The 144,179-nt window shown below is 38.7% G+C and overlaps 2 protein-coding genes across 9 annotated transcripts in view; both read right to left on the reverse strand.

Annotated features, from left to right (window-relative positions):
* Positions 1 to 2,905, reverse strand: part of LOC115415612 (uncharacterized threonine-rich GPI-anchored glycoprotein PJ4664.02-like) — a 59,864-nt gene extending 56,959 nt beyond the window's left edge. For all 7 annotated transcript variants that reach the window (XM_030129249.1, XM_030129248.1, XM_030129243.1 and 4 more), the window contains exon 1: positions 2,812 to 2,905. The gene's annotated coding sequence lies outside the window, so the exon portion shown is untranslated. The remainder of the gene's footprint in view (positions 1 to 2,811) is intronic.
* Positions 2,906 to 45,560: 42,655 nt separating this feature from the next.
* On the reverse strand, positions 45,561 to 120,946 carry LOC115415226 (tumor necrosis factor receptor superfamily member 21-like). Of its 2 annotated transcripts, XR_003934779.1 has the most exons (7): positions 120,618 to 120,946; positions 105,499 to 106,195; positions 93,291 to 93,869; positions 70,761 to 71,026; positions 55,290 to 55,554; positions 51,882 to 52,691; positions 45,561 to 45,573 (listed from the first exon to the last, which is right to left on the reverse strand). XR_003934779.1 is itself a non-coding variant. In XM_030128732.1 (6 exons), exons 1-6 carry the CDS (start codon positions 120,642 to 120,644, stop codon positions 52,462 to 52,464), a joined length of 2,064 nt encoding a protein of 687 aa, XP_029984592.1. In that variant the 5' UTR covers positions 120,645 to 120,946; the 3' UTR covers positions 49,940 to 52,461. The 2 variants fall into 2 exon arrangements, 1 of the variants encoding a protein (XP_029984592.1); XM_030128732.1 differs by lacking the exon at positions 45,561 to 45,573 and having other exon boundaries at positions 49,940 to 52,691.
* Between the last annotated feature and the right edge of the window lie 23,233 nt (positions 120,947 to 144,179).

The following is a 144,179-nucleotide window of genomic DNA, read 5'->3' on the forward strand; positions in this document are numbered from 1 at the left end:
GTGTGGAGTTCTCATATTGTCACATCTCTAGTAGCAGGTGTGTGTGTAGGTGCACGGGGGTGGCAGTGTATGTACATATGTGGGTGTGTTTATGTATGTAGGTGTGTGCATGTAAGTGTACATTTGGATGTGGAGGTGGGTGTGGAGGGCTTTTGATGGGTATGTGGGCAGAGGTGGAGGTGTTTATGTATGTAGGTGTGTGCAGGTAAGTGTGGGGGTGGGTGGTGTGTGTGTCTGGGTGTCAGTGTGTATGCATGTGCTTATGTGAATGTGTCTAGGTGTGTGGGGAACTGGAGGGGTGTAAGGTTTAAGGGTGGGAGTTGGAAGGGACAAGGGTGGGAGTGAGGGGGGCGGTGGGGGCGCTCGGCTGGGGCATCGGGGTGTGCACTGGCCCACGGTGGGTAGCTGTCTGGTCTGCGTGGTCTCCCGGTCAGGTGGCTCTCGGGCCCATGGGGCTCGGGGGCCGGTGCCTTGCTTGCCCCTGGGTGGCCAGCAGGGGTTCAGCAACTAGCGGCCCTGGACCCTGTGCTTGGCTGCTGCGGGGCCTCTGGCTGGGGCCTTCCTCAGCCATCTTTGAGGCGGGCGCACTGTCGCCTCTTGGGGGGGCAGGCTAGATCCCCCTCTCTGTGGTGTTTGCTGGTTGGCCGGACCTTGGGATCCTCTTTGTTGGCCCCTGGTCCTTGGAGGGGTTGCGGCTGCAATTGCATGGCTGTGTTCATCACTGAGTGCACTTCAGTCTCTTTGCCTTATTCTCTTTGCTTTACTCTAATGCAGTCACTCTGTCATAAGAGATTAATGTGAAGAACTGATGTGTGGATTTGTTGCTGGTATTATTTGGGCTGTCGTTTGTGATATTCTGTTTCTTTTCTTTTCTTGTCCTGCTCATTTAATAGGTCTTACATATTTTATTATACTTTAATAATTTTTTTTTTTCTTTGCCTTTCTGCCCAGTTTACTCAGTTCATGTTCTAGTTATTGTTACCATTATAATTATCACCATGGTTGCTATTGTTAGTATTGTTTATATTTTCTTGTGAGGGTCTTCACCACCTTCTTCCTTTTTCTCCCCCCTTCACTCTTTCCTTCTCTCTCCCCCTTTCTTCTCCTCCCCCCTTTTCCATCATGTCAGGTCCGGCATCAAAATGTGGTCCAACAAAACTCAAAATAAAGACAGTAGAATATCAAGGGGAGCCTCATATACTTTATGAAGTTTCCCTTGGCAAAGCAAATTTGTTCAGCACCAAAAGGCAGCCAGATTTCCATTCTGCTGTTACGATGCTGGACAAGACAAGTGTAAAAAATAAAAATAATAAATAATAATAATAATAATAATAATAATAATAATAATAATAATAATAATGATAATAATAATGATAATGATATTGATAATAATAATAATGTATTAATTTTAATTATGTTATTGTTGTTTTCCCACATCCTGCATTACTATTATATTCTTAAACCTTTGCTGTACAAAAGTATTTAGTTGTTGACAAGTGTTTAACATATACCAAGGGCCGGATCTATCAAAGGTTTGGGTGTATTAAAACATTTGCAAACTCATTGCACACACAAAAAAATGTACAAACTGATTTATGAACAGTGCACAATAAGGGTTGTGTCTTTCAAAGGTGCAAAATAGCGCGTCTGCATCCAGTTAGTACGTTTGTCACAATGAATATGCAATTTGGGGCGTTTACCTACAGTTGTGCATGTGGTGGGAGGAGAAAATGTAAATATATTAATTTAGCACATGCAAAGTGATTTATCAAACCTGAAAGCAATTTTGCTCATATAAACTGTGTCTATATTTAACACATCTCAAAAGGAGGCGCAAACGGTTTGGATGCATAATTGCGCACACATGGCTGCGGTTAGGAGACATCGAAATGATGAAACAAGATGTAGAGAACGTAATTTTCACCCTTGTGTGAACATTTTTGGAGTGACGGAAGAAAAAAATTATTGACGCATGCCCCCCCCCCCCCCCCACACACACACACACACACACCTTTAAAATGAAAAATAAATGAATGAATTAAGCAATCTTGGTAAATCACCCACAAACCGTGGTCACACCCCACACACAAAATTCTAGATTGCGCAAGTAAACTACTACACGCAAATTGGAATCTTAGTAGATCCAGCCCCAAGTGTTTTTTGTTTTCTGTAAATGTTAAAGTGAGGTGGATGACAACAGACAGCTAAACTTCTTTACTTGAAATTATTTATTTCATTGTATATATTGGATTAAATCCTGCATCTCATCTGTTGGAGTTGGACCACAAAGAAACAATGTAGGCAGACATGTACATACATAGATATCACATACATATAGATACTGGTAGAAAATATGTAAAAATACTGACATTTATTTTGATTGGGTTGAGCTGTAAGAACACAGCTACTTATAAACCAATATAGACAGACACTTCTGACTTACTTTAACTTCATGGATAAGAGTTTTTTTCTGTGCTTGCTTTTGCTGGTCTAAGTGCACTGAGGCAACATGCAACAGTTCACACATGGATCAACAGTGTCATCCATCCGTAAAAGACATCAGAGGTGCCAATTGTCAAGGGCAAGGAAACTGAATAATAGGGAATACTATTTCACTATATTCATTGTATAAATCACCAAACATGTTTCTACATGAAAATTCTTCAAAAGGAACATACAGTGGAGATTCTGGAGTTTTTATAGAGGCAAAAAACAGGTCATGCTGCAAACAACCACCTCTCACACATGTAACTGAACCGCTTTCCAACAAGTATGCCTGCTCCGAGAAATATAAATCAGATTTTCTCTTACCTCTGATCATCCCTCTTCTCACTTGTCCTTCACTCTGCGTGACTAAGAGCTCAGTAAATATTATTTCCTTCCAGTAGTGTGTTGGTTATAGAGGCTGTCAAACCTGTATGCTGTATTATGGGAAACATTCCACAAAGAAGAGACTACTTCCTGAAATATAATAAGGGACACCTAATGGCATGGCACTGGCTCAACAAGTTTAATCATTTCTTCAGGTTCATTGTCTGATTTTATCAGCTTTGTATGTAAGAGTTCATATAGGAAAAAGATTGTAGACAGATGAGTGGTTTTTACACATTTTTTGTTCCATAAACACAGGGTGACACTCTACGGAAATGAAAGAGTAAGCAACAGAGGCAGTTACACTAACACAGTTTAAATGTAAGATGATAAGACCAAGCACCAAGGAGATGTAAAGACTGACAGGACCATTATACGACGGCTGATAAAATCTGGTTAAACCAAGGGTCAGGTGACACTGCCTTTATTCTAATGCTTTTAAAGATCTTTACAACGATTTGGTTATAAAAGGAACTGTCATAAACATACACAATATTAATATATTAATATTAAACAAAGCCCTCCTATAAAGCATATCAGTCTCAAATCACATGTTTATGTTTTTAAACTACTGAAACAATATTGTGATTATTATTAAAACTTTTAATACAATATAGCACAAATAGAAGCATAGATTAGTGAATAAGACATAATACAAGGAATGAGTTAAGGTTCATATTTAACTTGCTTTGTCATCCCTGATGTAATGATGTATACAGAGAACTGTAGGAAAGTGGACTAAGGGGAACTGGTAGCGCCTCCAAAATGAAGCCAAAGCAGTATTTTAAAGCTAATATAGCTGACAGCCAGGTAGGTTTTTTTGCTTGTTTTTTGTCACAATGAAAAATATGTACCTGATACAATGCATATAGGACTTGTACCATTGTAGATAATTATTATCTACAATGGTCAGCTTTTAAAAAACAATACTGAAACAAAGAAACTACATGAAAGCACATTAAAATCAACAAAGACTAAACAACAAGAATAATGTGTATGTTGACAGGTCTAGAAACAGTCAAATAATACTCCAAGTTAGAAAACTAAATTAAGTGAATCAAGAGCTTAATGACAGATTAGAATTCCTCCGTTTATCAAGTCTCAGGTTAAATAAGGCTTTTTTTTTTCTTTTCTTTTTTTCACATTTATTTGAATAAAACTGTTTACCACTTTGCCAACTCCGTAAAATACTTGATTTGATAGACACAGTTTTAGCACAAACTAACATGTACCGGACTATCATGTGCTCTCAAAACACCAGCTACTGTTAGCATAAAACTCAATTTGGCTTTTATACTTAAGACAACTGTCATTACTATTATCCAACATACGGCCGGATCTACTAAAGATTTGTGTGTATAGAAAGGCATGCAAACTCATTACACACAGAAAAATGTACAAATTGGTTTACGAACAGTGCGCACTAAGGGTTGTATCTTTCAAAGGTGCAAAATAGCGCGTCTGCATCCAGTTAGTACGTTTGCCACAATGAATATGCAATATGGGGCGTTTACACACAATCGTGCGTATGCTGGGAAGAGAAAATATAAATATATTAATTTACCACACGCAAAGTGATTTATCAAACCTAAAAACAATTTTGCTAATAGAAACTACATTTATATTTAACACGTCTCAAGGGGAGGTGCAAACGGTGTGTATGCATAATTGCGCACACATGGCTGCAGTTACTGTCGCAAGAAGGAGACATTCAAATGATGAAACATGATGCCGAGAACACATTTTTCACCCTTGTGTGAACATTTTTGGAATGACAGAAGAAGAAAAAATTATTGAGAAAAATTATTGAGACATCTGCCCCCCCCACACACACACACACACACTCATCTGCCCCCCCCCCCCCACACACACACACACACTGAATAGTGATTACTACAAACGCTACTTTTCTACCTGATCTGATGATTGTGATTAAAAACACCCACCAACATTAGGCTACAGTGTGACAAATTTATATGCCCCCCCCCCCCCCCCCCACACACACACACACACACACACACACACTAAAATGAATCTGGCGCCACTGCTCTTGCATCTGGATCATTCCAGCACACTGGTGTCATTATTACTGGTGTATCCCAGGTTGCTAGACATTTCGCACCCAACCGTCTCATGCTCCAAACGTCCAGGGTTCGAAAAGACCTGCTCCCATATCCCAGAGCAGTTTTTCAGCGTATTGCCTCCATGATGACAACCAGTAGCACACGCAAAATCCTCATTTAAATAGGGCAGTCTCCACAACTTTGCACCTGTTGTCATTTGCGCAGGCAATCTTAGTAAATCACCCGCACACTGTGGTTCAACCCCACACACAAAATTGTAGATTGTGCACGCAAATTAGTACATGCAAATTGGGATCTTAGTAGATCCAGCCCATAAAGCCCCCATATTTCAGACTTGCTTCTGCTTGTGTGCTTACGTGGGTTTTGTTTTGCTAATTGTTAGCTGTTGTTAATGTTGTCTAACTCCTTTCTGAGCTAATGGGAGCTTGTGTTGAACACTGTTGAGTCACTGAAGAGTTCTAGGATAGCACAGGATATCTGGGGAAATACACAAGTCCTTTATATAAAAATCAGTGTCCAGGTGTTTATCATGGATGTAGGCACTAGAGACAATAATTAGCATAGAAATGGAATTAGCCAATGACAGTAAACAAGACTCCTACAAAAATTTATCATAAAAGCATGTGTTCTGAGTGAACAAGGTCATGTTTGTGTCAGTGACAAAACAAGGTTACAGACATTAACAAAAGCAAAGATTCATATTGCTTCACTAAAGAATTGGGATGACAGTATTATACTTTTTGTCATTGTTTAGTTTGTTACCACAAATGTTAACCCATAACAACCCAGAGGTACTATTGTGGCAGTTCGGAAATGAATTTTTCTCTCTGCTTAACCTTTGTTGAGTGTATTTATCACCATTTACCGTAATACTGTCTACTGTATTATGTGTTGTTCAGTGTAAATATTATCGAAGTGGCTATTGCCACTGTGCTGCCCCACTTGAAATGGTGCACTGTCCCTTTAAGAATGTAGGAGAGGTGCTACTTAGTTAATTAGCTGCTGTTCTTCAGTTTTGCTGAGTCACTGTCTCTGACATGTGCTGTTTTAAGTTGCTGCTGATTTCTGCCTTTTACGTTCATTCTTCTTTTGGAACCTGAAGAAAGATATGTCTGTAAGTCAGTTAAGTTCATGTATGTTTAAATAATGTTCACATAGTGTGCCTGTAGTTAATTTAAAAAGAGTATTTCATCGAATGAATGTTTACAGCTAAAAATGGTAATGCTTGTTTTTACTGGAACTATGCTAAGTCACATGTTAGTGCATTTTACTTTGGATTACTGATTGTGTATTTTATGAGGTCAATTCAGTTATACTGTGCATTTTCTTTATTTTTGTATTCCAGTTTCACAGGTTAAAATTCATGCTGTAAAGTGAAAGCCTTCATAAATATCCCCAAACGTTCATCTGACTCCTGGGTGTTTATTGGAGGACCTGTTAGCTATCTGCTAAGCTAGAAAAGCACCTTCTCGTTCTAGTAGGGCAGAATAGTGAAAAGACATAGACCTAACGGGTTTGCTACAGAAGACTGAATCCACAGGGAGTCACGCAACAGTCTGCTATCAAGCAAAGCTCATACAAAATGAGTTACATCGATCCAGACGAATTAGAAATTCGTTCACAATGCTCCAGCTCTTCACGTTCAAGCCGGCAGTCATCAACAAGCCTCGTGGCAGCAAGAGCTCACGCCAAGGCAGAGGCCGCACACGCACAAGCTTCTTTTGCACAGAAGGAGGCAGACCTGCTCAAAGCTCAGGCTTACATTGAAGAGGAGCAACAAAAGGTTGCAGCTGAAACGGCAAGAAAGAAGGCTGAGGTAGAACCTAATCTCCGGAAACTGCGACTAGTAAGCGCTGCAGCAGCTGCAGTGGCAGCAGCTGAATCACTTGAAGCTGCTCTCGAGAAAGAACATGACAATGATGATTGTGCAAGATATTCTGCTCTCCTTGTGTGTATCCAACACAATTTAGCAGTAAGCCTAACTCCTTTGGAAAATAGACGCTGAGTCAGGATGTAGCTTCCTTAGCTCCTTTATTTATTTAAGATGTTCCAAATGGAGTAAAACTGTAAAACAAAAGAACTGACCTTAATATAGCTAAAGTTAACTTACTTTGTATAGAAACAAAAAAATGAATGGCTAGTCTCGCTAATCAATTGACTATCATCAAATTTTAACAGTATCAAAATATACATTTCAAACTGAACATGTTCATCAAATAAAGTAAAAATATAATTGTACTCTCATAAGAAAATGTAAACTTACAGACGGTGATGTTGAAGGAACACAACAAAAATGGATGGCGGTGGATAATGATGAGGCAAAGGCACATGTGCTCATTTACACACTCTACTAAAACAAAATGGCCGACTTCCTGTCCTTACTTCCTGTCTAAACTGGCCCTTCAAAATAAAAGTCAATATAATGAAACAATGGAACAATGGAAAAACAATATTTCACAAGTCAAGGGGCAAAACACTCCCCGCCTGGTATCTGTTAAGATACCACATAATAACTTCAACCACTGTGTAAGTAAACTTTACAGTCCGTTGTTTTTCAGAAGCAAGATAATCTCTGTCACGGGTCTAAAGAACTTCTTCACAGATCCATTTTTGATGATTTTGATCTCGATCTTGCGGACTTTACCATCACAACCAGGAAAGGTCTTGGTCACAAGGGCCATGGGCCATTCGTTACGGCATGTTTGACTGTCTTTTAGCATGACAACGTCACCTTCTTCAATGTTAGGGCTTGACTCTTGCCATTTGTGGTGAACTTGTAGTGTGTGCAGGTATTCCTGCTTCCAACGACTCCAGAATTGGTCAGCCAACCTTTGTACCTGGCGCCACTGCTGCTTGTACAAGTCTTTTCCGGTGAACTTTCCGAGTGGAGGTGGAACACTCTGCTTATGGGTAAGGAGCATAATTGGGGTAAGAATTTGAGGGGTGTCTGGATCAGACGAAACGGAGACAAGCGGTCTTGAGTTCATGATGGCTGTTACCTCTGCCATAAAGGTGCACAGGACCTCGTGGGACAAACTTGAAGAGTGAGTACGCATCAACATTGAATCTAAAATCCTCCTTGCGACTCCAATCATGCGTTCCCACGCACCACCCATGTGTGAGGAGTGGGGTGGATTGAAATGCCATGAACAACCTTGACTGTTACTGTACCTTTGTACTTCTGACTCCTTCAGAACTTTCCCAAACTCAAGCTCTTTGCAAGCACCAATGAAATTGGTTCCACAGTCTGAGTGTAGTTGTTGAGAGGGTCCACGGATGGCAAAGAACCTTCTCAGGGAGTTGATAAAGGAACTAGCATCCATGGACTCGATCACTTCTATGTGCACTGCGCGAGTGCTCAAGCATGTGAACAGTACAGCCCATCGCTTGCTCTGAGCCAGGCCTCCTCTTGTGCGCCTAGCTGTCACGAGCCAAGGCCCAAAAACATCCACACCAGTGTATGTGAAGGGAGGTGAAGTACTCAAATGTTCCGGGGGAAGATCTGACATTTTCTGCTTCTCTCTTTTTCCACGAAGTTTACGACAGGTAACACATCCATGTAAAATGCTGCTTATGCATCTCTTCCCACCAATCAGCCAAAAACCAGCAGCTCTTACAGCACCTTCTGTAAAGCTTCGGCTTTGATGTTTGACCTGCTCGTGATGGTGTCTTATAAGCAACGTGGACACGTAGTGTTTTCCAGGCAAAATGACTGGATGTTTCTCAGGGTCATTGAGATCCGCTAGCATCAGCCTACCTCCAACCCTCTACAAACCATCTGAACCTATGATAGGATTCAGCTTTGACACTGAACTTCCCCGCTTAACGTCAAGTCCCTTGGACAGAGAATCAAATTCTTCAGAAAAACAGGCCCTTTGTACAACACGAAGGATTACTTCAGTTGCCTTGGATAGCTCGTCCACAGTGTGAGGCTTCCAACACTGATGCCACCCAGTACATTTAGTGGTATTTTGGTTTGCTGACTTAAAAGAACGAGCTGCATGGAGAAGGGTTGCAACTGCTCTTTGCAAGGATTTCCAGGAAGAGAATCTTTCAAATCTCTCAGGATCTAGTAGCTTGTCCTTTAGACTGGTTGTACAACTTGTTACTTGAGGTCGGATCTCCACATCCGATTCTGGATCTATAAGCTCACAGGACTGTTGCTGCTCAGTAACTGCATTTGGCTTGTATAAGAAGGCTGGGCCTGAGAACCAGTTAGTTTTGGTAAGTACAGATGCTTGAACAGATCTGGATGCGTGATCGGCTGGGTTATGTTCCGTTGGCACATAACGCCATTGCTTTGGCTCTGTTGACTTCCGAATCCTTTGAACCCGGTTGTGGACATACACATAAAAACGTTTTGACTGATTATGAATATATCCTAGGACCACTTTACTGTCACAATAAAAGGTCACTGCATCAAGTGGAAGGTCTATTTCTTGAACAATAAGTTCAGCCATTTCGACGGCCAACACTGCCGCACAAAGTTCTAGTCTGGGAATGGTTGGTTCATTTGGAGGTGCAAGCCTGGCTTTTCCTAGGATAAACCCGACATGGATCTGCCCATCTTCATCAGTTGTTCTGAGGTATGCCACTGCGCCGACAGCTTTTGTGGAGGCATCAGAGAAAATGCAGATCTCCTTTTGCTTTGCCTGGGAGGGAGAGGTGGTGGTATAAGCACGAGGAATGTGAAGATGTTGTAATTCCTGTAGTGAATCTCTCCATGCTTCCCACACATGATGCTTGTCTTGGGAACGTGGAGCATCCCATTCTGTTCCTTCTAGAGTGAGTTCTCTCAGTAATGACTTTCCATGAATGGTCACAGGAGCGACAAAGCCAAGTGGGTCGAAGAGACTGTTTATTGTGGAAAGAACTCCACGACGTGTAAACGGCTTGTCACTGATAAGTACCTGGAAGGTGAATGTGTCTGTTTTGACTTCCCAGCTCAAACCAAGGCTTCTTTGTGTAGGCACTGTTTCTGCTCCTAGGTAGAGATCCTTAATGTCTTTTGCATGGTCTCCAGCTGGAAATGCTGTCAAAACTCTCATGCTGTTGGATGTGATCTTGTGGAGTCTCAAGTTCGACTCTGAGAGGGAAGCTTGGGTTTTTCGCAACAGAGCAATTGCTTCCTCTTCAGTGGGCACGGAGACCAGTCCGTCGTCTACATAGAACTCACGCTCCACAAAATGCCTGGTGTCTGACCCATATTGCTGCTCTCCACTCTCAGCAGCTCTTCTGAGACAGTATGTGGCCACAGCTGGAGAGGGGCTATTGCCAAATACATGTACTCTCATCCTGTACTCGACAATGTCTTTGTTGGGGTCATTGTCTCGGAACCAGAGGAACCGCAAGTAGTCTCGATGGTCCTCTCTTACAACAAAACAATGGAACATTTGTTCAATGTCTGCCATAACAGCTACTTTCTCTCTCCTGAAGCGGATAAGGACTCCCATGAGGCTGTTGTTCAGGTCCGGTCCGGTCAGCAGAACATTGTTGAGAGAGATGCCATTGGATTGTGCGCTTGAATCAAAGACAACTCTGATTTGTTCGGGTTTTCTGGGATGGTAAACTCCGAACATAGGTAAGTACCAACATTCCCTTCCTTGCTGCAGCGGAGGTGCTGGCTCTGCATGGTTGTTGTCAAATATTTTTTGCATAAAGGCGACAAACTGCTCTTTCATCTTTGGCTTTCGTCCTAGCGATCGTTGCAGGGATGAGAGGCGGGACATGGCTTGCTCTCGATTGTTTGGCAGTGGAAGTCTAGGAGACTTAAAAGGGAGAGGAGCCACCCAACTGTTAGACTCATCCTGGAAAAACATGATTGTCCATTATTTTGAGAAATTGTTCATCCTCTACGGAGAAAGCACGCTTGTCATCATTGACAGTTCTTGCAAAAACTGTGAGGCCAACTGAATCATTGACTGATGTCATGCAACTGTGAGAGAGTCCATTGACTTGAATGGGGCTGATTGCTTGCTTGAGATTGACTTGATTTATACATGGCCTGAACAGTGAAGGTCTTCCATCTTCCAGTATGTTTGTTTTATAGCTGTGGATGATGGGCTTATGGACTTTTCCCAAACATACATCACCCACTAACACCCATCCTAGGTCAAGTCTTTGAGCGAAGGGAGTATCACCAGGACCATTGATCTGCCGTCGCACTTTGTGAACGTGGAGAATGTCCTGGCCGAGCAGAAGAAGGATCTGGGCATCTTCGTCCAGAGCTGGGATTTCTTTGGCGATACCTTTTAGGTGAGGGTGGTGCAGAGCAGCTTCTGGTGGCGGTATCTCATCACGATTGTCCGGTAAGTCATCACATTCAATTAGGACTGGCAGTGAAAGACTAACCCCACCATTAGCTGCTTCAATCTGATATCCAATGGCTCTTCTGCCCAAGATTGTGGTCATGCCAGCATAAGTTCTAAGGCTGTAGGGGTGTGCATCGGTATTGACTTTGAATACATCAAAAAACTGTGACCTGGCTAAAGAGCTGTTACTCTGATCATCAACTATCGCATACATTTTCCTAGCTCTCTCTGGATGCTCATTTGGATATACTTTGACAAGACAAATCTTTGAGCAGGACTTTGATTTGAGATGATCACCACATACCTTTGTGCACAGAGAACTCATGGCAGGAGTTTCTGTAGCTTCATCCTTTTCTAACTCCCCGCCGTCACCTTTCAGGGAGGTTGTGACTTTAGTTGCCCAAGGTGGAGGACCAGGATGAAGAGCTGTGACATGACTTTCACTGTCACACTCGTCACATTTGAGTGTAACTTTGCAATCACGGGCAAGGTGAGAAGATGATGAGCAACATTTGAAACAGATGCCATGCTGTTTTAAATAAGCTTTTCTGTCATCAAGGGTTTTTAATCTGAAGCCACGACACTTCCTTAGGGGATGGGGCTTGTTATGGATAGGACACTGCTGGGATGCATCCCCTTTAGATGTTACTTCATTTTGAATAGCACCATTGGAGACTTTGATTTTATGCACTGAGACTGTAGCTCTGGAAACTATACGTTTTGGCATGACTCTTTCTGTCAGAGGGTTGTTTCCAGAATGTGTAAAGCTGGGATCATTCCTAGTTTTAGCCTGATAGCAGATGAAAGAGGTGAAATAAGAAAAGGGAGGGTAACTCACCTGATAGACCTCCTTATATTTTGATCCTTCAGAGAGCCATCTCTCTTGCAGATTGAATGGCAACTTTCCCACGATGGGTTTTATGCCACGGGCAGTGTCCAAGAATGCTAAGCCTGGTAAGTATCCATCTTCTTTAGCTGAGAGTAGCTCTTTAAAAGATCTCTTAGTTCTCTCAACTTTGGGTTGTCCTTATTTGAAATCTTAGGAAAGTTGTCCAGCTTTGTGAATAGTGCACTTTCAATTACTTCTGGAGCCCCATAACATTCATTGAGCCTATCCCATGCCATTTCCAAGTGCCACCTCTGGTTTGCCGATGTTAACCGCCCTCAGACGTCTGACGTGTTCAGATGATTCTTTCCCGAGCCATTTTGAAAGTACATCCAATTGTTCACTAGCTGTCAGATCCAAGTCTTTAATTGCATTGGAGAATGAGGACTTCCATGCTCTGTAAGATTCGGGACAGTCATCGAAGTATGACAGGCCCGCGCACACAACCTCTTTGCGTGCTAAGTACTTTGCTATGTCCTTTATGACAGAAGATTCTGAACTGGTTCGATAAACGTGGGAAGTGTCACGGTACTTAGGATCTGTTAGCTTGGTCACAGGTTTGACCTCCTTCCCCTCTGATATCTGGGAATAATTTGGGATGAATGGCTGGGCAGATGGATTGAATGTATTTGCCCTCTGATAAATCTGAGGTGTCGCAGATGTCTGGGGAGACGGAGGCGGTGAAGGCAGAGAGTCTCTCATGACATATGGTTCTGGTGCATGATGGCGAGGCTCACGAGTATCCTCTGACATATCGTCAAAATGAGTCGTTTGGTCATGGACATAGCTACTCACACGTTCTTGTGTGTCTTGCACCATAACAGGGAGGCTTCTTTTGCTGCGGAGCTCTTCGCCCTCTAGCTCTGCTGCTGCTTCTAAAACTTCTGCCTGGGCCATAGCAGCTGCAGCTTCTCTTTCCAAATTTAGAGCATCAAGGTTAGCTTCTAGTCTTGCTCTGTCCACTTTGATACTGATTTCACGCTCTGCAAATGCCACGCGTGCGCGGGCAGCCTCTGCTTTGGCTCTAGCTTTAGCCGCTGCAGCACTGATGGATGATCTGCCCGAACCCGAGCTTGTATAGCTTTTAACTGATGTTTCATCTTGAGAAGACTTCCGATCTGTTAGTCTGGCACCAATGTTTTGTGCATCATCCATGCTTGATTATGTAGCCTGTTGCTATGTTTTTGTTGTTTGCCAGCTGTGCACCGTCTTTTTACTATTCTGCTCTCCTTGTGTGTATCCAACACAATTTAGCAGTAAGCCTAACTCCTTTGGAAAATAGACGCTGAGTCAGGATGTAGCTTCCTTAGCTCCTTTATTTATTTAAGATGTTCCAAATGGAGTAAAACTGTAAAACAAAAGAACTGACCTTAATATAGCTAAAGTTAACTTACTTTGTATAGAAACAAAAAAATGAATGGCTAGTCTCGCTAATCAATTGACTATCATCAAATTTTAACAGTATCAAAATATACATTTCAAACTGAACATGTTCATCAAATAAAGTAAAAATATAATTGTACTCTCATAAGAAAATGTAAACTTACAGACGGTGATGTCGAAGGAACACAACAAAAATGGATGGCGGTGGATAATGATGAGGCAAAGGCACATGTGCTCATTTACATACTCTACTAAAACAAAATGGCCGACTTCCTGTCCTTACTTCCTGTCTAAACTGGCCCTTCAAAATAAAAGTCAATATAATGAAACAATGGAACAATGGAAAAACAATATTTCACAAGTCAAGGGGCAAAACACAAGAGGTAGGGAGGAAACTCCAGAGTACATCCGTACTAAAGATCCAGTCTTCCCTACTTACCAAAACACTAAGCAATCAGAACACCCATTTCCACCAATGTACCAGACACCAGTGATTGGTGATGAATCAGTTCCTAGCCATATTGGAAAAGGTAACGATCAGGTTAGTGAGACCAGTGGGCCTGAATTTCAGGACCTACCCTTCAAACGTGATGTACACCAAGATATCAGCATAGAACCCACTACTCAGCACTCGCACAGGAGCTCCCATAGCGAGCCAGACCACTCTTATAGATCATGTCCCTTTAGAGATTCCTACAGCCAACAAGGCCTATCAACATTTCGTCCATCTCATCGAACTTCTCAGCCTCGTCAGCCAGACTTAGGTTCACCTACAAGACGAGTTGAGTCAAGTTCATCAGCGGTGACAGATGTGGCAAAGTACTTAATACGCCGTGAAATGGTAAGCTCTGGACTGTTGAAGTTCGACGACCAACCAGAAAATTACTGGGCCTGGAAGGCATCATTTTGCAGCTCTACAGATGGCTTGAATCTGACATCAAGGGAAGAGCTTGATCTTCTTTGCAAATGGCTCGGTCCAAACTCTTCAGAGCATGCTAGGAGGATTCGAGCTGTGTACATTCATGATGCATCAATGGGTGTGAACATGGTGTGGAGAAGGTTGGAGGAATCTTATGGATCACCTGAGGTTATAGAGAATGCTCTTCTCAAGAAAGTTGAGGATTTCCCAAAACTCAACAACAAAGAATATCCCAAGCTGACAGAGTTGGGAGATCTGCTGAGAGATTGAAGGAGCAAAGTCCAACGGATTTCTCCCTGGTCTGAACTACTTAGATACATCACGTGGCATGAATCCAATTGTTCAGAAGTTGCCGTATACCCTGCAAGACAAATGGGTGTTGCAAGCATCTCAGTACAAAGAACGGAACAGAGTTTCATTCCCACCATTTTCATTCTTTGTGAGGTTTGTCTGTGAGCAAGCAAAGATATTGAATGATCCGAGTTTTGCTTTGCTTAATCGCTGTTCAACTTCAGTTAAGACAGATAAAGTCTTCAAACCCAACATGAAGACACAAGTTTATACAAGGAAGACAGAGGTCTCCGATTCTGGAACTAGCAGTGTCAATCTGACTGAAAAAGAACTGGTGAGTCCAGATAAGCAGTGTCCTCTTCATCAAAAACCACATCCTCTAAGAAGGTGCCGCAGTTTCCGAAGCAAGACCTTGGATGAGAGGAAAGCATACCTTAAAGAAAACAACATTTGCTATAAATGCTGCGCGTCAAATTCTCATCATGCTAAAGACCGTGACAAAAGTGTCATTTGCAGAGAGTGCAACAGTGACAGGCATCCAACTGCACTCCATCCAGGGCCCGCTCCATGGTCCACTGCATCCTCTGGGACATTGAGAGATTATGGCGGGGAGCAAAAAGTGGATAAACAGCCAGATGTCACGTCCAAATGTACAGACGTCTGTGCATCTCCCTTTAAGTCAAGGTCATGTGCTAAAATATGCCAAGTCGTAGTATATCCAGCTGGACAAAGGGAGAGAGCCATCAAAACCTATGGGGTCCTGGATGAGCAGAGCAATAAATCTCTGGCAAGAACACAGTTCTTTGATCTCTTTGGCATCAGAGAAGACACCATCACCTATACAGTGAAGACATGTTCAGGGGTTACTGAGACTAGAGGTCGTAGAGCCTACAATTTTGTGATGGAGTCTTTAGATGGCAAAACCTGCATGTCACTCCCTGCGTTAATAGAGTGTGATATGCTCCCTGATGACATGTCGGAGATACCCACTCCAGAGATCGCCAATCACTATGCCCATCTTAAACGGGTTGTAGACAAAATTCCAGCTCTGAACTCTGCAGCAAGCATTCTCGTCCTACTTGGTCGTGATATACCAAGGGCACACAAGGTTCGTGAGCAATGCAATGGACCACATGATGCTCCTTATGCCCAACGTCTCAACCTTGGATGGGTCATTATTGGAGAAGTTTGTTTAGGAAGAGCACACAAGCCAGACACTGTGAGTGTTCACAGGACAAACGTGCTAAGCAATGGCCGCGTATCTCTGTTTGATCCTTGTAATAACATATTCTACATTAAAGAGAAAGCATGTTCACCACCCTTACATCACCAGTCTCTGAGAATCACTGATGAGGATCATCTGATAAGGGTAACAGACAGCCTTGGAGAAGGAGTTTTCCAGCGGACACCTCAGGATGACAAGCCCGCAATGTCAGTTGAGGACAGAGCCTTCTTAGACATTATGGACAGACATGTGTTCATGGATGACTCTAATAGCTGGATTGCACCATTACCCTTCAGACAATCCAGGCGAAAGCTTCCCAACAACAAACCACAAGCCTTCAGGCGCTTCAGGGCATTCCGCCACATGTTGGAAAAAAAGCCAGACTTGATGGACCACATGTTAATCTTCATGGAGAACATTTTTAAATCGGGTCATGCAGAACCAGCCCCACCACTCACTGAGTCAGAGGAATGTTGGTATCTTCCCATTTTCGGGGTCTATCACCCACGCAAACCTGGACAAGTGCGTGCAGTGTTTGATTCCAGCGCCAAGTATGACAATATTTCTCTTAATGACGTCCTGTTGAGTGGTCCTGATCTTAACAACACACTCTTAGGAGTACTCATGCGCTTTTGCAAGGAGCCAGTTGCTGAGGCTGCCGACATAGAACAAATGTTCTACTGTTTCAAAGTTGCTGAGGAACATCGTAACTTCTTGCGCTTTTTCTGGTTCGAGGACAATGATCCCTCTAAGAACGTCGTTGAGTACCGCATGACTGTCCACGTATTTGGTAACAGTCCTTCCCCAGCGGTGGCCATATATGGCTTGAGGAGAGCTACTATAGAGTACCAGGGAGAGTATAGCATCGAGGCAAACAGGTTTGTCTTAAGAAATTTCTATGTGGACGATGGACTCGCTTCTTTTCCCACCACTGAGGTTGCCGTCCATGTTCTGAAAGAGACAAAAGACATGTTAGCCAACTCTAACATTTGGCTGCATAAGATTGCTTCTAACCATGAAGCAGTGATGGAAGCGTTCTCACCAGATGAACGAGCTAAAGAACTCAAAGATCTTGAACTAGGTGTTGATCCTCTTCCACTACAGAGAAGCTTAGGGATCACATGGAATCTGCAAACAGATAACTTTACTTTTCAAGTTTCTAGAGAAGAGAAACCATTCACCCGTAGAGGAGTACTTTCGACTGTCAACAGTTTGTTCGACCCTCTGGGGTTCGTGGCTCCAATTACAGTGCAAGGAAAGGCACTTGTCAGAGAATTCTGTACTGCTAATTGTGAGTGGGATGCTCCATTACCTGCTGAAAAAGAGAAACAGTGGATATCCTGGAAAGACTCACTTCTGGCACTTGAAAGGCTTCAGATTCCAAGATCATACTTACCTGTGTCCTTACTCACAACACAACACAGAGAACTTTGCATCTTCTGTGACGCATCCACAACAGTGATCTCGGCTGTAGCCTATCTAAGAGCAGTAGATGAAAACAATCAAGTCCATGTTGGATTCTGCATGGCAAAATCCAAGCTGGCACCACGCCATTCCAATACAATGCCCCGTCTGGAACTTTGCTCAGCTGTACTGGCAGTGGAAGTAGCTGACTTGCTAATGGATGAGCTAGATATTGAAATACATCATGTCAAGTTCTACACTGATAGCAGAGTGGTGTTAGGCTACATCTACAACACTAACCGTAGGTTCTATGTCTACGTCGCCAATAGAGTAGCACGCATCCAGAAGTCAACCCATCCTGAACAGTGGAACTTCATCAGTACCTCATGCAATCCAGCGGATCATGGTACATGTCCAACACAAGCATCACTGTTAGGAGACACAAGCTGGTTTTCTGGACCTTCTTTTTTGAGAGAAGAGTGGAAATCTACTTCTCACCAACAGGAAAGCTTTGAACTTGTTGACCCAGACTCTGATACAGATGTACGTCCTGTTGTTACCACTTTCGCATCGACTACTTCTGATTGTCAACTGGGTTCACACAGATTTGAGCGTTTTTCTGACTGGAAGCGACTTACCCGTGCAATAGCTGCTTTGATACGGAAGGCCAGGTCCTGTTCAAAGGCCCCAGGGAGGACTGAGACAGAAAATGATGAGCTTGTGCAAGCAAGGACAGTGATCATCAGAAGTGTCCAAAATGAAGTCTTCAAAGAAGAAATTGAAAATCTGTCTAAAAGTGATGTCATCTCAAAGAGCAGTTCACTCCGAAAGCTGAATCCCATCTTGGACACAGATGGAATTATGAGAATTGGAGGCCGCGTGTCATTAGCTGACATCTGTTGGGAAGAGAAACATCCAATAATCATCCCACGGAACCACCATGTAGCGACATTGTTAGTACGCCACTACCATGATCAGGTTGCACACCAAGGAAGGCATATCACTGAAGGAGCCATCCGTTCAGCAGGATTGTGGATCTTGGGAGGAAAGAGGTTGGTGTCAGGAGTCATTCATAGGTGTGTATCCTGTCGGAGGTTAAGAAGGGGAGTGGAAACTCAGAAAATGTCTGACTTACCTGCGGACCGTTTAACTCAAGCTCCTCCATTTACGCATGTGGGGTTAGATGTGTTTGGGCCATGGTCAGTCTGTGCTCGTCGGACTAAAGGAGGCCTCTCAAACAGCAAACGCTGGGCTGTCTTGTTTACTTGTTTGGTGACAAGAGCAGTTCATTTGGAAGTTATTGAATCTCTCTCAACATCAAGCTTCATAAATGCACTCAGGAGATTCACTGCAATCAGAGGACCAGCGAAGCTTTTCCGATCGGACAGAGGGACAAATTTCATAGGTGCCTGCAAGGAGCTTGGCATGCCGTCTAATGCTTCAGAACTACAGTCCTACCTTAAGGAGAACAGTTGTACTTGGGACTTCAATGCACCACATTCTTCCCATATGGGGGGAGTATGGGAAAGATTGATAGGAGTTTCCCGCCGTATTTTGGATGGTCTGCTACTCAAGGTGCAGTCTCCAAGTCTCACACACGAGGTCTTAGTCACACTGATGGCAGAAGTTGCTGCTATTATAAATGCAAGACCCATTGTGCCAGTTTCATCGGATCCAGACGCACCAGCTATACTTACTCCAGCCATGCTGTTAACACAGAAGACAGACACATTTTCTGCTCCAGCAGAAGGTCTTGGTCTTAAGGATGTCTATAGGAGCCAGTGGAAGCAAGCCCAGAATCTTGCAGATTCGTTCTGGAAGAGATGACGTCAAGAGTATCTTGCATCACTACAGCCACGACGAAAATGGCAGACAGATCATCGGAACTTACAAGTTGGAGATGTTGTGCTTCTAAAAGAGAACCAGGTCAGACGGAACGAATGGCCTACAGGCCTTATTGTGAACACCTTTCCTGGAAAAGATAGCAAAGTCCGCAAAGTGGAAGTACGTGTTGTTAAAGGCGGCTCTCCAAAAGCATACACGAGACCCACTTCTGAAGTTGTTCTACTTCTGCAAGGGACTTAGTGGTATAGTCTACTATACCAGGCGGGGAGTGTGCTGCCCCACTTGAAATGGTGCACTGTCCCTTTAAGAATGTAGAAGAGGTGCTACTTAGTTAATTAGCTGCTGTTCTTCAGTTTTGCTGAGTCACTGTCTCTGACATGTGCTGTTTTAAGTTGCTGCTGATTTCTGCCTTTTACGTTCATTCTTCTTTTGGAACCTGAAGAAAGATATGTCTGTAAGTCAGTTAAGTTCATGTATGTTTAAATAATGTTCACATAGTGTGCCTGTAGTTAATTTAAAAAGAGTATTTCATCGAATGAATGTTTACAGCTAAAAATGGTAATGCTTGTTTTTACTGGAACTATGCTAAGTCACATGTTAGTGCATTTTACTTTGGATTACTGATTGTGTATTTTATGAGGTCAATTCAGTTATACTGTGCATTTTCTTTACTTTTGTATTCCAGTTTCACAGGTTAAAATTCATGCTGTAAAGTGAAAGCCTTCATAAATATCCCCAAACGTTCATCTGACTCCTGGGTGTTTATTGGAGGACCTGTTAGCTATCTGCTAAGCTAGACAAGCACCTTCTCATTCTAGTAGGGCAGAATAGCCACAGTACTGTGGGACTAACTTTCTCATTTGTCTATTCCCACACAGCCAATCAGCGCCCTCATTATATCATGTGTAGACTGGTAACCTGTCACCCTGCTGCTGCAGTACTGTGGGAATAGGCATCGTACATGCCATGTGCCTATTCGGTTACAGGAAAAGGCTAGGGACATTTTTATTACCAGAGGCTACATTTTGACAACAACGCTTGTGGTATTTTTCTTTTGTGGATTCTAAAAGTTTCATGTCTATACACTTGTCATCAATAATAACCTCATTAACTTGCAATATTATTTAGGAAAATAGTAACATTTTAGTCACCAAAAATTCTGATTATTTGCACTCAAAATCCATCCTCCTTTCTTTCTTCAAAAAGAGTTCAACTACTCTGTTGTACAGATTATCCGTGCAGGTACCGGGGGTACCAGTCGTAGTTAGTGGAGTGAAAGTGATGGACAAATCCTTTCCCTGGTTGTGACCGGCTTGCTAGCTTCGGAATTGTCTGACCCTTTCTTAACGATGTCAACCTTTTCTGGAAAAGTCCGTCTTAAAAATGGCTTTGACAATAAATCTGCATCCAAATCCATTTCTTCTTCTCCTTCAGCCATTGTGGGTTGACAAAACAGCAATTAAACCAACACAACTATATTTGTGTTTGTGCAGCTCGCTACAGATGCAGTTTGCTAGCTTTGGCTATTACGCTCTCTGACTATCCAATCAAAGGGTGTGAATATGCTGACATTACCGTACACCTGCTAGAGGGCCTCGGTGTCACCAACTCAAAATCTGATTGGTTAAAGCAACAGTTTCATCGGAACTTCTGTTTTGCTAGAGGACCTGCAGAACTGACTGTGAAGACCTCCAGGCAGATTTCTGTGACTTTGACCCTGCTTGGCAACAAATGATGGCTGAAATGTCATCGGCTAAATGCTTTAATATAAAAATACATGTCTGGAAGCAGCACAACCCAGGGAAAAGCTATGAAAGGAAGTGGACAGACCATTTGGAATTATTTAATAAGTATTCATGGACAAAATGTAATTAAGATCAGTCTGTGATTCAGATATTTTTTTAGGCCAGCAGAGAAGGCCTTGCAGGCCCTGACGGCCCACCACTGCCAAAATAGCATTTCAGGGCCCCAATAATGCTGGTATCATGTGGCCGAAAGGCCGAAATGATATTAAACTTTTGCGGATTGACATAATTTTGTTGTGTGTATGGTGCGTGTACGCCTTATATCACCACAGTACTGTGGCAACAAAGGGCTAATGAATTCATGGAACAGTGTCCATGATTGGCTCTGTGGCAACAGAATGTCTTTACTGCTTATTGTCACAGTACAAATGCTAACATTTGATTGGCTCTGTGGTAATAGACAAACCAATATTTCGTGCAACAGTGCTGTAGCAGTAGCCACTGCCAAATAATATATTTCCTATATTTAATTTAATGATCATTTCAATGTTTGTAAACACTCAGATTAAAGTTGAGGGTTACAATATCAAAAACAGAGAAAACTGAAGAAAAAGTGACTTATTCAGCAAAGATGTCAATAACTGAACATAAAAACAAGTCTCTCCAATTACTTTCATTTATCAAACTCCATGGGTTTTACAGGTGAATCAATGTTGTAGAAGATGATGGTGTTTCCACGTTCACTACAGAGCCTCCAAATGTCAAAATGGGTCATATCTGATGACCATGAAAAGATGACAAATTGTATTTTACCTGAGTTATTTCAATGTATTGATCGGTTAAGTGGATCAGATGTTATTAAACATTTTAGATCAGTAGATGATTTTGGTGCCCAGTGGCTGTTTGAGTCTTTGAGGTTTGAGACAGGGGATGATGAGGGCAAAATAGTCAAGTTTACTGCATATATGATCCATATTAACTGTGATATTATTATATTACTACCAAATATACCGTAATTTTCGGTCTATAAGCCGCTACTTTTTTCCACACTGAACCCGTGGCTCTAAAATGACGCAGCTAATTTATGTTTTCTTGGCTAACGATCGATCCAGCTGATGAAGAAGGAAATTGAGCTGCTGCACATAAGCTTGGCATCAGTGAAGCAATGGTGAGACGTTGGAGATGGGGTGAGTCCGACTTATAGTCAGGTGCGGCTTATAGTCCAGAAAGTACGGTATATTTATTATAATAAGTAGATACTTTAACAGGTGCATGTGAACAGGGAAGTTGAAATCAGTGTTTCTGTTGAAGAGGCAGTAAGCTGAGACTGCATTTTTTCCAGATTGACTCATCTCAGTTGTCGCACCTGACTCCACAATGCAGTGAATAAATATATAATCTCTGCTGTAGGCATAGTTTTTCCTTTCAGTTACTCACAGACATTGTCATGGAGGCCATTACAGAGGATTGTCTTGCAATGTATCAGGTATCGTAGAATTGCTGCAATATATGATGCTAACGTACTTTTACAGTATCAGATTATTTCCACTCCTATTTAACACACATTTGTCATGTGGTCAAAGTAAAGTTAACTCTTCATTCTTTTTCCCCTGCACTCTTTTCTTATTGGTATAAACTTTTTTTTTTTTTGCTTTCTTTGTCCATGTAATATGTTTTAAGATGTTGAAGTGGGGGGTTGGGGGGTACCATCTAGGCAATTAGATTCTCTTTATAAATCATTTATAATGTAGCTATTACAGCCAAATAGTGATCTGGTGGTTTTCATGTTTTTTATTTATGCGTTTACACATATCATATTTGTCTGACATTCATTACTTTTCTCTGTAAGGATGCCAGTTGATTTTGTTGCACCGCAGATAGCACAACTTGGAGGTAAACAAAAACATCAGTAATTAACATTATAAGTGGTCCTTTTTGTATCTATATTAGCATTAAAACCTGCTGAACAGGGCCAAAACCTATGAACCCATAAAGACCCAGTGCTACCTTTATGTCAGTTCTCAAATCACATTTTTTCTATATCTAACCTTTCCTAAGTGATTTATCACCATTAATTTACAATATTATCCTCTGTATTTTGTGTTTTATCAGTGTAAATCAGGTATTTTCCAATATTTCATTTACTGATCATGTAGCTGTTCATAAAAGCTCAGATTAAAGTTGATGGTTATTATATCAAAACATAGAAAACTGAAGAAAAAGTGACTTTTTCAATAAACTATGTGAACGTAAAACAAGTGTCTCCATCCAGTGTCATGGTTTTACTAGTGAATCAGTGTTGTAGAAGATGACGGTGTTTCCACAGTAACTACGGAGCCTCTGAACGTCCAAATGGGTCATATCTGATGACCATGAAAAGATGAATAACTGTATTTTACACCAATTATTTACAAGTATTGATAGGATTAACGTATCAACAGTTATTAAACAGTTTAGATCAGTAGATGGTTTGGTCAGTGATGGATATTTGGGTCTTTACAGGTTAATGAACTTTTTACAATATTCAGCCATGGCTATGAATAATAGACAAACGGAGGTAAAAATTCCACTCTTTCAATAGCTCGAATTATGTAACTATATCTAACCTATCAGTTAGTCATTTAATGGTGTACATGGTGACTTAATTAATGGCCCTTTCAGATGACAATGAATTAATTTCATTTTGATTACCAATTTTATGAATGAACTATACTAACATTTGAATACAGCATTAACTTTGTACATTTAAATTGTTTCAATCAGCTTTAAATGCTGTCTAGTATTTAGCTAACTTTCCGTTTCTCTCCTCTAAGGATGCCTGTTTTTAAATTCCCTTGTATGACTCTCCACAAGGCTGTTCAGGTCCAGTTCTCATCTACAACACACACACACACACACACACACACACATACAGAGCAGCAGCAGCAGTTCCGTTTAAGGATCATGGCACTAGTTTTGTTTACAGAACTCAGACCCAAGCCGTGCTCCGACCTCCAAGCCCCACTTAGCGCCCTCAAAGCCCCGGCTCCTGTGGGGCTTGGATGTGCACTAAACCGCAGTGAACCAGGAGACCAAGCCGCACCTCCACTTGGTTTTGAGTTCTGTAAACAAAACTAGTTCCATAATCCTTAAATGGAACAGATTCCGAGATCCATAAATGGAACTGGTTCCAAGATCCAGTGTCAAATGTACACAGCACCCCTCCATACCATCATACCCACCACAGTCAGCACAGAGGTGAAGAGCAGCTGCTGACGTCACTCTCCTGAACCACTTACTTTACGAATTCTTTTTTGAATTATGGTAGCTTTTTTTGAAAGGCCAGACCATGAAAATGAAAAAGCAATGTCCTCCGTTTTCTTTTTGATTGTGTCATAAAATGTGCAACATGAATAAGAAAATGAAAATGCAGACTGGATAATTTATTACTCATTTTATTTATGAGTCAAATAGTCCAGCCACATTCTTAAAATGAAAAAGCATTTTTGCTAATGCATTTGATTTTTCGAATTTTAGATTTCAAAATGAATTTTAGTAACTATTTGCTGGGGCAGATTTTTAGAATTAAATCTGGAATGTCTTTCTTTTCATTTTAATAAAGTTAAAGAATGAGCGGTCTTGAATAGGAAAATGAAAAGGCAGACTGGATGATTGATTACTCATTTTGTTTGAGTCAAATAATGCAGCCACATTAAAATGAAAAAAGCATTTTTGCTACTGCATTTGAATTTTCGAATTTTAGATTTCAAATTTAATTTTGGTAACTACTTGCTGTGGCATGTTTTGAAAATCAAATCTCAAATGTGTTTTTCTTTTTCTTTTTAACTAAGTAAAAGAATGAGTGGTCTTGAATAAGAAAATGAAAATGCAGATTGGATAATGTATTAATAATTTTATGTATGAGTCAAATAATGCAGCCATATTCTTAAAATGAAAAAGTATTTCTTCAAATGCATTTTAATTTAGTTTATGGTAACTAATCACTTCCATACTTTTGATCCCCTATTGTACTTTGTCACTTTCATTATCAAATGCAATAACTGCAGTACTGAAAGACACAGCAGCATCAGTGCATACTAAGAACAAATACAGCTCACAGCCAAAGTCCATATTGGAGAAAAGGTCCCTGCTCTGCCGGTTTCTCTGCACTATCAATCAGAGACTAGATGCATGTGTACACTGACCTCTAAAAGCACATTTTCAACATTTTCTGCTCCAGTCAGTCAACTGTGAAACTTAAAACCACAGCTTAGCAGGTAATCATTGAGCGATCTCTTGCTGAAAGCGCCAAAAGGATAGGTTGGCAGTTTATCTGTTTATTCTAGGTAGCTATATGAACAGTGAAGCAGCTTTGATTTGATTTAGAGTCCCCCCATTCTGGACATGAAACGATGCAAGTGTTGGGGACAAATTTATCACTTGCAGCACTACAGTCATCTCTAATGCAAAAATAGGTCAACATGCTTCCCTGCAGGTATTATTAATGGGTAACCACAATGGCAACACACACAGAATGCAGCGTTTGTCCAATAAAGACTTACTTTGGAAAATATGTATTTGGTTTGTCTAAAAAAATAGATGGGGGCAATGAATATGTGACAAAGGGATTGTTTACTGTCAAAACAAGGAAGTATTGCAACAGGAAAAACATGTCTAGTTTAAGACTAGAACCAGAGCCCTATAAAGAGAGTTACGACACGCTTTGATGTCGCTCCGGTGATCATGTAGATCATGTAAGCTTGAAGCTTGAATTGTTCCAAATGAACTGAGCGCTCCCATGTTATTCAATGGGAGAAACAGCAGTGAGCATGGTAAATCTCAAAATTAACCACACAGAAATGTTGTGTCACTACTGTCTGTCCTGTTGTGTGTGTTATACTTTTGAGTAGTGGGGTTGACCACTGAAAGGAGTGCATTTATTACTTTGAAAACATACTTTTTTTTTAGGGGGGGGGGGTTTGACTTGGATAGGTTATTTACGTGACAAGTGCTAACTTTACAAGTTCATTCATTCTGCAATTGTACTGTACTTGTAAGGAGATAGACAATTTACCATTTTTAAGTTTTACTACTATAGGACTGTGGTATAGGACAGTGGTACAAGCCGAAAACAGTGGTTAGCTGTGTGAACACTGTGTGCCTGCCAAGCTCTGCTCTCCTGATAAGACACAATACGGCATTAACTAAGCATAGCCAGCATAGCGGCTAACTTAGCATGTTAGCATTAGCACAGATGTTAAACTCATTAAGAATACAACATTAGCAAACTCAAAACTCAGCAGAATTCTTATAGGATGAGTCAGATCTTACAAATGCCAAGTAACAGAAGTTCTGCTTCCTTGAACTCATGAATAATAACTTTAATGAACTTTTATAGGCAGAGCTCAGCTCTACAGCAACTCTCCTCCTAATTAGAACATGACCTCAGCTGACAAACCATTTGTATTTTCCCCTTAAAAACTAGAAGCAATGATGTAGTAATGCACATACATAATATCGGCTATTTGCATATTAAATGTAATTTCATAAATTTAGCAGCCAAGATTTATTCCTCTTTTATAATAAAGGGTGTTTCATAATTTATTTACTATATGTTGACAACTAAACATAATGTCTAACAGTGTCATTACACTTAGATGTCCAAAATAGTGTGTGTAAGCACAGAAGTATGTATTTGGAATGTACTGACAAGTTCTTTTTTCATTTTTGCTTGTGACCTGCTGATCTTCCTCTGATATGTGTTGTCAAAAGAATTAGATTGGAGACTATGAGCCAGATCATTTCATCCAACATTAGTGCCTGACAATGGCGAAGTGGCTCATCGGGAGAGTCGGGAGGATCCCGATGGGCTGGCTCATGGCAATCTGGACTTTGGGCCCGTTGGATGGGGAAAATAATTTTAGACTTATCTGTCACTTCTCTAATCTTGTTCTTGCATTTGGGTCATTCCATTTAATTTCATCAAGTGGACCCCACCTGACCCTCTCAGATTTTTCTAAATTTTTACATGCTTGTAGTTCATTATATATGATGGAAAAATCTAAAATTTCAAGGCTTAATTGTAAATAGTTAAAAAGTTATGACCATTTGAAGTAGGAAGGGGGTACCCTAAAATTGCGACCAAAATTAAGACCTGAAATTTTCGGCTATTTTCAGGCTTCTATAACTTCTGAACAACAAGAGCTAGAGGTCTGAAATTTTCAGAATCATTTCACAGGAATCTATAGTCCTAAGAAATGTGAAAATATTCACTAAAAATTTATAATTGCATGTTACAGAGAATGACAAAGTTGAGATTTTATCCATCGCGAACTTCTAAAACTATCTAAAGCTACTTTTGGCCACTCATTACATAAAAACTAATCATCATATTCATTAGAAATGTTATGTGCTATATCTTGGCTACTTAAGGAATGGATCTGTGAAAAATGAAGGTCCTATGTTATGTTATGTATGATATATGAACAGCTTAAAATCAAAAATATCTGTCCGACCTTCAAATTCAAAGGTCAATATCAGCATGTGGGATAGGTAGTATCACAAAATAAAAGACACCATGTGAAAGTACAGGAATTGCCCTAAATTTTGACACCAAGCACAACTTGCTTCTATAAATCCCATATTTTAGCCATAAATGGCTAAAATATTTAACGTTTTCACAAAAACATCCATATTTAATTTGAACATTTAACATAGAAGGATTTATAGAAGCAAGTTGTGCTTGGTGTCAAAATTTAGGGCAATTCCTGTACTTTCACATGGTGTCTTTTACTTTTAAATTTTGGCACCAAGCACAAGTTGCTTCTATAAATTCTTCTATGTTAAATGTTCAAATTAAATATGGACGTTTTTGCTAAAATATGAGATTCATAGAAGCAAATGGTTCTTGGTTCAGTTCTGCTAGCCCTCTATAGCAAAGCATAAGTGTTGATGATGCTGTTGCTTCAACCAATCAGATTTTGAGTTGGCGACACCAGGGCCCTCTAGCAGGCATATAACGTCAGCATATTCACACCCAATGATTGGATAGTCAGAGAGCATAATAGCCAAAGCTACCAAACTGCATCTGTAGTGAGCTGCATGAACAGAAATATAGTTGTGTTGGTTTATCAGCTGTTTAGTCAAAACACAACGGCTGAAGGAGGAGAAGAAATGGATTTGGATGCAGATTTATTGTCAAAGCCATTTTCAAGACAGACTTTTCCAGAAAAGCTGGACATCGTTAAGAAAGGTCAGACAATTCCGAACCTAGCAAGCCAGTCACAACCAGGAAAAGGATTTGTCTAACTACGACCGGTACCCCTGGTACCCGCACGGACAATCTGTACAACAGAGTAGTTGACCTCTTTTTGAGGAAAGAAAGGAGGGTGGATTTTGTGTACAAATCAGAATATTTGGTGAGTAAAATGTTGCTGTTTTCCTAAAAAATATTGCAAGTTAATGAGGTTATTGTTGATGCTTCTTTAAGCCTCAGTCACAAAGCTTCGTACGAACAATGGGTTTGTACAAATCTCCCGATTCGTATGAGTTCTGGAGTTTGTAGACATTCGTAGATGGAGCAGTAGTTTCTTACGGCTGTCTTACAAAAGTCGGTGCTGCTACCATTCAAAACGCAAGAACATCTTGAAGCCGCCGTGAAAAAATGACGTGATTTTGAGTTATCTCTGCAGACTTGTTTCAAGTTTATTTTTCTGTTAATAAAAGACTTTATTCTTTATATGTTCTGCACCGTCCATTTGAGACCAGTCATTCACTCCGTCTTGACAGTTTGTGTTTGTATATATAATGGGTCCATAAATCGTTCGCACAGTATTCGTAGCCATTCGTAATGACATTTGTGACTGAGGCTTCATGTGTGTCGCAACTGTAGCTACAGTAGAAGGAGACTTGTGGACCCCGGGTTTGTTTATTCAGAAAAGGCATTTATTGTGGCTACATGAGTTATCTATCTGCGAAGCAACGTCTCTTTATACTGCATTTCTGCATAATAAGATGTTTTTTTAACCATAAAATAGTTACTGAGGGGTAGATTGATTCAGACGGAGCACAACTGAATATATATACATACACATATATATATATATATATATATATATATATATATATATATATATATATATATATTTTTTTTTTTTTTTTTTTTTTTTTTTTTTTTTTTTTTTTAATATATATATATACACCACACACACACACACATATATATATATATATATATATATATATACATATATATACACACACACACACACATATATATATATATATATATATATATATATATATATATATATATATACATATATATATATATATATACAGGGTGGGGAAGCAAAATTTACAATGAACATTTAGTTGTTTTTTCTCAGCAGGCACTACGTCAATTGTTTTGAAACCAAACATATATTGATGTCATAATCACACCTAACACTATTATCCATACCTTTTCAGAAACTTTTGCTCAAATGAGTAATCAGGAAAGCAAACATCAAAGAATGTGTGATTTGCTGAATGCACTCGTCACACCAAAGGAGATTTCAAAAATAGTTGGAGTGTCCATAAAGACTGTTTATAATTTAGAGAAGAGACTGACTATGAGCAAAACTATTACGAGAAAGTCTGGAAGTGGAGGAAGCAACAAAAAATGTACCAAAGCTTTTATTAAATCTCTCAAATCCAAAATCCTAAAGGATCCAACCAAATCCATGAGAAAAATGGCAATTGAACTTGAGGTAGACAACAAGACCGTTAGAAAGGCAGTAAAATATGATTTGAAGTTAAAATCTTACACAAGAACACCAAAACACTTGTTGATAACAGCAACAAATCCAACTTAAGCAATTTTTGGGAATCATGTTTATGGCCGCCTTCTAGCCCAGATCTAAACCCTCTGGATTATGCTATTTGGGGCATTTTAGAACATGCTACCAATAGAACATCACACCGCAATGTCGACTTTCTTAAAGATACTATTAAAGAAGAATGGGAGAAGTTGTCACCCGAATATTTGAAGAACACTTGCGCAAGTTTCAGGAAGCATGTGAAGGCAGTTATTGAGAAAGAAGGAGGACACATAGAATAAAAACATTTTCTATTATGTAAATTTTCTTGCGGCAAATAAATTCTCATGACTTTCAATAAACTAATTGGTCATACACTGTCTTTCAATCCCTGCCTCAAAATATTGTAAATTTTGCTTCCCCACCCTGTATATATAAATATATATATACAGTACAGGCCAAAAGTTTGGACACACCTTCTCATTCTTTGCATTTTCTTTATTTTTATGACTATTTACATTGTAGATTCTCACTGAAGGCATCAAAACTATGAATGAACACATGTGGAATTATGTACTTAACAAAAAAGTGTGAAATAACTGAAAACATATCTTATATTCTAGTTTCTTCAAAGTAGCTACCTTTAGCTCTGATGACTGTTTTGCACACTCTTGGCATTCTCTTGATGAGCTTCAAGAGGTAGTCACCTGAAATGGTTTCCTAACAGTCTTGAAGAAGTTCCCAGAGATGCTTAGCACTTGTTGGCCCTTTTGCCTTCACTCTGCGGTCCAGCTCACCCCAAACCATCTCGATTGGGTTCAGGTCCGGTGACTGTGGAGGCCAGGTCATCTGGCGCAGTACTCCATCACTCTCCTTCTTGGTCAAATATCCCTCACATAGCCTGGAGGTGTGTTTGGGGTCATTGTCCTGTTGAAACATAAATGATGGTCCAACTAAACGCAAACCGGATGGAATGGCATGTCACTTCAGGATGCTGTAGTAGCCATGCTGATTCAGGTTGCCTTCAATCTTGAATAAATCCCCAACAGCGTCACCAGCAAAGCACCCCCACACCATCACACCTCCCCCTCCATGCTTCACGGTAGGAACCAGGCATGTAGCATCCATCCGTTCACCTTTTCTGCATCGCACAAAGACACGGCGGTTGGATCCAAAGATCTCAAATTTGGACTCATCAGACCAAAGCACAGATTTCCACTGGTCTAATGTCCATTCCTTGGGTTTCTTGGCCCAAATAAATCTCTTCTGTTTGTTGCCTCTCCTGAGCAGTGGTTTCCTAGCAGCTATTTGACCATGAAGGCCTGATTCACGCAGTCTCCTCTTAACAGTTGTTGTAGAGATGTGTCTGCTGCTAGAGCTTTGTGTGGCATTCATCTGGTCTTTAATCTGAGCTGCTGTTAATTTGCGATTTCTGAGGCTGGTGACTCAGATGAACTTATCTTCAGCATCAGAGGTGACTCTTGGTCTTCCTTTCCTGGGGCGGTCCTCATGTGAGCCAGTTTCGTTGGAGCGCTTGATGGTTTTTGCGACTGCACTTGGGGACACATTCAAAGTTTTTGAAATTTTCTAGACTGACTGACCTTCATTTCTTAAAGTAATGATGGCCACTCGTTTGTCTTTACTTAGCTGATTGGTTCTCGCCATAATATGCATTCTAACAGTTGTCCAATAGGGCTGTCAGCTGTGCATCAACCTGACTTCTGCACAACACAACTGATGGTCCCAACCCCATCAATAAGGCAAGAAATTCCACTAAGTAACCCTGACAAGGCACAGCTATGAAGTGAAAACCATTTCAGGTGACTACCTCTTGATGCTCATCAAGAGAATGCCAAGGGTGTGCAAGGCAGTCATCAGAGCTAAGGGTGGCTACTTTGAAGAAACTAGAATATAAGAGATGTTTTCAGTTATTTCACACTTTTTTGTTAAGTACATAATTCCACATGTGTTCATTCATAGTTTTGATGCCTTCAGTGAGAATCTACAATGTAAATAGTCATGAAAATAAAGAAAATGCGAAGAATGAGAAGGTGTGTCCAAACTTTTGGCCTGTACTGTATATGTATGTATGTATATATAAAATCACCAATTAGTATAAAATTAATATAGAATCTAGAATGCAGGACATTTTGTGATATGTTTGATTTCTTGTTGTTGTATCCATTTTTACATAACTGTTTGGATTGTATTAATGTTTGAAGTTCCACAATGAGCTGTAGATGTTGTCTATGTCTGATAAATTGTCATTAATTAATATGTTTACCTGTCAAGACAGACTTTCACACAAATGCTTCACAAGGTTTACTGTTACTTTGATACAAACTCCAACCTGTTTATATTACTTGACAACTTTATGTAATATTAGCATTATTTATGCATTACATAAAGACAGGCTCATCATTACCTACAGGGTGGGGAAGCAAAATTTACAATATTTTGAGGCAGGGATTGAAAGACAGTGTATGACCAATTAGTTTATTGAAAGTCATGAGAATAGTTTTGCTCATAGTCATTCTCTTCTTTCCATTATAAACAGTCTTTATGGACACTCCAACTATTTTTGAAATCTCCTTTGGTGTGACGAGTGCATTCAGCAAATCACACACTCTTTGACGTTTGCTTTCCTGATTACTCATATGGGCAAAAGTTTCTGAAAAGGTATGGATAATAGTGTTAGGTATGATTATGACATCAATATATGTTTGGTTTCAAAACAATTGACGTAGTGCCTGCTGAGAAAAAACAACTAAATGTTCATTGTAAATTTTGCTTCCCCACCCTGTACTATTTGCATTTCTTAATGCATGCACTCATGTGATTACAACACCCAGCCAATAAGCTTAACTTAGCCACATTAGCAAATGTTAGCTTTAAAGGCTAATGTTTAACATGTTTTAGTATGCGTAAATAGAAAAGCGCTATATAAATCTAATTCATTTTTATGATTATGATTATGTTGATGATGATTGTTAATATTATCCCCGTAAGTAAATTTGGTTCTTGGCATTTTACCCATCCTATATATACATGGTACCTAGAATTAGTATTAGCAGCCCTACTTGATTGTGTTTTTCATATTGCTGCTAGCACTCAGTGCAAGATGTCAATATCTGAGTGTAAACACATCAAGCATCTTCTCATTGAGGTCATAGAAGAATGAGCTCTTCTTGGGGTGGGGGGTATCACAGGCTTGGGCTCTTGGAAGGAAGACCAGAGTCTGATCCATTTATGATTGTTTATAATTCTTTTCTTCTTTATATCATCAAAAAATCAAAGGTAAAAACAACAAACTTTCCCATCAGGGTTCAGAAGTCCACTGTGCTGAACCACTATACTAACTTCCTTTAACATTAGGAAAATGTACAGCAATGTTATGGAACTGGTACAATTGGCTTACAGAGATACACGTGATTGAAGCATAAGATAACTAGCAACAGATGATCTATGACATTTTCTTCCACAGTGACACTGGCCAAATGCAATCTTCTGTGGTTAGACAGAAGTGTAATTCATCAGTGTTTTAAATTATCTGTACCATTAGTTTGACATGTTTTACCTGGTTTCACCCCCTCGCCCCAACTCTGCTGTCTTGTCCAAATTTAATCACCTCTGACCCCAAATATCCAAGATGGCAATGGGCAAAATTTTATATTGAAGGCTATGGTAGTCCTCAAGTTAGTATGTGACATGTCATTGATAACATAAACTACTCCTCCACAATCTGCAAAAAAAAAATCCAAATATAGATGTGGTAATTACGTAAGCCAACAACGGCCATTGCTTAACACATAATTTTATGGTCATTATCTCGTGATAATGACTTAATTAATTCATTATCACGAGATAACAAAGTTCATTTTCTCGAGATAACGAATTAATCAAGTCGTTATCACGAGAAAACAAAGTTCATTATCTTGTGATAACTAATTAATTTATTTTGTTATTTCATAGTACAAGATGCTAACAAGTACCACTTCCTCCACATCACTGCCTTCAACAGCTGTTGCTGACATGTGTTGTACAGAGCAGAACACACATTCAACAGCAAGTTACTGGTAAGTTACAGTAACTACAAGTTCTGTTTGTTTACTATGTGTTTAAGGTTCAAGGGGTAATATGTTAGTCTGAACAGATGACAGTTTGACCAAGTTACCAACTAACACCTATCCGGTTGCTTCTGCCAAAGTAGTGTTAGCTATCTGCTATTGCTCAAGTAATGTTCATGGACACTTTACTGTCAGAATCGCAACCTAACTTCATGTTAATGTTATCAAGCCGATAGACACTAGTCAGGCTTTTCTACACTGGCTTATGTAGGCTAACGTTAATTTAGCAGGATGTGTTGTGTAATGCTTAATCAAATGTTTTTTTATTCCCTTAATAGTGCTTTGTGTCCTATGTGTCATATGTACGTTATGCTTAGTGGTGCAGTACAGTGCATTACAATCAGCTCAAAAGCCAATGGAACTATGACAACCCTTTTGTATTTACAGTTAATGAAGGGCCAGTAGTCAAAACATGAACAACTTTTTTGCAGCTGCTAACAAGTACATTAACTTGACAGTAACTTGTTTTGTTTTTTTATTTTACAGATCACCATGGACCAGTTTCTGTCAGGCTTGAGGGAAAGGGGTGTCCTGAGAACCTGACAAATGGCATATACATGTATGTGTACATGTGTATATGTATGTACTGTGTGTATGTGTGTGTATGTATGTTGTATGGTTTTTGACTTCACAGATTATTCAAATAAATTGTATCTTGTTTGATGAATAACTCGTGTGCCCCTCTCAATCCATGCATTGTAACCTACAGAACAGACTTAATGACAGCACCCACAGCAATCACTCAACATGCACGTTTTCATCAACACAATTGATAATTTTATTTTTTATTTTTTTTATTATTGCAAAATTACAATTTCTCATAGAGCCAACAGGACCTGGCAAGGCACTACATACAGGGGTTGGACAAAATAATGGAAACACCTTAAAAAATCAACAAAATATAATTTAATATGGTGTAGGTCCGCCTTTTGCGGCAATTACAGCCTCAATTCTCCGAGGTATTGATTCAAATAACTTGTGAATTGTTTCCAAAGGAATTTTAAGCCATTCTTCAGTTAGAATACCCTCCAACTCTTGTACATAGAGACGATGGCGGTGGAAATCGACGTCTTACTTGAATCTCTAAAACTAACCATAAATGCTCAATAATGTTGAGGTCTGGGGACTGTGCCGGCCATACGAGATGCTCAACTTCATTAGAATGTTCCTCATGCCATTCTTTAACAATTCTAGCTGTATGGATTGGGGCATTATCATCTTGAGGTGAAGGTGTTTCCATTATTTTGTCCAACCCCTGTACATCTGTATTTACAAAAAAACTCAAGGCATTAAAATAACAATGCAATATTAATAATGATAAAACATGAATAAAAAACAGGCATTAAAATAATAAATGCATTTCAGAATGCAATTGACAATTATACACAAGGGGAACACCACATACCTCTCTGTCAAATCTGCCAAATGTTTGTACAGGTGGGATGTCTGTGGAACACACTGAGGAGTAGCCTAAAACTTCATGGATTAAGACTCTTTACTCACAAGCTACCAGTCATAAAATGTTGGTGGCCAGCAGCCTGGTAAGCACAGTAAGCCATCTAATCTGTCAAATGATCTAGAGGTCAGATTGAAGAAACTACTGTAACTGAATATTGGAATAAGGTAAATATGACAAGGTACACATGCCTAAAATAAGGCAGCTACACACCACATTACAGTATTTGTTGAACTTTATCCAGATACATTGTACTATGGCAGAGCAATGTGTAAGAGCCATATTTGACAAACTGTCTTGAAAGACATCTGCACCATATGAATGTAAAGCTTTTTTGTGTAATTAAACATTAAGGAGTTAATCTGCATCTCAACAAAAACATGGTGTTTGAGCTTCCTCAAAGTTATCTTTAATGCAGACATTCCACCACTGTACCCCATACGTGTATTACTATTACATTATATAGGGGATGACCAACTGACACGAGTCCCATTCGCCATCCATCACTGATGATAGTGCCTGAAAGTTTAGGATTCTACGCCTTGGAAGGTTCCCGTCCGCTGAGGAGTGTGTCACATCTACTCCAAGTTGGCTGCCTAATATGTGAAAAGAATAAATATGTTACTTACATTAACAGAAAAAGAAGAGAAAATCTTTCAAAATGTGAAACACTACCAGCAGGTAACCTGCTTAAAGTGGCAGAGGGCCATAAAGATGACAAGCTTCTCATTCATTTATGTGGGAGATCTTGTAGCTTCAGAGGCCATGTATCATCAGACAGATATAGACATAGACAGATACTGTGCATATATATATATATATATATATATATATATATATATATATAGATAGATAGATAGATAGATAGATAGATAGATAGATAGATATACTCCATTTGTGTACTTTACCTTGTCCTCTACCATTTGTGCTCTCCTCAGGACGCCCCTTTCCCTCAAGCCTGACAGAAACTGGTCCATGGTGATCTATAAAATTAATAACAAAAAAAGAAAAAAAAAAAAAAAGACAAGTTAATGTAGCCATACTTGTGACCAGCTGCAAAATATTGTTCACCTTTTGACTGCTGGCCCCTCATTAACTGTAAATACAAAAGGGTTGTCATAGTTCCAGTTTCTTTAATAGCCACATTGGCTTTTGAGTTGATGATTGTAACGCACTGTACTGCACCACTAAGCATAACATACGTATGACCCATAGGACGCAAAGCACTATTAGGGGAATAAATAAACATTTGATTAAACTTTACACAGCACATCCCACTAAATTTAAGATAGCCTATATAAGCCAGTGTGTCAATGCCCTGAGACAGGGGAATAATAATGAATAGATGATGCAAGGACACGTCTTTCTTCTTCCCACGTTTCTTTATGACCAAAATTATGTCACAATTACATTGTACAACATGGACATGAATATATGTTTAACACATAAATGACCATGCATGACACCACACAATCAGGTCCAACATACGACCATACTGTTGTGCCGAATTCTACTCCCTGCCGAAAACTGCATTGCCAGCAGCTGCCGAAAACAGCTCCCCCCTTCCTTCCACAAAGTGCACCAAATTCACCATCACACCAGAACAGCTCCAAATATGAGCTGCTAAAGTTTCACTCTTTTAGCTTCACAAGCTAATTCTGATGGGGAATGCAGTTTTCGGCAATAACTAATGCTGAATTCTGCTCCCTGCTGAAAACTGCATCCCAAGCCATGGGTGATGTACCGTATTTTCCGCACTATAAGGCGCACTTAAATGCCTTTAATTTTCTCAAAAATCGATGGCACGCCTTTTAACCCGGTGTGCCTTATGTGTGCACTGAGTTCCAAAATCTGTGAAAATGTTGTGCGATTTTAGTAAGCGCTCCACTTGATTGACTGTCGGACCATTTCCCGCTGACATAGGGACGTAATACCTACACTACGTACGCTGGCAGCGATAAACCAATTAGAGACCATTATGTAAAGCTTCGTACAGTACCTATGCTTACCTTCGCCACGCCTCCAGTAGGTGTATATACTGTACTACCGGCATACTGCAAAACAACATTTGTTTGGCTAAGGACCCCCGAAAATGGCATCAGTGAAGAGACATGCTTACGAGGCACAATTCAAACTACAGGCTATTAGTTACGCGGTTGTAAATGGGAATAGAGCAGCCACAAGAGAATTCAAAATCAATGAATCCATGGTTCGGAAGTGGAGGAAGCAGGAGAATGAATTGCACCAAGTTAAGAAGACAAAACAGAGTTTCCGAAGGAACAAGGCGAGGTGGCCAGAGTTGGAAGACCAACTTGAACAATGGATTCTTGAACAAAGAACAGCCGGGAGAAGCATCTCTACAGTCACCATTCCACTGAAGGCAGTAACGATAGCACAAGACATGAGGATCGAACACTTTCAAGGAGGTCCGTCTTGGTGCTTTCGTTTTATGAAAAGGTGCCATCTTGCCATCCGCGCAAGGACTACCGTGGTGCAGCAACTGCCAGCGGATTACAAAGAAAAGCTGACCATCTTCCGCACCTTCTGCAGTAACAAGATTACCGACAGAAAGATCCAGCCCAACCACATCACCAACATGGATGAGGTCCCTCTCACTTTTGACATCCCCGTGAACCATACTGTGGAGAAAAAGGGGACCAGCACCACCACCACGGGGCATGAGAAGTCGGCTTTCACTGTTGTTCTTGGTTGCCACGGTAATGGACAGAAACTACCACCTATGGTCATTTTTAAGAGGAAGACACTGCCAAAAGAAAAGTTTCCAGCCGGAGTCATCGTTAAGGCCAATCAAAAGGGCTGGATGGACGAGGAGAAAATGAGAGAGTGACTGAGAGAGGTGTATGTAAAGAGACCGGATGGTTTTTTCCACACATCACCGTCTCTGTTGATCTGCGACTCCATGCGCGCCCATATCACTCCTACTGTGAAAAACCAAGTGAAGCAAATGAATTCGGAGCTTGCCATCATTCCGGGAGGACTAACAAAAGAACTCCAGCTGCTGGACATTGGTGTAAACAGGGCGTTCAAAGTGAAGTTGCGAGCATCATGGGAGCGATGGATGAGAGACAGCTGTAATGGTGTGTGTACGAAAACTGAACCCAGATGCAGAACCCAGAGACAGATGTAAAAGTTCACAGTGTTTATTTGCCACTGAACACACCGACAGATCAATGAATATGATATTGAACAATATCTTGAAAACAATGGACGCTGAGTTCTTCTCTGGGAGAGGACTCTGGACTGAGGACGAGAACCCTCCGTCCGGTTCGGCAATACGCGCCGGTACCCCGACTAGGGAGAAGCAGAGGGAGGTCAATGGCGGAAACAGGTCATACATGGGGAAGCAGTCAGACAGGCAACAGGACATAGGGATCAGGCTAACTCACGTACCATAAAAAGTCAGGCGAGGAAATCAAAAACCAGGAGGTCAAACTGAGGCAGACAAAACCGACAGGGAGAAGGCAGACAGGCAAAAACGAGATGGCAAACTGGGTCAAAAAACAGGTAGACAGACAGACAGACAGACTGGATCAAAACGCTGGTAGGTACTTCACGAGGAAAATACGAACTGGCGACTGACCAGGGGAAAAGACAGGAGTTAAATACACAGAAGGGAGGGAAGACAACGAGACGCAGGTGGAACAAATAAGGGCGGAGTCAGGTAATCAGGGGAAAGGTGAACACAATCGGGGAAAGGAAATAAAGACACCAGACAAGACACATGAGGGGAACTCAACAAAATAAAACAGGAAATAACAGACAACATGAAAGACAGACAAACCCAGACAATCATCTGGTGGCAGGTTTGACAATGGCGAACACACCTTTACTAAGACTGGGAGGCAGCGCCGGGCGAGTTACGCCACCATATGTGAATGGATTGTGGATGCCTGGGCTAAGGTATCTGCTTTGACTGTTGTCCGAGCTTTCGCAAAAGCCGGCATCATTGCTGAACAGCCACCTGGCAACGAGACTGACTCCGACAATGACGAGAGGGAACCCGGCATGTTTGATGGCAAAATTGCCCAGCTGTTCAATTCAGATACAGAAGATGAGGACTTTGATGGATTTGTGACAAAAGATTGATCAAAAAATAATATGAGTGTATTTTTAAATACGTAGTACGAGGGCCGTTCAATAAGTTCATGGCCTCACCCAGAACAGAACAACACAGACTGATAATTTATATTTTATTTTTCAACATAATCTCCATTTACAGCAATGCACTTGGTCCATCGATGTTCAAGCATCACTATCCCATCACGAAAGAATGTAACATCCTGTATTATAACAACCAGTATTTCTGGGTGAGGCCATGAACTTATTGAACAGCCCTCGTAGAATAAAGTTCAACCAAACTCACTGTTTTGCTTCCGTTACCTTATTTTAGCATGCGCCCAATAATACGGTGCACCTTATGTATGGCTTAAGTACAGAAATAGACCCTGTAATTGAGACTGTGCCTTACAATCTGGTGCGCCTTATGGTGCACAAAATACGGTAGTTTTCGGTCGTATCTGTTTATATTGTTATATATTTTGTGTGTTGTGTATCTAAGATTTAACTTTAGAATGTTTTATATACCTTACAGTTTGCACATTCTTTAATATTAAACAGATTAAAAAAACATGACTGCAATATCTTACAATATTATTAATTACTTAATTGCTACGTAGGTGTGATGGTGTTAAGAGGTTGAATAATTCACAGTTAATTTCATACCCTACAGTCAGAAAGGAGAAAAAGTTGTGACAGGATGAATTTGGTGCACATCGTCCTCTTCTTGGCTGACATACGAAGGGGGAGCAGTTTTCGGCAGGGAGCAGAATTTGGCACAACACATACAGCTCCTATTTAACACATTAGCACTAGGATGCTAACTTTGCTAGCGAAGCTAATTCAGTGTGATAAACATAGCGGTAGGATGCTAACTAGCTAACAAGCTGTTTCTGTAATAAAGTGTATAGACCAAACAACACTTTACAATTCGTGAGAATTAGTTTGCAATTGCCTAAACTTGTATGTTTTACTTGAGGTTGTTGTCTATCATTTTTATAACGTTATCATACCTGAAACAGGAGAATAATAATGAATAGATGCAAGGACACATCTTTCTTCTTCCTACATTTCTTTATGACTGAGAGGAGACGTGACTCTTGACCTAAACATTAGCATAGAGCTCTTCCTACTGGTCTCACCTTGTAACTACAACACATTAACACATTTGGTCATAAGGGCAGAAAAGCCTGACTAGTGTCTATCGGCTCGATAACATTAACATGAAGTTAGGTTGCGATTCTGACAGTAAAGTGTCCATGAGTATTACTTGAGCAATAGCAAGTAGCTAACACTACGTTAGCTGAAGCACCCAGATAGATGTTAGTTGTTAACTTGGTCAAACTCTCATCTGTTCAGACTAACGTATTACCCCTTGAACCTTAAACACACAGTAAACAAACTGACGGAACTTGTATTTACTGTAACTTACCGGTAACTTGTTGTTGAATGTGTGTTCTGCTCTGTACAGCACATGTCAGCAACAGCTGTTGATGGCCACGATGTGGAGGAAGTGGTACTTGTTAGCATCTTGTACTATGAAATAACGAAATAAATTAATTAGTTATCACGAGATAATGAACTTTGTTATCTTGAAATAACGACTTAATTAATCCGTTATTTCGAGAAAACAAACTTTGTTATCTCATGATAACGAATTAATTAAGTCATTATCACGAGATAACGACCATAAAATTATGTGTTAATCCAAGGCCGTTCTCGGCTTCCGTAAGTAATGGCATAAAACAGTTCTGTGATTTTTTTTTTAGCTGGCTGCATCCTATATCTATTATTTGGAGAAGAAAATAAGATGTTATTGCTAATAGTAGTACACAGACTATATTTTAACAGCTAAATAAAGTATATAACATTTATTTTAGATGTTATGTTTGTGAGTGTTGGGTGTCGTGTCAGCATAACAAAGATATAAATGGTGTCTCTTTGTGTTGATCTCCACAAACTTGACCTTGCTTACTAAGGCTCCAACATGGCCACCAGAGTATACATTTCGTCACCTGCATGCCTTCTATTCTGCTCTGTTAAATAACATGTCCTTTTTTGGACTAGGGGGAAGGCATTATTGTTATGTTAACTGTTGGCAGGTCATTGGCCTGGTACAGTGAACTCACACACCCACAAACCTGTACAACAGTCCAATTCAGAAACTACACCCACCTCAGTCAGCGAAACAGGAGACATACTGACCTTCTCTACCATTCATTGTCCTCAATGCAGTCAAATAGAAAAAGGGTGAGATGAAAACAAAAGGGACACACTAGACCGAGCTTGAATATTGTGTATGTGCATTTGTTGGAAATAGTGTTGTATCTGTGTGGGTGTGAAGGCATGTAGAAAATAGTTAATGTTCATTTAAGATGTGCATGGGCACACACAAATTTTATACATGAGTGACCAAGAATGTGGAAGAGTGCATTTAATGACAGGATTCTTCTGGAATGCTCAAACAAGAAAACATCACATAAAAATCACTGCTATTTAAGACTTTGTATAATGTAATGTCAGGATCAAACTATATGGAAAAGTAAATGAATAGATAAATACACAATAATTGTAATAAATACAAAATAAATAAAGAGATAAAGTTGAATTAAAAGCCAGGCTAAAGAGGCAGGTCTTGAGTTTGCTTTTAAAAGCATATTGCATACAACATACTACCAGCATGTTCTCTCAATGGCAGATTATGTACTTGTGCCTGGGGCCCCCCGTTTAAAAATCTGCAGAAGGCTCCTGATGAGGTGAGGGGGCGTTTGTTCAAAAAAGGCTAAGAACCACTGGTGTAGATGTTCATAAGAGCTCAGAGTAAATTGAAAGGTAATTATATCAGAACAGAAAAAAAATAAATAAATAAATCATTAACTGAGCAAGTGTCTACAACCACTGTCATTTGTCTACAACATTAAACTGTCTCATTAGTGACTAAATGTTGCAGAAGATGACAGTGCATCCACATTCATTACAGAGCCTCTGAACATCCAAATGGGTCATATCTGATGTCAGTATAAAGCTAAGAATCTATGTTTTACCTAAATTATTTGCATGTGTTGATAGGGTTCCAAAGTTATTAAACAGTTTAGATCAATAGATGCTTTTGGTTACCAGCAGCTGATTTTTTACATTTACAAGGCTGTCAGAGGATTCTGAAATGATATCAGTGAAGTCTCATGAAGTTGAAGTGCTTAAAATAACCAGCATAACTTAGCTACATTAACCGATGTTATCAGCCCTTCCATGTGGTTTGCCAGCTAGTTTGCTAATGAAGACAGGCTGTTGCTTGACTTTTAATGTATGTCACGGCTTTGACATTAACATTATCAAGCACAAATGCATGCATTAAGACTTATTAAGAACCTGAAATGACTTGATGGTGTTTATTATTACAGTATTAATGGATGTGGTTGGGAGTTTTCAGTATTCCTCACTGTTTTGTTTGCTAAAAACCAACATGTCATGCATCGAGATCTCAAAATCTGTTAATGGTCAAATGGGTGACATCATGAATGGTTCGTTCAGTATCTAGATACAGTCTATAGTAATTATTTAATAGGTGAGGCTGTGTGAAATACTCACTAGTCTCTTGTACTGCAACTAGAGATTGATCAACACTTTTTGAAGGCTTTGGTCTTGTTTGTATTTTTACTCTTTCTTGTCTCAGCCTTGGACAAAGAGGAAGGTTTATTTTAGACAACAGCTGTTGGGATGTTATTACATTTCTGGTGGTTTTCTTGATTTATTTAATAACGTAACAGTGGTTGAAAAAAATTTACAGAAACATTAAACATGCTTTGAACTTAAACAAAACATTTTCTTTTGGATGTAAAACTTTTTACCGATGCTTTTTTTCAGTTTTCCAGATGTTGCCTCATTCTGCTACTCACTGGAAAAGGAAGTTATTTCAGCCCTTCTTATAAATCTTTCCCACTTTTCCATGATGCCCTTGCTGTGTATCTGGTCTTGGTCTTGACTCAGTGTCATTTGTTTCTTCTCAGTCATGATACATTCTAGTCTTGGTCCAGTGGTTTTGTCTGTCAATGATGACGTCTCTTAGGGCCTGATTTACTAAAGGTTTGCGCATGTAAAAATGTGTGCAAACTTGACTGCACAAGCAAAAACACATTGAAGCTAATCTTCTAACAGGATGCACCAAGGTTTGCATCTCTGAGATGGGCAAAATAACTTGTGCAACCCATTTAGTGTGTTTGCCTTAATGAATATGCAATATGGGCGTTTCTGCCACAAAGCGCAAAATTATTGAGAGGAGTACATGCAAATATTTATGTAGCATGCGTAATGTAATTTACCAAACCTGAAATTGATTGCGGTGGCTGATTTTGCATCTATATTTAGCACATCTGAGAGGCAGGTTTGACTGGCACAGCTTCGCGCGAAACTGTCTGCAGTTGTTGTAGTGAGGAGGCTGCATAAGGCACAACCAAAGGCAACACAGAGAACCAATCTTTTCTGCTCACGTCAACATTTTTGGAACGACAGAAGAAAAAATAATTGAGATGTGTGGCACTCCCACTTTATGGGCCTGCCCCCTATGCCCGGTTCACTAGTGGCACATCACAATTAGGCCAGGACCCGACTGTGTTGAGAGGCATGTGTCTCTCTCTCTCTCTCTCTCTCTCTCTCTCTCTCTCTCTCTCTCTTTATGGGTGGAGAGCCAGTGGAGACCAAACAGGATGGGTTCTAGCACTGTGCGCGCACACACACACACACACATACACACACACAACATTGTCTATTATGTTATGACTGGACTCTGGCTATAAGCACTGATGCGGAGGATTTTCTATCATGCCCACGGGCTTAAAAGTTTTCATTTGCCATACAGAGCGACATACAGAGAGAAGCTATTTATTTCACTAATAACAGACTTTACCACTGATAAACAACAACAGAGAAATACTTATCTACCCTTTTGTGTGGAAAAAGAGCAACTTCAAATTCATGAGTGCTGCAGCTCGTTACATGAATTCCTATTTCCATTTTCAAAAGACAGACTCTTGTAGCAAAGGCTACTTTTCCACTTGATCTGATGATTGTGCTTAAAGATACGCACCGACATTAGGCTACACAGTGACAAAATTATGTGCACCTGACAGTCATTCAAGTCACCAACCCCCACACCCCCCCCACCTCTGCCCAGCAATGCCATTTTAGAACTAGATGAACTAGGGGATGATTTGAAACCAGTCACAAAGAGGAGTCATGCAATACCTTTCATGCCAAAACTCCTCACGTTGCATTTCTGGATCATTCCAGCGCACTGTTGCCATTAGTGCTGCCAGAGTAGTTTTTCCAGCGTACTGCCTCCATAACGACAACCAGTGGCCCATGCAAAATCTTTTATTATTTGCTATCTTAGTAAATCAGGCCCTTAGACGGATATGAGTGAGTTTCAAATACTAAGCACAAGAAATGCAGAGACTTCAGGGGACCCTGGGTACTGACTTCATTAATGCTGTAACTTGCACCTATGGTCAGTATATATATATATATATATATATATATATATATATATATATATATATATATATATATATATATATATATATGTCACAGTAGAGATTGAAATCCAGTAGGATTCCTAATCCTACTAGGACAGATAGGAATTGTAGTTTGTCCTAGGACAAACTAAAATTCCTATCTGTCCTAGTAGGATTTGTAATCCTACTAGGACAGATTGAAATTGTAGTTTGTCCTAGGACAAACTGAAATCCTACAAGAAATTAGGATCTGAAGATTGGAATTCCAATCTGTCCTAGGATAATTTACAATCCTACTAGGACAGATTGTAATTCTATTTGGAAGTGGGATCTGAAGATTGGAATTTCAGTCTGTCCTACGATTTCGCCATCACTATTCCAGCTGAATTATTTTCATATCTTAGATACAGTATATGGCCCTTAGGTCAATACACATTGTAACCAGGATGCCAGCCGTCCTATCTGGTCCAACCTTATTCAGTGGCCGTTTGTAACTGTCATTGGTATGTAAATGAGACACATTTGTATTCAGAAATCGGTAGAATTTGAAAAACGTACCTGTAAACAACCCGTTGCCATGGCAACATACAATTTTATTATTATCTAATTGTTGCCAAGCCATTCAGAAAATGTACGATGTTAAAGTTGGCATTGGCATTTTGCTGCCCCCTGGTCTAGATGGTAGGGTTAAAAGTAAAAGAAACAATAATATTCTTACAAACCATGATTTTATTCAGAATTTACACAGACTTTGAATCTAATATTCTATAGCTAAGCTTCAAAGACTTTTTCTAAGACTTAAATGTGCTGCATACTACTCACTAGTTAAGTGACAATAACCTTAGTCTATAGTACTAACTTCAAAATTTCAAACAAGTAATACTATAGAGGTTTTGTCAGTTTTTTTTTTCTAATACTTAAATGTGCTACATACTACTCAATAGTGACAATGAACTTAGTCTATAGCTAACTTCAAAATTTCAAACAAGTAATACTACAGAGGTTTTGTCAGTTATTTTTCTAATACTTAAATGTGCTACATACTACTCAATAGTGACACTAACGTTAGTCTACAGCTAACTTCAAAATTTCAAACAAGTAATACTACAAAGGTTTTTCCTTGCACTGAAATGTAAGAAAATGTGTTAGGGTTAGGGGGGGTTGGGGGGGGGATTTTAGTTTGTCCAAGGACAAACTACAATTCCTATCTGTCCTAGTAGGATTAGGAATCCTACTGGATTTCAATCTCTACTGTGACATATATATATATATATATATATATATATATGTATGTATAAACTTTATTTATGAAAAGCAGGCCTGGAATTATGTTATACAAGAACACAGGTTCTTTTTTTACATTTAAATATAGCACATAGGTAAACAAAATTGAATCCGAGTCAAGTCTACCACTGTGTGCCTGTCCGCCAGCAAGTAACTACATGTCAAATTCTGCTCACCCTAACACCTCTGTCACAGGGTCCGAGAGGTAAGCAACAGCAATCTTTCACTTTATACAGCTAACAACCAGCTTGTGTCTTTTTGTTTTGTATTGTTTTGAGAATGAGGATGTGTTCTGTATTTTTATTTCTTTGTAGGGCATGAGAAATTTAATTGAATGTTTGGTTAATTATAACCTGTGAATGGAAAGCACTATCATACACTATGAGTCACACAGCTCTCCTTTGCATTATTACATTATGCCATGGCACAACATCAGAAGTCTCACCTTCCGAGTGGAATGTCAGATACAGTACAATGGCTATTATATTAAGCCAATACTAGCTAACTACCTTCTCAAAGCAGGCTATACCCGTATTTCTCATGAGAAATGAACTGTTTCTAAGTTATAATGGGTGAAATTTCACATGTGTGTAGCAGCAAAACTGTTGGTTGAATTCATACCAAATTGGCGTTATAGATTGCCAGTGACCCAGAATAGATGTGGTTACATTTTGGGAAAAGTAGATCAAATTTAAATTTTTTAATGAATTTTTTAAATGTTTTTTTCCCTTCTATTTACTTATAATGGGCAAAATTTCAAATGTCTATAAAAACATCAGTTTTGTTTCAATTTACTTCAAATTTGGCATACATATATATATATATATATATATATATAGAGAGAGAGAGAGAGAGAGAGAGAGAGGCAATTAATATGCTGACATCAGCACACGCATAGACTGATGACATCAGCTGGATCAATGCCAAAATAAGCTACAATACGTGCAAGGGGTGGGGTTTGTTGTGCCTAGCACCACTTGTTAAGAGTCTGGTTTAGACCAGCTCTAAATGTTGTGCCATGCTAAAACTTTTGTTATCATTTGGCACTACAGAAATAAATTGGGGTGGCCATGGCTCAGATGGTAGAGTGGGTCATCCAATAACTGAAGGGTTGGTGGTTTGAATCCTGCTCTGTCTACGTGCTTCTGTATCGGTGGTGGTCGAAGGGGCCGTAGGCATAGATTGGCACCCATGCTTCTGTCAGTCTGCCCCAGGGCAGCTGTGGCTACAAATGTAGTTTACCACCACCAGAGGGAGAATGTGAGAGCGAATGAATAACTAATCCTCTGTACGCACTTTGGGTATGCGTTCATAGAAAAAGCGCTATATAAATCAAATCCATTATTATTAAAATGTAACTGATGAATTGATTGAGAGATTGATTGTACATTTCCTCAATCAACTGACACTACTAAACACCCAGTTCTAAAGATGGTGCTGATCATTTTCCACTGATTTACTGGTAAAAGATGTACATCATGTTTTGACACTGTAATCTCTATTGCTTATCTTTTCACCTGTCAAACTGAGGTGATTCATATCAGTTTTATTCTTTCCTTGTATTGTTTAAGGTTGTGTACACTGTTCTGAATGTCGCCTAAAACAATAGTCATAGTTTCCATGATAGTGATGAAAAAGATTAGGCTTACGATAAGCATTCTGTCTGTTCATTCTAGTGAGATGAAGATTTACAGTTCATGTTTCAAAATCTTAAATGTTATTTTCATCTTCCAAGGCCACGTCTTAGCACATAACATTCATATGTGTAAGGACAGTAAGAGGAACTTGACCTGTAGCATGTCCATTTGATGGACAGACATTTAAAGTTCATGTTAGAATTTTTTTTTCTAGAATAGAATTGAATCGAATCGAATCGAATATTTATTCTACTGCGGATCAGTTATTGGTTGATATTAGGTCACGCAATTTCAGTGCTAATGACTGTCTCAGTTGCCTACATCCATGGTAACAAACAAAAACAAAGGCCTGTTTAAATGTGCTTACTTATGCTTACATACTTTTTTTTTTTTTTTTTTTTTACTTTTTCTTACTTTCTTCATGTGTGTTTAGTACAGTGTTTCAAGTATCTGTCTTCCAACAATTTCACCATTAATAAAGGATTCTGATTCTGATGTATAAGCAAAGAAAATGCCCCTTGTATTTCTCCAAGAAATCACCATATATTTTGCTACTCCTTAGCACACCATTTTTAGGTTTAACAAGGTTAAAGGTATCAAAATGAAGGCTTTTTTTTAAGGTCACAATACTGAGGTTATACTGTCTTAGGCAAGGCTCAACATATTTGATAAACGTGAACAAGGTTGGTACCCAATAATTTGCTACTTCCCTGTAAATATGATGGCATCACAAAATCTAATAAAATTTGCACTTAACTATATAAAATTAGTGCGTGTGCTTAGTTGATGTTCAAGTCTCTATTTTGATGTAAACCAACTTGGGTCATATTTCTGTGAAAATCTTTAAGCTCCTTCACATTTCTTTAATGTGTCTCTTCTATGGCAGCAACCTTTTCCTTTACCTTAAAAGAGTTTGCTAATGTCAACAAATAATACAGCCTAACAGACTCCAAAACAAATTTTATATGGCCACAATCATACACAAATCACATATGCTGACACTTGACATAGTTTAATTAGGATATAAAACATGAAAAATATGTGACACCCACACACAGTTATGACAAATATATTGACCTTTATTTTGTTGATTTTAAGAGGTTACATAGTAGTAAACATACTGGTTACACGCATGAAATTTAATGAAATCATCCACTCAAGTCACATGTACATTTCACTCTTCACCTTTGTCCTTTTCAATCTTCCGTAAAAAAAAAAAAAAAAAATGCTCACACCGTGCATTTTGGATCTGAACAGCAATGCAGAGGGCAAACTCACACATCCTTATTATCTTCATTACCAGCATCAACATCCTTGTCTTCAGCGCAAACTTCACTCAGTCTTGAATACTTTAAATAGTCATTAGTGTGTGTGTGTGTGTGTGTGTGTGTGTGTGTGTGTGTGTGTGTGTGTCAGGCCAACCGGTGAGAGTTCACATGGAGCACCACAATGGCTTCCATAGCAACAGGCTTGGCGAATCCAAGTCCATCATTTGTGAAATCATCTTCAAACGTCAATGAGTTTTTGGTGGTGCAGTTCAGTTTTGTTATTAGTTTAAGTATGTCAAATGAACTGAAAGAGTACATTATTTATTCCTTATTTAAATCAAGTAACACAAAGAGGACAGATTTCAAGTAGAGTATGCATATGTTACATCCCACCCAGGTTATTTTGTGGGTGAAATTCATCTGAATGCCCATGAAAAAAGTTAATGTTAACAAAGAGATGCTACAATAACATTTTAAATCAAACTAAATGTAGAAAACATAAAAGTGGATGTTAGCATTTTAGATAACAAAGTGACAAAGACAGAAAATGTATGTCTTTCTCTGATGGAAAAAATAATCAGTGCATCAGTATTACATTTTATATCACCTAGCATTGTAGCAACATACAACTCCATGGAAAAAAACAAAAAAAAAAAAACTCATTTCAAGTTTTTTTAGTTAACGATAGCACTGTAACTATCAGTGCGATCCAAAAGCACACCAACATGAAGCTCCAAAATGTATCAAGAACACTTTATCAACGCTACATATATTGAGGCAAACAGGGCTAGCTAGCAGAGATGTGAAGGTGCGTACTGACAGAAGTGTTTTTTTTTTTTACTATGTGTGACTCAAAACAGTGATTTCCAAAGCAATGTATCTAAATTGTTTTAGATATGGCTTTGGTTCCAGAAGAACAGGCTGAGGCAGTCAACATCACACCCCTCCTGATTAGTCAATTGTTAGCTTTGGAGCCTTTGTCCAAAAGCAAAGAGTTCAAGACAAAGCCATATATCAGAATATGAAATTAGGTAAATATAACTTCAGTTCTTTAATATCGGATTATTTTCATATTTAACCAAATAGTTGAGATACATGGCTTTGGTTCCAGAGCAGCAGGTTGCCCCTCTATTCTTATGCTGCCCCCTGCTGGTTTGAAACAGAGCTTACATCGTAAAATGTTAAAACCCAGAGAGTTGGTCCACTCCAGGTCCAGGCAGCTGGAGGACATGATGGTGGTGGTGGTGGGGTGTTACAGGATGAGAACAGGGTAGCTTGTCAAGTTTAGGCACATGACTTAACAGTCCAAACAATACCGGTGTCATTTTAAATTCTAGCTTATATCATGTTGTCTGTGAATAGTTTTATTTCTTGCAGTCTCTTAGTTGCAACTGGACTTCTTAAAACATTGAATTGGCACAAACAACAAAAGACACCAGTATCGCCCATTCAAGATGAAAGACAAAGAAAGACAACAGATATTTAGCTGCTCCTCAGTGCAGCTTTTTTTGATCTGATTTGGCTAAAGGGATTAAAATGGAGGCTGAATCCTCACATTGTCACAATACTCCAGTAATATCACCTTAAACAAGGCTGAACATACTTGGTGTAGGTGGAAAAAGTGCTTCAGCATCCAACAATGTAAAAATTTCCTGAAAATGTAGCAACGCCTGCAGTTTGGACTTGCAGGTTCAAAACTTAAGATTCCACATGCTTATATTCTTACATGAAGTTTGCGTTGGAGTCTGTTTAATACTGTTAACTGTTTGTTTGTGGACATGGCTAATTCCGTTTCTTAGCTAACAGTCCACTTCAAAGTGCCTCAGTGTCTCATTTCTCCTACATCTACCTTCTGTTAGCTTAAAAATTTACATATTATACTTAGACCAGACAAAAAGCAGACATTAGTGCAATCAGAAACAATGGAATGCATGGTTCAATATGAAAGATGTTTGTGCTAGGAGCTGGTCGTTTGTTGACGTTAGCCAACACTGTTGAGAACACAGGGGAAAGGAAAAAGGAAACTTAAGACCTCGGGGGCCAACACCAGGATTTTTACATGAAAGAACAACCACATCCTTTACATAGTAATCAGTGTTGCAGGTTGTTGTCATGAAACTGCCCATGAAACTGGAATAAAGTATTTTTTTTCTCGTCTCGGGAAATGATTGTGACAATGGTAGTTATTCTTTGATAGATAAAGTATAACTGGGACTCAGTATGTAATCACTCCACCTGATCAAAGGTGATTACTGATGTGTATGAATAAGAATAAAAAATGCCTGAAAACAAATATATTCTGACAGTGTAGGTAACAGAAACAGTGGTTAGCTAAGAAATGGCGTAGTTCCAACACAAACTTCTTACACAGCTTGAACTGACTCAAAAATGACTAATAGCAAAATCCTGTAATATAGTAACTTGTCTATAATTGCAGTAAAGATACTTTTAAGCATAATTCAATTCTATAGCATAATATCTAATTTCCCATTTATAGAGACTGTGGTTTTACATATTTTCATCGCAGTCATCAGTTGCAAAATTAAAATTCCTCATAAAAGTCTAGAGTTTAGAGTTTCCAAACATAAAATCAGTCTCAAATGTTAGTGCTTCAAGCATTTTTATATTTACTGTCAATATAATACTAGCAAAATATTATGTAAAAGGTCATTTTATTGCATTATTTGTGAAGTTTGAACATCATTGTTTTTTTTTGTTTTGTTTATTTTTTTGTTTATTTTTTTTTGGGGGGGGGGGCTAATGACTTTTTCCCCTTAAAACGACAATGAACATTTGAACAAATTTGAGTTTCCCACTTCTGTTCTTCTGCAAACGCAAAAATGACAAGCATTAGCTTAGTAATGTCAACAGACGACTTCCAACACAGCACAGACTCCAACCCAAACACTATGGAGGCACATTTGTAACAACTATTGAAATGTTTAAGTGCTTAAGTGTTTACGTTTCTTACCTTTTCAGAAAATTAGCACATTATTGGATGCTACAAGTGCTCCTCTTCAGAACACACAGAATGTAGAGATTATACGAAGGACCTGTATCATGATGAGGATGGCGGTGTTTTCAAGGAGTAATACTGTGTGCACACGAGACCACAGAAAGAGGAGATTTAAGGTCAAACAGGAGTAAAGTACAGGTAAAAAATGAGTCACTGGAGGAAGTAGATCACCAATGTATCAACATCTAGCACAAGTGATGTAACATGAGTCAGACACTCTACAATACCAGATCCAATATCAACTGCAGAATTCCCAGTTTAATTCTACTGTCCAGTCTGACTCATTCCTCCCGCTTTGACCTACTTTGGAGTAACATGCCCATTCCCATTTGCTGGCATTCTCCTCTACAACAGGTCAGGGAGGTGACTGTAGACGGAGTCCAGCAGGGTCTGGCTGGCCTCCTGACTCTTGACACCTGCTATCTCAAAAAGCTGGTCTAGCTTGTCTTCGGCAGCTGGGATCTCCTCGATGATGTGCAGCTCTTCTGGGTTTAGAATGTGAAGCATGTCGTCGAAGATGGGCTGCAGGTCGCATGGGTCCAGGCGCACTTGTCTTAGTACAGTGTCTTTCTTCTCTGAAGAGGGAACAGATGAGGAAAAGAAGATGGTTGGATCACAAACACATTTACTCCTCTGATTAAGACAGAAGTGTTCTCAGAGAATCATTGATTAGATTAATGTAAGGAATAATCACATAGTGTGCATACAATTATGGACGTAATAGAAACAAGTTAAAGCACTTGTACTATGTCAAAATGACCACAAGGGGGAAGCACAAACCTGTATTTGTACTGTTGTGGCATCATTTTTAATAAGTGAGACATGTCAGTGAGTCAATGAATGAATAACTTACAAGTTGTGAAAAATATGAAGCCGAGCTAATGTCAGTACTCTATGTGAGTACACATAAATTATTCGACAACTATTCTAATTTGTTTGGGAGATTTTTTGTAGAAGAAAATGTAAAATTCTCTGAATGCAGCTTCTTACACCTGAATTATTTTCCTTTTTGCCTCCTCCTCTTTGGCTGAAGGGCCACTACAGGTGTCATATTGGAATTTATCAAACTTTTTTCCTCATTTTCTGACACTTAATTGATTAATTGAGAAAGTAACTAGCAATTTATTGGTTAATGAAAATCACTTAGTTACAGTCCTGCATTACAGTTTTATGCAGCTCATATTCTGTCAGTTCTAACTTCTGCTTCTTTTCAGAATACACCATTTTATCCCCTTCATGCTCAGTGAAAACCACAGTATCTGTAAACATGCTGATTTTGGGAGCTAAGTTTAATAAACTCCTGAAAACCTCCATAGATTTGCTGGAAACTGCATTGTCATTAAGCTTGAAATAAGCTTGTTTTTTTTGAGCTCATGAAGTGTTGACTTTTTAGAGATATGTGTCAATAAAACATCACACTTTAATGTAGATTTAACTATCAATGCAGACATGAATCTTGCAGTAAAATGAAAACATGTATACAAGTAAAACACTGACATGAATTGTTTTACATTTTGTTGATTAAATGCAGAATCTTTAGTTTTCATGGAGTTCACAGTGTGTACCACCCTAAGCCTAAACCTACCCTAACCCTAACCCATAACATTAACAAATAAGAATAATTTGTCCATGACTGATTGTTGGTTTATTGCAGACGAAACAAAACCAATCAGAATTGTGCCTCTGAGAATGTTTTTTTGTTATCAGCATTGTCAGATGGAAAATGCCTGCAAGGATAAATTATGTTTTTGAATGCAATTGTAAATAATAATAATTAAAAACCTGCAGAGACAACACCAGAGTAAATAAAAATGGGGGGGGGGGGGGGGGAATTAGGTAGTAGGTAAGCCAGCCCTTGACGTGGCACACATGGTGGATTATTTGCACTTCAATATAGTACATTAGATTGCTTAAAATCATTGCACAAAGCAGAGCAGGAGTGGGCCTCTGTCTGTGTTTCCACCCATTACATCTTTCTGCCAGATGAGGGCGCCCACAACCCAGCATTTGATTAGGACAGCTTTACAGTTTCTAGGACTTTTGACCATCTTAAGTATAGTTTACTTAGTCTGTTCTTCACTATTCACCCAGTGTCCCTTTTCCCCACTCCCCTCTGGGGAACTGATTACTATTTCAGTTGTTGCTGCCTAGGGCCCAATGACAATGAGAACTGAGGTGACTCATCTAAGCCTTGTCCTGACCTGTGACCCCGGACCTCCTCCCTCACCCTCACCTGTCTGGATGGACCTCCTTGCCCTCACCTGTCTCATCTGATTAGGTGGACCCCCTCATGTGCCCCCACCCTACTGCATCTTTACAGACTGGAACTACATCCGCAAATGGACGTCCATCAGTCTTGGTGCATCTATAGCCTGTCCGTGACTGATTGTTGAGTGGATCTCTCCTTCTCTGTGGTTCTCCCCGAGGTTTCTCTTTTCCCACTGGGTTTTTGGAGTTTTTCCTTGCCAAGAAGGAGGGTCTTAGGACGGGGGATGCCCAGGACATTATTCCATTTCCTTCATCTACTGTTTATTTGACTATTGTTTGTTTTCATACCCAACTAATTCTATAAAGCCCTGTGAGGTGGCCTTGTTGTGATATAGGGCTCTACAAATAAAACTGAACTGAACTGAACTGAATATAAAATGGGAAGAATAATAAAATCATAAAAGCAGAGGAGTCTGAAAGAATCATGTTAAACATTTCCTATTCCACACGTTTCACTTTCGTATCATCCTAAATGGTATGGACCATGTCAAAAACAGACACTCAATAATTTACTTGGTATGGCCATATTATTTACCATTAATTAGAATTAGATTAATTTGTTCCTAAAAAACAAAACAAAAAAGCAAGAGATAATATGTTTGGATTTTTCATTTACCTAGACATTTTAACCCATAAATAAATTAAAATAGAGCTTGTCAAATATCTGTAAAACTGTGAATTAATGACTATTAAGTGTTGACAACCTTTGTACAATGTAATAACAGACATTAGAAATCCTTTACAAAGAGTGTCAGGAGTGCAGTGAGTATCTGCAAGGGTTAAAGGAAAGGTGTACAGGACAGTAGTGAGACCAGTGATGTACAGTTTAAAACCAGCAGGACTGATAAAAAGACAGGACTTTGACAGGTGTTGCTGTGCTGAACGGTCTTAGGTTTCCTTCTCACCTTTGGTAATGAAGGAACCATTCCTGCTGAGGGCAGAGTCTTTGCTGGAGGTGGAGTCGCAGCGAAGCAGGGGCTCTGATTCATCTGGAAAAAAGCCTTTGGTGCGGTCCACCGGTGACTGCTCCATGCCTGCACTGCTGGACCCACCCACACTGCCACCGCTGTTGCTGCTGCTCCCGACACTGCTGGGTGACTCAAGTGGCTTGTGGATGGGACTGAGGCTTTGGCTTACATTCACTGTGGTCATCAGCTGGTTGATGTCAAACTGTTAACAGAAATATAAATCTTCTAACATCCATTGTCCAGTCTCCAGTATCTCACTTAGTGCTAAAACAAATATTGCATGAGATACATGTATGATGCTTATATGTAAGAGATATACATACAGAGTACTACAACTTTCATGTCTGTTACACTACTTCAGATGTGGAGTTACACCATTTATCGCCTTTGGTTGCTGAACAACTTCACTTTGGTTACAAGAACAATAGGAAATTACTATACCTTGATGCACCCATTGTACAAGTGGTAAGAAACCAAAAAGTATATCCAATAAAGACCCTTGTTTTCTGGAACATCCAGGCAGCCTTACACTTTGATTGGTGGTCATATAAGTAGTAGCCACTCAAGTTGCACTGCACTCTGAGCAGCTCCTTCAGTGGCAGATTGTTACACACAGTGTAAGAAAGAGTGCTATCGAAGGTCCCCACTGCTGTCAGACTGTATAATACAACGGTGTAACCCTGTCCTGTACGTGTCTCATCTGTACTGTACTGTCTGACATTTTGCAATTTCCACTCAGCTGTAAATATGTATATAGTCTGTATAGTTGTTATTGCTATTGTTGTTGTTGTTGTTGTTAGACATTGATTTTGCACTATTGTTATGCATGCACACTTCTTCTTGCACTTCATACTGTTGCTGCCTTGGGCCAATAAAGTCTAATGTAATCTAATCTCATCTCATCTAAATCTCATTTAATCTAATTCAATGAGTAAGGCTACCACAACATAGTAAATTACAGTAGCAAATGTGAAGAATCTAACCCAAGACAACATGAAATATTTATGTAACAAGATAGTATCTAGTCTTGTTATATAGATACATAAATACAGTCGCATTGTTTGTCAAAACTCCTTGGGTGTTATATTGTGTGGAAACTGGAGTAACTTCACCACATAGACCTGACAGATTTAGCCACTACTTAAAAAACACTCCTGTTAAGCAGGTATGAAGACATGGTAACAGTTGAAGGTTGACTACATATGCATAGTACCTAGCATTAGCATCAGCACATAGCATACACATTAGGAGCAGTGAGCTGCCACTGAAGGCGCTCAGGGACCAAATCCAGATCTTCATCAGCACTGTGGTGATGGGCACAGGTGAGAACAGGAAAACTCAACACAAAACAGCTCCAGTTCGACTATGAGTTGAACCCTAGACCTTACTGTGAAGCACAAGTGCTAAACACTACACCACCATCATCCCATCATGAAACCATCATCGTCACGAATCCATCCATCCTTTGAGTCAAGATGATAAAATCACAACTCTGACACATGTGTTTACATAGTACAGCCACGTAACTGCCATGGGGTATTTCATAAAGGCCAGTGTGTCACTGGTTGATTGACCGGTGTTATGATGTACTGAGAAGGCCCAGGTCTCATTACATTCCCAGAACCAAACTCTTATCTCTAATTTTTGTGTCCTTCTCTTTCCTTCTTTCCTTTTCCTTCTTATATTTCTAATTTTCTTTCCTTTATTTGAACATCTATCTTTAAACATTGATCTATTTCTTCCCTTCTCAGTGCCCTTTTATTTTCCTCCTTACCTACCAGATTCATCATTCTCTGCCCTTGTCCTTCCTCTCTGGTCGATACCCCTCCTCCTCCCTCCTCGTCCTCTCCCACCCTCCTAGTGTCTCGCTCTTTGCTGTGATAATGAACCTGTGGTTGGAACCAGTAGGGACTGGTTTTTGGGATGAGATCATGAGAGCATGTCTTGTTTTCCACAGTGGGAGCTCAGTGGGGCCTAAAGGTTGAAGGACCAGAGAGGTAATTTCATTCATCACACACTCCAAATGGAAACCACAGGTCGGAAGAGGGGAGCAAACAAACAAATCAACAAAAAGCTTCCTATATGAAAAACATATCTAACTTATCTATAACCTTTCCTTTTGATAAAAATGCATTGTGTTGTCATAAAGAACTCGATCTGCGATCCTCAGTTCATTCTGAGGTTTTGATGAATGTGTTCTAAAAGAACATGACACAGAAACACCAGCGTTGTTTCCCCATCTCTTATGCTTTCTCTCTCCATTCGATAACGTCTGGGTCACTGGGCTGCAGTGTGACACAACTTACGTGATTCTGACAGAACAAACATGCTCTGTCTCTTCCACACAGGCCTACATACACACATGCAAATACACACACTGTGACAAAAACACACTGATTTCACACTGCAGCAGCAGCCGCAATATTTTTAAGACCAGATGCAGGGAAAAGAAAAACAGAAACCCACAAGAGAAAATATAGTTGACACTGTAGTCAAATGAAATTCATGTTTTCTCAGGCAGCTTAAGTGCATTTGGCCATTTACTGGAACTAAATACGCTCTGAGAGTATGTGAATTTAGTGGATCATTCTGACATAAATAACACACAACTTCTGGAAAAATTGTTGAGCTTTGTACAGTTTTTTTTTTTTAAAGATTTTTTCCACCTGACCACCTCCAATGTAATTCTGTTCTGTTATCTCCAGAGACGTTCAGTGATGCATCATTTAGATCCTTGTAATCACACAACAAAATGAAAAATGAAAAAAAAAATGAACCAAAAAAATCAACTAAAGAAATGCATTTTACAAAAACAGGCTGGTAAACATATTTACAATGTCATAATGGGCCTTTTAATGACCTAAATATGCACATTTCATTTCAATATTTTTTACTCTAATGATAGAGTTAGTTCCTTTTACAGACTGCTGATTCTGATTAGCGTGAAGAAAATATAAAGTGATTTAGAAGAATCTAACACAGAAATAGAATACAATATTCCTAATTATATTTGTATATAATAACTAATGAATATAAGAAGTGTGTTTGTTACCTAAGAATGAGTTATTTTTATTATATCTATAGAGGGAGTGGGGTATTGTTCATTAAGTCCATCGTGTTTTAAATTTTAAATGGATTGCACTTACACACTCAAAGAGCTTTAAAATGTGTGTCATTCACCCATTCCGAAACAGTAGAAGAAACTTGGAGTTCAGTGTCTCCCTCAAGGACCATATTACATCTGGGGAGGGGTCGGGGTCAGATTGACCCACCAACCTTACAGAAAGCCCACTCCATCTACTGGGCCATATTTCTACAGTTGCTTTCTTCTTCTTTGTCTTCTGCTTCTTCTTCATCTTCTTCTTCTCCTTGTTTTTGTTTTATAGCATCCAAGCATCCAGCATCCACAACCAGGTATGCCAACTACTGTGTCTGAGTGTAGTTAAAGTCACTCACCTTAACTACAAAGCCTAGAACAGACAATAAATACCAGCTCTAAAAGGGACTGTTCACACTATTGTGGCATTTTAACCACCTGAAAACAGAGACTATTGAAAACACTGCTGACCTAGTTTTTCTTATTAAAAATAATGAGGCTTGCATTGTAGTGTGGACATAAATACAGAGGGTTAGAAACAATGACAAACATCCATATTCACTGTTGGCTTAATCAGGACTATTGGCACTAAAAAGGACATTTAATAGGCTACCAATATCAGTCAGTAAAATTGGAAGTAATAACTTTGAGGAAAAAAATATTGATTCAAAAAGTGAAAACTGCCCCCAGCCTGGTTTATTACTTATAATTAGTGATATTAAATTTAACCATTTAAGTAGTTTTTACTTTGACTTACAATAGATGTAGCATTAAACAGTTTTCTGCATTTCTAATAAAGTGTAACATGTTTTCAGTGTCTAACATTTGGGAGGGTTTGTTGACATCAGTAGATCATCAGTCAACTATCCTGCTCCAAACTATTAGTATTACATTTGTCTTTAAAAATCCATATTTCAAAGTCTGTCATTTAGTTACAAGAATATACTAAAATAATGGACAAATCAGTTCATGAATTATCAGACTTCCTCAAATTAAAATATTTGCAACATATTTAATATGGTTTACATGGTCAAGGACATTACAAATAATCATTATGGAACCTCTAAAATTCATAGTAAATCTGATAGACCGAAGTTCTGACAACACAACTTTACCTCATATCAAACATCTGGCCTGTTTTGTGAATACATGCTAGTTGATTTTAAAGGTAGGTTAGGAGATGTTTTCCTAGAGCATTTTTTATTATATTGCTTAAAATCTCCTTCACACCCCAATTGCAACCAATTAATTAAATACTCTAACACAAAAATTTAAAAAAAAAAATTAAGTCACCGGTGGAATGGACAGGACTGAAAAAACACCATCAAATCATTTTAACCGACCCATTGAAATGACTGCATGGTGATATGTCTCTCAAACTCAAATGCCATTTGTCCATCCCCCCTCCCCCCTCTGCGTATACCCCTCTTTGTGCACGAATCATGCGTTCTCAGAGGCTTGGAGCACTTGTACAGAAAACGAACCCAGAGCCAGAGCTTGGCTAGTTATATTAGCTATATTAGGATGTAAAGTTTGCAGGCAAGCAGTTTTGTCACTAGCATTAGCCAGCTAGGTATGAACTGGGGCTGTTCTGCTGACAAACATAATAGTGAAATGTATGTGAATCGTAAGGGGGGAGAGGAGAATGAATGAGGTATGCATGGATCCACGGACCAGGAGGGGGCAAATTGATGCTGCGCAGCACTCATGAACCCTCGAGAACAAGCATTGCATGTTCCGGTACTCTAAAGGCGTGGCTTCGGAGGGAAGTCTGAAGCAAGAGGTTTGGACATTTGAATTGTGTATTTTCAAAATGTAGCGTGCTCCAACCATTTTTCCAGGATCTCCTACCCTACCTTTAAGGAGGATTATGTAGTATAATGTCAAATATTTTAAAAATGATTTAAAATGATCAATATAGTCTTTAGTATAAAGAGCTGTGAAATTCTGCCAAATTTGCCATTGTACTGGATTTTACTGATTTGAACAGAACTTATTTACACCAATGGACCGGATTTCTGTACCACTAGAGGGAGTAATGAGTCATTCTGCTGGTCTCCCATGGTGAGGAAAATTAATACCACAGGGCCTTTGACCAAAGCATCAGAAAGTGACCAGATGGGATGTAAGTAGCAACCTTTAGAGTCAAGGAAAGGCGCCCAGTGGTAAAAGCTAGAAGTATTGTTGTTTTTGCCACTGGACACAGCACTAAATGAAAATAATGGAGTCTGATGCTGAAATGGCAGCATTTCTTCTAGATGCTTGAGTGTTATTCTGACTTTTATGTAGGTAGAAAGTTATTATGTGATGTTACTATCTTTGCTAAATTGGCCGTTTTTTGAGCCACTCCTCAGACTAAACTGTGACAGTTTTGACCTTATTTGGATGATTCCAAACAGATCTTTAGTGCAGCTACTGACAACACAAATCATATGAAAAACGGAAGTGATTTGTGGTTTTACTGTGACTGTTTTCTGTCTAAAAACAGAACTAAACTAACAGAGTGATAATGTAAACTATCAGCTGATGAAGCATGTGAAGATTATAAGATATTAGATAAGTTATTTTGAGTGACTGTCAAAATAAGTGGCTATGAGTTTTAGTTTAAAGAAGAAGGCTTGGTGAAACCAAAATACAGGCGTGTGTAAAGGTATGTGTAGCTTTATAGTTTATTCGGTGAGTGACACTTTCTGTTGGTACATATCATTGATTCGTTGGTTGATTTTGTAGCCCTAAATGTGTTCTGGTACCAGACTTCCTCCTGCAGTTCAGAGTTAGGAATATCAGTGGTGGATCCAGACAAAATGGAAAGGGGGGACACGATGTGTACATGCATATGTGACATCCTTCTCCGAACTGTCATATTCACATACTATACATTACGGTCATATTTCACAACACAGTAATGCACTTTAATCTTAACTGACCCTGAGGTTTTTTCTACTTGGTAGTAGGCATAGCCTGCTAGTACTTCACACAGGAAAATATGTGTATGCTTGCAGAATACTTGACCATCTGTCAAGCAAACACTAACGATTCATAAGATGCTGATACATGTCCAACAGCCAGTAAATGCAATAAAATGTAACTACATGCACCAGTTAGATATAGGCCAATGTTTGACAACTTTGTGTAATTCACTCAATCACTGGCTGTGTTCTGTGGCAAATGTCATGCAGTTATATAGTTCCGACTGTATAATAATGTGGTTTAACTGAATAGGTAATGCTGCAGACTATGACGCAGAGGACCGGGATTTGATTCCCAGGCAAAGCAGGGGGGCACTGAGCCAAGGGCCCCGGTAGGTAAATCCGCCATTGAATACTACATAGAACCACTTTCAAAGTTCCATATGCACACACATTTTGCCATCTTAGTTCTGAAAGCCTGACAGAACAGGTAATGGTTATTAACATAGTTGTGGATGGCTTATTAAAGAGTCAATCACAACTGTGAACATATTACATGCCTAGACTGTACGCCTTTGATTACACTAACCTAAATTACAACGCAGTGACAAATACTGCCGACCCACCAGTCCGTAAGAACCTCTGCCTCTTTATTTACAGCATGTCCTGCCCACCCAGGTAGAGCCCTCTGCACACAGTCAAATCTGGCCTTCAACCGCACAGCATCTGATTTCCTGCTGGCATCCTTGCACGGCTCAAAGACAAGCTGCTGAGGACAGCACAGAGGTCAGTGTCACTGTTCTAGAAAGCTCCAGGCCTAAAGACAGTAGATGTGTGTGTGGGAGGGGAAAAGGATTTGGCTGAGTTGTTGAGCATTCCTGTCAGCACAACACAAGGGCCTTCTGGGGACAGGAGTTTTAGACGCACACACATCAGGCCCATAGCCCAGCACTCATATGAACACATACAGATTGTCCGAGTTGGCAAATTGCTGCAGTATGGGAGCAGCAAACACACACTGGGGATACTTTGATTAATTAGATCAAAAATGTTAGAGCAAAGACTCTCACTTAGCTGTAATTACTCCCAAAACAGATGAGCTATTAACTAAGATGCTGCAAAAGATAGCAATGAGGTCAAGTGAAGTTTGAGTGCATCAAACTTCGTACCATCCACATACATTCAGCTTTAACTCCTTATTTATCTAAGACATTATAACCAGATCTTTAGTGAGTTAGTGTACTTCCAGGGAACATTAAAGCATGCTTAATGTCAGATACATTCACACAGACATGCACATAATCACTCTGAGTTACATTTAGAAGAAACAATGCAGCTTCTGGGAACTTTCTGTCCTTTCCCCAGAATGTAATGGATGCGGTTTGGTTCCTTATAGTGTGGGCCTCGTTATGGAGAGACCTGAAAGGCATCTAATAGGACATGAATCATAAACACCCAATTAGGATAGGGCTTGTACTTCATTGTGCAACATTGCAGCAGGAAGTGATAAATGACTGCTGAATGTTTCAGTCACTATGTGTTTTATGGATTCACTTTGAAAACAAGAGTACAGCGAGGGTGTAAGTATTTCTCTTCTCTTTTTTTCTGCTTTAGTGTGTTTGTCCTGGAAATAATCAAATCGGAGCTCTCATGTGGTATAACAGTACCAGGACTCAATATCTAGCCTTTATTCTGACAGGCACAGATCCAAAAAACTAATGCTTCCAACCTTTTAAACTTTTAACTGAGGCCACTGGAAATGAAGCTGCATTGAGAAATTATTTAAGTGTGAACTTTCACTATTTGTTCAAGTGGTTTAACAGAAAAACTGCATTGACTATTTAGGAATTACAAGCATGTTAAAATGTAGTCCCTCCATCCCTCCATTTTCAGAGGCTCAAAATTAATTAAACAATTAAACAAATTAAGATGAATATAAATATGAGGGTTGATGAAAATCCATTGCCTGGAATCTGTAACCCATGGACATCATCAAATGCTGAGTTTCTTCCCTTTCGATGCTTTATCCAGCCTTTACTATAGCTGCTTTGATTACTTCATTTCAGGTCCACTGTGGTAATGGTTTCAAAATGTTAAAGACTATTTTTAGACCAATATAAAGGAAAATTTAAAACTTTCATGGTGTGTAACTTGGGTTGATGTAGGTGGAGGTTAGCGGCAGGCAGATAGTTAGCTTGGAGCACAAAATGGATTAGTGTAACAGACAGAAGAAGCAGCAATTTCCACACAAAAATCTTATTCCAATAGTAACACTAGCCATACTACCCCCGGCTACCTATCTACATACATAGATAAGAGTAGAATATAAAGACATAACCCACACACACTTGTCACAATAGAGAGACATGCTGATGTGTAGGACACTCCCACAGTCTCAGGAAAAAGGGTGAACTCTGAACTCTAGCACACTGCAAGACAACAGAAGGGGGCATAAAACCACACACACCTAAACCAGACTCTGGCTGTTGCAAGTGGAGTGAGACTTTTTAACCTGTTTTATGTTTCTTTTTTTGACTTCCTGTGTGACTGCCCACACCAAGTACTATAACTACCATGTTTCTACAGTACATGTTCTTTTCTACATCTTTTCAAAAGTTTGTATCAAATTCTCACGACATTTAATGAAAACGCAACTAATTATACTGTCTATAAAATAGATATAGCAGAGGTAAGGTGTTAATTGTTAAATCTAATGTCTCACTGCACAGGAAAACTGCATGCAAAAACATCTCTTACATCTCAGTAATTCATTATTGTCACTGTATAGCACCCATTTTTACTGCTTGTATTAACATGACTACACTCATAATTCAAGAGCTAATGGTATTCTGCTGCTGATCATGGGCTATCTTTAATGTCCAATTTATTGAGCAGTTTGGCCTCCAAAACAGAGTAAAATTAATTATTCAGAGCCAGAATTCTCAGCACTTGGCCAAGTAATCATCATGTCCTTGATATTGACCTGCAACCCCACCAACAGGCTCTGTGCTCTGTGCCAGTATGCCTCTCTAAAAAATAGAGACACTAATGGGACATGACTTATCCATCACAAGCTTTCACACAGGAAATACACCTGGTCAGTACATATCATATTTGGAATGTGGTGAAAGGAAAATATTTACCAATATAACATTGTTGAACTGGACTGCACTGCATCACCCAGGTTGTTCTACATATATTTAATGGTCTTACAGGTATAATTTGTGAAATTAAGATTAAAAATAATCTTTTCTTATGAGGAAATATAGTTCTGAACTTCTCTTCAAAGTCTCCAGACTCTCTGGACAAAAACAGTTCTGCAGAACATAATTAGAGCCTCCAATCTAACACCAACTACAGATGTATTATTTCTTTGAATACATCCATGTAACCAAACAAAACAGCAGTGCTACATCTTATTCTCATCATGTTGGATGGTGAGCAGACTAGAGGCCACAGTGGTTATTACTCATACTTTGTTCTGATGCAGAAATATTACAGATTATAAGACTACAATCTTGAAATTGCAAAAATTCATTCTGAGAGATGTTAATTTTAAGATTATAACAAAAAAAAGTTATATATACCAATAACATGCTCAATACATAAGAATCAGCATTTTTAATATATTTTATTATATGACTATTATTTTGTTATATATTTATATGTATTTAAAGAAACCTTAACAGTGCAAGACATTTACATTACACACAACTATTGTGACACTACAAAAAAGTCATTAGTGGGCATGTATTCTGTGCACTTAAAGTTTCACTGTGTGACATTAAATGACATCTAGTGATGAGGTTGCAGATTGCTACCAATACTCCCCTGAATGGCAGCAAAAATCAAAGTTCCTTGTATCAGGTACTAGAGTACTGTAGAGGTGCTGTAGAAACATGGTGGTGTCACACCACTCCTGTACATATAAGTGTCTCATTCTAAGACAATGAAAACATATGTGATTGTTATATTATATTATATTATATTATATTTAAGGATGTAACGATATGAAAATTTCATATCATGGTTATTGTGACCAAAATTATCATGGTTATCATTATTATCGCGATATTGTTGAAATGTGCTCAAAATGTTCAAAACGTACACACACTGAAATAATTTAACCAAGTTGTATTTTGAAAAAAAATAAATAAATAAATAAATAAAATAACAGGCACAATGTACTTTCTGTGGCAGAAACATTAAAATGTTAACATGTAAACATCAAACATGCAAATGTGCATTAAAGATGGCACCTTATGGCCATAAGAGATACCTGCACTAGGGGTGGGAATTGATAGGATTTGATCAATATCAATGCCATTGTCAATTCTGCTCACTAATCCAATTCCCTATCAATTCTCCTATTGATTCCTGAGTGGTTTTTTTTTTTGTTTTTTTTGAGTGTGAAAAACTGCTCGCTTGGATGGAACGGTTCCGTGTGGTAGCCCGCTACCCTTAATCTCTAGAGCTCTGCCCATGCAGGTGCCTTCCACCATGTTTTCAGAGGCTGAACATTACAAACTGCACATGCACGCCTGGAGTGCCACTGCCTCTCCAGGAAATGAGCAGTACCATGAGTTTTCTAAGTGCGGTAACCAAACAAGGTTATCATAATAATTTAAATTTAAATGGTAATACTAACCATTGAAAATTTTACTGCAGTTTATCATTATAACGGTCATTGTTACATCAATAATTATATCATATTATATTATATTACATTTCTGCACCCAGACCCTAAATTTTACACATTGGACCTTTAGTTCTTTTTCTGGCTTGCACAGACCTCCTGGAGCACTGAGCAAAAATCATCTTTCCCCTTTGCTGATTCCATCTGTTTTATCCTCCCTCAGGACGGAAGCTATGTCTTCTGCAGCCTCCGACATGATGCATTCATTAGTGTCACACAGGAGAAACAGCATGGCTGCTCTTTAATCACTTAATTTGTACATACTGATGCCAGAGTCTGAGAGGGCTCTCTATAGAGTATCTCTATAAAAAAAATTATTCGTGTTTTGACTGTCCTGAAGTTAAAGCTATACCGTATGATGTGGCATTTTTACACTTTTCTTTTGTCATCTTAAAATGCTCCTAATAAGTGTGTGTCAAACTAAAATGTAAAAGAAATCCACCAGGTATTGAAACTCAAAAATGTTTAATTCTCATATATTTCTAATAAAAGTCTGACCAATCATTTTAGTCGGTCCGAATAAAATAATTGGCGGAACCTGACTGAGCCTCCTGTCAATCATCCATTACGGCCGTCCAGCATCTGATCCATTATCGCCGTCTCACATCCGATATGTGTCCCTCTGAATCTGACGCTTTGCTGGCGCTGCTTCTCCTGTCACTGACCACAGTCTACTGTCTAGGATGTGTTTGGATAGAACTGACATGCACATGTGGAAGGGGAAAAACGGATTTATGAACAGAAACGACAACTGAGGGGCACAAACGGGAGTCTGATGAATGAAGGATGGAGATAAAAGTCCAGTGATGTCTGGAATCACTGATCAGCTTTCAGTGCTTCTGAATTGAATCACTATAAACACTGTATTGAACTGAACATGCAATATATTGCATATGTTCAATTTACCTACACATATAAATAAACCAGACTCACTGTGAATAACCTTGTTCATGGCACTACTTTTCTGTTTTCTGCCCTACAAACTAATTTCCTCAGCATGAGCCACAGTGAGCGAGAATAGGAAAGAGAGGGAAAAGAATGTGAATTAACATCTATCACAATTTAGTCTCAACTCTCACGCAGCAACTGAGATAAAAATAGAAACATCCATCAGACAGCTGACACCCTGTTGTTCCAGTGGGAAGACCACTGATACTGCAAATGCTGTTTTAACATTCAATGTCATATTTCCCTATTATGCAAAACAGACTAATGTATGTGCTTCCCACATGAGTGTCACATTGATCTGGTGTGAACTGACGGACAACATACCCTGACCCCTACCAAGGAAGGCTGTTGCTAAGCTAATACAGGCATGTACTTCCTATACAGGACAATTTGTCTTAGTTGAACCAAAGGATACAAGGTGAATGTGATGTACTGTATGCCTCCATAGTCATTAGTTATTTTTAACTTAAGTAATACTTAACTTAGATTGAGTTATTATCATAATACAGAGGCCAATTTGCATACATGTCATGATGAGAGTCTGTTTGGAACTAGGAGCTGGTTGTTTGTTGATGTTAGGTAACTCCATTTTTAAGACAGTTTCTAATTCTAATTGTCTTGTCAAAGACACATTTCATTACTATAGGTCTTGACTGAGTCACTTATTTAGCAAGATTAAATATTAGACTAGTTAACAGTTGCCAAAATCTGCTGGTAATGGACTTTATATGAAAGTTTGAAATCTTACCACTTTTCTTCATTGCAAAGCAGCTTCAGCTGTCTGATATCGAAGTTTAGCATTAGCTTACACAGCTCCAATACAGAACTTTCAATCTAATCACTGGATCACTTTATTTATTCATTTATTTTCTAAATATGTCATAACTGATTTAAACTTGGGACAGTAGTGCAGCGGTTAGCACTGTCATCTCACAGCAAGAAGGTAAAGGTTTTCTGGCTGGTCACTTTTTGTGTGGAGTTTGGAGGTTCTACCCATGTTTGTGTGGGTCCTCTATAAGTACTCCAGCTTCCTCCCACCATCCAAAGACATGCATCTTAATAGGTGACTGATTATTTGTCTGTCAGCCCTGCAATAAACTAGTAACAAGTCCAGAGTGTACCCCACTTTGGCTCATTGGTAGCCAGGATACACCATACTCCAGGGCCATTGCAACCCACTGGAGGATAAAGGAAGGGGTATGAATGAATGAATGAATGAATGTATTAAATAAAACTTGAAAACTATGAAGGTAATGCTGTTGAAATCTCTGTTCTTATCAATGTGTTTTGTCAGTATGAGTTGTCATTACTGTGCTATAAGTGGTTCCAACCACAGACTAACATTATTTAGTAGAGTCAGTGAAATGATTTATATATCAATATTTTTTGCCAAGTTATGGGGGACAATATATGAAAAGCTTTATATATAATAAACATTTTTAATGGCATGTTAAAATTTTTCTGTTACAACATTATTACTAAGCCACATATGGAAAACCACACACCACATGTGGTTTAACTAGACTTCAGAAATTTTTCATTTTGACACATGAAGATTTGCAAAGTCAGACGCTTATTGGGACGCAATTTTGCCACTTGTCTCAGAAGTGTTGGTTGTGGTTTAGGTCAGGGCTAAGATGCAAACTGTGAAAATCATAATTTCTGGATCACTGAGCATCTGAGTATAATGAAAATGTTTTTTATTATGTCTGTCACACAAGCCAAAGTAAACCGGCCAAGGCCAAGATTAGACTTGTGTATCTGAACATGACTGTCCTCACACATGGCTAAATGCCACATCTGTTCCTCGAATAGTTGCCCATATTTGCTCAATAAGCACATTCAACAGAACAACTCTTACAGACAATGTGTTGATTATTAAGCAGTGATGAAAGTCATAATTAGATCAGTTGACATTTGGACCTCCGTGTCAAGCTCAGATGCTGGCAGGACATTCCATCCAAAACAAGACTGTCACTGTACAGCAGTGACCTTGAAGAGTGCTACCAACGGTAGGCTACTAATGTGATAAGAATCACTGGATAGCTGCAAGATGGGGAGAAGGAAAGAAACAAACCAAAAGAGGAAAGTGGATGGTGCTGAAAGATCCAGTGTGTCCCCAGTGTCCCCATTGTTCCCTATTTACTGTAAGCATGTGTTTCAGTCCACGGCTGACATGGGGCTGCTCACGAGGATCCCATGAGTGAGGTTGAACATGTGAGTTGTTTACTAGATAACACTCATCCCGTTGCATGCGTGCTGTCACAACACGTGTGTGTAAGTTTGAGAAAAAGCAAATGAGACACAGAAAGTACACAAAAATAGCCAGTCTGCTGGTTGTGGGCAATGTGTCCATTTGTTGTTTTTTCTTTTAGCTCACATGGAACATCTATGAAAGGTTTTGGGGATTGCAGTGAATCAGTATTGATGATCAACCAAGTCGCAAAAACCACATCCGTCCTTAAAGTGACCACATATAAATAAAACTACACTTGTCAGAAAAAACTCTTCAACAAAATAAAGAATTCAGTCATGTTAATTCTGAGGACATATTTCCACCTGTTTAATTTCCACCCTATATGAAATAGAGGACACGCACGAGCTAGAAAACAGAAAGCGTGTTAATTTTTAACCAACTGAATGTTGACTCTGTTCAGTATGAACTGGAATTCGCTATTAAAAAGAAGAAAAAGAGAAATGTAAGCACACAATGACTTTGCTTGATTTGAGATAACACTACAGTGTCAAAACTGGAAAAGGGAAGTTGACAGTACACTCAGTGTACATGCAAATGTACTAACAGAGACAGTATTATATACGGCAGCTTTGAGTTAATGTTATAGTAAGTTAACATTCTCAAATATCAACTGCAGTTAGCTTGCTAGCTAACAGTGTCTGTTTTAGCATAATGTACTCTATATTTCAAAATTTCCTTTTCTTTTTTGTCAGATAGAAAACTCCATACTCTATATTTATTTATTAAGAAACATTAAAGTTTTTAATTTAGTGATTTAAATAAACACAAATAACATACTTTTTTCAAGTACCCGGAAATTATTTTAAAATCTTTTGTGTCATTTTGACTATCTTAAATTTGATTATTAGCATGTTAACACTGACACCTCAGAATAGCAATATGTTGTTCACTATTGTGTTAGGTTCACCCCAAGCTCCACAGAAAATGGTGCACTATTGTCTGGCGTAAGTCAGTAAGTGTGATTACAACCTAAATCCAATTATTAAATCATTATGAGGAGTGGAAGTGCCACCTTAATATGAGGAATAAATTACTCTTTTCTATATCTAATCCCAACTTAATTTGACAAACCATATCCTCACCCTTTGGTTATGTCTCCCCCAAAACAAATACATGCACATGTACATACATATATATATATATATATATATACATATATATATATATATATATATATACATATATATATACACACACACACACACATACACATACACACACACACACACACACACACACACACATACACCTTCAAACTGTTAAAATGTTATGAGTCCCTGCTTGTCTCTGTCTCGTCTTGCCTTCATCGTTTGTATGTAATGCTAGTATGTTGTCCTTCACTTGTCATGTTCTGTCTTGCATCACTCAATAAAAAAAAAAATTTAAAAAAAAGGAAATGTACCACAGATTATGGCATAGATACTGAGACAGCAGAGGTCATGGGGTCTTCCTGAATCTGACAAAGATTTGAATATCTTGACTATACATCTTTTTAACCTACCTGTGGATTATCCTCCATGACATAGCGGATCTTCTCCACCACATCAATGCGCCGCTGACGGTGCAAGGCATTTATTAGCTTGGCCAGGTTGGCGTCGCTGTCCCGGATGGTCCAGTGCTGCAGGGCGGCGTATGCACGCTCATGATCAGATGAATAGCCATTGGAGAAGGCAGCCACTTCACGCTCCGTAGCATTGGCCAGTAATTGATAGATGTCAATCCACTGGGTACCCACCTGGGCTGCCACCAGCTTCAGGATATCCACCCCTGAGCAGATAAGCAGAGAGAAAAGAAAAACAGTGAAGCTTGTTGCAGTCAACACCACCTTAACTGAGACAAAGTCATGGCCGAGACAAAAGAATATCGAAACAAAGACCAAAAGGAGGAGCTGAGACCAAACCAGGAATAGTTACAAAAGAATATGATTGATACGATATGGCCAAATCAGGTATTTTTCTTCAGATAACACTGAAAAGACTGATATATTTAAAGTAATTAAACTAAGCGAAGAAGATGTGTAAGCGAATGAAATATTCAGTGACCAGTTTGGAATTGTATTTCTGAATAACTTGACCCTCATGAGCGTTAGATGATGGGGGATGCTGGGACCTAACCCAGCTACCAATAGGCGAAGGCGGGGTCCACCCTGAATATGTCATTAGTTCTTTGCAGGGGTGACATACATAGAGATGAAAAATCATTCACTCTTCCTTACCACTGCACCACTGTGCCGCTCACCAACCATACATAGGTCACTAACATGTGGTGCTAATATTTGACCATAGGTTGATGAATGAAAAGATTTCTGAAAACTTTTGGCTACTGAGCTGTGAGCATCAATTACACTACTTCTCTTTATGCATCCACATTGCTGATAAAAGTTTAACATGACTCCAACCATTTATTTACACACAGCAATATGTTTTCTTTTGATCCTGTTGCATAAGATAAACTCTTAATGATTTAGGTTTGACAAGTTCTTTTACAAAAGATCTATCTGATGTCCTTTATAGACAGAACCAGCTTCTCCTCCAAAAATCAAATTGGAAATGAGTCAGTGGTTAGTGGTTAACTTTGAGGCAGGAAGTTCTATATATATCAAATCACAGGAATGATGTAATGAAATAATTCAGATGATGCAAAAGCTATTTAGAGATAAAGACCTGTATTTCTGGTCCAGGAAAAGGGTACTAAAGGGTCAGAATGTGGTGTAATGCAAGTGCACACAAGTATTTACCATGAAAACAGATCTCTGAGTAACTGGTACTCTGTCAAAAGAATGAACATGTGTTCTTTTCTCAAAGTTTTCAAACATGTCAGGTTAGATCTTGCTCTATCTGATTACACAGTAGAACAGAAAAACATCAGCGAGGGAACAGGGATTATATGGAGCATTTCTTTTCTCATGACTCCCCCACATAAGTTTACCATACACCATGCCAGAATGACTTATTTACACACTCTCAAGCAGATGACAACACATGTGCAAACCCATGTGCTGCTGTCGAAGAACGACTGTAATATTCAAGGAAAATCAGAACTATTGCAACAGAAAAATAAGTCATGTGGATTCACCAGTTTCTTCCAGCTTCTTGTTTTGTAACCAGTACACAGGGTCACAGACTTTATAGTTAGTAGTAAAAACAAATACTTTAGCAGCCACTGCTAAGCCTGAAGGATTGCTGGATCTGTCTGCACTTGTTGCTTGTGGGGTTCACATACAAGCTAAGAATAGAATACATTCTTCGCCTCTAAATTATCATTAACACCAGTGTTGGGAAGGTTATTTTTGACATACAACAGGTTGCAGATTACCAGTTACTTTGTTACAAATGTCATAAAATGCCATATAACTTTGCTCAAAAGACTAAATTAGAGGAGTATCTTGACTTCTTGTTTCCTTTCCTGGCAAAAAAATGGATAAAGCTAAAAAGTCATAACAACATATATTTGAAGCAACACTGCACAGTAATATTAGAGCCATTTCAGAAGAAGTTATTATTGCATTCCCAGCACTGAGGGCAGACTCAGGCTGCTTAGAGCAATGTACACTGATTTGTGGACTAATCAAAAACAGGGCTCTAAATTTGAGCACATCCAGTCAAATGAATGGAGTCTGTCTAGACACAGAGACTGCTCGTTGTTACTCATCCTAGTTCAGAAAAAGACCAGAAGAAGATATTCAAGGGGGGAAAGATGCAAGGAAGATGCTGATAGCATTCCACCCACCTTCCACAACGCAAAAAATGTGGCAATGCACATAAGCCATAAGACCACTTTTTATGTGCTGCTTTTGTATCACGTTGCCATTCAGACCACATAGACATGATATTTTAAGGTAACAAATTAGAATGGGATTTACCTATATTCATCATTTCCTACTGACAAGAAGAAAATATGACAAGAAGAAAACAACTCCAACTCCTTGAGGACCAGTGTGGTTAAAATAGCTGAAATAATGCACATTCTGAGTAACAAAAATCATCTTTCCTCTGATGAAACAATTAGCATTGCATGAATCATATACGGATCTTCAAATAAATATAGTGAAGTCATTCATCTACCTCAAACATCACTCTGTTGTTTTTCTGGGAGTTCAGTTGGATCACCATTTGACATTTCTCTTTAGACCTGAATACTGTTTTTTTTTTCTCCCTCAGACATTTTGCTGCTTGTTCAGATCCTCTCTGCTCCACTACACTGATTGTTATGTGACTTGACAATGACTCAGCTGAAAATATAACTGCTGACTCATCTGTTTGTTGACTAAAATTCCACACAGTATGGCTAGGCTAATTACATTACATTATACAGATGCTTGCCATGCTCTGCACTGAGGCATACAGAAACTGTAGGATAATAAAATCAACGGGAATGTTGGCTGAAAACAGAGCATTTGATGTAGGACAAAATACTGCATAAGACTCATGAGACTTTAGGTGCAGTGGTATAAAAAGTTCTCTAAATAAATTATATTGACCAACACAGAGTTATAGAAGTGACACCAGTTTTTTTTTTACTGGACCAGAACCCAAATTAACTACAACTTTATGCATCAGGTGTTTCACCTTCATGTTCCTATAACTCTGTGGCATTAGATGTGGCCAGAATCTTAACTGAAACCACACCAATGGATTTCATGACTGCCACATATTTATAAAATGAATAAATCATCAATTGGTCTTAGTAGTTCATCATGCCTTGTGTTACTCATTTCTGTGTTGGATTTATGAAGCTTGAGCCCTGTCAGCTCTGTGTTCAAAATCAATCAATGTTCAAAATAAAAGCTTTATTTAAAAGACATATAAATTGCCTCACATTTCAGAGAGAAATGTCCTGTTTCCCAAACATTTTGTGATATTTTGGAACCTAGCAGGCTGCTGCAATCTATATACTTAAATGTAAACACTGAAGTGACAGTGACAGCTATTGCTACTAGGTACGCTATCCTCCAAAGATGGCATTGCCTCTTCATAATGCTGTGCAATTCCCATAGCCTATGGCAACACCAGCAGGCTATTTTTTTGGCCAGCATCATCTATTACTTGCAAAAAAGGAAAACTAATACAGACATTCCCACTATATGGCACAAGTTCAATATTTACTTGTAAATTTATGTGACATTAGTTTGGAGTCTGTGTACTATTGAGAACTAGCTGACTATAACATTAACATTAACTAGTAATTATACTACAGAAGACAAAATGAACGTCTTTAGCCTTTTTGCAACATTAACTAGTGTTGTGGATACACATATTTGCATACAAAAACGGGCTGAGATCTTCACATAGAATTCAGTGTAAAGGCTGTTGTTATGGATGTGAACAAGAGTCAGACAGTCATTAGCTTGGCTTCAGTAACATCAACTAATGTCCCAGCACTAAACAGACTTAAACAAATGGGGCAAGCACCTCAGCTCCAAAAGAAAGCCAATGTAGAGGCAGCAAAGTTGTAATACTACTGACGGCTCCAAAAAGACCTGGCTACCATTGGATTTCTCTCTAAAACTACTGAGTTAATATTTTTTCCAGGACATATTTATTTTATTTGGACTCTCTAATAAGTGATCTGAATTTGATCTTAGGTGATCTGAAGTGAATTTAATAAACACATTTTTTTCCCGACATACAACTCTACTGTAGTTGTAGTTAAAAGATTACACTAACGATTAATTTCCTGTTTTATTGAGTCAGTAAGCCAGTGTATACTATCAGTTCACTTCTTGCCCCTCGGGCTTGAAGCTCTACCCATTTTATCCAAATATGGTCACTTCTTGCTGTAGAACACCAATGGCAATGGGCAAATCACAAACTTCTGGCTTCAAAACAACCATACAGAGATGAATGGCTGACCGCTATCATCACTGTAGCATCTTAAACAAACACAAAATGCTGAGTTTTGACAGTCTAATTTTATACTCAAATTTACGAGCCCTTTTCAAAATTAATAATAATACCATTCCACCTCCATTAAAGAAATGTATTTAACTTTGTTCAGAACAAACAACCCGGAGTTCTCGGTCCACGGCTCACAGAAACTGTAATCGCTAAAAGATGTTCTGCCTTTGTGAAGTCGGCCTTTTCTTTTAAAACCATCAAACAATGGAACCAGCTGCCGCACAGTCTGCAGTTGTCTATTGATCAGAATAGTTATTCACAAAATTAAAAAAAAAACAGCATATCCTCAATTCCCAGCTGTGCCAACATGAGATGCACTGATGTGTTTTTAATTTAGAGTAGTGTTATATATATTCACTGGTAAATATTTTTAATGTCTTTTTAATGGTTACTGTATTAGAACAGATTGACTTTTTATGCATGATTTTAAAACTTGTGTTTTAGGAATGAAGTATGATGAAACTGCATTTTTAAGAAACATGAAACTGAAATGAATACACAAGTTTTTCACTATTGTAATTATGAGCTAAGGTTAGTTTTATATTGCGTGTAATGTAAATGTTCTATATTGTGTGCACACCTGCCCAAGGACAGCAGATGGAAAGCAGCTTGTAGCTAACTCTGGTGCAAAGCATCTCTTCTCTTTGAGATTAATGTATCTGTACGTTGTTCCTGACAAATAAACAATAAACTAAACTAAACCAAACCATGCCTCCATCCACTAATTATGTACAGTCTATGCTTCAAGACAAATGTCATGACATCACGTGACAGTACCAGACCTTTAATGTTGGGGATTTCCTGAATTACAGCAATAGTCTCATTCTTTACAGTATTATCTCACAAGTGGCTTCACATAGAAAACATTTGAAATTTATGCTTCAACAAATGTTAAGGTTTTCCACACTGGCTATTCCAATTGAAGAAGATGAACACAAAAATAATTCCTCAGCTTTTGATAAGTATCAGGTTGATCCCTGATTAATGACCCGTCTAGCAAACATGCAAAGTGCATAAATCCATGGTGATTCAGAGAGATTGAAGGACAAAGATTAAAGGGATGTTAGCCAGCTTTCATGGCTCAACACACAAATGGTCACATGCACATAAATATATACACACAGGGATCATAGGCACGAGACAAGAGGCAAGTACATACAGACATGTGAAAGGCAGACATGTTACACCAATAGGCTAGGCACACTATATTCTAGCCCTGATGCTCATTCTCTGCCTCGAGACCTTAACTTACAAACACTTTATCTAAAACTGAATCAAGGCCAAAATCAGAGCTCTAATCCTACACCAACCTTTCAAAGAAGCTACTGACAGCCTCCTTTGACCTCATTTTGCAACCCATCCTCCCTCCCACCCAAATATTTATAAAACTTTTAATGGTGGAAGAAGAGCGGACAGTTAATCTCGTCGCACGACTCTGGAGGGAACTGATGGACGTCGCGTGCCTTGACGAGAACCTTTCGACGATTATCCACCTCAACCGCCATTAACACACAGTGACAGAGGAGAAATCCCCTCGTGCTGCTTGGCTCTGTGCCATGGCCCACTGGACACATTTAAATGACCTATATACATGTTGTGATGATGCAGTGTGTCAGCCTGCGGATGTGTTTGTGTTTGCTTGGGGACGTAGTGGAGCGGATTGTGTCAGAGTTCATATTTAACCTACTGTGTGCACTATATGTAGAGCTGTGAACGCCATAAGTCTACAATATTTTTTATTTGCTGGTAACATTAACATGACATGTTTTTCACAGCTACATAGAATATGATACTGGCATTAGCACAGCGCATATTTTTGATAACATGCTTGCAGTGGTTAACATTATCAGCTCCAAGCAAGAAGGTCCTTAGTCTGATTGGCGTGGTCCTTTCTAATTAGTTTGCATGCTATCCCTGTGTCTACATTGGTTCTCTCCGGTTACTCCGGCTTTCTCCCACCATCATACACAAGCATCTTAATAAGTCAACTGGTCAATCTGAAATTACCCGTCTGTGTGAATGTTACAGTGAATGGTTGTTCATCTATAAATGTATGTATATGTATGCGATGACACCTCATCTTCACCTGATAGTAGCCGGGATAACTAGGATTAAGTAGTTCAGAAATTGGATGGATGGAATTAATCTGAAGCTGAATCTCCATCCTTTTATGGTTGGGCAAGTGAGTTTAACTCCTGTTGTGACATAAATTGCTCTGTCATAGCACTTTTCAGGAACCCAGTCTTCAGATTTGTGTATTTCCTTTTAGCTTTTCATCTAACCGGGAGAAACTATCAAAGCATTCTTTAGGTCTGTGTAGCACAAATGTCCACAGCTGAGTTCTTGTCTACAGTGAGGTTAACACAAAAAAGGGCTTTAAGTGGAAAATCTGATGTGCAGAAGCTCACATATTTGTGGATATTTAACTGAATGTATAATTTATGATCTACTGTGAACATACAGAAAGTCCAAAACAAGTTTTTACAGAAATGCATGGCATTATAACTAATATCAACTCATGCCATTCACTTCAGTGTCTTTATTTAGGCACTACCCTGTTTTGTGCAGTATGTTAAAGTCAACATGTTAGAATTAACATGTTTAGTTTACTGTGAACTACACTAACTAGAAACGTACAGCCATTTACCGTATATAGAAACCTTGGCAATACCCACTGGTTTCTGGATGAATATTTTGAAGCCAGTAGATTGCAATTTGGCTATCTGTATCTTACCTTTTTGGAGATGACAGTGAAGATATTTGGACAAAAGGGGCAGGATGAGAGGAGTCATGGGTGGGCTACTGCTAAATGCTAACTTAGTGATGCAATAAAATGGTAAACTTCATCAAACATTGCATAAGTCTTGTCAGTGCGATCTATTTGTCACAGTGAAGCTATCTGTCAGGAAAAAATATGACTAAACAGAAAGAAATACTAAACTCATTATAAGTATAACTCAGCAAGCCATCAAGCGGTATTCACAACCTGTCGAGCAAAACCAGACACAGCAGACAAAGCTTATATTTTGCCTGCAATCACATCATCACTAACTACAAATTCACTTAGTAATCACTTGGTACCAGCATGAGTCCTGGAAAAAGTATGATGTCACAGTATTTTTACAGAGAAGTTCAGTTGAAGTCTAATTAGGCCAGGGCTTTTTGGAGCCACCTCCAGTAGCACTCAGTGGTTTTAAACCTAAAGATATTTTACATTTTTTTCAGTTTGGAGCTGAGGTCCTCAACCACTGAGTATAGCTGAAATTAATTCCAATGCCAAATTTAGCAAGACGATATCTCAGATTTGTGTAATGGCTACACAGTGTTTATTGGCTAACATCAACCTACTTGAAATAAACTTTTCAAGCATATATTAAAGTCTGCATTTAACATGTGACTGAAACACAACCTAAGGTACATCACGTGAAACATGGCTCTCATGTAACCCTAAACCCACCTAAGGGTCACTGTCGACCTGATCACCGTAATGATGGAATATGAGAGAATAGATCATACTTTAAGCACAGAGCAGCTTGAAGAAGGAATTTACAGATCAAGTGTGGCATTGTAATCTGTGAACTGTATACACTGTAGCTTGTTGTCCATCACACTGAGAATCAGATGGTTTTTCTTTCTTTTCTAGTTTAAAGTACTTTGTGTTCCTCCTTGATACGTGAGTCTCTGTTCATCCTAACATTCCTGTTATCAGCAATTATCTTACCAGTGGAAACAATCTTTCCACCTAAGGGAGTTCATGTGAAATTACTTTAACCACTGTCTGTCTTAAATGCTACAAGGGAAAACTTTCATTTCTTTCCTAATAATTAACTGAGAACTTGACCAGTGCACCAGTGTCACTCACTCTGGTTAATAATAACATCAAGCCACCAACTCGTAACTGGAGATTTAATACATCATTACTTAAAGATCCTGAGTTTATCAGCTACTTTAAAAGAGAATGGTCCATATACATAGAAAACAACGAGTTACCAGGAACATCAGCGTGTGTCCTCTGGGAGGCGGGAAAGGCAGTAATGCGTGGGAAAATAATCTCCTTCTCCTCTCATAAGAAAAAGAAAGAGACCTCAAAAATATTGGCGCTAGAAGGTAAAATTAAATCATTAAAGGAGGCCTACTCTGCCACGCCAGATGAGCACACGCTAAACAATATAAGGAAAGCTAAACTGGAACTGAATGAAATAATAATAAGAAAAACGCAATTCTTGGTGCAAATGCTTCACTTGGAGAACTTTGAACATAGTAACAAATCTGGGAAATTTTTGGCGACTAAAACTAAACTCAACTAAAAACAAATAAAGAGAAAACAACTATTTACTCCATTAAAGATCCAGCAGGAAATATTAGCCATGACCCCGACAAAATAAATAACACTTTCAGGGATTTCTATAAAGCATTATACACATCACAAATAGACCCATCAGATGATAATACTGATCAGTTTTTCAGCAACATCAATCTACCAAAATTACAACAGGATCCGAGAACATCTCTGGACTCACTTCTCTCTGTTGGTGAACTCCAAGAAGCTCTTCAACATATGCCCAATAATAAAGCCCCAGGTCCAGATGGTTTTCCAGCAGAATTCTACAAAGAATTCTGGACTATTCTGGCACCTACTTTCTACTTCCTACTTTCTACAATGATATTAGAAATAAAGGAGAAAAACGAAATACCCACAAATATGAACGTAGCTAACATTACTGTATTATTAAAACCAGGAAAAGACCCCACATTCCCATCCAGTTACCGCTCAATCTCACTAATCAATGTAGATCTAAAATAATCACTAAAGCTCTGGCCAGAAGAATAGAGAAAATAACTCCTTTAATAATCCATCCAGATCAAACAGGTTTTATTAAAGGTAGGCACTCTTCATCTAACACACGCAGATTAATTAACCTCATAGATTATTCTAACATACACAATCTGGAAACCATAATTATTTCTCTAGATGCAGAAAAAGCATTCGACTGGGTAAACTGGAAATTTCTATTTACAACATTAAATAACTTTGGATTTGGACCATCTTTCATTGACTGGATTATTATATTGTATAAGAACCCTCATGCATGTGTGAGAACCAATGATCAAACTTCTCCAAGCTTCAGTCTGCACAGAGGCACCAGACAGGGCTGCCCACTTTCCCCCTCACTTTTTGCCATCTTTATTGAACCTTTAGCAGCTGCCATTAGACAACAGGAAGAAATAAAAGGAATCCGTACCAGGAATATAGATCACAAAATAAGTCTTTATGCTGATGATGTATTACTTCTTGTCCAGAACTCACAAGCATCTCTCTACCAGACAATCACACTTATAAATAACTACTCATCAATATCGGATTACTCCATTAACTGGACTAAGACAACAGCTCTGCCTATTAACTGTATTGTAATATTGGGCACACTTTCAAGGTGTGCCCAATATTACAATACATTCAGGAAATATTAGATATCTAGGTATAAATATTTCACCCAGGTTGTTAGAACTAATAAAACTGAACTATGTTCAACTCTTGAAAACAACAGAGGATGATCTTCTGCAGTGGAGGCGATTACCCATTTCACTCATGGGGAGAGTTGCCACTGTCAAAATGATGATTTGACCTAAAATTAACTATTTATTTTCCATGACACCCATCAAACCATCCTCTAATTGGTTCAAGTCACTGGACTCACACGTATCTAAATTCCTTTGGGAAAACAAACCATCACGTATATGTCTAAATACATTACAGCAGACCAAAGACAGGGGCGGTTTAGACCTTCCCAACTTTGGACAATATTTCCTAGCCAATAAGCTGCAGTATATCTCCAAATGGCTCAAACCTAGTTATCTAGATGAGCCATGGCTAGATATAGAGCAAGCAATGTGTGATGATCTAGCAATCTCTGACTTACCATTCATTAGTTCGACCATTAAGCATCATAAATGTTATAAAAGTGCGAACATCAGCTCCACTTTGACAGCCTGGCGGGAATTTCTTAAAATAAACAAATGTTCACTCATTCCATGTAAGCGGACACCCATCTGGAACAACCCTGACATCCTGCAAAATAAAAGAATTGTAAACTTTACTCAGTGGAAGAACAAAGGAATAACACATTTAGAAAGTATCATAGTGGACGGAAACTTTGTACCATTTGACACGCTCATACTTATCCAGGTCTCTCTTACAGCTGTACCAAGGTTCAGTCTGTTCACTGGTTGTTCCTACCGGAACCAGTCCTAGGCTACATGCAACTTCTCTGGCACATTCTAGATTTTCCCCTGGTTGTCAAATAAGAAGTTGAATATTTCTTCAAATATCACTATCAGCGAGTGTCCAGTGGCATTCTATCTAGATTCCTGAACCAACTGGCTCATGTTCAGTTCCACTCAAAGTGTCTTTCAGGAACTTAATGTTTTCAGTTTGTCTTAAAACTCCAGCCAAGTTGAAAGAAACAAACTTCCACTGGCGTCTGTGTTGGTGAGGATCTGGAGAAACAGGCTTAGATCACTCTACCTCCATAAGTCAGTCCCTAAAGTAGTTCCTTCAAGAAAAAAGTGAGGATACTTGGAGCTTGGGCTCACTCTCCATCCAAAGGGAGCTAGCTGCTATTTTTTTTAGTACTGGGTGGTCACTGTGTCCCTTTAAATGCGTAATTTCCTCACTGCAACCAACTGAAACCAAGCTCATATACTGTAGTGTTGGAGAATTATCCAAGACATTGTGTGCATACTGTATTATGTTAAGCTAAACTAACATGAATCCATGAAACCATAATGCTCTGAAAAAAAATTTCTGAACAAATACATACTTAACCTTATTGTGTTCATCATGTTGTCCAGCAGGGTACAACGTGTGTCAGCCCCACAAATACCATTCTGATAAATTAATCACATCACCTACTCCTCTCCTGTTCATTCCGGTTAAAAACACATAATGTTAAATTAGGGAAATGTGTGTACCCAGTGTGAGCACAATAGGCAGCAGTATACCTCCAACCCATCCACCATCCCCCCACCACCAATCTGTGCTCTTCACAATCAAACCCAGGCCAAAGTGGGAGCTACTCTGGCCCACCCTGGTACAGCACTGTGCAGTATATTCTACCATGCGGCACCCCGCTGGGCCTGAATGTGGAACTTGGCATTATTAACAGTGTGGATGTTTAACAAGGGAGGATGGTGGGCAGGTACAACATTGTTTTCCTTCATGTTTTCCTCTACAATTTGCATCTGACTTTGGAAATATATGTTGTAAATAATATGGCCAGTGACCACAGAAAAACAAAGACAAAACCTGCCTCTATCTCATGATCTCTGAACAAGCCATTAAGCTTTTTCCAAGTTGAAGCCCATTAACTTTAAACTGCATCTACTTTACATTACTTTCCACTCTGATGTTCCATGTACCATATATATAGCCTGAGCCCAAAAAAGTCTCCACCTGGATTGAACCAAGCAAATAGTTCAGATCCTTCCTTTGGATAATCACTAACCCGATTAATATCTTTCAATGAGAAATCAGTTCTTTAACCCTAATGTAGTCAGTAGCTTTTTCTCATTTCTTAAACAACCAGAAGTTTGACAGAGAACATAAAGATTGGACAATTCCAGGTTCATCAGGCTCATATTGTGAAGGAGTGGTTCAGCAAGCATTGAGACATCATTTTCACACATAGATTGGCCACCACCGAGTCCAGACCTGAACCCCTGACTCTCCATCACCAATACAAGATCTAGGACAAAAATTAATGTTACTTGGACATAAATTAACATTTGTTGTGACACTGCATAAGCACTGCGTGGTATAAAGAATTCCATAGTGAATGTTTCTGGTTTATATATAAAAAAATTAAAAAAAATCAAAGGCTGATCCAGTCAAATATTGTGTAGGGGACTTTCTTTGGGCTGAGAAGTGAATATTCTTCATTCTACTCGCTGCTTTTAAGATTTCCAATAGCTCATTTAGTATCTACATTTACCAATCTTTTGTCTTATTGTAGAAGCACTTATTTGCATTTTGCATATAAGCTTTAGGCCAGTCCCTAGTAAGACATGTGAATAAACTTAACTAGCAAGAGTTTAGGTGGAATATGTGGAATTTTAACATCACCCATTGTGTTTGTGAACTGTTATTCTTGAGTTTGGAATTTTGGCATCATTTTTTAAGCTAAAAGTGATCATGTTTGGATAAGAAGGTTAGCAAAAAGAAAGGGGTGAAACTTACAAAGCTAATGGAAGCACTAATTTATTGGAAACACCCGCCACTAACTAGGAAATGCTATGTTAAACACTGTCATGTAGTAGTGTCCAGTAGTAGTGTCCAGTGACAAGTAATTCAGTATTATTACAAACAGACGGGGCATTTGGTGTTAGAATTTTTTGTCAAATTATTTTAGCTAAATGAGGTAACTATGACTTTCAATTTCAATTTCTTGAACCTTGATAGTAAACATACCAGGATGATTTTTGAAAAACAATTTGGTAATGACCACAGGCTTGTTTTTTGTGGAACAGTGTGCTGTGTTATCAATGACACATTGCCCTTATGCCTCCAATCTTGCAGACCTCGTTGTCAACAAAATGTTCCTGCAAGTTAATTGAAAAGCAATGATGGAAGGGTCACATGCAAAACACACTTCAAGCCAACTAGGTCATGTTTGACGACATCCTTATATAATTACACCCCATCTAATCAACTAATACTCATTAAAAGTAACCTGGCTCCTGTCCCCTTGCCTCCATAATGTCTCTAACATAGCTGTGTCCTTTTTGAGTCTTTGTGGTCTTCATGTGTAAACTGAACAAAATGGTCAGACTAGAAACCACTTTTCTCCAAAAAGGCATTCATAGATTAGTACTTCACACAAAAACTGTCTGAGGCTGTACCTGCACAAACTGAAAAGCAGCTCTACAGGCTGAAAAAGGTGTGTTTAGTTCAAGACGACATCCTCTGTTTCAAGTATACAGCAGCATTCACTTTTCTTTTTAATCAGTGAGAGCATATTTAATTAGAAAATAGGCATAATTACCTCCGCCAAGGAGGTTATGTTTTTGCCGGCATTGGTTTGTCTGTCTGTGACCGTGTGCAAGGTAAGTCAAAAAGTTATGGATGGATTTCAATGACAATTTCAGGAAATGTTGATACTGGCACAAGGAACAAATGATTAAATTTTGGTGGTGACTGGAGGGGTACTGATCTACCTTGGTGGAGGTCTGTGCTCGCTGAGTGTTTTTCTAGTTACTAAACAGAAAAGGAAAGAAAAAGAACAAGGTCACCATACTGCAGCCTCATGTTAACCTTTATACAACATTTTTGTGATTCCCTGTAATTGCTGCCACAAATACAGTTTGACAGTTGTGAGCTTGTTCCAGATAAACAAATAAATTCCTCAGATCCTGTGCAATGAAAATTTGGCTAAAGGCCTTGGAAAGCCCCATTCATCCCTGCTGCGGAGAAGTAGCAATTTTCACTACTTCCTGAGCAAATGCCAGGTATTGTATGTGTGTGATCTTTACTTTGACGTTTCCCTTTCTTTTCTCCTTTATTGCCCGAGTGTTTTAACTGCTCTAGTAAAGGGGCATTACAACCTTCAAGAGGAGCCAGCCACGCACCTTGGAAGTATTAAGAAGCTGTTTTGTTTTATGTTCCAGAGAGTAAAAAGCGGTGTAAAATGTTTGGGGTGCATGTGCATACGTACTATACATTGCTGTGTAAATGCATACACATGGGCAAAAAATTACTCATCCCATCAGGGGAACACCCACAATGCATTCCCAAAGATTGAAACCCAATCTGTGTTTTCATGAATCAACAAAGCGTCATTAAGAGTAGAGTAAAACAGAACAAAACATACTTTCAGTTTAGTCACATGAAATATGAAATTTCAATAACATTTTTAATTTGAATGCTAGAAAATGACTCTTTTTTCATTTTGGCTTTGAAGACAAGTTTAGAAAAGGTCAAATTTTGATTATATATTATTATTATTATTATTATTATTATTATTATTATTATTATTGGTAGTAGTAGTAGTAGTAGTAGTAGTAGTAGTATTGTTATTATTGTTATTATTTTATATGTCATTCAACATGTAAATTTCTGAGACCAAGTCTGGTTTTTTCATGTTTACATATTTCTTTCCCCAGGATATCAGAAACAACGCTTGCTTGTAATACACTTGTGGAATTGGAAATCATTCATAATTGAGCCTTGGAACATTTTGTGACAATTTTGGGAAGTGACAGTTACTTTCAATGACTATTTTGACTCATAAATCACACTTGCACAAAGGATGTATCTGTGTTGCTGCAAAACGGGGCGGGGCGGCCATGGCTCAGTTGGTAGAGTGGGTCGTCCAATAACCGAAGGGTTGGCGGTTCGAATCCCGCTCTGTCCTAGTCAGTCCGTTGTGTCCTTGGGCAAGACACGTCACCCTCCTTGCCTCCAGTGCCACCCACACTGGTGTATGAATGTTCGGTGGTGGTCGGAGGGGCCGTAGGCGCAAAATGGCAGCCACGCTTCTGTCAGTCTGCCCCAGGGCAGCTGTGGCTACCGATGTAGTTTACCACCACCAGAGGGAGAATGTGAGCGCGAATGAATAATGGGTCAATAATGTAAAGCGCTTTGGGTGTCTAGAAAGGCGCTATATAAATCCAATCCATTATGATTATTATTAAAACCTTTTGGCCACAACTACATATGGTCTCATTGTCCAAACCATGCAAAAATGTGTTTTCACCCCAGCAGTGCCCTAGGTGGTGAGAACCAAGAAGGATAAGAATCTGGTGGTTTCTCTGTGACACCTGAACTCAACATTTGTCTTCAACAAGTCCTGGCTTGTCAATTTCAAAATTAACTTTATCATACAGCTAACTGCTAACTCATAAACTAAGATATACTGTATTTTGATCCATTGTTGACAAAAACATTTCTACGTGAATCTTTCAGTTTGATATAGAAGGTCAACAACATGCAACTGGCTCTAACCTCATTACTGAGAAAATATGTTTTACAAGTTGGCAAACTTATACAGTGGGGCAAAAAAGTATTTAGTCAGCCACTGATTTTGCAAGTTCTCCTACTTAGAAAGATGAGAGAGGTCTGTAATTTTCCTCAGAGGTACACTTTAACTATGAGAGACAAAATGAGAAAAAAAATCCAGGAAATCACATTGTAGGATTTTTAAAGAATGTATTTGTAAATTATGGTGGAAAATAAGTATTTGGTCACCCACAAATAAGCAAGATTTCTGGCTCTCACAGACCTGTAACTTCTTCTTTAAGAAGCTCTTCTGTCCTCCACTCATTACCTGTGTTAATGGCACCTGTTTGAACTCGTTATCTGTATAAAAGACACCTGTCCACAGCCTCTAACAGTCAGACTCCAAATTCAACTATGGCCAATTCCAAAGAGCTGTCGAAGGACACCAAGAAGAAAATTGTAGACCTGCACCAGGCTGGGAAGAGTGAATCTACAATAGGCAAGCAGGTTGGTGTGAATAAATCAACTGTGGGAGCAATTGTAAGAAAATGGAAGACATACAAGACCATTGATAATCTCCGTCGATCTGGGGCCCAATGCAAGATCTTATCCCATGGGGTCAAAATGATCATGAGAATGGTGAGCAAAAATCCCAGAACTACACGGAGGGACCTGATGAATGACCTGCAGAGAGCTGGGACCAAAGTAACAAAGTATCAGTAACACACTACGCTGAGAGGGACTCAAATCCTGCAGCACCAGGCATGTCCCCCTGCTTAAGCCAGTACATTTCCAGACCTGTCTGAAATTTGCCAGAGAGCATACGGATGATCCAGAAGAGGACTGGGAGAATATCATGTGGTCAGATGAAACCAAATAGAACTTTTTGGTAAAAACTCAACTCGTTGTATTTGGAGGAAGAAGAATGCTGAGCTGCATCCCAAGAACACCATACTTACTGTGAAGCATGGGGGTGGAAACCTCATGCTTTGGGGCTGTTTTTCTGCAAAGGGGACAGGACGACTGATCTGTGTTAAGGGAAGAATGAACGGGACCATGTATCGTGAGATTTTAAGCCAAAACCTCCTTCCGTCAGTGAGAGCATTGAAGATGGAACGTGGCTGGGTCTTCCAGCATGACAATGATCCCAAACACACCACTCGGGCAACAAAGGAGTGGCTCCGTAAAAAGCATTTCAAGGTCCTGGAATGGCCTAGCCAGTCTCCAGACCTCAACCCCATAGAAAATCTGTGGAGGGACTTGAAAGTCTGTGTTCCCCAGTGACAGCCCCAAAACATCACTGCTCTAGAGGAGATCTGCATGGAGGAATGGACCAAAATACCAGCTACAGTGTGTGCAAACCTGGTGAAGACTTACAGGAAACATCTGACCTCTGTCATTGCCAAACAAAGGTTATGTTACAAAGTATTGAGTTGAACTTTTGTTATTGACCAAATACTTATTTTCACACCTAATTTACAAATAAATTCTTTAAAAATCCTACAATGTGATTTCCTGGATTTTTTTTTTTTTTTTTTCATTTTGTCTCTCATAGTTGAAGTGTACCTCTGATGAAAATTACAGACCTCTCTCATCTTTCTAAGTAGGAGAACTTGCAAAATCAGTGGCTGACTAAATACTTTTTTGCCCCACTGTAATTGACTTGTCTTTTTTGTGTCCCCTGTCCTACAGTAAGAATCTGGAGTAAGTAGTCAGGCTGTTAGGTAACAGCAGGGAAACCCAATGTGGTTAGCCATCAACACTACAATACAACACTTCCCCCTGTCAAACCTCTCACACACATACACACACACACCTCTTTCTCTCCTTCTTTCTCTTCATTTCCTCGTCTCTATATATCTCTTTGTCACCCTGCAAGAGAACGATTGACCCACTAATATGCCTTGCCAACCAAACAACAACCCAGAGGCAGCTGAAACCAGATTATTCCAGTTCTCTGTGGTCACTCGCTGAGGGAGTAGAAAGACAGAGAGAGTGTGGCGGGTGGCTCAGCTTTATCAAACAACACACACACACAACCACACAGACAGGAGGTGTCCCCCGAGTTTGGGTTCCTGTCTCTCTTTCACAGCGAAATTAAGGACTCTACTGTGGGGCAAAACGGAGTCTACCTGTTGACAGCCATGGAGTTGTCAAGTGGAAGCAGAGGGGGCTGTGAGGGTTAATGGGGTAAGGGTAACAGAGAGGAAAGTGCTGAAGAAAGAAATTGAGAGGAGAGAGATGATGGGATGAAACGGAAAGAGAAACTACAAATACTCAAAATTTTAAAATCTAAATGATGGAGGGAACAAAAATAAGGTAGAAAGCAGGTTTAAACAGTGTAGATTTAGAGAAATTAAGTGAAGTTTGGACTGGGTGATCTTAATTTGTCATATGATCAAATTAAAAATTTCAAAAATGGAGATGTTGTATCTATAGGTAATTAAGGATTATTGTTTTTGGATCCGAGTGCTTCAGGCTCGTCTCTGGCCGTTGTATTTTGGCACTAGTTATTTTTTGAACAATGATGATTGAAATTAGACTTTACTCTTGCAATATGTGCGACTTTTTCCTTGTTCCTTGCAAATGTTTTCAGCTGAAGCTTTACTTTTTTTGACCATTTTATTTTATTTTATTTAGAGTCTAGACCAGCTGTAAATGTAAAGTGTCAATAGATAACTTTAGTTATGATTTGGCACTATACAAATAAAATTTCATTGATTTCAGTGATTTTCCATATATCATGGCATGTGTGACCTACTGCTTTTATTTTCACTGAAGTTTCTTTTTTTTTTTTTACTTGTTAAACAGTCAACCAGTAGTGGGTTGTGTAAGAACAATATGATACTGATCATTTGGAAGAGTAAATAGCCAATACCTGTAAATCATCCAATAGAATCACACTTATATATTATATTATATTATATTATATTATATTATATTATATTATATTATATTATATTATATTATTGAAAACCCTACTCCTAACCCAGAATGGATAAGTCTCACATTATTAAATAAGTGGGTGACTCTTGAACTGAACAATGTGTCAAGATAATAAATACCTAAATAAATATGAATCACTGAACATAAAACTCAAAACATTTAATCGATAAATGTGGGAATGAACATCAAACTAACAGTAAAAAGCATGTATATAAATGGAAGCAATTTTTATTTTCTGACCAATGTATTATTTTTCAATTCAAGAAAACTGACATTAAACATGGGTCAAAATTCAGCTGATACTGAGAGTTGAAAATATCTTTAAAGAACTGATTTCTCAATCTATATAATGACTTAATTCTTTACTACTAACTCCACTATAATCCATTTTAAATGACCCAAGCACAGAAAGTATTACATCATGGGATGCTTGTACCATTAACGTTGCTAGGCTTGTGAATGCATTTAAGTCTGATTGTAGTGATTCTTTGTTCAGTTAGTCCACTTTGACTTGCAGGAGTTTGTGTAATGTGTTTTCCGGCTTCCACTGAGTACATAAGGTCAAGACTTCACATCAGTTTGGACAGTGAAGATTTACAGTAACTCTGTGAGCTCCAATACAATGTGCAATGTGTGTGAATGTAGACACTCACCGTACACTAAATGTAGTTTTACAGAGATGCTTTACTGAAGTAATGACAGTGCTAGAGAGTAGAGTGCTACAGATCTTCTATGGCATTATGGGAAGTCTAAAATATTTGTGGATCATTACAACGCTGAAATAAGACACACTGAGGTAATTAAAAAAAAAAAACAACACTTAAAGTTGTTACTGATCTACATTGCAGTTAGGAGAATATGCACCATCAATGAGTAGATTTTTTTTCAGATTACTTTTAGTAACTGTCTAAATATTTTTGAAATATTCAATCAAAATAAGTTTTAGTCAAATAACAATAACAAAACCCAATACAGTACATAAGCCATCCACAAATCTAGTGAAACATAGGGTAAAGCCAGTATAGTCTAGTTCCAACTTGCCTACATTTTACAAAAGGTGACAAAAATTGTATACTGTAATTCTTCCACAGATCACTATTAAGTGTGAGAAATGACAAGTGAAATACAAGAGGAAATGAAGAGCAGGAGGGAAAATAAAAGCAAGAAGATGACAGGAAAGAATCTGAGAGTCCAAGGAGGTAAACAAGTGAGGTGAGAAAAAGATGAGAAGACACGGTGATGAAACCGGAGACGGGTGTGTGGGTGTATGTGCAGGGGGTGGATGTAGACAGCAGGGTAGTAGTACAACAGGGTCATGCCCTTGATTGTGTAACCACTGCCCTCCACACCATGAGGCCTGGGGCGAAATTGACTAGAACCACAGCGTTGTGATCACATTGAGAGAACAGATGGGTCTACACAGTTCTAGAGAACAAGTGAAGCATGTCAACACACTGACATAGCATGGGAAACCCAGTGTGGCACCATGACAGAGCTGTGATAAAACAATTACTCTGGCTAAAGAATTCCTTATATAGACCAAGCTGCTTTTACAACCCTATTCTGAGTTTATATATAGAACATGACTGTTTTAGAAACCAGTATGGTGGCCATTTAGCTCTACCGGATTTCTAAACCATTCTTAGAGGGTACTGCTGACACATGATGGCTGCTCTGAAGTGGATCCCTGTCTCATGTGTTGTTAGTTTGTTTCAGCTTAAACTGAGTGCAAAGTGAGGTCCCCAAACCCTGTTGTTATTATACTATTGACATTTGGTCCAGTTTGGTCTCATTTCATATCGCAGTTTTGAGGGCCCACTAAAGACCTTTGCATGCCAAGTCATGACATCATCATCTAGGTAGGCCGAATCTCTCTATTGTCTACTGACACTGATTGGTTTGTAGACAATTGTGTGGACAGTCAATACCATATTAAATATTTCAGCTCATTTTATGTGATTCTTGAAGTCTCCCATGTGTTATTTACTCATTTACATTTTCCCTCTTCCACTTCTTTGTCTTCTTTTGTCTAATGGCTTGTAATTGCTTGTACTCTTACCTTCCAGTTTTGTTTTCACAAACATTTTTGCTTCAGCTTTTTTCCCCTTGTGCTTCTGAAGTATGCTAAAGAATGACTAAAAGCATTTTAAAATGTTTAGTGACCTTTTTTTTTGGACAAATCTCATTTAAGCAAAGAACAAATTTGTGTCCCTGTGACAACTTTTGACCACAACTGCATATGGTCTAAATGTCCAATGTAAAAATATGTTTTCACAGTAGAAACAAACTGAACCATAGAACCATCTGTCTTCTTTGGACAAAAGTTCAGTTGCTTGGTCCATGGTCTGGGGGTGGTTTCGCGTCTGCAATTTCAGCTCTGATCAAACTGAAAAGTCGTAAAATATAGATGAAACAACTTGGGTATGAAAGCTCCCTTAGTTTCAGTGCCTAGAAAATAGCAATTTGTTCTAGAAAGATGGCAGGTTTTCAAAATAAGGAAAAAAGAATCACATTGAAATAAATATCAATTAGGCAGCCTAGTTTCGAAGTACACTATATTGCCAAAAGTATTTGCTCATCTGCCTTGACTCACATATGAATTTAAGTGGCATCCCACTTCTAGTCTATGGGGTTCAATATGACGTCGGTCCACTCTTTGCAGCTATAACAGCTTCAACTCTTCTGGGAAGGCTGTCCACAAGGTTTAGGAGTGTGTTCATGGGAATTTGGACCATTCTTCCAGAAGCGCATTTGTGAGGTCACACACTGATGTTGGACGAGAAGGCCTGGCTCTCAGTCTCAGTCCCAAAGGTGTTCTATGGGGTTGAGGTCAGGACTCTGCGCAGGCCAGTCAAGTTCATCCACACCAGACTCTGTCATCCATGTCTTTATGGACCTTGCTTTGTGCACTGGTGCACAGTCATGTTGGAAGAGGAAGGGGCCAGCTCTAAACTGTTCCCACAAAGTTAGGAGCATGGAATTGTCCAAAATGTCTTGGTATGCTGAAGCATTCACAGGTCCTTTCACTGGAACTAAGGGGCCAAGCCCAGCTCCTGAAAAACAACCCCACACCATAGTCCCCCCTCCACCAAACTTTACACTTGGCACAATGCGGTCTGACAAGTATCGTTCTCCTGGCAACCGCCAAATCCAGACCCGTCCATCAGATTGCCAGATGGAGAAGCGCGATTGGTCACTCCAGAGAAGGCGCCTCCACTGCTCTAGAGTCCAGTGGCTGCGTGCTTTACACCACTGCATCCGGCGCTTTGCATTGCACTTGGTGATGTATGGCTTGGATGCAGCTGCTCAGCCATGGAAACCCATTCCACGAAGCTCTCTGTGCACTGTTCTTGAACTAATCTGAAGGCCACATGAAGTTTGGAGGTCTGTAGCGATTGACTCTGCAGAAAGTTGGTGACCTCTTCACACTATGCACCTCAGCATCTGCTGACCCTGCTCTGTCAGTTTACGTGGTCTACCACTTCATGGCTGAGTTGCCATCGTTCCCAAACACTTCCACTTTCTTATAATACAGCTGACAGCTGACTGTGGAATATTTAGGAGCGAGGAAATTTCATGACTGGATTTGTTGCACAGGTGGCATCCTATCACAGTTCCACGCTGGAATTCACTGAGCTCCTGAGGGCGACCCATTCTTTCACAAATGTTTGTAAAAGCAGTCTGCATGCCTAAGTGCTTGATTTTATACACCTGTGGCCATGGAAGTGATTGGAACACCTGATTCTGATTATTTGGATGGGTGAGCAAATACTTTTGGCAATATAGTGTATGTCCAACCCACCCACAGAGGGAGCAACTACCTCCCTTTTCAGAAACAAAATCAGTAAGCATGTCTGATTGTTGATACATGACAGTGTGAAAAGGAATAAAAGATACCACATATTTTGATCAAATGTATAAAATCACAAAGTCTAGTCAAGCCTGGTCCTAGATTGCTAAATTGCTATACAAGAAATGTCTGACTAAATAGAGCTTCTTAAGTGGGATAGGCCCTTCCAACTCAATATTTTGTCACATCCTTCCTGTCGCTTGCTATTGGTGCCTTCCATAACAAGTATCATTTACCAAAGTAACCTGCCGTTATGCATGTTCCCAGCTGGCTAACATCTTAGTGGTTAGCTCTCCAGTTACATTAGATGCACACTGGTTAAAATCACAGAGATAGCAGACTCACCCTGTCCATTTGTGTAGTAGATCCACTTCTCTTTGACCTGGGCTGGGGGAGCAGCCGGTTTCTTCTGAATCGCCTTCTCCATGATGCTGCTGGGGTCTTGCATTGGGCCCTTTTTCAGTACCCGGGAGCTCCTCTTTACACTGCATACAACGATCACCACCAGCACCAACAGGAGTAGCAGCACGATCATCCAGGGGAGGTGCTCGTTGATGTCAAAGTGATTATGGGTGCTGGGCCTTGGGGACCCTCTTCGAGTGGGCCTGTAGTAGCTGGAGATTCCACTCCCACTCCCCTGTCCAGCTACTTTGCCCATTCCCATCCCAACCCTGACTGTCTCAGTACCCTCCAACCCCTCCATCACTCTCTTGTTGGAGCCTGGTATAGGGTCCAAATTTTGTTGCTTGTGCTGTTGCTCAAGGTCCATCAATTGCTTAGGAGCTGGGGATGGCGAAGTCCGTGGGTGATCATGATTCGATAAAGTGGACGTTGGGTCATGGCTCAGAAACACACCATCATATTGGTAGACTTTGTCCTCTAGGTTTCTCTTCAGCTGAATGGCTGCTGACTGTCTATACATACCTGTGTGTCAGAGACAGAGCAATAGCAATATGAGAGAGGAGAGGGAATGCAGGGTATGATAGTGCAGAGGTAAAAGAAGAGAAACAGCAGAGAGAGCAGGACAGGGAATTAAATTTCCTTACTCAAGGGATCTGCTTAACCCACACAATGAAAACAGAAGGCATCACAGGAGGGAATCCTAACACTTTAATCCATGCAAGCAATCTGGCACACCAGCCGAAGAAGGAACAAGGTCTCACTCCTGTTCTTATTCTTGCTGATGTCCTCCAGCCCTTGGTATAAGTGTGTTCAAGCGCATACTTTAAGTTACCATTTATTTGGACACCAAACCCAATATTAATAGTGAAGAATTAGCTTGTGAGTGTGGAAAATTCTGAATCCCAACCCTAATCCCCTAACACTTTCACAATTCACCACTTTCAAAGAAGTTTCAGAATTAGGGTTAGAATTGTGAGACCAAAATGCATTTATCAGACTTCATTTGAAATGAAATGTCTTTTATTTTCTGAGACTGTCCTGTGGCTAAAACTCAACCCTGCTGACCAGCCTCAGGAGGTTGCGACCCTGCTGATGGAGGGTTGTGACAGACCCAAGTCATCACTGCCGCATTGTTGCATTTTCCCAGTTGCCAAATACCTCAGTGTTGTGATGACTTTCATTTCATTGGTATTGCATTGCGGCGTTGGGTTGGAGAAGTAAGTGCATCTCTAGTGAGATCAACCACAAACATGATTCCTTCACGATCTAATCTGTAGCATTTAATTAATTCACTGTCATCCAGTGTTTGGAGAATATCCCTCCTGCCTCTTCCATCGGCCATTTTGTTCTTTGCTTAGGGAACTCCTAAGCCCCTTAAAAGTCCTCTTCCCTGCTCTTAACAGATCTTACTTCAGGAGCTCTCTTAAGGGCTAGGATTCTTTAGGAATAGCTTTTATCTTTACTAGGATCTACTCTTCATTTTTACGGAAAATTCTACGAAAACATCATGATTCTAGGAATTTTCTTAGAATTTGGCCACTAGGAGCAACTCTTTGCACTAAGAATCTTTAGGAATACGGGCCTTGTTGTGTAATAGTATAGGGTTAGTGTTAAGCTTAATGTGTTTCAATTGTATATTTACTCAACTGACTTGGAACAACAAGACACGTAATCTCCCTCTCCTCCAAAGTCCCAGCTGGTGTCTACCTTTTACTCTAAAATCAGATAAACTTGGTGCCTGCACACTGATGAAGCTTAGGCGAGGACAAATGCTAATTTGACTTTGGCTGCAAGAATAGTAATAATTAAAAAAAAAAAAAAAACTGAATAAAGAGGGGAATGTGAATGGGTTACCAATTAAAATCAAAACAAATCTCTGTAATTTGTTAAAATGGGGAAAAAAGCAATTATAAGATTATCAGAGTTTTGGACACAATTAACAGCAGAGATTTGAAACACTGGAGCGAACTGAAATAGTCAGTCCATTGGCAAGTCATTAGCCTCCAATTGATCATTACTAACACCTTGGAGTTGTTCAATAGTGGCTAATGGGATTGTTACATAATGGTATGGGATCATAAATGGGCTGTTGAATGGTTTAGGCTTGTCATCTGGATAGTTTTAATCCCTCTCATCCTCCAATCAGCAGACAGGTACAAAGGTGCATATCTAATCCACCAAATTAGAGCTGACATGACTAAAAGAAAAACACTCTTAACATGCTCATTCAGCTCTGTGGAGTGACACAGAAGACAGTATGATATGTTTTGTACAATGCCACCCCATCCAGACAAAGTCAATATCACAAAGTGGTAGGACGTTTTGTGGAAGAATTGTGTAGAATATTTAAGTACAGCAAAAAGTATTGAAAGGGAACTTAGGCTTTTTTTTTTTTTTTTTTTTTTTTCATAAAAAGAGAAATAAAATTGTCTATCATGTTTTTCTTTACAAAAGTTCTGTCTTTTTTTTTAATAAGTTATTTGACTTTGTCTTAAGATATTTAAGTTAAACCTAGGCAGTAACATTATAAAACAATGTTTTGTTAAAATCCCAGCTAAGAAATTAAACAGTTTTTCTTGTTTTAAGACTATGACCACTTGTAGTACTTGACAGTTTAGGAAAATTTAAAGAGTCAGTATTAAACATTGGTGTATGCTTGTGTGAAGTTTGTGTTGGGAGTCTGGGTTGTGGTGATAGTGGTTGTGTATTGATGTTGGCTGATTCCATCACTAAGATAACATTAAATAATGTTGGAAACTGTTGCACTGGTAAAGGAGCAGAAGAGTGGGACTGCAAGAATTTGCAACCAAGAAGAATGATTTTTTCATTAAAAAAACAACCCCAGACCTCTACATAGTAACTGGTGTACAGTCTGTTATCATGCATAAAAGCAACACAGACTGGAATAATGTAGGACATTAAGTTAGGTGACATCAGTAGTAAACAGCACAGAACACAGAACAGAGTCTTCAACACAGAATCTTCTCTACAGTACAAAAACACATGTGAATGAACCTTTAAATCTGTCTTAAATAAGGCTATGTTCACACTGCAGGTAAATGTGGCCCAAATCAGATTTTTTTGCTCAGATGTGACCTGTATACGATCTGTTAAAGACAGTTTGAACAGCACAAATCTGATTTTTTTCAAATCCAACCCAGGCCACTTTCATATGTGATTCTAAATCCGATATGTATCCTATATTTTGCAACTTCTCTTTGAACAGCCAGGTCACATTTATCCGACCTTTACATCATTGAAATGCCACAAACAGTACAATTCTGCGTCCCAGGATGAGAAGTGGCAGGAAAAACACAATTACTTCTGTGAAGATAGTGCATGCTTGCATGATCGCATATTACGTCAGGACCTCTTTTGCGCATGTGGGTCACTTCAGGGTCACATTCAATTCATACTCAAAACTGAGAGAAGTTGCGTGTAATGTGTAATATGAACAACCACACACACAAAAAAAAAATCAGATTTCACCAAAAATTCCGAATTGTGCATTAAGACCTGCTGTCTGAACCTAGCTTAACTGTTGATTTTGTTGCTTGTAATACGGACAACCTGGTTCAGTGTTGGTACTTATTCCCCATTAGATCCTGTTAGATCTATCATTAGACATTTGTCCTGGTTTTAAGAAATCTAGCCAAGTACAATTGCTTACCTTATTGGCAGATTTTTTGCTTAATATAACACAATTTGTTATTGTTATTTTCCCTGGTATCAGCCATTGAAAAGCCTAATACAAGTGGCTGGTAGGGTGTCATATCTGTGCAGTGGACTTGTAATCGAACAGCCCTGTTACACTGAAGACCTGCTGATGACAAGCTTCTTAGTTTTTTTTACATTATGTGGTGACTCTTATCTCCAGTATAGCTCCATATACTGTACTAGTAAACTAGAGAGTAAAACTAAAAATTAGTTAGTTTGCAGTTTCTCACATTCCTCCTCTCACTTTCCACACACGGCTGTTTTCTTTTTGTATTTCAATTGCCCTGTCACTGTCTTTTCACATAATGGTAATATCACTGTGTATTTTCCATCTATGACAACGAAACCTGGTCTTCAAAGATATATATGGCACACCTACAATAGTGTGACCCCATTTTGTGTTTTTTTTAAAGTCTATACTTTTATTTTATTACGTTCTTTTTATTAATGTTTACATTTTGCTGCAAAGTGGAATGCTTAACCTTGTCCGGTGATGGTGCTGTTTCGGGGCACTGGCAGTGTGGATGACAGGGGTTTACAGTAGGAGCTATGAGGTAGGAACTATTCTTCTAGCCCAGTTTCCTCTGGGGTACTATCGTGACACACCGTCCCCTGTCCTCAGACGCATTCTGGGAAGAAGAACAGCGAGTGAAGTTTCCTCAATGTTCCGTTTGTTCTATTTCATTCAGGTCAGTAAGAGCAGTGGGTGTAGTCTAGTTTATTCTAAAGGGTATACTCAGATTTTTAACCTCCCAGCGTCATACACCCCCGTCCTAGAGCAACAGCTACACCGCAGCACCTCCCAGAGCAGCAGCCACTCCAAAACAGCTCTACACAAGAACCACCGCGCTCATTAACTCATTAAGTATGCATCCACACATAATTGAGATCATGAAAGCCTGGTTATGTATTATCTAAATGTAAATGTATTGTAAGCAACACAAGATGTATAACAGTCATTAACAGCTGGACAAGACAAATAAGATTCAAATAAAGAAGTATGCTCCTCAGATGTAGACATCCTTTTCTCTGTAAGGATGCCAGTTGATTTTGTTGCACCGCAGATAGCACAACTTGGAGGTAAACAAAAACATCAGTAATTAACATTATAATATAAGTGGTCCTTTTTGTATCTATATTAGCATTAAAACCTGCTGAACAGGGCCAAAACCTATTAACCCATAAAGACCCGGTGCTACTTTTATGTCAGTTCTCAAATCACATTTTCTCTATATCTAACCTTTCCTAAGTGATTTATCACCATTAATTTATAATATTATCTTCTATATTTTGTATTTTATCAGTGCAAATCAGGTATTTTCCAATATTTAATTTACTGATCATGTAGATGTTCATAAAGCTCAGATTAAAGTTGATGGTTATTATATCAAAACAGAGAAAACTGAAGAAAAAGTAACTTTTTCAGTAAAATATATCATTAACTGAACATAAAACAAGTGTCTCCATCCAATGTCATGGTTTTACTAGTGAATCAGTGCTGTCAAAGATGATAGTATCTCCATAGTAACTACGGAGCCTCTGAACATCCAAATGGGTCATATCTGATGACCATGAAAAGATGAATAACTGTATTTTACACCAATTATTTACATGTATTTATAGGATTAATGTATCAACAGCTATTAAACAGTTTAGATCAGTAGATGGTTAGGTCGGTGATGGATATTTGGGTCTTTATAGGTTAATGAACTTTTTACAATATTCAGCCATGGCTATGAATAATAGACAAACGGAAGCGAAAATTCCACTCTTTCAATAGCTCGAATTATGTAACTATATCTAACCTATCAGTTAGTCATTTAACATGGTGTACATGGTGTCTTAATTAATGGCCCTTTAAGATGACAATGAATTCATTTTATTTTGATTACCAATTTTATGAATGAACTATACTAACATTTGAATACAGCATTAACTTTGTACATTTAAATTGTTTCTATCAGCTTTAAATGCTGTCTAGTATTTAGCTAACTTTCCATTTCTCTACTCTAAGGATGCCTGTTTTTAAATTCCCCCTTATGACTCTCTACAAGGCTGTTCAGGTCCAGTTCTCATTTACAATGCACACACACGCACACATACAGAGCAGCAGCAGCCGCACCTCCTTCATTTCAACCAAACCACCAGTTAGCTAGTTTTAGATATAATTCAATGTGCCTATCGCCTGCTGTAACAATAGCGGTTACTGTACGATGTAGCATCAGCAGGCCCCCCCTTCCCTACCATCAGGTAAAGCTGCTGTGTATGGCCCTATACTGGATTCTTCAGTAAAGAGAGCGCAGATACAGGAAGCAAATGTGTAAAACTGTTGGACCAATTCAAGTTGCTGACTCGTGCCCACCATACACATTCACTAATTCCTTATTAGTTCACGTCGGGTCCACGTCACACCTGACAGAGGCCCCTGTGATCCAAAAGTGTCCGCTTCGTAACAGAGTAGGCAAATTTATGAGCAAGGAAGTGAAAGTATGTCATAAAACCATGCTGATGCATATCTTTGCACAATTTTCAGAGGTTATACGGAAATTTGGGACCTATTCTAGTCGGTATACAGCGTATACCTGCGTATCACGTAGACTACATCACTGAGTAAGAGTGTTAACATTTGTAATAATTAGGGATGCACCAATACGACTTTTTTCCAGACCGAGTACGAGTACAAGTACTTACATTTGAGTACTTGCCAATACCGAGTACTGATACGAGTACTTAATAATCCCATTACAGTTCTTAGTTCCATTTGTGAATGTGCTTTATTGTTGTTGTCCTTAGTCTGGAACAAGGTGCTGCTACTAGGGCTGGGTAAAAAAAATCAATTTAATCGATCTTAGATCGATCTCATTTTAATTTTGCGTAATCGATTAATAGTGGATGAGATTGATTTTTCAGAGCAGGGCCGGGAGTACGCGGAACCGCAGGTGGCTCCGTCTTGCAAACCCCTGGGGAAGACTTGGTCTCGCTCGCGATGGCTCTGGCGTGGAAAAGACGCAGAAGAAGGGTGGGGAAAACCCCTCCCAGCTCAAACTCAAACCCACAGTGTGAAGGAACTAGCCGCCCGGCAAGTCATGGAAGCCAGTCTTTCTTGGAATAATAACTTGGATCCATACTATCACTTATTTTCATTCCCTTAGGCTGAGTATAGAGTTAGAGGAATAGTAAAGCAACAATGTCTGACCACAATGTTTCTGTCCCGTTCATTATTTAAGAGCACATTCAGCAATTTACTGCTGAAATGTCATATTTATTTCCTTTCTAATATCAATATTGATACCAGTATTGATGTGTTGCATGACTGCGGTACTCAAATAATCAGGTTACAACTCAAAATTGTACTTTGGTATCACTAAATTACTCTGAATCAATCAACTAATACTGAATCGAATCAATATTGAATCGAATCGAATCGTGATTAATCGATTGAGAACCTTATGAATCAAAATCGAATCGATCATGGAAATTGGCCATGATACCCAGTCCTAGCTGCTACTGACATTTAATGTGTTGGAATGAGCGTTTCTCAATTAATCCACCAGGGGGCGCCACTCTTAATTAGCCATACTGGATGAATACCACGAAGAAGAGTAAAGTTTTTGAGAAGAAGAAGAAGAAAGTCAGTAATAACAAACATGGAGACAACAGAGGTAACACTACTGTGATACTAATATTGCAGCATTTTCGCTGGTAAGGTTTAAAAGCTTAGCTTCAGGAGGTAGAGAAAAGATAAATGAGCGATATGTTTCATTTTCACTTCCGCTGGCGGCGGTCCGCACTGCTCCGTACCCCCGGCCGAGGGTAGTAGTCATAAATCTGTCAGTAGTTTTTCTCTAACTCACACAATCACTCTTTGAACAGATCCTCTACCTCCACAGTTACTGGTGGTATTCTCCGTCTGGGTGCGCATCCGCCAGCACCTGGAAAACTGATGGAATGTACGCAGAGGACGGACAGAACGCTCCATCCGTATCTGTCTGTGTCTTTAACATTACTTGCAGTCAGCGTTACTTCTATCACCGTCATTTATTTTGAAAAATCTCCACACTCTTTACACTCCCCACACATTATTTCACCACCGCGTACCTGCTGCACTTAACTGTGAATGTCACATGGCCGTAAGTGGTATTGATGCATTTGTATCGGATGTCTTTTACGAGTACAAATACGAGTACGAATTCGAGTACACAAACTGAGTATCAGAGCTGATGCCTGACACTGGTATCGGATCGGTGCATCCCTAGTAATAATCCACGCCCTTAGAGTGGGCTTTAATAGATGAGTTTCAATGTTTACTAACAGCAGTGATGCGCACGCAACTCGGAGGCAAAAACACCAGTACCAGCTACCAGCCAACTCACATACACCTCCAGGCTCTCCCCCGGAACTTGTGAACGAGCGAATATGTTAGCTCTAAAACTGTCCATTAACTGTTTCTGTCCAAAAGCCGATCCCATCTTCTCTTTCACGGCTGCATAATTTGACTTGACCGCATCGGAAAGGCTGTCCCATAGTAGAAAAGCAGACTTGCACAGACGGGTGTGCAGCAGAGGTTGCGCTAGACATTTTTATTGTCCGTCATTTTGACGGACAGGGTCATAACTTTCCGTCACAACATATTATTATCCGTCATTTCAAATTTTTATTTTTTAATGATAATGAGATATATTTAGTAGTATTTAATGTTCAAAAACATCTCAGTGATGCAGCAGCTGTAGTTGCTGCTGGCTGATAAACCAACAAGATATCTCGACTCGCATAATTATATACGCCTCTTTTAATTGGTGTGTTATCTGTAGACATTATAAGCTTTCCTTAAGTATGTCCATGAACTGAGGGTTAGGGTTCAGGTTCTGTGAACCACAGATCTGGGCACAAACTGACGTGCCATAACACATGAAAGGTAGAAAATGTGTACATATAACACACCAAATGCCATAAGAACTGGCGTATAACTTGCTTGTCCGTCATCCTTCACCACATCAGTCCCTCTTTTTTCTCCACGTTTATCAGTGCCATCACATTTACTGGGCTTTTAAAATAACTATGGAGACTCGGCTGTCTTCACATTTTGCACTAGCAAAGTAGCATCTAATTTAGGCTAAAGTCAGCTAAACAATTATTACCCTCAGTATTTTAATCTGTCAAAATGATGGATGGCCTTCAAAATTTTCCGTCATTTAAAAAAAAATCTGTCAATGGCAGAATATTTTCGGTTAAGGTGACCTCTGTATGGTAGATCTCCAGTACTTACCAGATCTGAAGTGTGCACTGCACAAACCAGCATTCTTAATTACCTCCTCAGACCAGTTCTCGCGTCTTAATGCCTGCAACCATAACTTTCGCCAATTTTTCTGGAAGGGATGTTTGCCAGCAGGAATTCTGTAGAAGAATAAATCCTTCTGTGTGTTCTTTCTATTCAATTTTCGATTCAACTTTATTTGTATAGCCCAATATCACAACAAGGTTATCTCAAAGGGTTATCTCAAAGGGCTTTACAGAGGCAGTTGGAGTAAACAACAGTCAAATAAACAGCAAATAAACAGTTGTCTGTTCTGACAATCCACGGCACAGCAAGACAACAGCATTATTCACACTTGCAGTCAGTGTTTTGCTATGAACTCAGTGTGCTTTCTGCCTCCAAGGTGCGCGAGCAGCATATGTCCTACGTCATCATGAAACTGATCTATAATGTGTTGTTTTCTGTTGTATTTTAAGATCGTTTGTATTGTATTTGACCATTTAATGTGAATGCATGGTGTGAAAGTCTGAAATTAGCACACAGCAGCTGTCATGACCAATTATGTGGATTGGAACGTGGGGTGAAAGGGCTCCTGTACACAGGATGTATGTCAGTTTTGTTGTGTATTTGCATTTTGTGAGTTTTAGAGTTGAGAGATATGCACTTTGTCTGAAGTTTATTGTTGAAGGCACACATTTTATGTGGGTTGTATTTTGACCAAAGTATTTTGTTTCTGATTAAGTTAATGTAGCACAAGCATTTCATTTCTACATTCCAGTAGCCTGTGATTGACACAGAAGGTTTAAGTAATTCATTTAATTCCAGTATTTAAAGAGTAAATTCATTTAAAGTCATAGTACACCTTAAAAATAGCACATTAATATTACACTTAAAATAGTGGTGTTCCAAAGAGTGTTATACTGTTAATATATGCTTTATTGTTAAAGGTAATTTTTGAATATATGTGAACAAAATGCAGAAAATGGTAAGGGTAAAAGTGTATTTGGTAAATAAAAAAGTTGTGATAAGATGCTGTTATGTTGTTAAAAGTTACTTGACAGCTGGTATGTGATTTTTGATTATTCTGTGATGAATAAATCCACAGATGTAGACACATTCTGGGAAGAAGAACAGTGAGTGAAGTTTCCTCATTGCTCCATTTGTTCTATTTCATTCAGATATGGTCCACATCAGGACCAAACAGTAATTTTTATTGAGGCTCTCAGCCCTCTGGGACCCGTAACATATAAATTGTCCAAAGTATGAAAAGGGAAAGCTCACATGCATTTCCACAGTCCATGCTCTTGGCCTAAGGTATATAACAGGCATCTTCTTGAAGTTTAAATCATGTTTTCAACAGATTCACAGTTTTTTGCCTGCACTATATGAACATACAAATGTACTTTTAACATCTTTAATTTTTATTAAAGATTAGAAAGTTTTATTGTCTGTTTGGAACAACATGAACTGCCTTATACAATTGTGCTCTTATGGTGTGTGTCCATTTCTGTTACATTTTTTTCCCAGGTATTCTCATCTCCATCTCTTTTTCAAACCTGGTTCATATACATTAAATGAAGTGAGTGAAGTGAGTGAAAGAACATTCACAGCGGATTCTCTGTTTGGCTTGTAACGTTGCTAGGATATGTGATATAACTCCATAGCCTCCTTGAGTTTAACAAATCACATTAGACTAGACATAGTCAATAGGGGTAGGTTTTTAATCACAGCTGTCATTGTTGTGGTAAGTGGTTAAAGGCATTTTTACAACCCCTTCCCCATCCCTCTGCTGACAGTAAAAAATACCAGGTATGAGTGTGTAACACCCCCTATACACCCACCCCCCAGTGTCCCTCTGGCTGAACAGACTGGTTCAGATTAACTAGCTGAGAGGCTATTGATCCCATGCCTACACAAACAGCTGTGACAGTATTATAGTCGGGGGGGGGGGTTTAGAGTACTGAATATGGAGGGCTGATTCTGAGAAATGACCGGTTGACTGAGTAGAACAAGCCTGACGTATGAACAGCAACAGAGGAAAGGTGACAGAAGGATTTTTAAAAAGCAAAAGGGCAGACATTTCACATCCATGATTTATTCTGATAAAGGAGAGAAGGTCTGGGAAAAGAGGAGGTTGATAAAGGATGACAGATATAGCCATAACTTCTCCTAAGCACAAACAGGAGCAGTTTGTTTCCATGCCTACAAATGTGCTTTCCTTTAGGAATCCCCATAGGGAAAAAGAAACATTCATTATTGATGTAATGATACCTCTTCTACTAAAACAGCAATGGTACATTAAGAGGCGTAAGTTGGATGCTGTATTATGTGGAAAGTGTTCAAACTAAATGGATATCAAACTAAGGCTTATAGTATCTCTCAAGGAAACTATGTACTTGATTAATGGCTGCATTGGGCAAAATAATAAAATTCCTTGAAGAAAGTTAAGGGACGAACTTTTTTAAAATCATTATTATTTGACTGTATAAATTCATTAATTCAACCAACAATGTTTTCTCAAATGAGTTAACTTACTAACATTTCACTTGTGAGCAAAAAAGGTAACGTTATGGAATACAGAGCAGTCAACAGGCATACGATATCACAAAAGCTTATTGTTTATTAACTAATTTGATTTTGGGCAAGAAATATCCATTTAGAAATTACTAATTGGAGATTAGTTTTTCATAGAGGTTTGCGTAATCTTAAATCCAGAATTTTTTGGAATGTTTTGAAAAAAAAAAAGTCTTTTTTTTTTTTCTCCCTCTTGTCAAGTGTTATATATTGTATGACTGAGGCCCAAATGCACACACATTTATTTTCCATTTATTTACACATTTATTTTAATTTGGCTACACAGTTTCATTGCTGTTTACATCAATAACCCTGAATTGACAGAGATTAGTATTTAATCGTCTGTTTAATTTTCTCACTTTAAACCTGGTTTGGCAAAGCACTGATCAGTACTTATCACAGAATAAATTCATCTTTGTTAGTGCAACTCACTCCTAAAATGTGGGCCAGGAGACAGGAAGCAATTAGCCAATGTTTGCTTCAAGACCAGAACTCTTACTTATAACTCTCAAGCTCATTAGGTTACACTACTATAACTAGTCTACTTCTAGTCTCAAACCATTTCTTTGAAAACCATAGGTAGGGGCAGCAACTTCCACACCTCACCTTTCTGTCCATGTCCAGACAATGCCAATGATGGAGGCGATGAAGGTGTTGGTTCCTGTACTAGCACAGCCTGTGCTGCCATTGTTGAGTGAGATGATGATGAAGGGGAGATGGAGGCAGCAGAGGAAGGTCCACAGATATTATCTGTCTCCTTAGTTCCAGGTGTGAGCAACACCAGCCCCTGAGCTTGGCAATCTGTGTGACATCGGCACTTCAGCGCGCTTGACTCCACATCTGAGAAAGTCCCTTTGTTGCATGGCTTACAGCCCACATCCTTTGTGTCAGTGCCCCGCGTTTTCACCCTCGTCCCAGGAGGGCACAGCGAGTGGGGCTTACATTGTGTGCCACCATCCCCAGACAAGTAACTGTTTGGAGGACAGGTGCAAACGCGGTCCTGGGTGGATGTACAGGGTATTTTCTCAATAAAGCCTGCAGTACACGGGGCCTGACAGCGATGGCATTGCTCAACCCCATTCTCGCCCCTGGTGAAGGTACCTTCTGGGCAGGGGCTGCACTCCCTCACAGCTGTTGGAGAGCAGTGAACAGACACATAGGTGCCTGCTGGGCACTTGTCACAGACCAGCTGGGTGCCCAGGTCTGGATCAGTGTACTGATAACGGCGGGGAGAGAGGAGGGACTGGCCAGCAGGGTTGGTTGTGGACAAAACCCGGGCTGACACCACCACTGTACATAAGAGCTGCAAGGAGAAAAACATGTGGCAGTTAAAAAAAATATATCAAAAAGGCCTTTCATATTGAAATACATAATAAATAAGAAAACAAAGTTAAAAGACTGAAGCTCTACTTGACATCACATAATAAAAATATGATGTGTGGTGCTCTCATTAGCTTTAGCATTAGGTCACTGAATTCTTTCCATGAATATTTTCAGAAGGAACATGAACATTACACGGTGAAACAATACAATGATTGACTCTAACAGAGGTATTTTCTGAGGTTTTTCAGCACAAATAAAAATCAGTCATATTGTGCAATGACAGACCTGCTGTTTGTTTGTGTTTCTGGCCAATCTGAATTATATGAAATTATATAGTGAAAATGGTTGAAGAGAAGACCTATTCAATATTAGGAAAACGGTTGGTTCAGTACTGTGATGAGGATTTGCAATAAATAAACTATCTAACCTTACATTCAGGCACATATTGAGTCTAGTAAATCTGAGCTATGCTCTCATCTGATTGGCCAAATGGCGGGAAAGCATGTTAAAGCCTGGGTTAAATGGGTTATCAATAGTCAACACTACCTGGTCTTATAGATACATCCCAGCCCTAACATACACAGGCCAGCCAAAAAAGTCAAACACAATATTTTGTTGGGTTTGCCTTTTGCTGTGATAAGGACAGAGGAAGTGTCACACTTATTTCTGTCCAGAGGTGCATTAATTTTTGGCCAAGATCTTATATTGATGATGGGGAGTCAGAGTGCTGCATAAAGTCTCCATCACATTCAAAGATTCTCAGTGGGGTTCACGTCTGGACTGTTTCATGCTCTGTGAACCACTCTGTCACAGTTTGAGTCTGATGAATCCTGATGTTGTTAACTTGAGATATGTCTTTCATCAGCACAGGAAAAATCCACCTGTGTTCAGACCGGTTCATTCATTGTATTCAGGTTCAGATGACCTCATTTTATGCACACATAGCATTGCTGAACCTAGACCTGACCAACTAAACCAAACCGAAATCATAACACTGACCTTACAGGGTTGACCTGTAGGCACTGGGCATGATAGGTAATAATCCACCTTTCTTTGCCTTTCTTCTCACCCTGATGCACCCATCACTCTGGAACAGGGTCAATCTGGACTCATCAGACCACATGACCTTTTTCCATTGAAACACAGTCCAATCTTTATCCTCAGAAAAATCAGTGACATGATCTCATTATGAAAATATATAAATAAATAAAAAAAAACTAAAATAAATGTTGGTATTTTTCTGCTGATCTGTACTATAAATAGTATTCCAAATATTGCAATAATTTTGATTATTTTTCAATTCAAATTTGTGGAATTTTTGCATTTCCCATTCAAATACAGGAAAAAGACACACATGCAGCAGCACCTTGGATCATGTAATCCATCACAAACTGTACTGGCATCCCATGCAATTAGAGTGTGTTGCTGTGTTGCTATATTGCCAATAAAATGGTTTCAAACACTTTGATTATATGCCCGGACTATCCACAGTCTGGATAATGTATAAAATGTATCTGTGTAACTTGTTCAGACTCGCAGATTAATCAAAACTGCATAAAAAAGGCACTAGGTGAGGCAGCCAGTACTCCTGCCTCATGGCAGAGGGCGCTCGTGAGCTCACAGGTTCTTGTTACTGCACGAGCTGCAAGTCAAGTGCAGCGTTTTATTTATTTTTCCTTCTCGCCTGCCTTAATCTCAGAATGGAAGCTTACTTACCCAATACAGTTTGATCAAAAATGTGATTTTGATGCTAAATGAAACATGAGTGTGTAAAGAATGCTGATATGAGATTAGAAACATAACCTGTTAACTGTTGCCTATCAAATGATGAATAAGATACTCTTTTGGGTTAATATACTTACTATCTGATTATATTATACTATCTGATTCTAAAAGAGTCAGTGCCTCATCAGCCATGATATATTATATAGTATGTGCATACATTTCATATACTGTATAGAGTACATATTTCACTGGCTGGACATGAATGTCCACAGATAAGCTGGTAAATATGGCTCTTGAGAAAGGTGTTTAGGTAAATAAGAGACAGATGAATAGACAAACAGTTGAGGCCAAAGTGCACTGTCGTGCCAGTACTAATGCTCCTGTTGACTTGTCTGAATGGACTTGACCCAATAAACTTACATAGGAAAATCATGTAACCTAAAAATATCCCCGACCAGCAGGGAGTGAGCCTTCCCTACCATGACAAATGTGGAGTTTTATATTTGACATGTTTTCGACGTCCTTTGCTATAAAACATCAGTGGCCAGGCTGGTAGAAATGATTCTGTCAGGTTACATGGATTCTGGGAAGTCATGCCTCGTTTTACTTTTTTGTTAGCCAGTGAGTGAAACAGGTTGGAGCAAATTTTGAGGTGCGTTATTTCAGTCACTGACTCATCCAGCCTCTCTTAGGCTGAGGGTCTAACAGTTTACATTCATTTTACAACCACAATTCATCAGGGAAATGACTCGGACTCTCCTCTGTTTTATTGTTGTCATCATGCTTCCATCTCACCTCTGCTGGGAAGCCGACAACTCTGAGGGTTTATGGGAATTACTCACACATGTCTCACTTTACACACACGGAAACGTGTAAACTGAGTCATGTCAATGCAATAATATCAGGCTATACTATCACTATATGGCTCACAGTGTTCTACTTGGCCTGATGTGTAAATATTTGTGTAGCTATGCCATCTTTTTCATACCAGTACTATAGAGAGAAGTAACAAATTACAATTATTCCTCTTTTACAACATGTAGATCCGTTGGGTATGTGATATTTCAAATGTGTATGATTTTATACAGTCTTCCTACACTTTAAATGGCCTCTATTATACAATATTATTCTCTTCTATCTACTATTGTAGCTATGTACCCAAATATGATGAAGACTTCCAACAAAGACCTTCTAAATGAATCCCACTCGCATTGAGTCAAGGATGAAGAAGAACATGAACAAAATCCTTAAACACATTAGATTCCAAGAATGCTGACAGCCTCATTATGCAGTGTTAACTTTGCTAATACAAAATGTGGAGAGAGTAGCTTACAACACTCTGCATCCAACTAGGGCTGTCATGATAAAGACATTTTAGCTAATGATTAATCCTCATGCAAAGAATTTGGATTCTCTGTTTAATTATATTTTTACACTCAGTCACTTTTTGGCAGTGAGCAGATATGATATGAAATGGTATAACTTGAATGCACAAAGCCTTGTACTGAAATATATTGTAAATCACACATACCAGTGAAATTTAAGTGCCTTGAAATAAACAGTTGGTGGCGCTAATTCTCCTTTCAGGTGCTATTAAAGCAGAAGAAGAGGATGGGATGGGATGACATAATTAGAAGTGTATCAGTTGAAGCTAAAATGATGACACATGGGGATTTTATACGGGCAAAAAAAAAAATACATATATTATGATTTGTCCACAAAATAATTGTAGCAAGCTCAAACAACTGTGATTGGGTAATTATGTTGTAACAGACAGTAGTAATGGGCACCAGCTTTAAGCTAATATCTTGTGAACCTATGCTTCTAATCAGTTTAGTGACCAGTAGCTAGCTAGTATTGCTTACTTAAGGTTAAGCTACACTGAGTGGACTCTCCGACAACAGGCGGTTCCATTTATTCATAAATAACAAGTAACATGACCTCACCATGTCCATGACAACTAAGAAACTTCATCCATTAATGAAGTCAATGAGATGTGGTGAATACTGTAGCTCATGCAGTTCATGTCTGCAGAAGAAACAGGGCTACGGGGTTTAAACTGAAGCACTGTGGGAAGAACTTTGCTGATGATGCACATGGATTTGTAGTCCATGATTACTGATCCAAACCATCCTATCACAAAAGGACGCTTCATGTAATACCTTCTCTGTAGACATGAAAGACATGATAAAGACTATAAAGTCATTCAAAGTTTTTGAGGAAACCGGGACAAGTGATGTTTGCAAATTTGTGGTTCAGAAAACAGCCTAATAGCTAACCTAAAAACTAACTTTATGATTGGTGCTAATAAGAATAATGCTTCCATTCTACCATTGTTCTATTGTCCTTTCACCGTATGATCCATTCAGCTCTTTGTTTTCATTCCCAGAACCTCATCCATAAACATCACGGCATGTTCTCGACATGCTGCTCATAACTGAGTTGCGTCAGAACCATCAATGCATTCATTCACATCAAGGTTCAAAGTGAAACGCCTGTTGAGTGTGCATGTGCTGCAGTTAAATAGGAAAATTCTGCTTGTTACAGGACAATGGATGTTGCGCCCTGTGGTTCTTTCTGCTTGGTTGTTGTAATTTATTATTGAAACAGCATGGTATGTCACTTATTAAATGTTGGGCTGTGGAAGGGACAAGGACTTTTCCTGATAGTAAAGTAGCCATAAAGTAGCCATAAAAGACATTTTCATTTTGTCTGGTGAACCAGGCTCATTAAAAAAAACTTGGAGTCAACAGAAAAATAGCTTCATTAGTCATTTTTAAGTAAACATTGTCATAGCAAATGTAACTTAGTCTTGAATATAGTTTTGCAAGAGAGAAGTTAATAATGAAGAAGTGAAACATCAGCTCCTACAGACATGTAGATTAACATGGCATGAGGGATTTCTATGTTTAATGATTTGATGATGTAGATATATTTCAAGAGCATGCTACTACATATAGAAACATTTGGGGAATTTTACCCATCAATTTCTGTTTGCCATTTCAACATTTTCATTCACATAATGATACAGGTTGGTTTCCGATATTTTGTTGATCCAGTATCTGACTTTAAACCAGTTTGATTTGTGAAAACAAGGTGAATCAATATTTATAACTATAACAGATTGTGTCAAAGTAAATGCATTGTATTTTGCCTTCATAATTAGCATTATGACAACATGATGATGTGTCTCAAGAGCCAAGAGCAATGTACTGCTGAGCAAGGCTGTTGAAATGAAGATTAAATTTCAGTAGAGGGTAGACGTGAATGTGGTACATATTGCATCTGTTTACAATAAAATTCATGTGTTTTTGGGTGTTGACAATTAGAGACATGAAAGACCTAAGTCTCAAATAAAACTAAAACTACAGCTTCTAATTTGAAAAGGAGAAAACAGATAATAGGTCATGGTGAAACTGATCATAGTCCTTAGTGCTGGAGATAGTGCTGCTTTGATCCTGCTTCTTCCTCTTATTCTCATCATTTAGCCTAGTGTTTATTGGTTGTCTTCAAACAGCTTAGAAGTTCATTACCACTACCAAGTTACTTCAACTATATAGCAATAAAATTTGATATAGAAGTTAAGTCTAATGTATTACAGTGGCCCAGCTCTAATAGAAATCACTGACTAATGTATAATGGCCAACAACATGTGTTAATAATTCATGAATGGAAGCTAACATTTATTCATAATCAGTTCATTAGTAACTCATACAAACTAATCTTATGGTGACTGTTGAATATAAATAAAATTAATTGCAGAAATTAATACAATGCTCATAATTAACCTGTTAAAAACCATCAAGTCACCGGCAAACCATTTTAGGGCTGGAGTTAGGACCACTATCGAGCCACTTATGTAGTCTGGTCCTATCTTCTAAAATCTAAAATATTCAATCTCATATAAAGTCAAATGAGCAGTGCAGTGGCATAGTGGATATTACCACCATCTCACAGCTGTAACACTGCTGTTTGATTGCCAATTTAACCATTCTTCGGATCTTTCTGTGTGCTTGTCTGTCTGTGTTGCACAGGTTTTCCTGGGTCTTCTAGTTTCCCCACCATAAATAATGAACACAGGTCGCTCTCCAAGCACCTTCAATGGCAGCTAATGCTAATCACTAATGTACAAAGTGCAGAGACAAATTTTCCTTTTGGGATAATAAAGTGAGTTAACCTTTGTTGGACACGCAATTTGCCTTATAGTCTCCCGTTTTATGTTAAACCCAAATCCTATGTTAGAATTAGGTTTTCATAAAAAGAGTGGATGTTAAAAGATTTTAACAATTAAATTTTGTGTACATTAGAATATCTTAAAGGAGTGATATTTTGCTTTTTTAAATGAAATTATGCATTTTAAAACATTTCCCTATGGTCTACATAAACTGTAAATGCTATGCTTGGGTCTGAATTCTTCATTAATTGAACTCCACACGCCCATCTTCAACCCTATTTCTGACTAATGATACGACACAGGTCGTTTTGAGCGCTGGCCCTTTAAATCCAAATGAGCCACTTCATGCCTCCCCCTCCAGGTTGTTGACCATGCTTTCTGTCCCGTTCAGCCGCTTGTGTTCGTTAATACAACCAACAACTGCACATTTTAGGTAATCGGCTTGAAGTTTGGACATATTTTCAGTTTTTACTACAACCGCTGCTGCTGATAAACAATTATGGTGTACTCTGAGAAATGTTCATCGGAAGTCTTGACTTTATATGTGCAACTGCCGTGACAAAACTAGTTGTAAAGCATAAAAAATTTAAGCAGGAATTTAAACTGGTTGTAGAAATCCACTCAATTTTTGCCAGAATGAATATAAAGATGGCTTTGCAGCACCTGGAGGGTTCAAATTCAAACTTTTAGAACTGTTAGGGTTCCCAAATACACAAATAAAGGTACCAAAGACTAATAAAAGTGGCTTTAGCACCCTTTTAAGAGTATGTTGCTATGTTGCGCCACATTTTCTACAGTAGCTCAGAATAAACTACTGTTTTTTTCCCCATTTTATGGCAGGTAATAAAGTGTACTGCTGTCACTCAATATATCTGAGTGTGAGTTATCCTATTTAAAAAAAAAAAAAAAAAAAAAAAAAACAATTACTTGCTCTAATGAAGGTCACCTACACATTTTTAGTGGCTACCTTAGAGGAGGGTGAGATGTGTACTACTCAGCTAGAGGAAGCATTAGACACCACTAAACATTTCACATGAAACATGTAAATCACTAATGGTCGGCAGCTAACATGATTAAGTTTTCACATCAATTTAGCTAATTATTTGTAGTGTCATTTGCATTATACTACAGTTATATCCATTGGTTCAAGTCCAAATTCTAAATAAGCCATTAAAGACAACATGTGATTAATCTGTTAATCTTACTCTCAAAACCCAACAGTATGGGTTTAATGTTCATAAAACCAAGCAACACATACGTATTCACTGAGCTGATATTATTTTGTGCTACTCTCTGGCTTATTATGAAGCCATACAGAGAAAAAAACTGACCTCAGAAAACCCAGCTTTGTCTGCAGCCATGGTTTTTAAGCTAATGAAGGTAATTGGAGCTACAGTTGCATTGTCTGGAAATGGGTGGGCTACTGTTCGTTAATGGCAGCAGAATACATGTATGTGGATGGATACTCTGCGGTTCTGTGTGAGCGTGTCACACCCTAACAAAGATTACAAGTGTTTCCTGTTTGCCATTAGGAAAATAAAATGCCAACAAAGACACAAAAAGGAGATGGGGAAACAAAGTGAACTGCTGGCACTGTGTCAATACATTTCTGCTCCTGCACATGTACAAACACACACATACAGAAATACACAATGTCTGGAGCTAACTCTGCAGATCAGCAATGCATGAATCAATTTCAGTCATAGTGCTGCCAGCTTTACTCTTTGTATGCCAAGTCTGTCTCTAGATTGTGCTGCACTGCCCATAACTTACATCATGTGCCTGGTGCAGAAATCAACCAATCAGACAGACAAACATGAGGTGTTGCAACTACTGTCCATAGGCATGTACTATATTTAACTGGCCAATGCGGGCCAGAAATATTCTATATTGCACTGTCACATAGTATGACCTCTTGTGTCTTAACAGTGTATTTTTGATGCATCGATTGGATTGATGCAGTCACATGTACATTGAATGCTGCTTGAGATGTTTTCTAGGAACTCATTTACAGTGCAAGACTATGAGCTAAAGAATAAAACAGGGGAGCTAGCATCATAGATTGTGTAAGATAAGTTGACATTACCACTGCATCACCCATTGGTTTGTTTTACTGCCATTTTGAAGTGTCAGTTTGGCATTTTGGCCATCCCCATCTTTTTTTTAAGTCAGGCGTGATAGGAAAAAAAATTAGACAGCAGGGTAGAGCTGGTGATGGGTGAGGGGCTAACACCAATACTAACTTACTGAAAAATATTGCATAACTTATATTAATGCCACCAAGGTAATTTATTGAACTCATACAGCTGTGTTAACAGTAATGTCAGCTCTGTGTCATGTATACAAATGCATCAAAGACTAGATGGGATTATGAGCAGGCTACCTGACAGACATAGTGCAGCAGTGAATTAATGCTAACATTAGCTAAGTTTGCAAAGTTAGAGACTGGGTTATAATTGAGTAGAGTAGTAAGTAGTAAGATAAGATATATAGGTTTTCTATGGAACTGGTCTCTAAAAGCAGGGCAGAGGGGCTAAAAATTCAAACAAAATGTGGACTAATGTTATGAAGCAAGTTGGAAGCACTTTGGGTGTATTTAAAAAAAAAAAAAAACTATTACTGAGATGAAAGAGAAACTATTTTTCAGATATGACATTTTTATTTGACGCACACATACAAAAATCTGCATGTAACATGGTAACAAGGACACAAAAATTGCACAATACTATTTTTTTCAAATATCTTCTTATTCTCTCAGGTCCATTTTGGGAATCGAAGTAAATATGCAAGGCAGAGTGTTTCACAAAAATGACCACTGTTGCAAAATCACTCGCAATTTATTTGTGTTTAAATAGGCAGGTTCCGCAAGTAACGTGAGTGGACACGATGGGTTAAGCATGAAACCTGGAATGAGACTGCAGATTCATGAAAAACCCAAATGTATGGATTAGAAAAAACACTAGGATCATCACATTTAACAGAGTGTCTTTATTTATAGTGGTATATAAGACCATTTCAACACATGTTTTCAAGATCAAATGCACTGACATTTGTCCCAGTTTTGGTCCTATTTCTGGCCCCAATATTTTTTTTTTAATTCATTGATTTTGGGATGGCTCAGCGCAGGAGTATAATTTTTTTTGCATTTATCTGAGGTCATCATTAGGTACATCCTGGGGCTAATATGTCTAACTTTCTCTTTTATATTGGGTCTAAAAAGCTGGCAAAGAGCTGGATACAAAAAAAACCCAGTTTCATGGAAATACACAACAAACATTTGACAGTATCGCTTATGAAAGTTCTCTGTAACTACCGAAGAGCCAACTGTTAGAAAAAAAATTTGCCCAAAAATTATTTGTGTTACCCCTAAGCAAACAAAGCAATGAGCACCAGTATACCTATTTGAGGGTCCAAATAAAGCAGATGAAATTAATATTAGAATGACTTTTAGAAAAAAAATACTTTAGTATTTCTAGACTTATATTTATGTTTATTGTTATGAGACTCATTGGATGTGAATTTCTGGAGCCAGCATCTAACAAGTGTTGGTGGCATTCCACTGTAAGATACATTCACATTGGCTTTAATTTTAACTGCTGTTGTTTTGCCCATATAGCATTACAAGTCGCACCCTACTTTGGAACTCTGATGAGCTCGCTGAGCAGATTACCCTGTAATTCTACCTCCTGTGTCTAGATGAGTGCACAGTGTAGCTGCAGTAGCTACACTGTGCACTCATCTAGACACACCCAGGCCCAGTCATAAACCAGAGGTGAAACTAATAGGTTCAGTCTTTTTTTAGTTAGCAAGCAGCTAGCCTAACTCTTTTCATTTATTCAGTCTCTGGTCTCATCTTCTGCTACAATGACTTATGACATGGCAAGAGTGTATCCCACCCCAATCAGCACCAGCATCCTGTGACCCTCTTGAGGACTAAGCAATTCAGAAAATGAAGAAATGAAGAATGAATGAATCAATCAAATAGTCATTGTGTGTTTTTATGCTGCAGTTGAGGAACCGGGGTTATATTGAGCTGAAGCTCAATCAAAGTACATCACCTCTATATGTGCCCCGGGTTGTAATGCTCAAATTATAGCTAGCATGACAAGAAGGTAGGCATTGTTAACTCTCACAGCCTTTTGGACTAATGCACAAGGTCTGTAAGTGATGCATTGTACTATATTGTGTAAGATGACTGCTTGTACAATGCAGAATGAGGCATCAATAAATATTTCATAATGACTACTGAAGTACAAAAACATGATGTGTTGCCATGATTTATTATCTGAGTGGGCTATAAATTCAAGACAAAATGTCACATTTAAGACAATTTATTATGAAGCTAAACTACTGCTTGGAAACAATTAGCACTGCTATTCATAGATTAAATAACCCATTTTAGTTACAAAAAACCAGCACCACAAAGGTTTTGTCTTTACCAAGAGAGTGTAGGAGTGTTTCACAGTTAAACATCTTTGTTTACACTACTGTAAGACAACCTAAAATGAAAATCAGCCAGAAGTCCCTGAAGGACTTCTTAAGGCACTTCTTAAAATAAGCAGTAAAACAGCACGTGGACAGACAGTCTGCATGCCAAAACATACAGCCTGTCAACATCAGGGAAGACATGTCAGTCTGTTAGACTACTGACATGAAGGCAATGCTGCACGGGAAACATATACAGATCACAGCCTCATCCTGGACACGACTTGTGGCTGTAAACTTTACCGCAAAGGAGGACAGAGACTGAAATCTGAGAGCTCATTAATTTAAGTGTTTCAAAGATCTGGAGCACATTTTTAAGGATGACTTAATCCACTGTCAGAAAACAAACAAGCTGCTGTCTAGGATTGCTGTATGTGAGTGGTGTGTATATAATGAGGTGTGTTCAAACAAAAGTTGGTTGTGGGTGGGAGGATTGTGTGTGTGGCACTCACTGGAAGAGTGAGCGTCAATTACAATATAATTAAAGCAGGCATACCACAAACACTTACATGCATGCGCCAACCAAAAATACACACACCAGCCCTGTATATGCTTCTTCCAGACCCCTTCCCCCTACTCTCACACACACACACACCACACACACACACGTTGAGCCACACAGAGCAGCAGCACCTGTTGCTGTGTGTCCCAGTGTCAGCTCGTTGCATCATTTCAGCTCACAGAAAGATGGCCTGTTTGGATTCAATACTGGTGAATTTATCATGGTCTAAAGGGGCTAGAACAGGAAAACCCCGTCTCTAACTCAGAGGATATCTTAGTGGATGTATGGGTGTGAGTAACCATAGAGAAAGTCAGCACCATGAAGAAGGTCATTCCTTGTGAAAATAACTTCTTTTAATAGCTTTGAGGTTCCCAGTGAATTTTCCGATGGATGTAGTAGTCTTTATGGGTCAACCTTAAACATGGACCACTACTAACATCCATAACAGTAAAGAGGTGGGCATAGCAACTTTTATGTCACTCACTGCTTTGTGGGTTGCTGTCAGAGAACTGGAAGCTAATACAACTTTCCACTGCAATAATGCCGTGTTGTTTTTGTGGAGCCAGAAGTGAACATATTTGGACAAAAGGGGCAGAGCTGCATGAGTGTAAATGGTCAGTCATCTGTAAGGGCCATGGGGAAACCAATGCTAAATGCTAGCTTACTGATGCAGTAAAACTTCATCAAACACTGTGTACCAAAGGCATTGTATGGTGTTGTTATTGGAATTTATCAAGTACAACTACAGTGGAGCTGACTTTCAGGAAAAACGTGTTTTATCAATAAAAAAAAGTTCATGAATCAGCAGGAGAAGAGGCTGTCATATAAGTTCTCTGTCGATCAATGCCCAATACACCAGACACCAAAGCTTTCTGTTGGATCAGAAATGTAATTACTGAGGGGAATCTCAAGATGAGCCAGGTCAGTTATTAGAGGGTCCAAATAAAACGGCTGAGACCAGGCTTTCTGAAGCCAACACCAGTGGTCCTCAGGTGGTGTTGGCTCAACTTTTAGATATTTTTCATTAGCTTAATTTCGGAGCCAAGGTCCCTGCCCCTTGCTTTTGGCTGTTGTCCACACTGAATTTTTGGACTGTATGTGGACCAGAAGTAATGGTGAAACTCAGTGACCTAACACTAACTTACTGAAAACACTGTCCAACCACACTAATAATTAGGAATTTTTTCATGTTAAACGTCTTCAGATTATTTCAGCTACTTTCTAAATGTTATACATACATAGAGTCATCTTCTAGTACAAAAGCTAACCAACTGAACTTTCAGATTCTTATCCACGTCTACAGTGGAGATATCCATCACAACAAAAAGTCAATTATTCATTCATTCATTATCTGAACCTGCTTTATCCTCACTAGGGTCACTTGGAGCCTATCCCAGCTACTTACGGGAGAAGGCGGGGTACACCCTGAACATTTCACCAGTTCATTGCAGGGCTGACATATGAGACAAACAATCACTCTCACATTCACACCTATGGGCAATTTAGATTAACAAATTAACCTAGCAGTGGATGTCTTTGGATGGTGGGGGAAGCCAGAGTACCCAGAAAGAACCCATGCAGACACGGGAGAACATGCAAACCCCACACCGAAAGGTCCCACCCCCGTTGACTGGTGTTAGAATCGAACCCAGGACCTTCTTTGCTGTGAGGCACGAGTGCTATCCACTGCACCACCGTGTCACCAAAAAAGACAATAAAAAAAAAAGTCAGTTAAAAAAACAAACAAACAAAGCTCTCAAAGTTATATTTGACAGGCAAGTTAAATGTCAATCAAAGCCCATCTGACCAGCAGCATACTATATTATCAGAGGTACTATTTACAAAAAGAGCAACATTACACTAGTTAATATGGCCAAAAAACAAATGAGCCCAGAATGACAGCAACAATAGTGACTTGGTATTTCTAGAGTAAAGTTTGAGCATCACAGGACTGATCAGCATTCTTCAACCACAACTATCAGTAGTCACTTTAACATAATTTCATTTAAGGTAGTTTTTTTGCCTCTTGGTTTTAGTGTATGTTAACCACTGAGGACGTTCCTGGTAAAAGAAGGGAGGGAGGCACTTTACAGGAACATCCACTCAACCCTCTCTCGGCCGTTATGTCGCTACTGCAGAGTTGGACCCACTGCCAACGTAATCATTTTTGATCATTGCGTACTCATTGTGTGCCAGTGCTTTGACTATACCCAATCAGCACAGAGTAAACCTCAAGCCCCACCCAGGAGTTTTTCAGGGTTGCTTGGAGTAGCTACACTGAACTAAGACTTGTTTAGAGCCCATAAAAGTTCCAGTAGATTGTCCCCTGAGGGCAATTCCTGCTGTGGAGACACACACCAATGCCCCCAGCCCTATACATTACTACGAGGCTCCTGCAGAGGAGACATGGTTATGGACCGAGACAGCTCTCCCAAAATAGAGATCAACTGATACCAACAGGATGTTTCATAATCCATTGGTACTGACAGAAATCACCACAAATAGTGAACAAAAACTAAGATTAGGCTTCTCCACAGGAAATAACATGACATTTTACAGTTATTTTAATGTTCCAAATCAGATTTATCAATCACTTTTTTGTTTTGTTTTTTTTGGATGATCAGCTTTTTCCTGCTACAAACTATCCTTATTAAGTAGTATCTGTTTAAAATGTAACTAGTCCATTCCAAAAATCCATTCCACACCATTTTATCTACACTAAACTGTCAAGTCAAACATGAATCAATGTCTACAATTTGCATACAGCTGTTTCCTTCTACTTTTCCTTTCCTTTTATCTATTAAAAAGGCAAGATGTTAACCCCTAAACATACCAGTCAAAGGCTCACGTTTTTCCAAATACTAGTTTAATGCCTATAAAAGGTGAACTCCACCAAGTTACTCTACTATATAATGCATAAGTCATCAAACAGACTCACATCAGCTCTCTCACTGTTGTGTGAAGAGACAAAGGGTAACTCTTTGTGTTGGAGCACCCAGCTGGACTGTATTCAACACCCAAGTCAACAAAAGGACACCGGGCCATCTGTCTTTGACACTATCATCAATCAGATCCAGTTATTTAGAGTATATTTTGATGATATAGCCTATTGTTTTTGTTCACCCCAAATTTTGACATCATCTTTCTGTCTTTCTGTGACTGTCTACGGACTAGACTCAACTGACTGACATTTCCAGTTGTTTGTCTGACAGAGTGCATCCGGGTAAACAATAGACTGCTGAGTGCCATCTCTTTCTCCATCCATCCACTGTGGAATTCTTTGTGTTTTTTCACCCACGCAGGAATTAATTACAAACCAGTGAGATGTTTAAATGTGAGGGGGAAATGGAAGTTTTCCTGAGTTTTATTCAGTCAAACTTAGCGAGATGTTGGGTAGTTCAATCTGGGAGGGAGGTTCATTAAAAAACAGGTACTGCGCCTTTAAATGGAGAACCTGCTGGAGGAGTCCTTAGAATAAAGACTAAAACACGCAGAGGTGAGGTTATGTGTACTCACCGCTGCGGACACACACGCGGGAAGCATCGTCCCGATCTAGAAATTGCAGACTCAGATGCGGGTCGAGCAGACGTCCTTGACCAAGTTGTCTGCGAGACAAACACTTCTCATCTCTAGATGTTTCTCATCCTCCTCCTCCTCAGTAGCTCAGTGGAGGACAGAAGCTGATGCAGCCACAGCCTCAACTGCTGTGCTTTATAGTCTGTGTCTCCAGGTGGACCGGTTTCAGATAATACGGGATGAGGGCTTGGTTCAGGAAGAACACTGTGGTAATTCCCATAGCGATGATAGATTGGAGGGCCACGCCGGGTTCGCCGCCTCGCCCCGTCCAGGCTGGTGTGTGCAGTGCGGCGATCCGCGCTGCAGAGTGCCACAGACCCAGCCGCTGTGACGTACACAGAGGGGCGGGTGCTAGAGAGGCGGCTCAACCAATCATCGGCCTCTGACAGACGCGCACGTGTGTCATAGCCCAGGTCCGTTTTTGAGGAAGGGTTAGTCTGCAGGTGGATCCAGGGTGAGGTCCAGACATGTTGGACTTGTGGGGACATGTCATTGATGCATTGGCATTCATATAATTTTGTACAAAAGTATGAACTTCGCAAGTCCGAACTCGGCGAGTAGGGTCTTGGTAAAAAACGGTCCTAGACTTCATAAGCACGCTTGTGAACTTTCCTCCCTGGTTCTGCTTGATTTCCGCCATCGGCTCCCTAAAGTATGCACCACAGTATGTCACTCGATTAGATTGCAATACATTTGCACTGTTATTTACATGTAATTTATATTTTTTTAATACATTTTGTATATTCCTCAAACAAATTTCGTGAAATCCCATATGATTAAAAAGATGCATTTCTCACTATTCTGCCTCGCACGTGTTCCAACATTGTTTCGCATCATTTCGTGACGTCTACTCAGTATAACATCTGTTTTGGCAAGCCGTGTTAACTAATAGCTAGACTGGATATGTATTACAGATATCCGTAATACAATTCTTCCTAGTCAAAATGAACATTTCAGATATCTACAATGACATTCTTCCTAGGGGCAATGACGTCACTGTTGCCGTTCATGTGTATTGGGCTTTCAATGTCAGATAGCCACAATTACATTTTGGAATGAACATTCTAGTTATCTGCAATAGAATTCTTCCCAGTCAAAATGAACCTTTCGGATATCTATAATGACATTCTTCCTATCCACAATTGTCATTTCAGACATCCAAAATGAAAAACTATTCCAGATATCCAGAATGTAATTTTGAATATCTATTCTATATCTATTATAATATATATATATATATTGTGACTAGTAAAAATGTCATTATGGATATCCACAATTCATATTATGACTAGAAAAAATGTCATTATGGATATCCACAATTCGTATTATGACTAGTAAAAATGTAATTTCAGATATCTAAAATCTAAATTATGACTAGTAAAATGTAATTTCAGATATCCTTAAATGCTTATTTGATATCTGTTGACTGGTAGATAGGACACTGTTTTAACATAAAAAGGGTTAATTGACTATCCACAATTATATTTTAGATATTCATAGCATTCAAGTCAAATTACATTCTGACCAGGAAAAATGGCAGTTAGAGATATCCACAATAACATACTTACTGGTAGAAATTGTATTTCTTTGAAATTCAAGTTTTTATTGAACTTTTTAAAGGCTTGGTACATGGCAAACTTAATATGTGTCTCCATATACCTCAGCTGCAGAGAGAAACTTACTGAATCAATAGTGAGATGGTCCAGTCGCCTGATTGGTGAGTCCCAGTCTTGTCCCGCCTCCCTGTACACTAAACAGGTCCAGAGGATGGCTTCATCGGTACTTAACAATGACTCCCATTCTTTCCAAGGTGAATTTCAGCTCCTTTCCTCTGGACGGAGGTTCTTAGTCCCAAGGTGCAGGACACAGCGTTATAAAAATAGCTTTGTTCCTGTTGCCATCACTGAGCTCAATAAGAAATAGTGACATTGCACTTTACTAATTTATTTAGTTATTTATTCCATTTCTTCGCTCTACTTATTATTATTGTGACTTCAAATTTTTTATATTTTTTTAATTGTATGTTCTTATTCTGCTTTTTATCCTGGATTGTTTTTATCTTTCTGGTTTTTATTGTGTTTTTATTGCATTTTGTTTTTATTTATTTATTTGATCTTACCTATTTTATTTACTTATCCATGCTGCTATACCGATGAATGGTGGAACACTGAGCACTTTTTCGTCCTGTCTTTTTGTCCTGTCTGTAAGCGTGATCAAGTGCCTGTCTTGCATGTTTAATGTATGTGTTGTTGTAATGCTAAGGCAATCACCTAGACTGCAAAACAAATCTACCTACGGGTATAAATAAAGTAACCTTGACCTTGATATAGGAACAGGTAGTATATAATTAACAATTAACTCTGGCGACAGACTCGACATACTCTTTATCTCATAAACATAAAAGATTAAAAATAAAATAAATAAATAAAAGGCAGGCAGCAGATACAAAAGGTGGGTACATAGTAATATAACATTTGTTCCATGTGCCAGTATCAACATTTCCTGAAATTTTCATCCAAATCCGTCCATAACTTTTTGAGTTACAGTATCTTGCACATAAACAGACAGACAGACAGACAGAAAACAGACAGACAGACAGACAGAAAACAGACAGACAGACAAACCAACACCAACAAAAACATAACCTCCTTGGCGGAGGTAACTAGTAACTAGGAGCACTCAGAGAGCGCAGACCTCCGCCAAGGCAGATCAGTGGCCCCCCCGATCACCACCAAAATTTAATCATTTGTTCCTTGTGCCAGTATCAAAATTTCCTGAAATTTTCATCCAAATCCGTCCATGACTTTTTGAGTCATCTTGCACACAGACAGACAGACAGACAAACAGACAAACCAACGCCGGCACAATATAACCTCCTTGGTGGAGATAAATATCTGTATAGACACACATCTGAACATGCACTCATACATTCATACATACAGACCTATCTACTTTTATGTAATCCCAAAACGTGTCCCAAAGGGTCAGCCCCTTCCCTCTGTCATCACTTAATCTACTAAGCATAGATTCATCGGATGCAGTTTCAGTCATTGCACTGACCGATTCTTTCATCTGTGGAGTTTCTGATGTTTTCCAATGTCTTAGAACAACTCGACAAACTGTTGTTGTACCCACTGAAATTACCAAAAAGTTACATTTGGTTATATTGGGTAACTGGGATTTATCCCCCAGTAAGCAGAGCTCTGGGTTTGAGGAGATTTCTGCTCCAAGCCAATTACTTAAAATATTTAGAATTTGAGTCCAGAAGGGTCTGATTAAAACACATTCCCACATGCAATGAAGGAAAGTTCCAGTTTTCTCTCAGCATTTCCAACATAAATCATCACCTAATAGTTTCATCCTATACAATATAGATGGTGTGTAATAGTATCTATGCATTACATTATATTGCGTAAGTTTACCCCTTGCCTCTCTCACATATTTACCACAATCAGCCACAATTATTGCCCACTTATCACTTTCAATCTCTCCACCAAGGTCCCTCTGCCAAATCATCTTTAACTGGTTAGTCATTAGAGTCATTGGTGAGAGAAGAATTAGCAGTTTGTTAAAATTGTGAGGCTTTTCATTTTCCAAGTGGAAGTTTCATATATTCTATCATCATGTTATCAGTAATATTGTATAGCTTTGAGAAAATGCAACTCCTTATTTGCAAAAATTTCCAAAAGTTATCTTTTCCCACCAAATTAAATTTCTGCATTAGCTTATCATATGACAAAAACACCCATATTCAAATACATCATTAATGATGCTTAAACCTCCAGCATGCCACTGTTTCCAATACACAGATTTCTTCCCCATACAAATATTAGGATTATACCACAATGATGAGTATCTTTGTAGAGTGTGTGTCAATCTGAACATTGTATGTACTCTGCTCCAGACATCCTTTGAATGTAGAAGTATTGGGTTTGTGATATTAGACCTTTTTTGTGGTAATATCCCTGTAAGTTGAAAAAGTGAGCATATCCCCTTCTCTACCTCCATCCAAGCTGCTTTATCCTCAGTAGCTTGCCAGTATCTTGCAATTTAGCCATCTCAAAAGCTAAATAATACAATCTAAGATCTGGGAGGCCCAGCCCTCCCTTCTCTTTATGTTTACATAACTTTGTTAGTTTTATTAGTGGTCTTTTTCCACCCCATAAAAAAATGTTTTATTACATCATCCATTTGTCTAAAAATAGTAGATGGTATTTTAATTGGTAGCATCATTGCCACATAACTGAACTGTGGGGTAACTATCATTTTTCTAACATTAATTTTTCCCCACAATGTGAGTCTTATCAAGGTTTGTTTTAATCTTCTGAAGTAAGGGGTTAAAATTTAGTCCCACAGTTTCATCTATATCCTCAGAAAGTTTGATGCCAAGATATTTCATTCCTTTACGTACCCATCTAAAATTAAACTTCTCCACCATAGATGAAATACATGACTTGGAGAGAGGCATTGCCTCAGATTTGCTCCAGTTAATGGAATAGCCTGAAAATTTTGAAAAGGATTGTATAGTGTCCATCAGATGTGGCAGAGAAGGTAGAAATTGTATTTCAAGATATCTACAACTTTGGCTGTACTAGTTAAAACTAAATTTTAAGATGTCTAAAAATACTTAAAAAGTATAAGTGGTCATGTTAACATTTAAAAGCTAGGCTGGATATTTAGTACAGATATCCGTAATTCACTTCTTCCAAGTCAAAAAGAACATTTCAGATATCTACAATGACATTCTTCCTAGGAGAAATGACGTCACTTTTGCCATTCATATGTTTTGACTTTCAACTTCAGATATGTGCAATAGAATTCTTCCTAGTCAGAATGAACATTTCAGATATCTACAATGACATTCTTCCTATCTACAGTTGTCATTTCAGATATCCAAAATGAAAAATTATTCTATCCAGAATGCAGATATCAACAAAACATTTAAAAAATATCTTTCTCTTTAGCTGGTAAATGTTAAACAATGTTTGTTACTTTTCTCCTTGCAGCATTTTTTGTTTAATTCAACCTTTATTTAACAAGGAAACAAAGAACAAGAGATTAAAGATGCAGCAGCACAATTTACCAGTTTACAGACATAGTAGCAACCAGATATACAGTACATGGACAGAGACATGACATGAAATACAAGGCAAGTAGAAATGATAAACGCAACAAACATTCACAGCCAGATGTTTGTGTCTCTATGTCATTTAACATCCCTTTAAAAGTGTTGAATGAGAGCAGCTCCTTAAGTCTCAGGTCAGTTTGTTTCTGATTCCAAGCAGATTTAAAAACCTTTTTTTACCAAGTTCAGTTCAGACCTTTGGAAAAGACAGGAGAAATAAACCCAGAAATCGAAGACTGTAATGTCAAAAACCTTTCCTGTGTTCAAGTGAATTTTAATGGACCAATTTGTGACATTTTTGTATCAGTTTAGGGTGGAAATTCTAGATTGTCAGGTATGAATGATTGCATTGTCTTACTTGTTTTTATGTTCATTTAATATTTTCTTCAGTTTTCTCTTTTTTAACATAATAAACTTTAAATTTACTCTGAGCTTTTATGAACGCGCACTTGATCAGTGAACATAGAAAAATACCTAATTCTCATTGAAAAATCCAAAATACACTGGTTTATTATAATAAATGGTGATAAATCACTTAGGAGAGGTTAAATGTAGAGAAAAATCCATGTGGAAGTCACAACAAGATAATGGTGTCTCAAAAACGTTTCTGGCCATTTAGTGTAAATCTTTATGAATGCAATTTGTTATTAGCATATTTCATGATGCATATTATAAGTTGCTTTAACTTTTCAACACATGGGTAACTGCCAACCAAAATTACAGGTGTTGAAGGGTTGTCATCTCAAGAAAAATCACAAGTGATCAAACTAATATTTCCAAAGCTGTACATGATAATGATGTATATGTGAGGACTGTGCACTGTGCATACGTTATTATAGGCAGATGTACACTTGTTATAAACATCTATGTAACTACACAAACAAAAGAAAATGAGGTGAATGGACACATACAGTCCAGTACACCACACAGATCACTGGAGAAACATGCCTGAAAAAGTAAACCTACATAAAAACTACTGAACAGAGTTTAATGAGATGCTGTGGCTGCAGACCTTAACTTCTGTAACACTGTGTGAATCAGTTAATGAAATCACAGTTCTTCAGTATTACAATACACTGATGGTGTAATTTATTGATAACAGGAACACACCACCAGTGTTTTATAGCAAGGAAGTTATAATACTTCACTACTGTACTCAAGTACGTATGTTTTACAAGAATTTATACTTTACTGAGTATTTTTTCATTCTTTTTTATTCTCTTTTTATTTTTTATATGGGAACCACTGGTTATGTGTTAAATTAACAGTTTTGAAAGTGTTAAAATGATTAACACTATGACAGTGTTCAAACTCTTTAAGTGTAAAATATTAACACCACAATAGATGAAAAGAACACTAGATTGGTATTCAAAGTTCATTAATTAGTGACACCAACAGAGTTAACTATTCACACTGCACCAGTATTCAAGTAACATTCTGTGGTGTTAAATGTAAATTTAACTAGTGTTCACTATACTACTCATAAGGTGTACATTGTCCACTGGGATTAACACTATTAGAGTTAAAAATGTATGATCTGTTAGTATTAAGTCTAACCATCCACCACACATGTACAATAATCACTCCAAAAAGTACTGCAATAAAAAAAATATTTATTGTTCTTTAACAAGGGCTTCACATAAAATTTGACAAGGCGCACGTTACTCCTAAAACCCTGTAAAACCACCTTTTACAATAGTGCCCAAAATGGGAGGTAGCTTGGAAGTGCAGGAGACAAACCATGAATTTGTTTGAGGTGCCTGAACAAAAGTAAAACAAAGGAAACAGCTCAACATTGTTGCTGTTTTAGCCAGTTACTGTCACGACTGAGTGAAAGACTGAACTCATATGCATGGTGCCGAAGGGAGAAAATGGGTTTATTAACATAAAATAATACATGAGAATGAGACAAATCTGGGTTTGAAAACATCAGAGTCCACAGGAAGACGGGATCAGGATGGTGAGAGTCCGGGTTATGGCTCTGAAGTGAAATGGGATGAACATCTATGGAGGTATGAAGCAGTGACAGCAGCAGAAATGATCTGGCACCGTACCAGAACAGGGGAGCCGCTTATATGGGCTTCTAATGGAGATCTGCTCCAGGTGTGGTGCCAGCAGGTGAAGTTGATAATGAGTCTGAGGGAGGGGTCTGTGGCAACGCAGGATGCACCATGATACTTACTATTTGTTCAATAGCTTTGCTTTCAACTCTGTATGAATTGTATGAATTACCTAAGACTACAATGCTGCCAAGCTACAATTAGCATGTTCGACGTTCTAAGTTTGCAGCAAGAGCTAATTTTAGCAGCTGGTTAGCAAGTTGGTCCGAACAGAAATATACACATTATGATACTGACAGAGCTGACAGAAAAGTTACTTCCAGCCTAATAAATAGCCTTGTCTCAGAAGTAAAATGGTACTTATACGACGCCTCATATGATGTCCATGAGCACACTGGTCTTCTCTGTTGCTCTGTCCAGAAATTTACACCCATTATGATGTTCAATCATGCTCCTCAACACCTGGTAAATGTACCCTGAAAAATGACACCATCAAAGACACAAGCTGACTCTGCGAGTGTTAGTTTTTATGGATCAAACGTTATATTAACTCTGAATGGTGTTAAATACAAGTAACACTGGAAAATCAACACTGGCAGATTTGCTGTGTACTCCTGTGCAGGTTTTTGAAACCTTGTTTTGAAGTGTGTGATAGACATCCTTTTCAATGTTTTGACTGCTTGTCTTTTACTTTAACATGTTTTAAAATCCTGGACAAACTTTACAATATTCAAAATTTTGACTGCCATTCGTTGTTGTTATTAACATTTACTTGTACTTTTGCTTTCATTACTTGAGCACATTCAATTGTAGATTACTTGAAATCCTTAAGTACAGTAAATGGTAGATACTTAAAGACTTTAACTTGAGTAACATTTCAGTTGGTGACTTGAACTTCTTCCAAAGTAATTTTTTGGTAGGCTACCTGTACTTCTACTCAAATTTGACTTTCCAGTATTTTACACAATACTGCACACCACACACTGCAGACTAGGAACACCATGTCAGGTGCCTGGGTTCTGATCTGGCCCGTGGGATGAATTTGTGAATGAAAAATTACACTGACGATATTAACAGTCAAGGATGGAAATATAATTTTAGTTTAGGGGCCATGTACAGACCAGAATGATCTGAAGCGGATAAAACCAGTAAATAATATCATAATAATCTATAAACTAGAAGCACTCGGAGAGCGCAGACCTCCGCTAAGGCTGATCAGTGCCCCCCCCCCGTGGGCCCCCCCCCCGATCACCACCAAAATTTAATCATTTCTTCCTTATCCCATTTCCAACAAACCCTGAAAATTTCATCCAAATCTGTCCATAACTTTTTGAGTTATGTTGCACACTAACGGACAGACAACAAAAACAACAAACAAAAACAAACAACAACAAAAAACAAACTAGAAGCACTCGGAGAGCGCAGACCTCCGCCAAGGCTGATCAGTGCCCCCCCCCCCCCCCCCCCCCCCCCCCCCCCCACCCCGATCACCACCAAAATTGAATCATTTCTTCCTTATCCCATTTCCAACAAACCCTGAAAATTTCATCCAAATCTGTCCATAACTTTTTGAGTTATGTTGCACACTAACGATCAGTGCCCCCCCCCACCCCCCGTGGGCCCCCCCCCCCCGATCACCACCAAAATTTAACCATTTCTTCCTTATCCCATTTCCAACAAACCCTGAAAATTTCATCCAAATCTGTCCATAACTTTTTGAGTTATGTTGCACACTAACGGACAGACAAACAAACAAACAAACAAACAAACAGACAAACAAACAAACAAACAAACTAGAAGCACTCGGAGAGCGCAGACCTCCGCCAAGGCTGATCAGTGGCCCCCCCCGTGGGCCCCCCCACCCCCGATCACCACCAAAATTTAGTCATTTCTTCCTCATCCCATTTCCAACAAACCCTGAAAATTTCATCCAAATCTGTCTATAACTTTTTGAGTTATGTTGCACACTAACGATCAGTGGCCCCCCCCGTGGGCCCCCCCACCCCCGATCACCGCCAAAATTTAATCATTTCTTCCTTATCCCATTTCCAACAAACCCTGAAAATTTCATCAAAATCTGTCCATAACTTTTTGAGTTATGTTGCACACTAACGGACAGACAAACAAACAAACAGACAACAAACAACAAACCCTGGCAAAAACATAACCTCCTTGGCGGAGGTAACAAACAAACAAACCCTGGCAAAAACATAACCTCCTTGGTGGAGGTAACAAACAAACAAACAACAAACAAACCCTGGCAAAAACAAACCTCCTTGGCGGAGGTAATAATGGCAACTCCAAATTTGTCTTTGTTTTAGTTTAAAGAAAAGTAAAATTACACGAAAATGTTTATATTTTACTAACTATCCATTCACAAAAAATGTGAATAACTTGAACAAATGTGAACAAGTGCATTTTTGACAATATTTTACCAGTTAATAAATGTTTTGTGTCTTTGTGGATCTACTTTAATCTGTAAGCTGTAATGTACATGTAAATGAGAAGCTGAGACATAATATGTTAAAATTTTACTTATTGTTCTGAAGAAATTTCGGGTGATTCATGGTTCATGTTATTCACCTTTTTTTTTAAACAATAGTTTGTAGATACTGGAGAAACAAATATTTTCATAATTTAATTTTACTTTTTCATTGTAAAACATGGAAAAAGTTTGAAGTTGAGATTATTTATGGGTTATTATGTTATTATTTTACTAGTCCAGCCCACTTGAGATCATATTGGGCTGAATGTGGCCCATGGGCTAAAATGAGTTGACACCCCTATTCTAGGCTATAGCGGCCTCCTAGATTTGTAACAGTATTTCTTGGCCTGTTTTCTTCAAATACAAAAAAGATGAAATTGTTCCCTGAACTGTACAATTATTCACCACCAGAAAACCCTAGGTATTGAATATAATGTCAGTAGAATCCATAAAGAATGTAACAGTGATTATTCACACACCAAAGGGCGCTCCTTTCCAGTGTCTTTGTTTCAGGTCTTCTATTGTACTGTGTTAAATACACTACATGATACAGCTCAGTTTTAAAGGAAGACTCATGAAGCCCTGCAGGTAACCCCCAAAATGACATTCTTTGTGTGTTTTGAAGCTTTTAAAAATGCTTAACAATGGAGCTCAACTTCTGAATAATTTATGTCATTCATTTTCATCCTTTGCTCTAAATATCAAGTTTACAAATGGCCCTCCAGCTTTAGTTGAGGGATCATTGTTATCATCAGGACTTTTTCATGTGGCACACACACAAAGGCAAGTATAAAATGAAAAATGCAGAAGAAGTACAGCAGCTACAGCCAGATGTTTATGACTACTCATCATTTAACCTCCCTTTAAAAGTGAGAGCAGTTTCTTAAGTCTCAGGTCATTTTGTTACTTATTACAAGCAGATTTAAAGACCTTTTCCCCAGTTCAGTCCAGACCTTTGTAATAGTTAGAATAAATAAATCTTGAGACCAACACCTGTAACTTCCTGTATTTTATGACAGATGTAGTTTTGAAGATATCATGGATGGAGTTCTAGGATAAAATAAGCATACATTTATGGATGAAGATTTGCCAACGTTTCTGTTTGTGTGTGGATTAAGTAGACACAAGCGTTAAACAAGCAGACATGAGCATTTAACAAGCAGAGATGAGTGAGGGCTTTAAGGTTTTTAATAAACCTCAGAGCTCTGTGGTAGACAGTGTCTGGAACAGGCAAGTTTTGAGAGGACATGCATAGATATCACATCACCATTGTCCACCACTGATACCAATGTTCTAGCTTAATGCTTGTTAGTGTACAGTGAAGTTTTTTTTTTTTTTTTGCCAAAACAGCTGCTTTTTGCAACCATAAACATGAGAGTAATGAAATGTAGTGTATAGGATATAAAGTAGTGTATAAAGTGTGGTCCATTTTTTAAGTTTTCATAAAGGTTAACACAATGCTGTGTTTTCGTTCATATTCTCTTGATTAAAAAAAAGCCCCATCAGTCACAGAGGAGTCAAAGTAATTGAAGTATGATATTCCTGAAATGTTTCAAATGGATGATTGTTACTGTGATTCCAAACTTTACATCTGTGTCTGGGCCACAGGGAACATGGTTTCCATGAAGTTACCTCTAACAAAGAACTAAATCAAGCACTTCTCAAGTTATGGAGTGCCACTTATGCAAAGAACATCTTAAGTGATTTAATGTTTAAAATATTTGAATGTATGTTAAAAGGTCATTTTATTCTCCATCAAAGGACATATTTGAGCTTGTTAACAATATTTAGGACTGTAATTGTCATAGCATAAAAGCTCTTTTTAAGTCTGTTTGTTCATGTTTATATTGTCATCTTCCAGAGGCAGCAGTTCAAACAGACTGTGTTTGGGGTGAGATGAGTGCTGGAGGTTGAGGTTTTTTGAGGCAGTGAGAGCTGTATACATCTTCCAGAGAGGGCAGGGGTACAAAATCAGCCAGTGATTTTCTGGATCAGGGGTCACCTTGGTCCTTGAGATCTACTATCCTGCATGCTTTAGGCAAGGTAAGGCAAGGCAGATTTATTTGTATAGCACAATTCATACACAGGGCAATTCACAGTGCTTTACAAAAATGGGAAAGAGACAGGTTAAAAACACACAATTACAATTAAAACATAATCAATAAAACATAAAAAATAATCAATAAAACATAAATAATAATCAATTAAAACAAAATAAAAGAGAAGAGTGCAGATAGAACCCTTTCAGTTGTTATATGCACAGTTGAACAAAGCTGTTTTCAGCCAGGACTTAAATATTGTCAGAGTAGAGGCCTGTCCCAAGTCATCAGGAAGACTGTTCCAGAGTTCAGCTGCATAGAACTGAAATGCAGCTTCACCCTGTTTAGTCCTGACTCTGGGCACCAGCAGGAGACCAGTCCCTGAGGTTCTCAGGGTCCGAGATGGTTCATATGGGACCAACATGTCACAGACGTACTTTGGTGCTAGACCATAGAGAGCTATTTAAAAGCAGAGCTATTTAAAAGTCTATTCTCTGAGTGACAGGAAGCCAGTGCAGAGATCTGAGCACAGGACTAATATGGTCATACTTCCTGGTTCTAGTTAGGACCCAAGCTGCAGAGTTCTGGATGTACTGCAGCTGTCTTACAGCTCGTTTAGAGAGTCCAGTGAGAAGGCTGTTACAGTAGTCTAACCTGCTAGAGATAAATGCATGGATAAGTCTCTCTAAGTCTGGTTTAGACAGTAAACCTTTGATTCTGGCAATGTTTTTGAGATGATAAAAGTAATTGTAATTGTAATTGATTTAATGTGGCTGTTCAAGTTTAGGTCTGAGTCCATTATTACCCCTAGATTTCTAACCTGATTTTTGGCTTTTAGAGTAAGAGATTCCAGATGACTGATGACACTTTCTCTGGGTTTTTATGGGCCAAAGACAATGACTTCAGTCTTGTCTGAGTTTAGTTGGAGAAAGTTTTGTTGCATCCACACAGTGATCTGTTGGAGGCAATCACAGAGGGAGTCCACAAGCCCATGTTCACCTGCTGTCAGCGAGATGTAAAGCTGTGTGTCATCTGCATAGTTATGGCAGGACATGTTATTACTGCGTATTAACTGGCCCAGGGGAAACATGTAAAGACTGAGCAAGAGGGGTCCCAGGATAGACCCCTGGGGGACCCCACAGGTCACTGCCATTTGGTTTGACACACAGTTTCCGATTTGATCAAAATACTTCCTGTCCACAAGGTAGGACTTGAACCATTTCAGGGCAGGGCCAGAGATGCCTACCCAGTCCTCTAACCTCTGTAACAGGATCACATGATCGACTGTGTCAAATGCAGCACTCGGATCCAGCAGGATTAAGACTGTTACTTTACCTGTGTCTGTGTTCAGATGGATGTCGTTTGTCACTTTGATCAGAGCAGTCTCAGTCTCAGATGGGGCCTGAAACCTGACTGGAAATCATCAAAGCAGTTGTTCAAAAGAAGAAAGTCAGAGAACTGTTGGTAAACAACTCTCTCAAGGACTTTACCTAAAAATGGCAGATTTGATATAGGCCAATAGTTGTTCAGTACTGTTACATCAAGACTACTCTTCTTTAGGAGAGGCCTAATGTTCTAGACGTATCCCTCTTCCAACACAGCCTGATTCAAATGATGATGATGATGCCCCTTTCATTACTTTAAGTCTTTACTCAAACTGGTAAGTTACCACAAATTCACTCCCTATACAGTTGTCATGTACATGGAAGTTAGCTACAGAGGCCAAAACAATTTTTGTGCCAGGCTGTAAACTGAGATTCTGTCATTTGAATAGGATGGTCTATGTCAAGGGTGTGAAACATACGGCCTGTGGGCCAAAACTGGCCCACCAAAGGCTCCAATATGGCCCATGGGATGAATGTGTGAAATGCAGAAATTCCACTGGAATAATAATCAAGGATGTCAAAATCATTTTAGTTCAGGTTCCACATTCAGTTCAATTCAAAAAGTTTGTCAGACCAGCAAAATACTATCATAATAACCTATAAATAATGACAACTACAATCTTTGTCTTTGTTTTAGTGTAAAAAAGTAAAATTACATTCACTAAAAATGTGAATAACCTCAACAAATGAACATGAAATGTCTTAAGTGTAATTTTACCAATATTCTGCCTATTACTAAATGTCTTTGTAGATCCACTGTGATCTGTAAGTGGTAATGCACATGTGTAAGTGATAAGCTGAGGTTTAATATTATTAAAATTGCTCTTATTTTTCTCAAGAAATTTCAGGTTGTTCAAGTTATTAAATTTTTTAAAGAATAGTTTGTAGAGGTAAACATTTGACTTTTTTTACTGTGTAAAATGAGTTTGACACCTCTGGTCCATGTGGACTGACTTGCTTTTGATGGCAGCCTCCATTGACCATTTGAGCAACTGCAGGTTTCTGTACCTCTATGCTGACTCATATTTCATCCTTGGAGTTTTGCTCCTTGACACCTCTGATACCGATCTCTTTGTTATCTCAATGCAAGGACATCCAAACACCTCATGAATGACTAATTCATTCATGCTGCTTCCAACTGTGGGACATCCTCTGCCCCATATGTGTCAGTGGAGCAAACATGGCGCTCAAGCCAGTCACTCAGTCATCTGTCCCTTAGTGGTTATCCTGTCATCCATCTGCTCACCTCCTGCCCTGCTGTCGAGATATCCACACACACAGGACAGCCAGTGTTTTTGGCCCGTTAGTAAACAGTCGGCATACACACAAGCTGGCGGTGCTTATAGCCTCAGACGTTACCGCAAATAGCAGCGGCCGATAAAAGACTAGAGCACCATCTGCCCTGCACGTGGAGTGGAAGAGAGTGGACCGAGTCAAGGGAGGGAGGGAGACCGTAAGGGGGATAAAGGGATGTAGCACGCCACTTTGCTTTTTTGCTGGTGGGGGAAGAATCTACTCTTAAGTGGGTCAGTGGGATGGCTGAAGAGGAAGGGGAAAATCCACTTAAAATGAAGGCAATTCTTGTTTATTTGATTTCACAGTTGGTGAGGTGTGACAGAAAAACAGTGCAGCATGCTGAGGATATACCACACAAGGTTCAAGGTTCGAGGTTTGTTTATTGTCATTCATTCAATGTAGCACATGAAGAATGAAATATGTACTTAGGTCCCAGCAATAAGATAAGAAATAGGGTAAAAAAAAAAAAAGTAAAAATATCTAAAAAAAAACAACAACAAAACCCCCAAAACAAAACAAACAAACAAACAAAAAACAGACACATAAAACACATGCATAAGTAAAACACAATTAAAAGCACACACAATACATGTACTGAGTGTCACCACTGAACTCTCATGCTGCAGAGTGTTCAGTGGGCCACCTATATATCTCCTCAGACTGCAGTTAGTAGGTGAAGTTGCCGTATATAGCACTGAAGCAAAAGCTGTTATTAGCTTAGGGAAACGTGTACAGCTCTGTGCATTTTTATGGAGAATGGAGGATTGTGCACATCCATGCACCTACAAGCACATTTGTGTACATGTATTTTAGATATGCTATGATTTAAATCTCTGTAATGTACACATTCATGTACGCAAGTCTGTAAACTCTGTGTGCAGCCTGCTATCAACACCCGCAAAGAGCAGCCCACCCTACACACAAATAAAACATATATAGGCAAATAGTCTGATCACTGTAATTCTAAGAACTGGTTTATTACAGCCTGGGCCTCAGAGTTTATTTTGGCATTGCTTGAAATTACTATCTGGATGCTCCGTACTAATTATATGGTCTGAAAAGTATATCAAGAAATGTGGACATTTCAGTGTAGACAAGTACGTTATATTGAAATGAAAATGGAGGAACCTTGTGATAAATCTCTAAGATACAGTAATATTTTGTAATATTGTGTATACTAGTGTATATTTTTTTAATTCTGTACACGTATTACATGCATATTTCTTAGAAATAAAGACGCCCATTACAGCAATGCAAAAACAGCAAAGCTAAAGGCTGCCTAAGACTTTTGCTCAGTACTCTGTGTTGAAAAACAGAACCAGTATGGAATCAGCAGGAATACATTAGCCTGGAATCCAATGACTAAACCATGGGTTATTTAGCTTTTAATTTCTTTTGTGTCAGAAAGAATGTCAAACTCAGAGATTTAATATCATAATCCTGTACAAGGGGAGCGATTCAATACAAATCATCCCCTCCTTTTTCATTCCGCATTGGTGGTACATGTGAGTATAACTTTGTATAATTCTGTTGCTAGGAAATGTTCATAAGTCAGGCATTGCTTAACATACTTTTAAATCACCTGGTCCGTCATTATTTCAAGAAACATCTAAGATCAGCAAAATGTTTTGTTGATTCAAGACTTCAGTTACTTTTCTGTATGTAGTATCTTTGTATCATTTGGTAGTCCCACAAAGTAGCCAAACAGAGCTTCACTAAAAGACAGTTTACATTCTTCTATATACATATAGTAAGTACTGTTATAATAGCCCATATGTGCCTTTTCTAAACGTAGTGTGGGGCCCCAGAATGGGCTGTGAAGTTGTTTTTATTGGGTGGTAAATGTGCAGAATAAAATACATGACAGTAATATCACATGTGAGCTCAAATAGAAGAAGAGTGTTTTCTGGGTTTATAAAGAAGAATGAGACCAAAAGATGTTAGCAAGTTGAATATGATGTAAAACATACCACAAGATGCAACAAGATCAAATTTTAGGTAAAAGACACCATACGGAAAATGTTGCAAAAGATACAACAAAACTAAAACTTTGTTAAGATGCAACAAAAGAAAAATTATGTAAAAGATGCAATAAGAAGAAAATAATGTAAAAGTTCAATAAAATGCAAATGGTGTAAAAGATGCAAGACCACAAACACGATGGGAAGGATGCAACAAGATGCAATGAGATAAAACAAAGTAAAGACAATATTAAGAAATGATGCAAAAGACGCAACAAAACAAAATTATATAAAACATGCAATAAAAAATAAAATGATGCAAAAGATGCAACTAAGTGAAAATGATGCCCCAAAAAACTACACAATAACATGAAAATGATGTAAAAGACACAATGGAAAACACAAGTCAAAAATCACATAAAAGGTGTACTAAGACAAAAAAAATGATAACAGATTTGATAAGAAAAAAGCATATATGTGAAAGACCAAATAAAAGAGAAAAGCAGATGAAAGCATCATTAAAAAGAAACTTTTCAGGAAGTGTTTTAGCAGCAGAGAAAGTTCGTCAGTTTTGTGTTTATGTCTCTGTTAGTTGCCATCATTCTGTTGCGATAGCTAACATGTTACGTCATTATTATGTAGAGGGCATTTTTCTTGGTGTTGTTTTCGTGCTGTCTGTGGTTGACGTTCTGGCATTGCTTTGATTGTGGAAAAGTCAGTAAGATTATTGTGGTTATTAATGTTTGTTTTTTTTAATTTATTTTAGCAAAGTTCAGTCCAGAGAGGAACACATAATAGACGTTTTTGAGTCTTGGAACCACTGTTCTCTATGTTAATGGTACATCTATGTATTGACTGTATGTTTGGAAGTATTTTCCTTTTTTTTATCATTTAGCACCCATGTGAGTATTTTTATGCCACCCACAGCAGATAAAAATAGGACCAATATTCCTATATTTCACCTGCATGTTCTATCAAGAATCAATAACAGATTGAATTTTGCAAGGTTGTAAGGTTCTGCCTCTATGTTTGGGTTAGGGTTAGGGTTAATGCTCTGTGGTCTTAATGCAGGAGATCAATCTCCAAATAGAAGTGGGTAGTACTTTCACTGGAGGATAACTCAACAAATTAAATGAAAGTCCATATATGACTTCTTATCAGTGTTCAATAGTAACTATATTGATATCTCTAATCACTTTCATGTTATAAGCCATCAAAATATGGCCTAATATAAGTAAAGGCAAATTTTAAATATTTCAAAAATTCATTGAACATTCAAAATCTAAATTTCTAGAAACTGTAAACAAACTTTGTAGACATTGCTCCAAGGAAGCTACATATAAAAATTGAAATTAATCCGACCTGTAGTTTTCAGAGAAGCTGTTTGAAGAAATTGCTAATGAAGACAATGACAAAGATGATGATGATGCAGATGACGACAACAATGCTGGACACAGCACCTTCACAACTGCTCATGGCCTATTGGTCAGTGAACTAATAAGAATGGAATCCTTAAGGCTGTTGTCACATTGTCCCAGATGTTTCAGTATTCATGCGTCTTTTACATGACTTTTTTCTTTACATTTTTATACATTCACTGTGTCATAGTAAAGTGCAGTAAATGAGTCAAGCTTAAGTCAAAATAAAAAAAAAAAACCCAGGGCTTGTGTTTGACCAGCTGATTCCCTTTTCTCTTAGCAGATGGTCGAGTGAAGTGAAGTAATGCTCCTCAAATTCTAGATTTTAGTTACACTTTAAGGCGTAAAGTGGAGTCTCCTGGTAACAGCCCAAACTCAACCCTACATGTCCATCACAGAGGTCTACATTTAGATTAGGCTGAAGACTAGTTACTAATGAAGACAGAGTATAAAATGTTTAAGACAATTTCATTCAGTTATCTTGGGCAGTCCAAATTAAATATAGTAAAGGCTAGAGTAATTTCATTGCATCACCAAGTGGTCAATGATTTAGATAACTGTTGAAGTGGTCCTGGATGAAATATGAGAAACACTTTCATGAATGACAATTTTGGACAGATGGACGGACAGACGGATGGATGGATGAAAAAACAAAGCAATAAATACAATGACTAAAAAAAAATCAATGGATCACAGAAACTGCCAAAACAATGGTGATAAAAACAATAGGATTATTTCAATAAAACAATAGAATCAATAGGATAAATAGTAGTAAGAGCATGACAGAAAATGTGGTGAAATTGAACATTTGAAATACTTTAGAGATAGAAATGACACAACTTTATTTATTTTGTATTTATTTTTGCATACTGTCCCAAGATTGCAGGTGAGTAAAAACAAATTTTCTATCAATCACAAATTTAAAGCAGTGTATGACTTTCATCTTTTTTTTTTTTTTTTTCAAATTTGTAAAACTGAGTGATAGCCTAATTATCACTAATACATTAATCTTTCCACACTTATGCACCTGAATTCCCTCATGGTGAACAATTTCGAAGATGACTCCATCATAAACACAGTCCACAAACCGAAATGTCACTTGGGCCTTTTTGGAAATTTTGTCGTGAAGTGCATTGTGGGCCACCAAGCAAAGCAGTTTCTCACAGATTCGGCAAGAAAACGAGCCACAATGTAAAATTATACAGTCCACCAGGATTGTTTAAAGAATGAGTATAGTCGGTGGATGGAGGTAAAGGCAACATTTGGGTTCAGCACTCATGAAGAGACAGCAAAATTGCTACTGCGTGGAATTCCCATTCCCACAATACACTTTGTGACAAAATTTCCGAGAAGGCCCAAGTGATTTTCCCATTTGTTACGTAAACAAGTGGACTGTGTTCATGATGGAGTCATCTTCAAAGTTGTTCACCACGTGGGAAGTGATTCAAGTACATAAGCATATAAACACTAATGGATTAGTGATAAATAGGCTATCACTCGGTTTTACAAATTTGAAAAAAAAAATTGTGATGAAAATCATACGCTGCTTTAACATATAACACAAAATTACAATATTTATTCTGAGCTGAAGGGTGTAACAACATGCAACATGCAAGTCCATGCTCATCACAATAATATCTACAGAATAGTCAGTACTTTCATGGGTTAACACAAAGCAAAAATATGTGAATGTAAACTGCAGAAAAATATACTGAGGCTGTAAATGACTTACTTTTACTGAAGTATCAGCAAATTATTATGGATTATTAAATTGGTGGTTCTTTAAAATTTTACAAGGGGTGACATGGGTGGATGGCACATGAGAGTATATGTATGCAAACTGATTCAACACAAAATACACTAAAATACTTGAAAATGATTATAGTTATACCTTGTCATGCCTTTGTATCAACACACTACTCAGTGCTCTTATTGGCCAAAAGGAACAGGGCCAGTGTTCAGATAAGACAAAAAAAACAAGAAAAGAAAAAAAAGATGAAATGGAAGAAATGAATAAAGCACTTCGTTAATCACTTTTGGTCAGGGCATTGTTTGTTTCACTTGCTTTGAGGAGCTTGTATACATAGAGGTGGAGTTTTTGGATGATAACCTGTAAAATCCGTTCAAAACCAGCTGAGTTCTCAGGCTTGCCAGTTGTGGTGATAAAGCAATCAAACAGCACTAATGTTAGAGAGCCCTCTACTGGATAAAAGGGATCATTAGAGCTTAAATATGGCACCAAACTTGCCACATGACAGGAGACTGTCAGTCAGAGTAACATGTAATACCCTCAGAGGTGGAAAACAACTGGTGGTACTTTTACTCATGTAGTGTAAGTAAAAATGGAGGTACTAGTACTACACAGGGGTATTTCCATTTAATTTAATCTTTATCCTTCTACTCCAATACGCCTAAGAGGGGATTTCTGTACTTTTTACTCAGCTATGTTTGTCTGACAGCTTTAGTTATAGTTTGAAGATGAAAATTCGACTGTAGTTAAATAGTTAAACCAGTTGTTTCGTTCTTTTGGATTCTAGAAAAAAAGTATTGTCTATCAACTTGAATGTCATACCTCTATGAGTTGTTATCACTTGGACACAAAGTGATTTTCCTCTCCAAATTTGATATTAGATTAAATGAGAAGATGAGAGAAGAGAAAAAGTCCAATCTCAGAAAACACATTTATCAGAATTTTTCTCTTTCTTTCTTTCTACTTTCTTTTCTCTTTAATCAAAGAAAGAAAGAAAGAAAGAAAGAAAGAAAGAAAGAAAGAAACTGGGAAATTGGAGTGCAACAGCAGCATGACACACAGTAGAAATAGAATATTTAGAATAGAAAGAGAATACAAACATAGAATAGCCTTTATTGTCATTGTATGTACAATGAAATTAGGAGTAAGGTGCAACAAACTGTAATGTGCAAAGTACAGTTAAATTTTTGCATAAATAATGTTAAAGTGTATAGTGGAAATTGGTTTATGACAGGGTTTAAACATCAGGCAGAAGTGAGTTTACTGTACAGTGTAATGGAATGTGGCAGGAAATATTTCCTGAGTCAGTCCATTTGACAATGGAGCTGTAACAGTCTGGAGAAGGTGCTTTGCTGTCTGTCCAGTGAGGGGTGGAGAGGGTGCTGACCAGTGATCTATGATGGAGATCAGTTTCTCTCAGATCTGGTGTCCCTATATAGAAAGAACATTCTTTTACAGCCATGCTTAAGTATTATTAATCTAATAATCAAATAATATAGCAGTCAGAGGGACCAAACCAGCACGTTTACAAAAAAATGTTTTGGTTGTATTTTCCTTATAATACTTATCTACTTTTACTGCCCTCGCATCGAGTTTCTCCTTTTCGCACGCCAGACAGCTAGCTAACACGTGATATCGACTCTAATGATGACAAGATGCTTCCTTTACCTTGTTTATTGATTTCTGGCAACACTTTTAGAATGTGTAAAAAGACAAATGATGTCCAAGGGGACAATTGCTGATAAAAAATTTGTAACTTCTGCACAAACCTACATCACATTCCCTTCCACATTCCCATCACACAATATTCACAGCAGATGCGTTGCATACCCAATGTGAAAGAAACCAAAAACACTATTCAAATTTCACCACAAGAGGGCATTAAACGAGTAGAAATGAATGCAATAATAATAAAACTTCACTTACCTCAAATGTTCTACTTGAAGCGGCAGTGCTTGATAGTTTTTTGCCGTCATAGGGCAAAAATTCCACAAGTAGCCTGCCTTTCAGCATATTGTAATTCAAGTGGGCCAACAGAAAACGAGAATTACATCAACTTGTATGGACACAGAGATATACTCCCTGTCTCCGAAAAGGAGGGGTTAAAGACATGACTGACAGCTGTAGTTACTAATCACTGTTAAGATTTAATCGGCCACGAATGTACAGTGGCTTCAATTTTCTACAGTGGCATGAAACCGGGTCAGAAGGGAGGTGTGTATTCAAATATATGGACATTTCATGTAATGGAGTAATTTTACATGGCTGTATTGGTACATTAACTTAAAATTATGTAAAACATCTGAATCCTTCTGCAACTGATGATCTGACACTATAAAAATTAACTCATTAGTATTTTCTGGATTCATCATTCTGGATACACTGCTGAGCTTCCACACGTCTCTACTGAGCAAGTGTGTCAATGGATGACTTTCCACTTTTGCAAGTACTTTTAACTGACACCTGACTCTGAAAGCTATAGCATCGGCCTACTTTCTATACTACAAGAGGCTTGGGTGTTACTCAACAATATGGTAGTTGACTGAAAGTGGCAGCTGAAATGTATCCTCATACTGTGCAAAATTTAACATTGTGAAAGGATATAGATTTCTTAGTGCAAAAACTGAACTAAAATGAGTTTGACACTCATATTGTACAACATACAAAATACTGTACAGGATGGGATCACATTTTATCCACAAGGTGGCTCTAGATCACACAATGTGAAGTGCACCTCAAACTGAGAAGACACAATGAAATCACAGCTTTGAGGAAATTTACAGTTAATATAGTGCTGCTTAGTTGTACATTTACTTTAGAAAAAAATGTAATAGACTTTTGCAGACTTGGATCAAACAGTTCCTCATATTTATCTTGTGGCTTTACTTTCAGTCACAGGACAGTAATGTAACATGATTTAATTTGGAAAAAAGCTACTCAGAAATTTTAAATGTCTTTTCAATTACTGTAAATTTTATTTATTTAGTTTAAAGTCACAAGATCTGTACATCCACTGATCAGATTTTCTCATACTGTTCCATGAAATAAACCAAAAGGGATACTTTTATCCTCATCTATCTTGCACTCTCATTGTTGTAGTTTTGACCTTCCCACATTCACCAAACACTGCTGTCTGTTATCCAGTATTTTATTTACAAAGACCATACTGTCATCCTTCTTTACTACTCTGTTTCATGAAGACACCAGCAGACATATTCTACCTCTCCCTTTCAAACAGGTGACTCTTAGAGTAAGGGTCACCTGTTTACCTTACCTAATAATGAATGAACACAGTGTAGACTAGTAGAATGATAATAAAAAATACTATTCCATAAACTCAATGTGGGTAAAGGTGTTAGTATCATTGTCTACAAACGTCAACAAAGGTTTAGAGGCAAAAAAAAACATAATCATACATAAAAACTCCACCTAACACCATAAGACTGCAATATTTTAGTGACATTTTACAGCTATATGTAGCATTTATGAATTAAAGTACTTAAAAATGACTTGGTCTATGTTGTATGTTATATTTTAATGAATCTGATGTCATGTTGTCTCCCTTTGCTAACATTAACATTTAACGTTCTTCACTGCTTTTTGATTAGAATTAAATGATACAACATGAATATGAATGTAATTATATATATATATATATATATATATATATATATATATATATCATGACCCGGCTCATAGCCATAACAAAACAACCAAACACAACCAATAAGGTTAACCAAAATTTATTATAAGTGATAAAATTAAGCCAAAAGAATCCAACCAAAAACAAGAGCCAAACTGAAACCATACCTGGCCAGATGACAAATAACTCAAACAAAAGAACAGGAGGTCTGGGCTGTGCTGCTGCACAGCCCAGAGTGAGCAGGGAAGAGACAGAGACTGAATGCCTCTCAGGCTTTATAGCCACACCCCGGGTGATTGCAGGAGACAGGCACCTGCAGGGCCTAGAATTAGGGCATCTA

Source organism: Sphaeramia orbicularis, chromosome 24, assembly GCF_902148855.1.
Source record: "Sphaeramia orbicularis chromosome 24, fSphaOr1.1, whole genome shotgun sequence".
In the NCBI taxonomy this organism is placed as follows: Eukaryota; Metazoa; Chordata; class Actinopteri; order Kurtiformes; family Apogonidae; genus Sphaeramia; species Sphaeramia orbicularis.

What these genes read in the sequence shown, in the direction of transcription:
- LOC115415226 (XM_030128732.1), bottom strand. Translation starts at nt 120,644, where the DNA reads ATGCTTCCCGCGTGTGTGTCCGCAGCG. An exon ending in CTACTACACAAATGGACAGG is followed by an intron (nt 71,027 to 93,290) that starts GTGAGTCTGCTA and finishes TTATCTGCTCAG; the next exon opens with GGGTGGATATCCTGAAGCTG. An exon ending in TCATGGAGGATAATCCACAG is followed by an intron (nt 55,555 to 70,760) that starts GTAGGTTAAAAA and finishes TTCTGTTAACAG; the next exon opens with TTTGACATCAACCAGCTGAT.